This window comes from Oreochromis aureus, linkage group 18, assembly GCF_013358895.1.
Source record: "Oreochromis aureus strain Israel breed Guangdong linkage group 18, ZZ_aureus, whole genome shotgun sequence".
Taxonomy (NCBI): domain Eukaryota; kingdom Metazoa; phylum Chordata; class Actinopteri; order Cichliformes; family Cichlidae; genus Oreochromis; species Oreochromis aureus.
Window position 1 is genome coordinate 5,145,821 of NC_052959.1, and position 130,278 is coordinate 5,276,098.

Genomic DNA, 130,278 nt, shown 5'->3' on the forward strand with positions numbered 1-130,278 from the left:
TTTTCTTGGCATGGAAAAAGAGGGGCAGAATGAGCAGAGGAGGGACAAAAGAATAGAAGCAGACACAGAAAGAGGTTAAAAAACAAGATAAAAATAAAAGACAAGAAAACTACGAGTCAGAGAGGTTAGCAGAAGGAGAGTCGAGCCTCAGGGCAGGATTAACCCAAACAAATGACCTGCTCACACAGACACAAAGACTGAATGAAGACAACCTACAGTCCAAAAGTTGGGTTTCAGCAATACTGATTCTTATGTTTGAGCGCACACATACACCACACATATCTGTATGTCTCATTTTGAGTCCCAGATCACACTCAGAACCAAACTCAAATCAGTTAAATCGCTTTCAAATTTGTGTCCCCTTTATGAAGGCCTGCATCGCACAATGGAGAAGTCATAGGGCTACACAATACAGTCTCAGGAACAGTTAACTAGGCAAATCAAGAACGTGTTCCAAGGTAAATTTGTTTATTTTTATTATTATATTAAGTTTCCCCATGTCTCAGTGATCTAAATCTCACACAGTATACAAACTGGGTGCTTTAACACAATCATAGGTTAAAAGTTCCAGTTTTGTAAGCTGACCAACCTGTAGATGTGGCCACCACATCCAGCTTGCCATATTAATTTTACAGTGTGATAGCATGTTAACGCTGCATTTTGAGCTTTTTTCATCACCTGATTAGCATCACATAACATTAAGCTATCATATAGGGCCCATTAGCATCAATTACACAGTTACATAGCAATAAAACATTTGCTAAGAGTAAATACTGCAGTGCTGTCAAAATTAACTTGAAGTATGTATGATAATATTCATAGTCCTGTTAGCTTTGCTTTCAGTCTCTGGCACAAACAACAGACACTTTAGCTATTTTAAGCTCCATGCTAATCATTGGCTGTTGGCGTGTTTTATGTTGGTCAAGCAAACATTAATGGGAGTGTTGTACAAAAATGTAATTAGTGAATGGTAAATGGTAAATGGACTCACTCTTACAAAGCACTTTTCTATATATTTTTATATTGCAGGATTTAAAAGAAAAACAATGAGATGAAAGATGGTCATTCTCTCTTGCTTCGTCACTATGAGAAACACACTTTACATTGCATTGTACATGTAATGTAGTTATTTGATGATTTTAACATAAACATATAGGTTACTGTATTTTTAGGGTATAGAGATTTGTAGAAAACAACAAAGGTCATTTTCATTTAAGATATAAAGTCAAATGTGATTACAGCATGAACAAGGAAACTGGTTTATTTTAATGGTTTACAGGCAGTTTATTAAGACATAAACAAACTGACTTGGCTTAACCCTATAATGCCCTTTGTATCATATTTGATACATGAGTTTCTGAGACCTCTATCTCATCAACACGATCAATACTTACCATAATTTCAAAATGTTATGGGCAAAAGTCTTTTTTTGTCTAAAATTAACATTGTTGTTAACAAAAATTTGCCAAAAATGTATCAAATGCAATACAAAAAATATATAATAAATATATAATAAAACATATCATACACAACATGATATAGCAAAACATTTTTTGTGGATTATGTTAAAAGGGTTAATAAACATCTCAGTTCCAAAAAATCTGAATTTTCTGGCTGTTTTCTGATGGGTTGGGTCTTACAGGGTTAATGCTACAGATGAACTTCTGACCTTGAACACACTCGTGCCCTAATATTGGATGCACACACACACAAAAACAGAAACACACAAGTTCAATCAATGGCACACTGTAAAGCCTACAGAATATTTCAGATAGAGGACTGCATTGTTTGGAGTTGTTAGGAGGTCAGAGGTGAACATCTGCAGAAGGACAGTTTCCATTACATTAAGTGTCACCCAATCAGCCTAAAGTCCCTTTTTCCTCCTCTCACCCTTACTTCACCTCTAGAAACACGCAATCACGCAGAGACACACAGAAACAGAGTGAGACACACACAGGGAGAAAAAGAGGTCGTCGCTGTGAAGCTCAGTGATGTTTTTGCCTCAGTGCATGAATGTATACTGAGGTAGACTGTAGTCTACCTGTCTGCATATAACAGACATGCAGATGGGCAGACATAAGCTGATGCCATCAGCGAAATCTGTTTTCCAAAGTTTATTTTCTAAAACTGCTGTAAATCCTGTTGAGCTGTTTACATCAGCCTATGTCCTGCTTATGCATGTGTAGGGCACAGGGAACTGAATGTGAGATATTCGGCGAGTGTGTGTGTCTGTGTTGGGATGTTTGCTCAGCTGCAAGTGTTGTTCTCAGAGTCTCTTGTCTTGCTCCAACGCGAATGCTAATGAAACACAAGGAAGGCAGTGTAAGGAGGTGATTCTTTAGCACATATGATCCTGTAAAAACTGTCACATTATCACAGTCACAGTATAGAAGGTGTGTATCCCACTGGGCAACAGTCCAGGACTATAAGACAATTTGGATCCTTCACGCCAATGATCTCATTCCCGTTTGTGTTTTGGAAGGCCTCGCCATTGTGCATTGTGACAGATATTTGTTGTGAACTGTCTGGAATGAAAGGCAACCTTTAGAGAAATGCGACAGGAAAATATTATCTCATGTATGCTCCACATGTCCCTCTGGCAAAGGACCATCTATTGGCATCCACCCACTGTGCACCACAGAAGTCACTTTTGTTCAGAATTCCAGTAAAATGCTAGACAGTGTCAATTTAATTATGCTTTTTCTGTGCATCGGCTAACAAATGTGTGGACAGGTGTGACTTCAGGAGAAATTCCTTCATCAAGTAGTTTAACAAGTAGTTAAAGTTTCATAGTATTCATTTACACCTGGCGCAGGCTTTGTCTTTATAGCTGGAATAAAATGTGGATTTTTCCTAATGAATGATCTGAAGAATCAAAAAGGTTTGGCCATCTCTGCAGTTCTGTTACAACTGTAAAAGACAGACCTAACATCGAAGAATCTCAGGACCCTGCCATCACCCTACCATCACCAGAGTGCCACTTTCCCCACTTGAGTAGCCTTGTAGTTACTTCAAGGCTGATCAAAAGTCTAGTTACATGACCTCACCAAACTCCTCCCACACCAAAGTTATTGCCAGAGCCAGTTGGACTGCTGGTACCTGTCAGCTTCAGAGTCCCATAGACTAACCAAGGCTGATAGGACTCTTTCTTTAGCGTGACTGCTCTCTTCACCTCCAAATGATATATGTTTTGGGCAGACCTGTCCAGTATCCCTTCCTTGCCACCTGATCCAACTCACCACCAAGTGGTGACCAGTTGACTGCTCAGCTTCTCTTTTTACCAAAGTCAAGCAGCTAAGACATGCAGCGACTGATGGAAAAAAAGTGACCACCAACCTGTGACCCAGGGTGTCCTTTATACCAGAGTTGGCAAAATTACAGACATTCTGTACTTAAGTAGAAGTACAAATACAACTGTTAAAAAATACTCCAGTAAAAGTACTGATTCAACTTCTTTACTCAAGTAAAAATGAAAAAGTTCAGCCTCTGAAAAGTACCCAAATAGGAAAGTAAAAAGTAGCTCTTTGGAGGACGTTTCCATTTTTGTGCAATGCTAACTGAACCTTGTGCTTTATTAACATAATGATAAAATAATATGAGTAGATGGGAATACAAACTTTAACTTTTTTATAAAAAAAAATTCTAATTATTCTCAAATTGAATCTGAAGAAAAAGAAGGATGATAAAGGATTTGGTCTTTTTTCTGTTGCCTACATTGTAGAGGGTGGCTTTGTTTTTAAATAGTAAAATGTGTACAGTCAGAGGTTAAAGTGGATCCATCAGGTGGGAAACCCTAAAATTGTTTGTAATGTTTCATGCAGATGTGTCATGAGTTGTCCTGGCTCATTTCCATCCTCTACACTGAAAGCACACTATTTCTACTTTTTTCTACAAGGTATAAAGTTGGTATGAAGGTGGAATTCAGTCAGTGGATGTCAGCATCATCAGCTAAAGATTAACATGAATCTGTGCTACAGCTGATGTAACCGAAATCTGATCATGAAACCACAGCCACTGTGCAGCAGTCACACACTGTTCTTAACTCCATCACAGTACAAACTTAGCTGTTTATCCTGCAGAGGATTGTCATGCAACCTCAGATTGTTTTGCATGTTTCACAATATGAAAAATATCCTATCAGACCCAGTATCTGATTTAAAAACATGAGCACTTACTGTACATGTAAGCTTTAAATTTCCAGTTAATCAAACACCACTTAGCAGTTCTTACCTTTAGATAGAAACACTACATTTGAAATTACCTGACACTCAAAAATATACCAGAAACTATCGATCTTTAAAGGCTCAGTGACACTGAGGTTAAAATAGGATGGCAGTCACCTTGTCATTAGGTTGCACAGTGATTTCATGAATTTTTAGACATTCAGAGACCAATTGCAAGTAATTGTGGTGACAAACTGGTTGTAATAAACAGTGTTTGAATTTGCAAATCCCTCAACCTCTGGGTGACCACTTTTGATTTCTTTTCATATGGGTTTCCACAGCAGACAGATCCACATAATTGGCAGAGATTTTATCCTACATACACCTCCTGACACAGGGCTTGTGACCCCCTGCAGCTGGGTTTGTAGTTATTGGGCTAATAGTTAAAAGGCTAACAAGTGGTCCAGCCAGATTAACATTTCTGATAACTGTTCAATACATCAATGTTGTTGAAACAGGAACTTTAATTACCTCCTTCTAAAGTGGTGTTCAGTGTTTTGAACATCAGCTACTTCATCTGATAGTGGGGAGAGGCTGTGTGCCTCCAGGTCAGCAGTGGTGCCGTGTGAAATTTTGTCAGCTAGAGGAGGCAAAGATGACATTTTTTGTATTGATACTAATTCTATATTTTTCACCAACCTATTTATGTGTCTGTACAGAGCAACAGACTTGCAGTTTCCACTAATTTATCATAGTTAAACACCAGATTATGACAAACATTTTGCACGTTCTGAAAGCCAACTTGACTTCATTCAATCACTGCAAAAACCGAAAGTTCATTGCACACAATCTTTGTAATTCTGTTTTTCATAGTGTGACAATAGCATGAGGCATATCTCATATTTGTTGTCAAAGCAAGATATCAATCAAATCAAATCATTAATAATAAGAACAGCATATCAATTGAAGAGAACTTTGTTTGTTGAGATGCTTTGGTGTCTCCTGACTTGTTAAAGGTCTCTGAAACCTGTGCTTCGTGGCCTATGCACCTAACAGAAAGGAGACATTCAGGTAGCTGCAGCTAGGTGAGGTAAAATAGAGGAGAAGCTGATGTTGTGCGTCTGAATCAGTGAACTGTGCAGCAAAAGGTTGCTGCAAGTGTGAAAGCCTGCTCTTCCATCTGCTTCGTGTTGTTTTTGTGCTTTTAGATTTAATGTGAATTATCTCGGTTAAATTCATCATAGTCCTCTAACAGAAGCTCTTGTTTGTCCTGCTTCCCTCTGTTTTTCTGTGCTTCTCTTTATATTCCATACTCCTCCACCCCCAACCCATAGGATAGTTGTTGGAGATAGCTCCCCCTCCCTAAGCATGTTTGTGCCTGTTAAAATGGAGTTTTCCCGGTTGCCAAGTGCGTGCTCATAGGTAATCGTCTGACTGTTGGATGTTTCTTCTCTGATACAGTTGCTATGTAAATCTTTGACTACCATCATCTCAGAGGGCTGAATTCGGCTTGGCTATTCTAATTCACGTGTGGCTTTAGAACCAAATAAACTGGATCAGTGCAAGTAAGATTAGCCAGTTCTAGATGTTGGCCTTCTAAGTGCCACAAATCGAGGGGCAGCTGGTCATTCTCTGGCAGATGACCAGCCAGGTTTCACAAAATCATTTAAGTCTCTCATTCATTAAAAGCGCGGAAAGCCAAAATAGGTACTGAAGAACTGAGTGCACTGTCACTGTTCCTCAGGGAACGATAAGGACTAAGGGAACGAGAAATGTATGAGCTGATATAAAACAGTTGACAGTGAACCGTACCGCAGAATGTCACAACACAGACACTGGAAGATCTTGGTGTGCTCTAGGACAAAAGCTTGTTGTGAGGAAGTTAAATTGCTACATGTATATTGTGTATGAGCTCTCTCCTGGATTGAGAATTTGGAATTTCCTGTTCCATAACTTCCCTTTAAGCTTGCAGTTTTAACAAACTGAGTGTTAGTGTGTGTTTATGTAACACTCTCTATCTGCAAACAGGAAAAAATGGGCATAATTTCTGTGCCCACAGAGTCAGACCCAAATATGCAAAATCATACCCAAGCATAAACACAGACGCAGAAGAACTGTGTACTGTCAACATTTCCCTTAAACTTGGAAATTTCATGGCCTGTTTAGCAGAGGTAAATGAGTGAGTGCAACAGTTTGTCATATAAAGTCAGACAGACAGGAACATTAAAGAAATTTGGGAAGATTTAGACACCTATATCTGTATATCTGTATGAAGCAGTGTTGTGGACAGACTTGTCCATAAAACCCTCAAAAATGTATTTTGAGATCAATCTTTAGCACAAATTTTAAGGGTGGGGCTTTAACAAAGGGAACGCCATTGTTCAATTCAATTTTATTTATATAGCAGCAAATCACAACAATAGTTGCCTCAGGGAGCTTTATGTGTTAAGGTAAAGACGCTACAGTAATTGTGTTCTAATTGTGACAGAATGCGTTACGCGTTACGGTCAGTCATCATCAATATTACCCAGTAAGGCTGCAGGCGAGGAATAGTCAGATCAGACATTTAACAGTGTTTAAGCTCTCCCTGTCTCCCTAGTACGAGGTGCTGATGGTGCTTGTAAATACAGACCAGGTAATTACCCAGAGAATTCAAACAAATATATAATAAAACACATAGATATTAAAAATGAACACTTGCAATAAGTTTCTTTTCCAGGGGAAACTTCTGAAAGACAAGCTGGTCTTGGGATGCAGAGTATTTTAGCCTGATTGCTATACTGCATTCAGTTTAAATTAAGATGTATTTAAAGTTAGGAAAATGTGAGTGGAGCTAACAATGAGAAGAAATATCTTCAAACAAACTGGGCTCCTCTCATAGGCAGTTGCTGTTTGATGTGATCTCAGTAGCTTTAAACTCATTTTCATAGCTCTGTGGCCTCCAACAGTGTCGATGCTGCAGATGATTGTGAAGTGAGGAGCCACAAGTCTTGCATAAGATAAACAGCTGGTCACCAGTTATACAGTTCAATTCAGTTTTATTTATATAGTGCCAAATCACGACAGCAGTCACCTCAAGGAGCTTTATATTGTAAGGTAAAGATCCTACAATAATACAGAGAAAACCCCAACAGTCAAAGGATATATACAGATAGGCTGACACACTCACACATATAGGCAAGCTGACACACAATACACACTACAGTACAAAGAGATGCTGTTATGTTTTAACCCATTTTTTTTCTATCCAGAGAGAGCTAATTATCCTCTAAGACCTGAATGTATGCCAAAACCTGAGAAGCTCACAATGGGGCTGGGCTACAGCTACAAGTACGGTGGCAGTTAAAGCTATGTCACTGCTGCAGTCATAGTCACGCCTACAGCCTGTCTCTGCACATGTTTTTAACTGCAGAAAACTTGGACTTGTCATAGAAGGGGTAGCACATTTGTGATGGCTGCATTCCATTTGGCTGAGGCTATGCTGTTTTGATTGCTTGTTCACAAGCAGGGCTTACAGAGACATAATAAAGTTGAAGCATCATTTATTCCACTGGTACTTTCCCTCCTGCAGTTAGTGAAAATGTATGCTGTGGGGAAAAAAATCCATAATTCCTTGAAGCAGTCTGCAGCTAGGATATCTATCTAGCTATATCTAGCAGGCACAGCTGAGAGCATGTCATTGGGTTATTTTCCCACAAAAGGAGTCCAAATGGGTGTGTAAATCTAAAATCATGGGCTTGCTAGTGTATAAAAGGAAAATAGAGGTTTTTGGTATGTCTTTCAAGCTGTCAAACTGAAACACCACACTTCACACCACCCTGAATCCCCCCTTAGTTATGCTGCAATAGGTGTAGGCTGCTGGGGATTCCCATGATTCACATTGAGTATTTCCTCTTTAGTCACCTTTCTCACTCACTATGTGTTAATAGACCTCTCTGCACTTAATCATCTTGTTATTAATCTCTGGCTCGTCCACAGCATGTCTTTATCCTGTTTTCCTTCTCTCACCCCAACCGGTCGCAGCAGATGGCCCCGCCCCTCCCTGAGCCTGGTTCTGCCGGAGGTTTCTTCCTGTTAAAAGGGAGTTTTTCTTTCCCACTGTCGCCAAAGTGCTTGCTCATAGGGGTCATATGATTATTGGGTTTTCCTCTATATGTATTATCGTAGGGTCTACCTTACAGTATAAAGTGCATAAATAAAGTTGAATTGAATTGAATTCACTAAAGCAGCAAGAGTGAGAAGATGGAACACCTGGCATTTACTCATTTTTGACTTCTTTTCTGACAGTTACATAAATGGAGTAAAGCCTGACATTTGAGGCACAGTGCCATACACACTAACACACATTTTCCTTACATATACAAAAAACAAACCACGCTGACGCCCACCTGAACTCTCAAGGAGGTTTTAAATGTGGCATATTTGTGGGAAGTGGCTCAGTTAAGAGTTTCATAAGTTTCACAAGTTAAACTTAAAACATTCTCTTTGTCTGAATTCATCTGGAAATATTGTGTTCAAAATGACAACATGTATCAAAAGTTGGAGAAGCAGGACATTACTTCATTTGGTTTCTGTGTCAGGTTCTTGTGTGTATGTGCTCTGTACATGCACCAGTTTCATGAGAGTTACATATCTTTATGCCTCTAAAACACTGCTTTAACATTTAGCTGTGTTAATGTAGTTTCAGGCTATGCAGAGACATTTGCAGGAGTGATAAACACAATGCAAATGATTCAGATGAAGCTCAGCGGGTTTCCCCCACATGGTATCATGTGTGTCCCTATCTTTATAATATACTACATTATGTTATAGTGATTGATGCTCATATACAACATGACCAAAAATTCTTACAACAAGATTAGTCTGTGATGGTTCTCAGTCATCCAGGTCATTGTAGTCTAAGGAGCTTGGACCGAAAAGCATCTGGACTTCTTTGAGTTCTTTGAGTTTAAAGAAGTCCAGACGCTTTTCTTTCCAAGATCCTTAGAACAAGATTAGTGTATGTACAAGTTTCACTAAATGTGCTAAAAGCTGTAAACGCCCAGTTGCAAAACTTTTTCTACTTTTTCATCAGTGTGAAAAGCTGATAAGGTAAAACCCTACAATAATACAGAGAAAACCCTACTTGGTGACAGTGGGAAGGAAAAACTCCCTTTTAAGAGGAAGAAACCTCCGACAGAACCAGGTTCTGGAGGAAGATGGGACAAAAGCCAAAAGTAACAGCCAATCAAAATAAAGCTTAACACAATTGCGATTAATTGTGCAAATACAGAAGCTTAACTCACATACATTCATGAAGTTTCAGACTTTTTTCAGTTGGAAAAATACCGTCTTTATATGCTTGATGCCCCAAAGCACAGATAGAGTGAAAGAGACACACAATGATAGTGATTCATGGCTAACTTTTTCTAAAGAAACCATGGAAACAGCGTACTCAAACAGCAACAACAAACAGCTAGTCTTCAATGTTACGTGTGTTTTTTTTAAAAGCCATCACTTCAAGCTGTAAATCTGAATATTTATCTTCAAAAAAATCATCAGGTCAAACCAATAAATGCTTCTGATATTCCTTTCATTTCCTCTGCAGCAGCACAAATCCCCCTTCTTTCCTCATTTTGAACCCAGGCACACGCAGTTTTTCTGAAAATGCTAAAGGGTCCCAAAGTTAGAGCACTACATCACCTCTTTGAGCATCACATCATGGAAAATATGAAAGAAAGGCCATTTTGACTGGAAATTGAAAGGACCCTCAAAGAAACACCCATTATGCTGAGACTTTTTTTTCCCATTAAAAATAGAGCTGACCGTTACACTCATAAACCAATGGCACCTTTTACAGTTGGCCCATTGTGCCCAACTGTGTTCAAATCAAAGTCACTCTGGCTGAATGAGCACATTCCAGGCAGGACGTGGGACTGCAGCGAGGGCTCTCAGTACTGTAATATACTGAAGACATTTAGGTAGAGGGTCTTTGATACACCTCTACAACATGCTTGCCTTCCAGGTTTTAGTCATAAAACACCAAAGGGAGCTTGGAGGGAGTTTTATTCCAGTAACATCAGAGACTGAATAAGGTCAGGAGTAAAAGTGATGTGAAGTCTTGGGTAAAACTGTTAAAAAGAAAGGCAGGCAACTGGCAAGTGCTAGTAAATGGGGAAAATTATGTTGTGGGCAGCAGAGAGAATTGAGTTGACATGCGGCTATAACGGAGATTTTTACACTAACAGGACTGACATTGTCAGCAGTACAATAATATGACTTGGTTTTACTGTACAGGGGAAACACGTCAGAAACAAGACTCCTACTGGGCTCACCTCAAAATCATTTATATTGGCTAAACATTGAATCCTTTCAGGGCAATTCAACCGACAGTAAATGGAAAGTGAAGGTTCCTGGAGCTGGGGCATTTTTTTCGGTGGGGGGTGGGGGTCTGAAGTATGGAAAACAGTTTTCAGCTGAAATTGCAGCCTAGTCTACAAATGTGTAAATCATGAATGATGATGAAGTCCACTCTAACCACTAAATTTAAGTCCATTGAGTGTTGTGATTTCAGCCCTTAAAAGCATACCTAAAAGAAGTTATCTGATTTCAAGTTTCTGAACTCAGGAGAGTGTTTTTTTTTTCACTGGCTCGTTTGGACAGAGCACTCATATATTCTAGACATGCATCCAGTGGACATTAAACTGATTTTAGACTGCCAGGTCAACAGTAGTGACCAATGGGACATTTGTGAAGAGTTGGTAAATGTGAGAAGAATTCACCGTGAGGAAGTGGGCTTCGTTTGTCTTTGCTTCCACCAAGGAGTGCTACATAACATGCTCACATTGTAAGAATGTATCTGACATGAAGAATTTCCTGTTGTGTGCTACATGTAAGAAAGGACATCTTTGTGAAATGCCCAGATGTGATTCTTTTAGCCTTGTTCAGGGTGAGCTGATTGATTTCCTGTTGACCAAACAAAAGACTCACACAGCTCTTGCAGACTAAAAGGCCCTTCTGCTGATGATGCACAACAAAAGTGATGTCACATCCACTGGGGTGAGTTATGCTTTGTTATTGCTGATGTACTTTTTATAACCTTTTAAACTTGTCTAGGTGGCTGGCACTGTTTAATGCAAGTGAGTTTTAAGTGCCTTTAATGATTTAATGATATTCTTTTAATGATATATCAGTCATTCTGAAATTATACAGAGGGAGACGCTGCAATGTCATAAAAGTGAGACTGGAAAAACGTAATAAAAAAACTAACTCCAAGACTGCTTATGTTTATTTAATGCTCAATGTGGCACAACATGACCAATGGGACAACTATAATTAGGCTGTAATTCTGTACACAGGTAAAGACAGCCCACTCCCGATAACAGCTCTTTTGATCTTTAGGTTGTATCAGTGTAGACCCAAGTTTGTTTACATTTCAGGCCCACACTGTTTTATCAAAAATATTCACTCGTCTGCCTTCCACTTAAACCCATCCCAAAGGTTTTCTGTCGGGTTGTGGTCAGAACTCTGCACAGGCCAGTCAAGATCTTCTACACCAGACTCCATGTTATTATGGCCCTTGCTTTGTGCACTAATATGTGGATCCTTAAACTTTTCCCACAAAGCTGGAAGCATGACATTGTCCAAAATGTCTTGGTATGCTCAAGTATTTCTTTTACTAGAACTAAGGGGCACAGCCATCTGTGGTGACTGGTTAGGGGTGAGGGAACCTTGCCCACTGCCAAGTCTGCAGACAGAATAATGCTGCCTTAACCATGCCAAATAACCACCACAAACTTCTAGGACCAAATCAACCCACAGTTGTTTTATTTTTGGGTTAAAACAGCTGTGGGGTGCTGTACAGTCTAGACTGTAAACATGTTAATGTCATTGCTGGATATCTGCATTTTAATACGAGATCTAAAGGCACTGACTCAGTTTGTTAGCCTCGAGCTGCTATCGGAGGAGCTGTAGTTTTTTGCAGCTGTTGTCCAGATGTTCTAACATTATTTTTATCATCCATTGTCAAACACCACCTACACACCGCTGACATCAAACTGGCACAGGATCAAAACATACACACACTTCACTTCTCACCCTGGTGCAGAGTTTGACTTATCTGCCACTTTTACCTACATCATCATATGTAAAGGATAAAGGGGACAGAGGAAGCCTGGCCCATTCCCAAACAAACAAATAAACTATCACTCTCCTGCTGAGCTGTGAGCCGAGCCCCACAGCAGGCAGCCGCTGAATGAAAAGCACCACAGCAGGCAGAGGTGTGATAATGGAAATGGGAAGGGGGCTGAACCATATTGTGTGACTCATAATGGATCTGTGTGAGAGCAGTGGATTCAAGTCCAGATTCTTTTGTTGGCATTGAAGACGGTTAACTGCTATTTTGAGGAAGTTTTAAGCCGTTTGTTTTACAAGAACTCTCCACCAGCTTAAGTTCTGCAAATTATTTGGGAATTAGTGAGGACAGGGTAGAAAGACACGCTTTTTGGAGAAAAGCCTGTGAGGTCTGAGTGTTTTACATGATGCAAATCAGAATGACCGCTCTTAAATTATTTTACTAGATCATGTATGATTACCAGATGTTATCTCGCTGGAGAATAAGCACATAATTGTGCATGAATCCCTGGCAAAAAATGAGAGTTTTTGATGTATATTTATCAGATGATAATTTGAGCTAAAGGAGAGCGCAGCATAAAATGCATCTAACTGTGGAAAAACTAGTTGTAAAAGTTAGTTTACATGCTAACAGACCAGACCACTGAATTGTCCATTCCTGAAAGATTTAATCTTGTGATTTTAGTCTTTGAGAGGAAAATCCTAGTTGTTAAAAGTCATTTTTAAGAACTAGGATTTGTCAATAGTTTGATTTTTTGTAAAGTTTCAACATTATCCTGAGAAATTTCATCAAGCATCTCTCACCTAAGGAAGGTTCACTTAAAATCCCTTTACGACAATAACTCTCACTGTGATATGTACTTTGCAAAAGAAGTTGCTTGAGGAATATAGAAATGTCTACAACCGTAGATCAATAATTTAGCATCATAGTTAACTTATATGTTATAATTTTGCTTACTTATTATGTGTCGATCACTTTAAAACACTTTTGCTGTCCATAGTTCAGTGGGATTAATCATCAACACTAGGAAACATATCCCTCCTTAGATCAAGCATCTCTGGGGTCACTGTCCCATTTTCTTTTTGCCATCACAGACCCGTCCCAGCTGTTACTTTCTTTATACAGGTCATGTTGAGCTGCAGCTGCGTGAACCTTACCTTCTGTAACCTGCAGGGCTGCTGCCAGCCAGCACAGCAGCATGGTAAGACACCATCTGAGAAGACACATCAGACACATAATGAAAGTTGCATTTGGAGAAATTCTGCATAGACTTAAAAAAAAAAAAAAGGTAAAACACACTGCAAAAAAGTTCATGACATCAATTTAAAATTCCAGCTGAAATGTAATAGCAGAAATCTAGCAGTGTATAGAAGAAATGAACAGGTCTGCTCTGAGAAATGCTTTTATAATTTCAATAATAATAATAATAATAATAATAATTTAAAAAACAGTTCTTTTATGCAGAAAATGTTGAGGTAAGATATAAATAACAGCTTCTTACCGCTGAAACATTTCAGTAAATACGCAAATCCAGCTTTGGAAGTAAACTCCAAGTACATGTGTGAGGCAAACTTCGTGGTCCCTCTGCCTGACTGTGCAGACCTGAAGTCACAGTGCTGCTCTCTCTCTCCCTCTCTCTCTCTCCCTCTCTCTCTCTCAGCACAAAGACTCCCTCAGTTCTGTCTCTGACTCTTAGGACCCACACAGTTGGGAAATCTGACTCCCTTAAAGGAAAAAAAACTCACTCTTTAGACCTTCTTTGTTAACCTGCTGGTTGAGACAATTTCCTTTGATTGATAATAACGTGATGGGCTGTTATTTAAAGTTAAACGCATCTACCAGTGAATCTATCTTCTATGTACAATACTGTTTTAATGTGTTTTAATTCATTGTACCTGCAGGGATATTTGTATCATTGAAGTGAAAGAATTCCAGTAATGCTTCCTAATGAAAGAGTGACACAATGACAAAATCAAAGAACATGGCCGGAGCTTCCTGGTTGCCCTGGGTCAAAGATTTGTTGTTGGTCACCCAGTGATCCTCACTTCCCCCATCCCCTGTTTCATTCTGTACACACTCACCCTGAAAAACAGAGATCACTTTACTGTGTTTCTCCTATAGAGCAACTTTGTACTGACCTGTGTGTTAGATATAGTTGATGGTAATTCAATAAACACCTACAATATAACAACCAAGGCTTTTGTGTCTATGGGAATTTTTGGTGCCACCTCAGACGAAAATGACGATACTACTAATGTGTGTATACTAGCCTGTCCATGGTTCATGGAGAGGCTTCATCATCCAATCAAATAGTTTAATTAAAAAAGAAAAAAAAGAAAAGGATTCCGCTTAACAATGAGCAAATGTTTGCACCTCTAAAAAGGTACCAATTATGAGATTAACCTGTCTAGCCTTAGGCTAAATGAAACAAAGCCTAATTTCTAAGAAATTAGAAAAGATAGAAAACAAAGAACATGTTTAATGTATAAATAAATGTTTATTGTATATGTAATGTTTAATGTATAAATGAAGAAGACATAGAGGATTTAACCACAGAATTGATATATTAAAAAAGAACGAATCAATATTCGATCAAGTGCAGTAATTTAAAATAGCAGACCGTGACAGTTTTAATCTCCTCTTAGACATTCTTTCCCAAGCTAGCAGAGTGAAAGGATAACGGGTCAACAAGGTCAGAGGGAATCTGTGGAATAATCATGTCATGATGTTAACACCCTGGTATCACCAGATTCTGGAATGATAATGTTTGTGAGAACAAGAAAAGTTACATTCTTGCTCACTACATCCCCTTATACTGAGAAAATGTGCTTCCTACAACACTTGTGCTATTTATACTCTCTTTCTGTCTATCTATATATCGATCTAGACTCCTAGGTAGGAGAAATCTGTTATTTCTGCCTTTCAAGTTTAATAAAGACTGCTTGGGTGGAAACTGGTAATGTTTGGGTTAAAATTATTCATTTGAGATGGTCGGGCGGGTCCAGGTTGTACAAATTAGCATGTAGTAAAGGTCATTTTCTTGTATCAGATGTACATTTTTAAACTCATTTTTCCACTCTCAGAAGGTGTCACTCTGCTGTACAATCACAACACACTTTTTCATTCTTTTTCTCAGAGTTTGAATGGCACATCGAGGCCTCTGTCACTTGAATGTAATTCCAAATGAGCTTTGGATTGCTTTCCACAAGTATCTGAGAGAAATGTCAAGTTTAATATAGGCTAAAAGGTCTGTTATGTCTTCTAGCTAGTTGCTAGCCTTTCCTATCGGATGGTACTGGGCAGGAAGCATATCATGTGTTTTAAGAACTTTTTTCTCCTGAAAACAATAGCTCGCTGAGGCGGAAAACGATGCTTACAAGTGCAGTGAGACAGCTGTAGGAGGGGGTCAATTTTCCCATAACTCACATGCTCACTCAATTTGTACAAAAGCTTAATAAATAATGTCTATGCTGAGCGACAGATAGGTGGCATTTCATCTTGTTTTATACAAACAGACTCTGTTATTAACTGCCAAAATCAGTATTTGACGTAATATCAGTGAAATATGAATGCACCTTGTTACTCATGCTATCTAGCAGTAGCGTTAGCTGATGACTCAGCAGCTAACCCTTTATATTGATTCCCTCACTTCCAGAAAACCAGCATGGTGATAACCAAAGACTATTTTTGATCACCAGCTGTAAGTCTCTTTTCAGGTACTCTGCAGCTGCCTGGAGTATACCCTACCTCTCATTCAGTAACAGTTGGAATAGACTCTAGCCCAACAGCAGTCCTGATATGGATAAACAGAAGAAATTGATGGAATGAGGTGTAATTTTTCATTTGTTATATGTCTCATATGTGGGTTCATTACTGTAGACTGCAGTCCATGTAATCTAAACGAAAAAAGGAGATGCTGAAAGTCCTAGATTTGCAAAACCGGAATCCTCTGTGAACCCATCGTTTACCCATTTTAGTATTTCATGAGCTTTGGGGATTGTTTCACACACTGACACTTGAGGTCATCATGGTTTTATGTGAATTCTGGCCAGCAGACCAGACTCTCATTGGGGAAACAATAAAGTGTCAAATTAGGTTAACGATTCTGAAGAGACAGCCTGCACTTTAAAAGGAGCAAGGGTTATGGACAGCAGACTGTGTAACAGAGTTGTAATTCACATGGTGATCAGAGCATCAGACTGGGCAGGTCGTTATTGTTGCTCTGTGCGTGCTGACCCAGCTAACCACTCTCTGGGACAAACAGGAAGCCATTTATCCAGGGCCAAGTTTCCCAACAGCCTTCTTATAGCAGCTCCAAGATGGTCTTTGTTGTTTTGTGAGCCAAGAGACAGTGATGATTTTAGAGCTAAATTAATTTTTGGAAACTGAGCCTGAGAGGCTTACGTAAGAGGCTCTCAGTTCTACTCTCATCTGGGTCAGACAAGAACTCAATCCATCTGGCCAGAGAATATCACCTTGGTCACCACTCAGTTTGATACAATAATATAAAACTTTGAAGAGGATAAAATATTTACCGTTGGCACGCATTTCAAGTGTTTTGAAACAAAAGGAAGAAATTGAGAGGAGTAGAATGTCATCAGAGACATCACAATGGTCTGTATCTGGCTGACTACTACTTTAGTTTCGTTTCCTTTACATACCAACTTCCTGTTTCCCGCCCTTTGTCTCTGTGTGTTTACAGATATACGTTTTATGTGATTGTTATGGTAGGGTCCTTCCAAGTCTTCACAGACACTTCTCATTGAGGATAAGCTCATTTTGAGGGTCACAGTTTATAAAACCAAATCCCAGGGGGGGCAGCAGTCTAAGCAGAGATTTCAAATCTTCCCTCCTCCCTCTCGCTGGCCGCTGTCCCCAGGTCCCTACGCGGGCATACCGAGGCATTCCAGGGCCAGCCGAGCGGCATAATCCCTCCAGTCTGTCTTAGGCTTGGGGTTTCCTTCAGTAGGATATGTACAAAACACCTCAGCTTTGCAGGCATCAAGAAACCAACCATCTCAATTGGCTCCTTTCACTACAGAGGTGCACGAGCTATTTGACATTTAGATACAAATTAATTATTGTTGTTGTTTTGCTGTCACACATCACTTTGTCCAGGTCCATATCCATTGTTGTGCCTTGTTTTTCGCCCTTTAGTGTACTGGTACCTTCATGCTTATTACCTTTACCAAAGAAAATTAGCACAGAACACATTACCATAAATCATAGGTGTCAAACTCTGGCCCGCGGGCCAAATTTGGCCCGCAGCCTAATTACATTTGGCCCGCGAAGCCATACCAAATTACTATTAGAGCTGGCCTACTGGTATTATACAGCTAATATATATATTGTTTAGTATTAAGCTTTGCTTGTTCCATATTCAGTTTTTCAGCAAAATGTGTTTGAGTCCATAAGAAAAGATTCATTCTTATATCTGGAGGAATAAATAGATTTCAATAAATATTAACGTTAGCCCGCGACTTTGTTCCAGTTTTGAATTTTGGCCCACTGTGTATTTGAGTTTGACACCCCTGCCATAAATAATCAGACATGACAACTTCATTATTATACAGACTTTAAGTTATATTTGTTTTTTGCTAAATAACATGCTAAAAAGAGACGAATCAATACTAACCTATGAAAAAAAAAAACCCAAAACACTACTATAGAGACTCCATATTGCATCCTTTGCCACTAGCTGTAGTGGCTTCTAGGGAAAGAGCTCACAGACTAACATTTTGACAACATACAAAAACTCAGTCAAACTCATCAATAATTAAAATGTCCTGAAACGCTGAAACCAGCAAATCATCTGTATCATTTTCACTCTATTACATCTTCATCATGCTTGGCACATTCCCATCTGTGGCAACAAAAACAGTAATGGCCTAGTGTGTCTAACCTATCGATTATGAGCAGCACTGATACGTTTGTTCATGGTCATCAACACATTATTCCACATTTGATATTCTTTCACAATATTGGCTAAAAAAACATGTTCAACTCATATCATCATTCCAAAGTAAAACATTTGTTACAATGAAGTGTCATAACTGGCATGGAAATAAATAATAAAGGTCACAAAGGAAATATCATTGAATGTTATTGCTAAATGCAAAAGTATTTCTATAAAAGTCATTGCTGTGATCTTTGTAAAAGGACAGTTTCCACTATATCTGCATGTCTCAGTGAAACCAACGATTGCACTAAAGGCAACAAAAACAAACTGTAGTTCATGTTTTTTCATCTGGAGGAGTTGGAGTGTTGGAGCTCCTGGTGGTCTGTCTGTAGTAAATCCTCTTCACCTCCAGACTCTGCACTAAGCTGAGGCTGTGCTGTATGCAGAGTCGCTTGTTGTCCAAATGTGGCACTCTTCTCTTCGTCAGTCATCCAGGTTTTTGTAATCTAAGGAGGTTGGAAATACTGGACTTCTTTAAAGAAGTCTGTTGTCACTCAGCTTCAGCATTGTCCAGACATGGTTCCTTTAAAGTACACATCCAAAAAAATAGGAACCTCTTTGTGCTAGGAGTAGATAGTAATAACCTCCCGACCTCCTCCACGAACCAACAGTACACGGTCTAGACCTTCCATTAAAACTTCCAGGAACTCCATATCTGAGACACACATTCTGGTTAAGGGGGTTATGCACTACTATTAGACTTTATTATTTTCTTACCAGGATGAATCAGTTAATGCCACTTCAATATCTTTATTCTAAGTATCGGGTTTTCAGGTCTGACGTCATTAGCCATTTCCAGGTCCACACTCCGCTTCAGGTCCCAAAGTCAAACGAACACTGCGACATCACTGAGAGCTAAAAACTGTCTAAATTCTTTCATCTTTAATAAAATGATCAGTGTGGTTGCTCTACCAGGTGTAGTAATTAAGTTTAACATCCAGGCATCCATGAAAACAGAATTTATTAAATTTAACGGAATTAGAAGTTAGCAGGAAGTTAGCTCGCTAGTTTCCACCCAAACATGATATAGCATGTTCTGACTGAGAGATTTCTGAAAAAATTAAAAAGTACAGCTCTGCTATCACTTCTGACATAAATGAAGGCAAAAAACTAAACAGCAGTAACATTTGTAGGGTTACTGAAGTTGGGCTAGCTGTTTTATAATGTGCTACATGGTGGCTAGCTACACAGCTATGGTTAGCATAATATAAACACATTATCACAGTGAAGATGGAGGATGAACACTAACGTTTTTCCACTCAATAAAAGTTAACGTGAAGGCTCCAGATGGTTAGGGACAAATGCAATTGCATTTTTTTAGGGGCTTGTTCAGATTAGGGGCTTGTTCAGCTCTGTGTAAATAATCATTCTGTACATACAATAATTTTTAACCTTACAACTGTTTACAACTTGCATAGTTCCCATTTCTGTATAACTGTATATCTCATATTTCTGTAAAGTTATTTATTTCATACTCTGTATAGTTTTTCATATTTATATCCTGTTCATATCCTGTACATAGCTTGTACTCACTACAGCCTGTACATACCTATAGTTATAAAATATTCACAACATACTTCATACCGTGTACATTATAACATACCACAATAGACCCATTTCTGTAATATACTTGCATATCTATATTATTGCTAATATATATTGTAATATATCTATATCACTAAAGCACTTCTGGATGGATGCAAACTGCATTTCGTTGCCCTGTACCTGTGCATGTGCAATGACAATAAAGTTGAATTCTATTCTATTCTATTCTATTCTATTAAATAAAACAAGATACAAAGCATTAAAACATGTTACAAACACAACAGCCTTAATAAACGGAGAGTAGTCTAGACCCGGTGGCCGGGTTCATACGTCGTCACTTAAAGACTGGATAGAACTGCTGTTATAGTTGGATAGCTTAGCTTAACTTAGCTTAGAACTAAGGCAAAGAATTAACATGGGTCCAAAATGTAAAAAAATAACCCAAAATTCAACCTGGAGTTACCAAGATATGGAAACATTAAGGATTTACTTTGTTTTTCATAAGACTGCTTAGAGTCCTATTAAAACATGTTTTCAAAACAGCATCTTAGTTTTTATGTTCAGCTTTACTGTGGTTTAATTAATGACATTAACCGAGTCAATATGCTTTGAAATGCTTCTAGGAGGATTTTTTTAATCTTTGGAAGAAGACACGCTTGTTGATTATCTATCCATGCTTAGTTAAGCTAGCTGACTCTAGCTTCAGCATACAAACATGACAGTGCTATGACTAATCTAACTCATAGCAAGAAAGTGGGTGCCTAAATGTCAAACAGTTTATCTACTGTGGTTGACTAAATGACTGAACAACTCACAGACTGAAAAAAAATCCAGTTAGGAGCTTAACACTGTTGGTACTTTGAAAAAGGATACAGTTCTCATCCCCTTTCTTGTTCTTTGGTGGGCCCGGCATGTTCAGCAAGACGAGCTCTGAGTTACAGGATTTCTTTACCACCACCTCGTTCAGTTTCACGGCTGTGTGCATCCTCCGCACATTAGAGTGGTTGCTATGTTTAACCAGAGACATTAATAACAAGGACTTTAATTTGACAAAAAAATCATGTAACACAGTCAACCATCTTCTAAAGTATGCTATACTATCATTCATCTGTCCACTCAAGTGCAGTATAAATGATTGGGGATGACAATGAAGGATGCAAATGCAGATGGATGCAGTTTCCTTGTGATAAAAGCGTGGGCTTTTTTTCTCATCACCTATGCATGCACACTGAACTAGTTAATCGCTTTTTACCAGCATGCCAACAGAGATTATTTCACACGTGAAAAAGTTCAGGCACATGCAGCCAAGAAGTGAAAGTTACTTACAGATTCTCCCACTCACTAGAGGATAAAGGATGGGGGGTAGAGGATGGGGGGACACACATCCAACATTAATAGCAAAATATAACCTCTAAATATTCAGAGATTGTATTTAAATCATCACGCTGTCACTCCAGGAATCACTCCAGCAAAATTTTGAGTAAATTTGCAATGCCACCTTCTTGCAATATATATTCTAAATTAGGTTTATGTATGTGTCAAAATTCACAAAGTTATTGCTTTTTATTTAGTATTAATACAGAGGACGTGTGAGGCAGCATACTTAGCTCTACTTACGGTCTCATGTTGAACATGTCTTTCACTGCCATGTTTTCTTTGTGTTTGTTCCTCTCATTCTGCAGTTTGTCTTTGGTCCAGGTCATGTGGACACGATCAGAAGTGGCGCCAGCAGCCTTGTCATTCGCTGCAGAATGAGATGCTGTGTTTCGGTCGTGAATCAGCTGAGCCTGAACAAACGGTGACATGATATAAAGTCTTATTAGTTTCATTATCTTCACCCTTAATCTTTCATTAGGACGGCTGATACTGTATACCACAGCTTTTCAGGAAATGGAGACATAATATGGAAAGAAAAAATGAGGAGAAGAAATGTCTGACATGACAGCAGTCAAGCGATATGTTTAAGAGCATTAAAGTACATGCAGGCTCAAAGAATCACATGAATGAAGAAAAACCTCAGCTTCCCTCATGTGATGGTAACACTTCTATATATGACTAAATTATTAAAAACCTGCAAATTCATATGTGCAAAACCACCAATAGCAAAACCTTTGCATTTTCTTTTGCAGGATTTATTTTTACATTTTTAAATGTTATTGTGTGACTCAGCTTATCTGGCTATAAAATGGATTTGTTTTGTTAAGTGGTTCTCTTTGACCCAAGTCTCCACCTGCATCCTGGACCCCATGCACACATCGTTGGACTAGGCACACGCTTCCAAACTGCCCCAGTGATTTCCATCGTCAAGAGGGCAGACTCTGACCCTGTGGACCTTTCTGCAGCCTTTGGCACTGTTTCTCACACCATTCTTCTCTCTCACCCCTGTCTGGCTTTCTTGGCCTCACTGGTACTGCACTCTCCCAGTTTCAGTCCTACTTTTCCAACTGAACACAGCTTGTCACCTTAGGAGACTCTTGCTCCACCTCTATCCCAGTTAACCATGGGGTGCCTCAAGGCTCTGTGCTTGGACCTCTTCTCTTCACCATCTACATGCTCCCTCATGGTCAGTGGTGCCATGGTTTCTGCTTCCATTCTTGTGCTGACCATACACAGCTGTCAGTACTAAACTCTCCACAATCAAAGCTCCTTGACCAAATGTCTGCATTACAACATGGATTTTAATTAACTAGCTCAAAAGCAATAGCACAGTGCTTTTGCTTGTGGCCATCAAGACCCTGCTCCAGAAGAATGGAGCTCTTCTCATCGACATGGATGATCCCCCCATCTCACCACCCCCTGGACTCAATTTAATTTCAATTTTATTTATATAGCACATAATCACAACAACAGTTGTGGCACTTTATAATGTAAAGAATAATGTCTTTATTCTACACTTTTATTCCAGGGTTATTATAAATCTGTCACCAAAGCAGCTTTTCTTCGTCTAATGAACATCTCTTGACTTTGGTCATCACTCACTGACTCTACAACGGAGAGCCTCATCCATGCCTTTGGTGCTATCTGGCTGGATTACTGCAATGGAGTCCCATTTGGGATCCCCAACACATCACTCCACATAAAGCTCAACTGGCTCCTGGTCAGATCACACATCATTTACAAGTTGCTTCTGCTCATTTATAAATCCTGTTAATGACCTGGGCCCTCAGTACCTGTCTGGCCACCCATGCATGCAGCCTTGGATGATGTGATCCTCAGCCATGGGGCTCTTTTCTGTCCCTCGCACCAACCTCCATACCTTCTTTAAAACTCCCATCAGTTCTTCAAAACTCACCTCTTCTTTAATTTCTAGATTTTTTTTTTTTTTTTTAATAAAGTATTGTTGAGTTTCTTGAAAGGTGCTGAACAAATCTGTATTGTAGTAGTAGTAAATTGTATCTATATAGCACTAAATTACAAAAATAGTTGCCCCGAGGTTTGTGCTTTATATTGTATGGTAAAATTACAATAAGAGAGAAAAAGAGAAAACCTCAACAATCACTTCTCCTATGTATAAGCGCTTGGCAAGAGAGAAGAAAGAGGACCGATAAAAGCTAAAACAAATAAGCTTCATGCAGAACCCTGGACACACTCTCTTACCTATAGGTAAAATGTGTCGTTCTAGCTCTCCAGTGCAAAAATGCATGCATGATAGGGGAAAAAAATGATAGTGCATGATGCAAAACTAGTGACATTATTCTTTGTGTCAGACCTGCACATGTATAAGGCAACTGACCGCTCATTGAGAGTTCCACATCTTAAAATCTGAAGATGGCAGTGCTAAGGGCACAAATCAAAAGGTGAAGATTTGGGAGGAAATAGTTCATACTCTGTTGTATGACTGGTATTTTGGTGCCTGCCACTCAGGGAGGACTTTGTGTCCCCCTAGTGGCTGTTTTTGGTTTCTGACACTCTGTTAGCAACGTCAGATGAAACAAGCTAATGCATACACTTAACAAGTGAGTTAATTCAGAGCACTTGCTAAAGCATTCCAGTGGTTATGAATGGATTAGGATGGTAAAGATGATGAACGGGATAGAGCGATAGCTCCAGGGTTGTTTGTTTGGTCTAGTTGCCATGGCTACCTCATCCTCTGGAATGCACTGAGAGTAGAGGGGCGGGGCGTTGGCACTCGAACACTTCTTCCTCTTTATGGAGGCACGCGATACATCCGTGATGCTCTGAATCTGAGCCCATCGTCCATTCACAACACAGTGATTAGGGGGAAAAGGTCAAAGGTCAAGAACAGCAGAACAGACCGTGAAGACTTTTGCGTCACCTTAATATTTAAACAGTTTTTCTAAATCCTGTCATTATAAAAATATTAATTATTGTTGATATGTTTGTTTTAACATATCCATCATATGATCATTATAAAAGTCTTGCAGGAAAACATTAAAACATGCCAAAATAACCAGCTTATACATCACTTAGTGCTTTACAATCATTTGAAAAACGTTTAGGATGTCCAGTATGTGTCTCTTTACCTCTCTCTCCCTCTCTGTGCGGGACAGCTGCATCTGTTTGAGCATTTGAGATCTCTGCTCCATCATCAGTGTCTTCTCATAGGTGAAAGCTGAGATATCACTGTCATGCTACAGGGGGAGAGAGAGCATCTGCAAATTCAGTATCAGTAGGTATAGAACTATTATCATATTATGTGTTACATTAAGTAATATGATGCAGATTGCTGATTTAAAAGTTAATTAAAATTGTAGACAGTCTCACCATCTCCACTACCTCCACCACTGCATTTAGACGCAGTTGGTAGAGAAACATCTGGAGATCTTTCTTCATCTGAATGGAGTTGTCATCCATTTGTGCGACAGTGAAGATTCGCATTTTGCACTTCCTCCATACCTAAACAGAAAAAGTTATTATAACCAACCACCCAGAGCAACACGTCCATCTTTTATCCACCTCAATTAATAGGCCACCTGAGTGCAGCACAAAAGATTAAAGATCTGCTTTTATTATTTTACCATGACTGAAGACTGGCAGGCTCTGCATCAAAATTAAACTGTGTGACATTAGAAGCTGTTAGCAAGAGATCTTGATTTGCAAACAGGCCAATGGCTATTTACTACAAATTTGTGGGGAAAATGTTTAAAGGTTAAAAGAAGAGTAATTTTAATTTTGGTTGAAGTTGATTAAATGTAGTCCTATATGGTATTTGTCAAGTCAGAACCTACAGGACTGAGAAATGCACCCACCTTTGAGGCGCAGTTCCTCACATGACCACTTGAGGCTGATTCCAAAAGCGACTTGATCATGATCTTTTTAACTCTCATGTTAAAATGCAAACTTTAGCCTTGTAACTTACATGTTTACAGCCTGGTACCAACATGGTTTTGGTCTCCATAAATAATAAAACACATTCACAACAACATGCATGTGGTGACTTGTTTGTAAGATTTCCCCCTTTTGGGCATTCCTATGGTTTAAAGTCGGGGGTGTGGCCGTTTTGATTGACAGGTTCAGCTTCCTCAAGAACTGAACTCAAGACTTTATTTGTGGTGTTCAGAACACTTGCTATCGCTGCTGTGTGATAAAGGATGTACAAAAGTCTAGTGAGGACACTTTTTGTATTTGTTTGTCTGTTGCTTAGCACTAATTAGCAGATAACTAGCGGATAACTGTGTCTGCTCATTGCACCCTTACAGTTCATGGATGCAGCTTGATAACGAAGCTTGCTAGTATTAGCCAGTAAGTTAGCATACGCTCATTTCAAAAGGAAACTTCTGGCTGGACAACAAGACAGCAGCCACAATGCTAACGGTGAGAACATTGAGACAAATTTTGACTGTGTATATAAATGCACTCTATTCGTCCTGCTTACTGTGGCAATTTATATAATTATTGATTTTTATCTTACTTTTGAGTCCTTGTTTTTTCTTGAATGGTGCTCATTCATATTTAAATTCAACTAAAGAAGTAAAAAGATAATTTAGGCAACACAAACAAAGACACACCTTGTGCTGACTAAGTAAGAAAGGCAGAAGCATGAGCAGTCCGCCATCATGTACGATCCACCACACATCAATGGTTCCCTCCTTCAGACGCTCCTGGTTACCAGGGAAATGGTCGATGTTCTTGGCTACGAGCAGAGCCTGATGTGCCGAAGTCGTCTCTCTTACTGTTTCTGCAGGGAGAGAAAAAAGATGTTCCTGAGCCCTGTCCAAAATCCCTAACCTTGTGCGTAAAATACGGTGGCCCTAAAAGTAAAAAAACACTGGAAATTACGAAAACACCAGCAAACTGCAAAATGCTGCAAAGGCACATAAAACATGGAAGAAAAAGAAGACGAATAAAACACAACAAGTAGAAAAACCAAAATCTCACAACACACAGAAGTGTTTTTGGGAACACATTACTGTGACGAAACAGCTGTGGAAGTGACACACACCCAAACATGTGAAGTACTTTTGCAGCATTTTTCTATTTGTTGGTGTTTTCTTAAACTGCAGTCCATTTGAACTCTGAGGGCCACCGTAAATCTGTAAAAACATAAAATCCTGGAGCACAACAATAATTGTGACTATTGCTTAATTTGTCATCTGCATCTGCAGGACATCTGGACTAAAAATATCTGTAATCTACTCGGTCATATGTGATTACATGTCAATATGGTCATAATAGAAAAAATGTAAAAAACAATACAGTAAATGTCAGATGCTGATATTTTTGGCATTAATATTTTTGTAATGATATCTTTTCTATTTCTTTACAATAAGGATGTTGCTATAACATTAGCACGACATTAAGGACAGATTTTGTCCTCCTCTTAATGAACTGAAGGGCTCATTAAAAGAAATACAGTTCTGTAAATTGTTGTCCACAGTATTTAAGAAGTTATGGATTAGCAAATGATTTATCTCAGTCATCAGAGCTTACTAAGCCTTTTGAAATGTTGCCTCATCAGAAAGCCTTCTGTAATTTTCTCAATATTGGAGTGTTGTCACACAAACCCCTTCTGTTGAGTTTACCTATAAAGTTTCTCCTTGCGGAGGAGTCCCGGTCCTGTTTCCAGCCTGTTGGCCAGGCCATCAGCACGGCGTTGTGTTTCATTCCCCCCAGTCCAGCTGACTGAATGAGTATGGAGAAACCATCTCGCAGGCTGGACGACACCACGACGTGAGAGAAACCCTTTGTCTTCTCCGCAGCCATGGCTGCTTTCAAGTTCTGCCGGAAGCAAGCAAGGAAAAGAAAGGAAAAGTTTTAGGTGCTGAATGGTGTGCAATATTTTGATTCATTCACAGCTTCAGCAACATGTTGGTTCATATTCGAGCGAACATGTAGAGCAGGAAAACAAACGTAATTACAAACGTAAGAGACACATGGAAAAGGTTGAATGCAAACATTAGCATGTACAGTGAAGTCATGGCTAACAGATGAGAGCGAACGATTGAACAAACTGAGAAACCTGCTCTCCTTTCTTGGCATCGTCCCCTCGGGTCATGTATGTTCCCTCCAGGACGGAGCAGACGATGGTCAGCCCCTTCCCCGCTTTGAGCTGCGTGGTGAAGGACAGGAGACGAGGGTGTTTCACCTCCAGGTCTGAGTTCAGTTTACACAACACCAGAAGCTGAGGCCTGAAGACAGAGCCAAAAATACAAACGTCTAGCAGCAAACAACTGAAAAACAATCAAATTAATTTTTCTGAATGAATGACAGTCTGTCTGTAGACAACTGTATTTCTTTAGAGGACAAGATGATAAAAAATGTAATGACTGTCAATGACAATGAGGCTGCAGCTTAATTGTTTAAGATTTGAAATATCAGATTCAGAAAAATAAATGTGCCGAGGTAAAGGTGATGTCATATTGTTCAACATTTGTTCAACAGCCCAAATCTGAATATTCAGTAGATTAAATGTAGAGCAGCAGATTTCTCTGCCGATTTTAAGAAGAACTTATTTGTGCTTTCAAAGTGATTAAATATAGACCAATCATTATTTGTTGCCTCTAATTAAAATACCCTATTGTGCTTGTAGTGTTTTCGCACTCACCTCCAGTTTTTGGTGTGTAGCGGTGCCTCCTCTAGCCGGATGAGAGCATAGCGTGCTGCATTTAAAGACAGACCTCTGATTCCATCTCCCCATTCCTTCACTGCCCTGCACCACCATTAAAACAGTTTTACGGTACTACATCTCAACAAACGAGAACTCATTTTGATTTTCAGAAAAAGGTGTTGTCGGGATGGGAGCGTATGTGGCTCTAAAACTTGTAGAAACCTTTCACCACTGATGGCATCCTTCCAGTTGTGTAAGTTGCCAATTCCTTGCACACTAATGCATCTGCATAACATTAGAGATGCAGGCTTTTGAAAAGAGTGCTGATAACAGGCCAGCTCATTCCTCTCCTCTTTAAATCAGCGAGTACAGTGCCCGTGTTTTTCAATTTTAATATTTTTATTCATCTGGCCACAGGAGACTTTATATTTGGCCCAGCAGACATGGCGGTTATCGGTCATATTCTTTGCAAGATAGAGCTTTAACCTGCATTTGTGGATGGCACAGCAAACTGTTTTTTCTGGAACTGAGCCCATGCACTGATTTTCAATGACATAATATTGTCTGTTTTTCATGCAGTGCCAACTCAGACCCTTTGTGGCCTTGTCTTGTGCACACAGAGATTTCTCGAGATTCTCTGAATCTTTTAATGATATCATGTACTGTATATGATATTTTATATTTCTGAAATTGTTCCACAATTTGTCAATTTGCCACAGTTCTTTGCAGATTGGCGAACCTCTACCCCTCTTTACTTTTGAAAAGCTCAGCCGCTCTAAAACGATTGTTGTGTATCAGTTTGTTTCTGACCTTACCTTCTTACCTGCACCTGGTTTAAACGTTGAATTGATCTCATCACCTGAAACTTACCCTTTGTATTCAATGTATTTGTAGATACAGCCAGCTATCACTATGACGACCAGAGCGTAGATCCAGGAGGAGATGAACATGAGGGAGAGACAAAGACTCATCCCTAAGAAGGACAGAGTCCTACAGGAAACAAGCAGTGTCATCATTACTGTCACACTCAGAGATAAGAGACAGAGTTTTCTAGGACATGCTCTTACCAGTGATAGAACTTAAAGCGAGGTCTCCAATTGGGGGTGCAGAGCAAAGTCTGAACAGCACAGGCCAGGTTGACAAACAGATAGCACATGAGGAAAAACCTGAGAAGACCAGTGATTAGTATAGAATGTAAAGACAATCACAAATTCAGTGACAAAAAGAGGCTGATATCATGGGAAAAAAGCACATACATGGAGAGGATGGGGGCTACATGATCCAGAGAGGCAATAAGGATTCCTATCTCGCAGATCCCGACAGTCAGCAACAGAGCCCAGGTGGGCTCACCGTTAGCCTTCCCATGACCAAAGACCTGAGAAAGAGAGATCCAAAGGACAGAGGTTTGATGTAGTACTTATTTTTATCAAGGTCAAAAAGACATGCCTTTCTTACTCCTGTGTGAGAATTTGCAGCTTTTCTCTCATTTATTTTGTTAGAAACTGAAAAAAAAAACCATTTTGAGAAAAACATAAAATGAAACAGATTAAATACACAACCTAAACATGCTTTCTTAAAACCCTGGGAAGCTGCGACGGGTGTAATGTAACCAGTCCTTTAACAATTTATGACTGAAACAATCAGTTCAGAAGACTTTTAAATCTTTTAAATAATCATTTAAAAATGAGAAAGTAGACCAAACATTTTTCACAGTACACATTCATAAGTTATTACTACTTCTGCTGTTGGCTTGTAAATGGTAAAAAAGCACAATAATGAAGCATGAAAGGAAGCTGCATGTGCACTTTCAAGATGAAAATGAAAAAGGAATGGGTGTTTTTCAAAAGAAGTGAAGAAAGGATCTCTCTTCCACTAACCTGTAAGAAAGGAATGATGCCATCACGAGCAATGGCCTGCAACAGCCGGGGGGCACCAGTAAGGCTTTGCAGTCCCGCCCCGCAGCAGGAAAAAAATGAGCCAATCACAATCACCCACGGTGATGGCCAGGCCAGAATACTGATGACAGGTTTCGTCTTTACTGAGAAACCAAACCTGAAAAATACATACGCTTTATTAAACAGTAATTGCAATGATAAAAATGCATTCTGAGACGTTCTGAAAAAAAGCACCTGCTTTTCCAAACATTTAAACACTGTCTTACTTATCTCTCAGGACCACTCCTTCAATACAGGCTCCAAACAAAACCACAAAGGAGATATCTGACCAGGAAGTTAAGATGGAAATACTGAGACAATATACTTCACTTCAACAGCCTGTGACAATATCAATCTGCTGCTCTTCATCCACAGCTGATGCATAAATATCACCTCATTTAGAAGCAGTGTGAATCTGGGATTCATCAACATTTTCTTGCCTCAATATGTTTAATATTAATAATGATAAGAAGAAGAAAAAGAATGGCCTGAATTGCGTAAGCAGTTAAGACAACTAATGGAAACAAATAACTAATTATAAAGTCAACAAAAACTGCTTACAGAATAAAATAGAGAACAATGTGGAAACAAAATAAATCTAAAAAACACAAAATATATGAAAATATTGAATAATAATGAAATTAAGAGATGTTTGGATCCTTGCTGGACGTCATCACTGACGTCAAACCTTTCTCAAATTTTTAGTCAAAGTAATAAGTCGTCGTGCATGACCCATTACATCTCAGTTATCATCACACCTGAGGAAACCTGGTTTTCTGCCTTTCTCCTCAGACACTAGTGTTTCAGTTTCTTCAGCTGTAGAATTTTCCTGCTCTTGTAACGTAGTAATGTAGTAGTGTCACCTCTTTCTCCACTACACCTCGAGATAAATAGGTTCCCTAATGCTGACCAACAGGGATTATTAGTGGAAACAGTGGTTTTACTTTAAATTACTTCTTAATCTCAGCTAAAAATGAGACCAAGAAGACAAGAAGTGGTGTCCCCCCAAACCCAACCTCAAGCATGCCTTTACACTTGAACACTCGTGTGAATAAGCAATTAACCCTTGGGAACACCAAGAGAGTCTTGCACTGCCACACCTGATGTCCAACTTTCCCCCACTGGTCTTTCAGGTCTGGGAGGATCAAGAACCACAAGACTCCAGAGGGGCCTTTTCTGGATTTGCTCCTTGGGGAACCAGTGGCAGTGGAAGAGTTTCTGGGTGTTCCTGTAGCAGTTCCACATACACAATCAACACATTCAGAATCTCGAGGATACAGATGAAGGATGTGGTGAGAATAGCCAGTATGGTTCCTATTGGGATGGATCTCTGGGCGTCTCTGAGATCACCTGACCTGTTAGAACCAGCCATTATACCTGAAACACAACACAAATTTTACTCATGTAAATGCATTAAAACTACAATTCCTCACGCTCAAGTCCCTTTAAACATTTATCCTAAATGATTTCACATCTTTGTATAATGTGACCACAGTAAATTGTCTACCTGTGACAGAAGGGAAGTATATTCCCACCAGCAGAGTGAAGTAGGTGGCCCAATCGTTGAAGACGTAGTTCTTAAGTTTGTCGTTGTTGGCCTCGGCTGGTACAGAAGACAGGTTTTTCTTCTCTATCACCATGTTGTCTGGGCCATAATTGCCCCACAAGTTGTCTAAAGGAAAGACAAGCACAGACTGGATAATCAATTTCATGTAGCCTGACTGTGACATAGGAGGAACTCTCAGTGGATTTTTGCTTGATGATGACGCACCATTGATGACTTCCCCCAGGACTCCCGGTGTGGCCTGGATTTCGGTCAGGTTGTTTAAGACGAAGTACTCGTCACAGGTTGCGTTGGGATATGGACTGTCACAAAAAAGCTTCCAGAGCTCCACATCTGTTTTTGCGCACTTTTCAAACATTTCATTCTTCAGAGTGCGATTCCCCAACAGACAGACACTAGAGGAGAAAAAGAGATTAAGCATTTCATAACTTGTTGCAGACACAGCCCCCCTGCATGACAAAGGAGTGTCTAATTATTATTTCTTATTGTCAGATTTGATTCATCCATGTGCATTCTACGAGGGCGACAATCTAAAATCCACCCATCCATTGTCTTCCGCTTATCCGGGGCTGGGTCGCGGGGGCAGCAGTCTAAGCAGAGAAGCCCAGCCTCTCCCCAGCTACCTCCTTCAGCTTGTCCGGGGAATACCAAGGCATTCCCAGGCCAGCCGAGAGATATAATCTCTCCAGCGTTTCCTGGGACATGCCTGGAACACCTCACCCAGGAGGCGCCCAGAAAGGCATCCTTGTCAGATGCCCGAACCACCTCAACTGGCTCCTTTCAATGTGGACGAGTAGCGGCTCTACTCTGAGCCCCTCCCGGATGGCGGAACTTCTCACCCTATCTATATGGGAGAGGCCAGCCACCCTTCGTAGGAAGCCCATTTCTGCCACTCCTCAATCTCGTTCTTTCGGTTGCTACTCACAGCTTGTGACCACAGGTGAGGGTAGGGACGTAGATCGACCGGTAAATTGAGAGCTTCGCTTTTACACTCAGCTCTCTCTTCACCACGACAGACTGGTACAGCGTCCGCATCACTCCAGCCGCAGCACCAATCCGTCTGTCGATCTCCCGCTCCCTTTGGCGTCACTCATGAACAAGACCCCGAGATACTAAAACTCTTCCACTTGGGGCAAGAGTGGTCCCTGACCCGGAGTGGGCACTCCACTCTTTACCGGCTGAGAACCATGGCCTCAGATTTGGAGGTGCTGATTCTAATTCCCACTGCTTCACACTTGGCTGCGAACTGCTCCAAAACAACCTGAAGGCCATCACCTGATGAAGCCAACAGAACCACATCATCCGTGAAAAGCAGAGATGAAACTGTGAGACCACCCAAGTGAAAGTCTTCCACCACTTGGCTATGCCTAGAAATTCTGTCCATAAAAATTATGAACAGAATCGGTGACAAAGGGCAGCCCTGGCGGAGCCCATCACCCACGAGGAACGAGTCCGACTTATTGCCGGCTATGCGGACCAAGCTCTTGCAACGGTATTATAAGGATCGAATGGCCCATAGCAATGGGCCAAACACCGCTTAATCCTGGAGAACCCCCCACAGGACATCCCGAGGGTCTAAAATCTCAATCTAAAATAATTATAGCGTCTTGCCTCATCTGACTTTGTCTATCATCAAGACAGTTTGTTTACTGCACCCATTTATTCTTTTTGAGCATACCACTCAGGTATGTCTGTCTGTGGAACAGGTGCTAGCTTTACAGATACATATTGGTGTCAGAATTTGAAGATGTTCAGTGCAGTACTGAGTAAAGGACAGCAGAAGTAACGGTGCCAAGGTATTCAAGATCCCTTCCAACTTTACACTCTTGTTACAGTCGCCATCTCTTGGATGTCTTATGTAAATTTCAAATACCCATGCTAATACATACAATCTTTTTTTTTTAATAGTATCTAATTTTGAACAAAAAGCAAAGAAAACCAGCTGAAAGAGACTACAAACGACAGTTTTACTTTTGTGCAAGGAAAACAGATCTCATACAGTTACTCTAAGATGTTATTTTAAGGTTTTCCTAAAACTCCCCGAAGTCTTCAGTTTCTCCCATATTGGCTTCTTTGCATTGGCTCCCTGTTAAATCTAGAATCACATTTAAAATCCTTCTCCTCTCTTACAAGGTCTTGAATAATTAGGCACCATCTTATCTTAATGACCTCATAGTACCATATCAACCCAATAATGCACTTTGTTCTCAGACTGCGGGTTTACTTGTGGTATTTAAAAATAGATTGGGACGCTGAGCCTTCAGCTTTCAGGCCCCTCAGGAGACAGACACTATCTCTAACTTAAAGATTAGATTCAAACTTTTCTTTTTGATATTGCTTGAGTTAGGGCTGCATCACTTGACACCGAATCCTCCATTAGTTATGGTGCAGTTATTAGTTTTCACACTCATACTTTCATTGTGTATAAGTAATGAAAGAGCGTATCTTGTACTTCCTAACCTCACCCCCAGCTGATCATTGCAGATGGCCGCCGTCCCTGAGCCTGGCTCTGCCAGAGGTTTCTTTCTGTTAAAAGGGAGTTTTTCCTTCCCACTATTGCCAAAACGCTTTCTCACAGAGGGTCATCTGATTTCAGGGTTTACCTTATTAAAATAAATATAAAGCATGTACTGAATTGAATCTCAACTCTTCAAAAGCTGTATATCACTGCACCATTTTCCTCCCCCTTACATATGAACTGAAATCTGACTGTACAGTGTGCAGAAAGACAGAAGCTGTTTTTCATATTTTTTCCCTTCTATTCACCAGATGAAGACAAATCATATCAGAGGTTAAAATACACATCTGACGGAATGCATCTAAAAGGTGTTTCAAGTTATGTGATTGTTTCTTGCAGCTTCACACAATCACGTATAAACACTTACCCAAGTACTTAAAACAAACTTTGCAGTGGTTGCAAACTAACTAACTAATCCAGTTCCTTATCTTAGAAAAAGGATAAATCAGCTGTAGTACAATAAATTGCTTAAAATGTATCTGTAAGCACTGACAGTACGTGATTTTCACTGTCAGAGAAAACATGCCAGCACTTCATAAAAAGTGGTTGCTCAGCCATTAGTCACTCACCTAAAGTTTGAGGGTTTGATGGCCGTCTTGATGGCTCCTGCATAAGTGGCCATGATAGACAGAACCACACAGGACAGAAACACCAGAGCCAGCTTGTTTACATACCTGCAGACAGAAGGAGAGGGCCAAATGTGAGCCTGTGCGGTGTGTTCTTTTGTTTGCGTGTGTCAGATGGTGAATGGAAACTTACTTCACCCCTACAAACACAACCAGTGCCATCAGGAGCAGGCAGCAGGTGCCATAGATTCGCATGTCGTTGGCCGTTGTTTCTTTGACCACTTTTTCTGGTGGAATGATGTAGAGCTGGTAGATTGTAAAGAGAAAAATCAGATTGATCGAGGGATTAATGTGCAATCAGAAGGGCACTGACATGGCTGCCTCCTTGTAGGACATAGAGTTTACAAACCAAAAGAATCTCTATGGTTCCAAGAATGTACAAGGATCCAGCGAAGGTGGTTCCCAGGTACAAACAAAGTCCCACAGCACCTCCAAACTCTGGACCCAAGGATCTGGAGATCATGTAATACGAGCCACCAGCTGTCAAGAAGTGATTAAAAAATAAATTTTTACTGGTTTCATATCTACACATACACAAATGTAGAAAAATAAATAATGTAAATAAAATGCAAATAAAGTTTCCAGTGAAAAACTAATAGTTGCCTGAGTTCCTGTGTTCATAGACCATAAAACTGTTTGAGAATGTTTTCTTTTAGCTCACAGGGATTACTTGCATCATGCTGACCTCGCTGTTTGATATAAACATCGATTATTTTACCAGCATCTACATAACATAAAATAACAGAAAATATGGATAATTGGTCCCCTTTAAAATTGGACTCTGTCTATTTGCAGCTTTTGTGCATTACATTAGATTTCATATATTAGCTACTGAGAATATTCCACCTGAGAATTTTCAGTATTTAAATATCTCCAGAGTACCAAACTCACCATATCAAGTTATTCTGAGATTGTCAGAGCCCAACCGATTCAGGATTTTTAAGACTGATATTTGGTGATTTAAAAATCCAATATTCTGACATATCGAACTATTTTTTCTCTTTCAGACACAAAACAAACTGATCTGGCCACTGTTTGTTATGTGCATTTAGTTATTTACTCATTTGTGCTAAATGTATAAACTGTATGTATGTATCAAGTGGTTGTTGTGTTTGTGGTATTACAAACAAGTGTGTTGCCAACAGGGAAAATGCAGAGTGTCCCTTCTGGACAAGCTATGCAACACTGACACTCATAACATCAATGCCTCTTCTTTACTTTTTCTATAATCGAAATCAGATGCCAATACCAATCTATCAGCAAATAGCAGATATCGGCTGATAACACTGGCATGCCAAAAAATTGGTTGTTCTCTACACAGTGTGCAGAATTAGCTTGCTCTCACACAACGATATAGTTTAAAAAATATTTCGTATGCTGTGCTAATCATAGCTAAATTCAAACGCTGTATGATCTCACTCACAATTGCAGCTATTTTTTTAGACTGCATGTGCATACATCTCTTGGACCGTAAAAGCAAATCAAATAATTCATTATGTACCTGGGACAACTCCATTTGTTGCAATGGCACTCATTGATATAGCTGTAAGCAATGTCTGCATGAAAAAAGCAAAAGAAAACAGGACAGATGATCACCAGTGGATGGTTTGTAAAAGCAACATAAAAGAAAGAAAAATAAATGAAAATAACATTGACCAGCTTGTGTTTTCATTGTAAAAAGAAATAAGTTGTCAAGGTGCAAGCATCATGCTCAGATAATAGTTCTTTGAGTTGCAGCTGAGCGGAAGTATAATGTGTTATTAAAATACAAAGTAAGTAGTGCAAATACCTGAAAACAGTCACTGAAGTCTCTGATTAGAATTAGGAATGCAATAATGTGAAACACAAAAGCATGCAGAGTACTAAATACTATGTTGTTTTGTGGAATATGCCAGTGAAAAAACATTCCAGCCTTTTGTTTCCACTCCATCAAACACAAATAGTTGCCTAAATTTAGCAGAATCAGTGAAAGCACCAGTGTCAATCTGAGTGTGACTGAGGGCCACGCTGAAAATCAGAAACACTGAAGTACAGTCATATATTTATGTGTTTTGTATTTATTGTACTTAGTCAAGAAAAATAAGCTTGATTGTCTCACTCTGCAATGTTTGAGTTTTACTCAAACACTGTTGGAAAATTCATTTAAAAAAATGAAAGCTATGAAAGCTAAAGTTTTGCTGCACCGTACAGCCAAGCTCTGTGCAGTGAAACTGGTTACAAATAGCAACAAATAAAAAAATGCATATAAACTTTGTTTCTCCAGAGAGATTCAAACAGCGAGAGAGTCTCTGTTTCCAGGAGATTTGTTCTAGAAGGTTTCTCCAAGGTTTTACTGAATGAGCCCTTCTGTTAGGATGCGTCTTTTCACTTCACTGACTTTCTGCCCGTTGCCCCGCTAACGGGGAGGAACTTTAAGTGTAAAACACAGACACAAGAAAAACGACACCACTGGCATCATCACCTCTATCGCCTGTCATCTCTTTGGTGTGGAGCATGAGAGCGTGGCAGGGTGAGTCTATAATGTAAGGGGGTTGTAGTTTGCAGATTGTTCGCATCACATCACATGAGTGCTGAGCATTCAAGTTCAAACTTTGAAACAGACACTTCTCTGTCTGGCCATCTGGAGCTACTGACGTATGAGCTGCGGTTGTAAATAAGACTGGTTTTCTGCTCGTTTTGGGGACTCGGACAAAGACATTAATGCTCAGCACACCATAAATTCAGAGGAGCTGTGATTGGTGTGCCGTAAATCTCACACTCAATCACAGCTACGTCACTGATGGCTGGCCAAGAGGGACAGTTCGTTTAGCACCACTGCCACATTTTGAGACAAATTAAGCAGGCCAGCTTGTCATCTGAAGCTGTCAATTACTCACGCAGATGCAGCACATGGAGACAATGGCGAAAGATCCGAGAATTCCTGCTGTGCCGACAATCCAGGTGAGACGCAGAAAGAGAATCACCCCCAGAATGTTCTGCATGCAGGGCAGGTAGACCCCAATGAATGTTCCCATATGGGGGACCTGCCGACAGACAAACACACATGCACAAAGGTGAGAGTGAGTCTCGAATCATTTCACTGTTACTGAGGAGATTCTGTTTTTTTTTACTGTAAACATGAGAGTAGGCTGCAATGTGGGGAAATCCAACATGTGTCCCTCCACACAGCCACACCAAGCCACTTAAAAAACTTCTTCTCATTCAAAGTGTTAAATTACAAAGCACATCCTGCATTTAACATTACTGTATGTTTACAGTGCTTCAGCATGTTATCCTCTGTTTAAGATGCATCAAATTTAATGCCACTTACTTCTAGTTAAAGCTAAAAATAATTTCTTGCGTTTTCAAAGACTCTACAGTCAGATTTTGGTGGTCATCATGCCCAGGGTTAGCGTCAGGTTTTCTTTTAGCCACGTGCCGTTTCACAAAATGAAACACTCACCAAAAAGTAAGGGAACAACTAAATCATACATCCTATCTTGATTGGCGAAAAATCAAGTTACTGACTACACTGTATGACAAAGGTCAGCAGAAACCAAAATCATCAGCACAAAATATGACATTATTCACTTTGATTTTAATTACATGCGTATAAAACTTGTCGATAGGTTAAACAGTTTTACTGCAGAAAATAAGGCTAAAAAAATAGTATTTTCGAGATAACCTTGTACTTAACACAACTTGCAGAAAATGAAAAAATCAGACGGAAAATATGAAAAATGAAATCACACTGAAGCTGTCATTTACCGACTGTAACATCAAGGCTCATTAAAAACACCAGCAGGGTCGCATAACTTGAATGATTTAAGTGCAGTATAGCATTAGCAATGCGGATTACAATAAACAAGCACATACATACTGTATACGCACGCCTCCACAAACACCAAAGAGCACGTACCATTTTCTGACATGCAAACATTGTGTCCTGTGCTTTCTCCATTACACTCAGCTGTTTGTCAAAATGCTGCAAAGTGCCTGCTGTGGATTTCCAAACCTCCCACATCTTCTCCTTTCTGTTACACTGCCTTGCTCTCCTGCCTGTTTTCTTCCCTTCACTGGCTCTATGCTGTCTGAGCCGTTTAAGTTAAAGGTCCAGATCCTCTACAGAGCTCTCAGCTATCATTCAGGGGGCGGGTTTTAGTCAAACATCATCAATGCTTCCACATAGAGGAACAGACCAAGGTCCCACTGTCTTGTCAATGACTAATGATGTTTTTGACTTTAGCAAAACCACAAAAGGGACAGAAATTGTTGGAATGAAAGTGTCTTCTCAGTTAAAAGCCCGCTTTCTGCAGCACGTACAACTTTTGCCACAAAGCAGTCAGTTTTGAAACATATTTTATTGTGTGTTTGTCTGCTTTTTTTTTTTTTTTTTTTTTAAACCTGTAGACCTGTGGTCAAAGGCTAGCTGTTTCTCTGTGTATCCGGTTAATAAGCCACTCTAACAGACTATTGGCAGTAGCTTGACAGTTATCAAAGTCACCCACCCAGGTAACATCTGTACAGACGTTTTACCAGGAAAAATGTTGTAGTTTTTCTCTTCAGTTTGAGTTGAAGAAAATTGGTCTTCCTGATCACATTTCCATACCAGGCAGTTTATTTAAGCACAAAGGAGATGAAATCAATCTTATGACTTAATGAAGGTGGTTGTTAACAATCTCTCATCTAAGTCCTGATAAAAAGAAACAACTGTTAATGCGCTGTATGTTTGGTTTATTGCATCTTGTATTGAACTGGCTGCCTGCACTGTATTTGTAAAATCCCCAGCTCTATCACATGAAGCTCAAGTGATTAAAGATGGATAGATTTTTAAAAAAAATCTGAAAATGTAGTCTTTTCTGCCTCAAACTCTTCTGTTTTCTCTCTCTGTCCCACCATTTGACCTATTTTCACTCGCTCTTGGCTCAGTTTTTGTTCACTAGTTTTTGGCAATATTTTCAAAGCAACTGAAAGATTTTAGGAGTGTGAGACCTTGAGGAGGATTATGGTAAGACATTCAGACTAACGGTTCACAGAATGAGTTTCCACCTCTGGTTGATGTGGGCCTAATCTGTGAACAAAGTGAAAAAATATCATTGCAGTCCATCGTCGTCATTGTGCACAGTGCAGAAGAAGGAACAAGCAGGCCTTTGGGCTCCTATTGTTCATGTTTGTGTTGCTGTCAGTCCTTTAGCTTAACTTATGTTGAAGACACCAGAAATCAAACAAACTAGTGCATCTCAAAAAATCTGAATATTATGAAAAATGTTCTTATTTTTTTAAATTTAACTCAATAAGATAAATTTCCAAAAAGTCTATATTCATTATATGAAAAGTAAATGTTAAAGGGTGTGGCTTACAGCTCATGGAAATCAAAGAAAATGGTCATTTGGACTAAATTCCCATTCAAACAGCATAAAGATGTACGTCTTGGTCCAGTTCTGTACATGTAACCGTGGTCGGGGAAAGACTGATGACTCAGCAGTTGTTCAGATGATGATCATCAACAGCACCCACAATGAGGATAAACCACATAAGGTCACTGCTGAAAAGGCTGGCTGTTTGCAGGGTGCAGTAATAAAGTATATTAATGGAAAGCTGACTCGGAGGAAAAAGTGTGGTACAAAAAGGTGCATAAATAACAGGCCTGACTGCAGCTTTGATGTCGATTATGATGTTTGACGACGTCATGTTCGTTTCAAGAGCTCTGGAGAACTTTGCAAGCAACGGTCTGACGCTGGTTGCATCGAGAACCATCATGCACCGACGTCTTCAGGAAGGGAGCTACTATCGTCATACACCTAATTTCAAGCCAGTCCTGTAACGGAAACATCAAAAGCTTTTCACCTGGCCTAAGAACAAAAGAAACTGGACTGATACACAGCAGTCCAAAGTCCTCTTTTTGATGAATGTAAGGTTTGTATTTCTTTTTGAAATGAGGGTCCTCTCGTCTGGAAGAAGTGGAGAAAGCATAGAATCCGAGGTGTTTGAAGCCACTGAAAATAAAATCCACACTTTCCCACTTTATTAATTGCATTGCAATAACATCTACTGGTGTTTTTAACAATAGCTGTTTTAAAAAATCTGCTAGTACTAGTTAGTACGCAGATTTTTTAAAACGACAAAACAATAGGGCAGCAAGGTGATGTTTGCATGTTCTCCCCATGTATTTGTGGCTTTTCTCTGGGTACTCTGTCTTCATCCCGCAGTTAAAAGACATGCAGTTAGTTTGGTTAGGTTAATTAGTGATTCTAAATTGCCTGTAGGTTTGAATGTGGCTGTAAATGGCTGTCTGTCTCTCTACATTAGGCCTGTGACAGATGGATGTCCTTTGACAGCTGGGATATGCCAGGCCCCTGGGATCCTGAACCGGATAAGTGCAAGAAAATGGTTTGCTGGATGGATAAAAAGATAATTAAGGCTATCATCTTGAAATAAACAACACCATAGGGTACTTTAAAAGGCTGGTTTCAAAACATGGAAACAACATAAACTAAATGTAAGGATTAAATATCTTCTTATTTGGTATAAGGATGCAGTAATAGTAACTTAACTAACATAGAGTAACTTTACAGTCTGATCCTTAAAATTGTGGGTCTGTGTCTGTATCTCAACACTTTCTGACTGCACTGTTTAGCATAAAACGTCTGGTCTCTATAGATAATTACCACTTCACAACAACTTCTTGGGGTTATTTTTCATATTAACTCAACCTTTGAACTTGAGGATCAAAATTAGGATGTTTACACAGCTGCTGTGTACTCTGCTAATTCGATTCAGGGAACTGAATGAAACACTAAACGTCCTTTTTTGTTTATGCTGCCTTTTAGAGCATGTTTCATGGAATTGTATCATAAAAAAACATGCTTGTCCACCGGGACATTATGGCGGCCTTTACACTAGTTCAAAAAAAAAAAAAAATAAAATAAAAAAATCATTAACATCAAGACATAATAAAAGTTATCTTGTCCTTGGTAAAAAGACAGGACCAGGACACATTGCAGTCACTGAGTTAAATGCTCACAAATGAACTGAAGCAATGTCTATAATGATGTTAGGGTGGCTTAATGTGGAGAAACTGATATTCTGCTGAAATTTCACTTGTTTTACCCAAATCTGTTTTTTTCTAAAAGAGGAAAAGCATTTTTCACTGTTTTTATTCTATCATCTATCTATCTATGCATGTCTTATTCGATGACAGTTTTGAATAATGTTGCACATGGCCCAAAAACTAAAAGAAGTTTGATGATGTCCAGACTCTACTGAACATCTCTTTCACATAATACAATCCAGTCTTTAGATATGTTAATGAGCTGCTGGTTACATTTTATGCTGAAACAGAATGTGCTTGTATATCGAAAAATAAAAACAGGATGGTAGATGAAAAAGATAAGCAGATATTCCAGACGAAAAGAAAGGCCTTCTTGTGTACAGATGTAATCGGTGCTGAAATTTTTATTGCGGATGATAAAAATCCTGCCAGAACAGATCTCAGCAGAAAGCACTCTGAGCGTTGAGGACTACTCTAAGGACTATGAAGGCGCAAAGCACGCATGCTTTTATTAATCAAAGTTCTGCTGGCTCAAAAACAGGAGTCACGTACCATGACTGCAGCCCTCCTGACTCCATCCTCGGCTTCCTCATGCTCACGAACACCCTGGGTTAGGTTGGTGTAATTAGCCAGTTTGTTGAGAAAAGATGAAACCATGGGGGTACTGTCCATTTCTTCCTGTAATCAGACAGAGAACATATAAAAATAAAGAATAATTCAGGCCTTTCAAGCACAACCATGAAATATTTCCTATGGTATGCTCCTTACAGACTCCCTTTATTGACTCCAAGATCTTTATTGTGTATGTATGTAGCACATTTTCCATGTACAAATGACTTTTTTAAGGCCAGTGAGTGAACAGATTTTAAGATAACTGAGACCTTCTCAGATTGATTTTGTATATGAGAGATTTGGGACAAACTAAACAGAAGCACTCAATGATCCCAGTCTGACTTTCTTCCTATTGTAAAAATTTAAAAACTGCAACCATCTGGTCACACAGTCCTGTCTTTAACTTTTGTGATGCTGCTTGTTAATAATGTTACATAATAACAAAAACTTACTATATCTTAGATACCATTTAAATTGTTAGCAGCATGTTTTGGTCTATACGTATTAAAAACAGACAAATCATTCATTTTTAATTTATCTTACCTCAAACAAGGCCATGTTCTTGCCTTCATAGTATGTCTCTGTGTCCATGTCTGGGTTGATGAATGCAGAGGACTCTCTCCGGTTGTCATCTTCTTTTGAGTTAAAAAAGGAGAAAAAAGAAAGAACCAATGAATAAACAGGCAAGAGGCTGACAGAATCATCAGATGTGTATTTTCATTTGGATTTAACTAATTGTCACTGCAGAATTAGCTTACTGACCGCCTCTTGTATGTTGATGTTATAACTGGTTGCTCTTAAACAAGGACAGAGTTGTAGAAGACTTCAAAAAGGTGCGAGTCTACCTGGACCAACAGTGTCATCAGTTCTTAGTGAAATTAATGGGTGTTTTTCTATGTAGGCTACTTGTCTCATTTTCAGCATGGTAATCCTAGTGAGCAGCCAGCGTCACCCATACTCATCCCCATGAGTATTCCATGTTTTGTTTTGTTTTTTACTGTTAGCACGTAAATAAATGTGTCACGGCTGGTGTGATCCTATTGATGGATCTCTGTCAGTATTATGTTAGCAACGTTACCAGAACCAATGATAGTCTGCTGTCCAAAGTCTCTCTAATAGTTAATGCAAATGACCTGCATAGCTACTACTCTTACTGACCACGAAAGACCGATGCCACATCAGGGGCAGTAACTGCGGTTTAATGTCGTCCCAAGGATTCCTAAGTATGGGTTTTGTTGGACCTGTACATCAAACTACTGGGCCAGAGCTGCAACCATTGCCTTTGTAAAAACAGCACGAGACTACATTACATGGTCCAGGCTGTATTTGATATAGCTGTACTCTGTGATAACTGTGTCGAGTACCATTTATAGAGAATCAGGGGTCAAAGGTTTGATCCCCTGCAGACAAATGAAGGCTTTGGCCACACTTTAAGCTTTTAGTTTTGCTAACAGCTTTTGTATGCCACTTAAAGACACAGTGGCTTAGATTAACATTATGACTGGCCTGTTCAGACTGGCTTCTTTTGCCCCTGGTTGTCATGCAGTGATCTTTGACTGTTAGATATGGCATATTATCACACTCACATCACAGTGTTGTAGGCTACTCTGTCGCCTTGAAGAGCCCAGGGACTTACATGGATTTGGTGATTGTTGAAGATAAATTAATGAGGATAGTGTACCGTAGATGCACATGACATAGTGAAGATTGTAAGAAAATTTCGCTTGCGGTATTGAGTGAAAAAGAATATTGGTATGAAAGCTGCTTTTTCAACATTCATGCAACAAAAAATATAAAAATATACAGCAAGACACTCTGGCTTTTAAAATAAGATTACAGAAGGGTTATATACCCAGGGTTATAGAGTCGGGGCAACAGTTTTGCTCAGATAGCCTCTTCTAAGCTGGGACTATTGCTCAATATTCAGTACTATTATCTAGGGAGACCATATCAAAGATAGCGTGTGACTAGTACATTTTGTTATATGGAGATATTCTGAGATGCAATAAACAGCTTTCAAATGTTCATCTCAGTGATGCAACCCACCAAGAGGCAGGATATCATTGGAAAACAACAATGAGATAGTGATTATGTAGTGTAAGCCTGCCACTAACAGCTGTTTAAGTCCAATGGCATATCATAGGATGAGGTCGCTCATAAACACACATCCAGACATTCCACTTCTACACAGAGAAGCTCTTGGTTGTCCCACTTTACAAGTGTTGTTAAGTGTTATCCAAAGAGTGATGAATTGTATGTATAAGCATTCATACAGTTTTAGTGACCAAACCAGAATAGAGGATATGCCATGTTTGATACTGCACTAGGGCTGCCACGATTAGTCGACTAGTCACGATTACGTCGACTATCAAAATCGTCGACGACTAATTTAATAGTCGACGCGTCGTTTGAAGCTTTGTAAGATCACAAAAGACGCAGGAATAAGTAGTAGGATTTGAGAGTGTAATAACGGACTGAAACAGAAGATGGCAGCACTGCATGTACAAGGATGCCCGCTGCCCTTAAAGGCAAAAGAAGAAGAAGAAGCTGTGTCCCAGAATTCATAGCGCGGCCCTGCTCAGTTTCCAACAATGGCGGCAGCTAGTTAGTTTTAATATTACTCTTATTATTCTTTCTGGGTCACAAAATAAACGTTTAACATGTTTTCAGGCGAGAATGTAGCTGTGTAAACTTCCAATATCTGCTCAGCTTATCAAGACACCACATATTTTCAAAAGCGCTCAGACGTTTTCGGAGACATCTGTTACACACAGCTCGATAGCTAGCCGGGGACAAGGCTCACTAGAGCCGGTGAGAACACCGGACTCGTTTTCAAACCCACCGCTGTCTTTCACTACTCAGGTTAAACATGATATATTAGTCACTTAGATAACTTAAAAATGTTATTGTTTGGCTTTTTTTTTAGTATTTTATTTGTTCCTGGCTAAATCAGTTTGGCTGAGATTAAAGTTATAATTTTACACAGCTGAATAAACGTCAAGCAGACAACTGATTATCAGAAGTGTGAGATGCTTGAGAACATACTTCGGTGTCCTGTTATATTTTAGATAGCAAGGAGCAGACGGCTGAGTTTATTAAACTCCACCGAAACAATCTGCAGATTTCATTAAAATTTAATAAATTATCATCTTGTCTTTATTTTTAGTTAGCGCATACCTTAAACACTGTAGCTGTAAGCTAATGATAGTCATTTAAGAGCAGATGCATGCTGGTGCAATAAGCTGTATGTTTTACGTCCAATGGATGCATGATCTGATTAGTCGACTAATCGCAAAAATAATCGGTGACTAGTCGACTATCAAAATAAGCGTTTGTGGCAGCCCTATACTGCACATAAGGTTGTTTGCTTTGGGTCATTAGTTGCTCCTTTTTCTTTTCGTCCACCCTTCCAATCTCTTAGCTCAAGGGTGGGGAACTCCAGGCCTCAAGGGCCGGTGTGCTGCAGGTTTTAGATATCAACCTGGGTCAACACACCTGAATCAAGTGATTAGTCCATTACCAGGCCTCTGGAGAACTTCAAGACATGTTGAGGAGGTATTTTAGCTGTGAAATCAGCTGTGTTGGATCAAGAACACATCTAAAACCAGCATGACACAGGCCCTTGAGGCCTGGAGTTGGACAAATTCAGGCTGTAGACTATCCCAGCCGTCATAGAGCGAAATATCAGCATCATTTCCTAATCAGTCCATAAAACGTCCAGACATGCATTTTTATAAAAAAATCTTTTTGCATACACGAACTCTAGTCTGTTTTACTTGTAAATGTAGAGGTTTTTTCACTTTCACTCTTACCCGTCTTTCATCTGCTTTAACCCAACCCTCAAAAATGTGTTACTCTATCTGTGGTATGTATGTTTGCTTATTCATGCCCTAAAGCTATCGGTTACTAACGAAACTATATCAGCAAACTCTAACTCTAATCATATTCACTAACCTTTGATTCAATGTTACTGATCTTTAAAAGTTTGTTTTTGCAAATCCTTGTGTCTGAATTAGGGTGGCTATACCTCTGGCGGTAGAGCAGATCATTTACTAATTCGACGGTTAGCGTTTCAATCCTAGGCTGCCAATTATCCTTGGGCAAGCAACTAATCCCAAGTCTCTGATGCATCCATTGGAGTGTGAACGTTAGATACGTAGAAAAAAGTGCTTGGGTGAATGAGGCAAGTTGTACAATGCTATGAGTCCTCAAGTGTAAAAATGCGCTATATAAGAACCAGCACATGTGAATTGGTTTTGAATATTGCAAAGTGAAACAGATTATCAAAAGAATGTGAAGTAAAAACTGCTGTGACTTAATGTCTAAAATGCTTTTGTATTCTGCCAAAGAGATATCAAGTAAGGTTGAATTCGAGCCGGGCTATACTTTCATGGGATAGCAATTTGTTCCACAAGATGTCGTAGATGTTGTGGCAAGCCAGTGTAACCTCAGAAGTCATTAAAAACACAGTCATAGTAAAATGACATCCTGGGTAAATTCAAAGCTTCTTAATGGGATTAAATATATCAAAAGTTCATATGTGAATACTTTTCAACAGAACCACTGGTGAAACAGAGCCTATTTCACCAGTGGTGCAAGTTTTAGATAAAAAATGTTACGTGTGAAATCTAGATAGACAATACAAGCACACACACTACACTTCAAGGTCTATAAAGAATCGACTATTTATTAGCTGAATTACATGGTAAAATCCATGAACATGATATATTGTTGATCAATAGCACAAATGGGTTAGCTTGGAGTCCTATGTGTGTGTCACTGTCCAGTGTCCTTATGAGCTACTTTTTTCCTTTTCTCTTTCCCCTCACTACATAAGCAGTCGCGGCAGATGACTGCCCTGTTAAAATTGAGTTTTTCCTCCAATGGTGTCCCAGGGCACACCATCTAGGAAACAAGCATTTGAAAGGGACTGCTGTACATAGCTGCATAAAGCAACGTTAATTTCAAGCCACATCTGTTGGTGTACAGTACCCCAGTTTTTTATGATCTAAACCTCACATGCCAGTGTTTTATTTTTCTAATAGTTTACTTTTGAAAACAACGTCAGATTGCATTCATTTTCTTTATAGATCTTGTCAGAACTGTTTGATGGGGAACATGGTCTGTCATCATATAGTCATGTCAGACAATTTGCAAATCATCATATTATCAGGTAAAAATCTAAAGACTTCTAAAATGGGCTGAGTTCTAAATGTCCTCTGAAAGTTCATTGAGTGAGCATAAAGGACTCTTGACAGGTTGATGCAATAATCATGTTAACCAGCAGAGGTCTCCATTTCAATATGTACAACAGCAAAATGCCACATAGGCTTTGTCTATGTACAGTAAATGTTTAATTCCATTTAAATTACTAAAACACACTAAAATCCATTTGACACATATATGTTGTTATTAAGTGTCAATTAATCTGCAAAAAATGATATGTTTGCTAAAGTGAGTATAAAAAATATATATAAAAATTATTTTTGCAATCTGACATTTGGCACAAATATTTTTTCTTTACAGAAATATATGTTATGTTGCTTAGGATGAACAACTCACATGATCTTTGGAAAACAAGTACAAAACTCAAAACTAGACTTTTTAAAAAAAATTATTTAAAAAAAATAAAACAAACAGGTATTATAAACGACGTCTCGGAGCACACCTGCAGGACCAGCCCACCAGGTATCTGTGGCATGTGATTTGAGAGCCCCTGGGTTAGAATGACAAACAAACAAACAAAAACACAAACCCAAGCCCTGTGAACACTCCCTGTACAACTTAGCTAGTGACAGTTTGACCCAAAATAGACTTCCTTTAAACAGGAAACAGGGTGGCAGCTGCTTTTGGCAGTTCTCCAACTCCAAAGGGCTAACATATGGAAAACAGAGCTACACATGATGATTTATGTCCTTTGCGCTGGAAAAAGAAGGAGGACATGAGAACCACCTCGAAATGAAACAGACAAATGCAATGAAGACATTTAATGCTGAGTTTAGGAAATCTGCTGGACTGATTAAATTACAAGAGGAGTATCTAAGGTGTAAAGAGCAACAGTGGTATAAAACTGACCGGATAAAACCACAGGTGAAAATCTCCATTTCCCATTCATGTAAACAAGGATGATAAAAACCAGTTTTGGCATGTAATTTTCATTCCCTTGTTAGGCAAATGTTTAAACACAATATTAAACTTCTTAAATAATAGTTTCAAGAATGTGCAACAGGTTCAGCTGCAAAGGTTGGTACACCAACTCACCAGTTAGGTGGTCTATGTGAATGTGATCAACCAATTTGCGTGGCATAGCTCTAAGGGAGGAAACTGTTCAGCTAACAAAGCCCTAGATTTATATTTAAATCTAGAGTCTGTAGATCCTGACTGTGGTATTCTTCTTTCTAAGGTATCAGTCACATAAGCCTAGAAACCAGGCAGTGACCCAACCAGTTGAACAATTGGTGAGTGGTTGCTCAAGGTTGCTGTCTGGGTGAAACTGCATGCAATGAAGGTGTGTACTAAATACCTCCTTGTGATTGCATTGGTTGCTAGTAGATTGCCGCTGTTGCCTGTAATTTGTATGGAAGATGCCAACTTGCCTGGAAACATTTCCTGTAGATTCTCTGAGATGCAGGAAACTTGAAAAAAAAAAAAATGCTACGCAAACCTTACAACCTTACTTCACCTTATAATAAAAAGTGCCTTGAGGCAGCTGTTAATGTGATTTGTTGTGCTGTAAATAAAATAAAATTGAATTGAATTAAAAGTGAAATTTCTGCCTTACAGTAGCAATCAACACACTCCAGTTTGTCTACTGCTTGGCAAGTAGTTTGGGTGTGTCTCTAGGCCCACATGACCGGTCATCATTTCTTCTACTCCAGTCTCCTTCTCTATATTCGTTTTCATAGAGGTGCCCTGTTTTTTTGAGTTTCGTCAATAAGGTTCATTCAGAAGCAAACAAATAATTTCAGCATGTGTCAAAACTACATGCTAAAACTTGACAAGGAAAAAGAGGGACAATATGAAACAGGACACTGTTCACATGACACCGGATACTTCTTTGGAAAATGATGATACCGAGTTGTTTATACAGATTGCATCTTGTCTGTTCAGTGCCGTGTATAAATCTGTGTGTGTGTGTGCTCATCTGTCCAAATGCAGAGCAATCTGTGACTTTTGTATTCTCCAGAAAGGACATATTGTAAGGAGTAAAGTTGTAGTACAATGTCTTTACATTACGAGTTCTTATAGGGTCACCACTCTCTAAAAGATCTGTTGGACCTTGATACACAGATAACAGAAGGTCTACATTGTTTGGAAACCTTTTTATTTTTCCCTCATTAGCATCAGTAAGAGATATAGGTTCTCAGGGGAGGATTTCCTGTTCATCCCCCCCGCGGGCTCCAAGCAATTTTAAATAATTTCCTTGTCCTATATGTTGACATAATGTAATCTTAAAAGAGCAAAAGCACTGAAAATAAACTACTACCAAAAAATAAAAAAAATAAAAAATTATTAAATGAGGTAAAAAAAACCCACCCAAATCACCCACACACACAAAAAGAATGAAGCTGACTCAAATATAAAAATAAAATAGAATATAAAAATAAAGGATGAATAAATTAAAATTAAGTTTAATAATATGAAAAAGAAAAACTATGTAAATGTGTAAAATTACTACTTTCATATCACGTCACTCTGTATTATATATACATATACACACACCAGCACCAATTTATTAAAAATATTTATTTTGCAAACACATATGACAACACCATATATAAAGCTGAGTCTGTACAATTCTAAAAAGCTTGAAAGTCAATATTTGGTATCAGCCCCTCGATTCTTCCACACAGTTTTCCTGGTATTCTTTAAGTAGTCTTCAGGAATAGTTCTCCAGGTTTCTTGAAAGATATTCCAAAGCTCTTCTTTGGATTTGTCTGTTTTTTGTTCAATTTTCTGGTAAGATGATCCCACACTGCTTCAATAATGTTGAGGTCTGGGCTCTGGGGAGGCCAATCCATTACTGATTCCATTGCGTGTTTTTCTATGCAGGTATTACTGCATTGGAATCATTGTCATACATGTTGTCAATTAGGGTTGGGCGATTGGACGAATATATCAACTATCGATGATAGGCTGAGCCTATTGTCGATCGTTTTTACAAGGGCGATTTATTTATTTATTTGGCCATGAGTAAGTTAATAATGATGGAGCTAATAGAAGCAGTAAGCACAAAATAATAATAATGATAATAGCACTCTCTTTCATCTGCGAGCAAATGCACCCTTCTCAGAGTGCGCCCAAATGTAGCGATTTATTTACTCAAACTCATAACAGAAAGAAAGAAAGGCAGTAGCATATGTTCAGAAAAAAACATGCGGATGGTGGACACATACATGCTCACGCAAGTTAGTGGTGTTTGAGTCCTTTGCTCGCACTATACGTCTGCACAAGCGGCACACCGCTTTGGTTACATCCTTAGGTTTACCTCTTTCATCCAGTTTAAAGTCAAAGAAATCCCAAATTGGCAACTTTATATTTTTTTTGGCAATTCTTCTGTGTTGTAAACACGCAAATCAGTCCGTGCATGATTACATTGCTCCACCCGTCAAAAAGTCTGCGCATGTGCGAATATATTGCCCATCGTCGATTATTGGACTTACGATTGTCGGTTGGAAAATTTTTACATATTGCCCAACCGTATTGTCAATCCTACGTTTTCCAGGTATTATTCTGTGGTGGTTCCAAATATTTTCTGTGTTCATAATTCCATCAATTTTGACAAGATCCCGAACACCACCAGCTGAAATGCGGCCCAAAACCAATGTGTTTTACAGATGGCTGTAAGGATGTTGGACCTCTCTCTCCTGACCTCTTCTGTATTGACAATAATTTGAACCAAAAATGTCAAATTTGAATTCATCTCTTCATAAGACCTGTTGCAACTCGTTCTCACTTTAGTTCTTCTATAATTTGGCATACTTCAGTCTTTTATCCCTGTCTTAAAAATGACTTCTTGGCAGCCAGCCGTCCACTGAGACCATTTTTGACGAAGCTTCTGTAAACAGTAGAAAGATCAACTGAAATGCCAGATACAGCTCTCAGGTCCTTTTTCTATTTCTTAACAGCATGGCTTTTAAATACCATCCATATTCTGCAGACAGTTTTAGACCTGAAATTGTTTTTTAAGAATATGATACTTATCATGCCAAGACATGTCAAGTCCACAGCCAATAGTTCTTTGATTTGGTTCTATAACTCATGTGCGTCAATGTGGAGTCTAACATTTAGATGAAAAAGAGAGTCATTTTATTTAGCGCTATCCAAATTGCGGCAGACAATGTCCATCAACAAGACTGAGTACAACATATGACTGATCACTGAAAATAAATGCATTTAGTCACTGTCTTTGTCCTTAAACTGATGGTGGATTGAGCACAAAAACGCGCATGTTAAACATTAAAAACACCAAACTGGGATTACAGGACAGGAAAAAGAAAGAAACTGGGTTTGTTGAAGAAAACCTGCCAGTAAGCTGGTCAGATCACAATCTGTGAGCTCTTAAGTTTAACCGTTGACTCTCTTTCTGAAACAGAAAACCATGTACACTTAATTTCTGTCAAATAAATGACAAAGTAACGTGTCATGGTTTGTAGTTCTTCTCAGATTGCATTTACCTCATTTTAAGACCTACTAAGAAGCAGGTTAATTTTTAATGTGGTACTCATATGTACAACCTTAGAGTTTAAAGAGGGTCTGCTCTCTTTTTAACATTATTATAGTGAGGGTTAGAATATAAAAAAAATTGATTGAAAACTTTGCTAACCTGTTATGCTTGTTTTACTGATACTGATACTTCAAATCTGCCTCTATTCTCACAAATGCTTTGGGGGATTATGATCTAACTGTGGTGGATCCAGAATGATGACCACGGGTGACTCGGGCTCACTCTGAAATCTAACTGATCAAAGTCAGAAAACAAAAAACAGATAAAAAAGGCCCACATCTGAAAGACGAGCAAAAGAGACATAAAAGAAGTTCCGAGAGAAGCAAGACAACCAGAGTTCAAGGCAAAATGACCAGAAATGCCTTAGCTAAAGATAAACCTACATTTATTGCAGGAATTTTCCCTAAATGGAAAGTATGCCTGTTCATAAACATGACACTTGTGCAGTAGAGTTAGTTCATCAAAATATTTAAACAAGGCAGTGTCTTGTAATTGGATTTCATTCGAAGCCATCTCTGCAGACTTTTGAGTCTAAAGTCATAAAAAGAACCAGCACACCTAGATTACAATAAAGATATCAGCTGACATTATGACTTTCTTTATCACTTAAAAATCTTGAAGCTATTTTGGGGGTCACTTTTTGTCTTTCCAGGAAACACATTTGTCCTTCAAGCTTCTCCGCTTCTTCGAGCATTGCCCCGTGTCTGTTCTGTTTCTGCAACCTATATCCAGTAATTTTCTAACATCTACAAGTCCTTATGTTGAGGACTTGCTCCTTATAAAATTCTCTTACTCGTCCATTTAAAAACTGTGGCAAAAAAAGTAGCCAGAAATGCACAAGAGGAGTTTGATAGATTTCAGACAGTACAGGATCAGAATGTAGATTTTTGCAGTAAAATGAGAAAACAACCAAATGTTTCACCTGTTGCATACAATCCCACTGCTGAATATTAAACAAAGACTACTGTTTGAAGTCACATCGCTCCCAAGCTTCAAAATACGACTTCAAGGTATCTGGAACGTGTAGCACAAACAACCTGACCCAACCCCCAAAGCTGTTGACTGGGAAACTGATGGATGTAAAGAGGTACAACTTGTGCACAAAGAAAAATTGTTAAACTAAGTGTTATAAAGGTGAAAGAAAAACAGGCAGTAATTTTAAATGGTATAATAATATGTCATGTAAGGATATAGACTTTGTACTTTGTCACCGTAAAACAGTTAGGCCTCTTTTACAAAACTTCTCTGCTGTTTTAGGTTAGTTTAGTTTACTGTATATTTAGTTGCTTTGTTCAAGAACTGACATACAAAAACACACGCAATGAGGCAAGGAGCCTTAACCATCATTCAGGGCTGCTAAGGCATACATACTAACACCAAGGCCCTCCTTCCTGCCTAACTAATCCAAGTGCAAGTTTTAGCTAGTTCATCTGTGACTGCATTTTTCTTTGTGGGCGTCTATATGTGTTAAGCATGTGCCTGTCAAAACATGCATCTGTTTGTGTCAGCGCGCTTCCAATGTCATATTTAATCTCACAATGACGCATGCAGTTTATCAAAATTGCACACCTATACTTCCCGCAGTGCATGTTGGGATAGCAACCACAAAACCCCCAAAAAGCAGGCCTGTGTATGAGCACATCAGCGAAGCAAAGAACTGTTTACTCCTACCTGAAAAAGGATCCTCTGAATTGTCTGCCTCTTGCTCCTCTGAAAAGATTTTGCCCAAACTGATAGGTCTGTTCCCTCCAGCTGCAGCTCCACTGTTGCTGCCATCTTCCACATCCTCCACTGGCACCACAGTGAAGGTGGGCATCTTGATTCTTCTTTTACCCGGAAGAAACTATGAAGAGATTGCAAACTAGGAAGACACTGGCTTTTCCCACAGAGAAGAGATTTAAAAAAGTGTCCAGATGAATGTAAATAAAAGGACTGAAGCCGATGAGGCAGGCCAAACTTCACTTTAACCACAACATGGCACTCAGATCTTTTGTTTCCCTTCTTTTTGGTGTGTAATCCAATGTCCTCTAAACTCAGGGTGAAAGTACCGCCTCCTGCACATGAAGCAGGCCAAAGTCCTCCTGTGTATCACGTTACGCCCTCTCCTTGTTTCTTTCCCTCCCTTTTCTCCCAACTGCTTCAGCACTGTTGGCCCACGTGACCCTCTGTTTACCATATGAACAGTTAGTCCACACAGAGGAAGCCCTGCAGCCCCTCCCACTCTGACGTCCCACTTCTCTCACACACACCTTAGAAATGCAAGATGGCAGGGAAGCAAAATCCAGAAGTACATATAAAAAGGATCTGACTCATCTATGAAATCAACACGAAGCGGAACACTCGAGTCATGTTTAGCAGGACTAACCCAAGTCTGTTTCTTTCTGTTAACTCTGCTTTCGTTTGTTCCTCTCCCTTCGGGCTAATAGCTGTCGTCTCTGTTTTTCCAGGTAGACGAGAGGGGTGTTCCCTTTCCCACAGTGCATGATGGGTAATGAGGAAGAACAGCTATTCTGAATACTCTTGCTCTCTGACGTGCACACACATTGTAACAGCAAAGGAAACACCTTGGAAATCTTGACCAGTGACTTTCCTCTTTATTTCTCTGTATTTCCTGTCTGTTGTGGGTTCCACTATTACAATGGACAGTTACAGGCGGAAAGGAGTGAGCTTTGAATAACAACGGCCACAAGTAAACATGCATTGTTTTTAGTTTGTGGGAACAATCATTTTATTACCCATCCTTCTCTTTAAAAGGCTGGGCAGGGCCTGTCTTACTCAACTATAAACTACCTGGAACCTCATATCTTTGTGTCAGTACTGTGAAATCTGAGTACTGAGAAACTATATAAGTGTCTATTTTTGAAAGTGTCTGTGTCAGTCAGTATATTTTGCAGCACGTCTGTTAGGTGTTTAAAAGGAAGCTAAAATACACATATTACTTGAGAATGCCATTTTGGCTTTTGAGGTTTAAAACTATAGTAAAATATACCTTTTTTGGTCTGAAATTATACATGTCTGTATTCATCTAATGTATTTTATACCGCTTGTATTTAAAGTTTAACACATTGTTAAGTTATTCTAACACAAACCTGAGACACATGGAAAAACGCAGTTTACACCCTGAAATGCAAGACAGTATGAACAAGTAGCTTTACTGCTACTGTTTTCTGTATTATTTTGGTAGTTCAAGTTTTGCTCTTTGCTCTCCGGGAGGATGGTATCATTTTTGTGCTATTTGTTAACTTTTTTAATATTACATTGCAATCTTTAGTTTACTTAAAAAACAACTATGTTATGTTCCCTTTTATTAAGTCTAATGAAGTACAAGTAATGTATATTCAACCTGAAACCATAAGGCAGGATCAAAGGTCAACCTGAAAAATTAAGCCAACACAGAAGTGGCAAAAACTGCAGCTCCTCTATGGGAGTCAATCCCCACCTGGGCCCTGTTTCAGAAAGCCGGTTTAGTGCAAACTCTGAGTAAGTATACCCTGAGTTAACGAAAACTCTGGGTTTTCGGTTTCACAAAGCAAGTTTAGATTAATTCTGAGTGAGTTACTATGACGACACACTCCGTGAAGCTAACCTGCCCCCTAGCAGGTTTACTTCAACTAACCCTGACCTTCTCCGCCTCTTTGTCGGAAACCTGACTGTAGGAAGTGTCAGACATGGCGTGCCCCTTCCTTGAAGAGCCAGTAGATGTTGAAGCCCAAATTCTCCACAGAGCTCTCCGCCGGGAGAGAGTGATTAGAGCGCGTTTGGACATTTTATCATTTCCAGATGATTTTCTGTGTGAACGTTACCGTTTTCAGCACAATCCATAATTTATTTGAATAACATCCTCAGGCCTTATATTGCTCATGTGACACATCACGGACATTCTCTCAGTTCTGTACATATTATTTGTATTGCACTTCGTTTTTTTTTGCAAACGGGAGCTTTCTGTATAATATTGGTGACGCTGAGCACGTTTCCAAGGCTACCGTCTGTCGGGCAGTCAGGAATGTTACAGTTGCACTGAAACGTCTCCTGTACTCGTTTGTGGTGTTCCCCGGTCATAGACCCACAAGATTTATCAAAGAGGATTCCACAAAATTGCAGGTATCAGGATGAACAAAACTTAATTCATGATGTGGTGATACTTGAACTACAGTGAGATTATTCTGTTATCATATGTTACCATATATATGTAATCAAAGTAGTTGAATTATGATACTGCTGTAGATCATATTATACCCCTTAATATAGAGTGTGTGATCAGTATGTAGTTTTAGTTTGCATTATACTTCTGACCTAAAAGAGTGTGAAAATCATTAGATCTATTGGATTGACCTGTATTATTCGACACTGTTGAACGTGTTACATGGTTTCTTGACATTGCATACTGCTGAATCATGAAGAGAATGTTGGGTGCAGAAGGCCTTGTTGTTCTGATAGCAGAAGAGACAGACCACATTCCATACCCCCACCTTTACAGAGAGCAGAAAGACAGGGAGCCGAGGTCATAACTTAGGCGCCGTGTGAGAGAAAGAATGTGAATGTTTAGGCTTTTACGACTAGGTGGGGGCCACTAGAGGCTATAAGAAGCTGAGTAACCCGTCACCATTTTGAGACTTGCTGTGACCCTCTGCAGGCAGGTCTCCCCATCATGATGGTTTTATGCTCAAAAGTGTTGAATTGTATGGAAATAAATGATTGTTGATTGAGCATTTATACACCGAGTATTGTCCTTCCTTCAGCCCAAAGATTAAAAGAATTGGGAGATTTTAACACTACTACTTAGATTTTACATTTATTTTCAGGGTTCCCAGGCGTGATTGGCTGTATAGATGGCACTCACATTCCATTCTGCTGCTTGAAGTGTTCCATTTCCAAAAGCATTTTTTATTTTCTTGATCAAACAGGTCTTGTACAGCTGCTTTACAGGGAGCTATTGAAACACAGAAAATAGCATTGACATTCATAGTACATGCCTACTTAGGTTGGTTGTAAATCAGTGCTGAACATCTTACTGAGGAAAGGTTTGTTGGAGAAGTGGCTGGACCCTCTTCCTCTACATTTTTTATATTTCATTTTTACTTGCTGCCAGGAACGTTTGGGGCCTGTTGGGTTGCACATGCGCTCACATCATATCACAAAATAAAATGTATAAAATAAAAAATAAAATGAAATATAATAAAATAACGTGTTAAATGGGTGGAAATCCTAGATCAATTTTTAAATTAACACTCACGCATTGACTCTGTCGGCTATGTATTGCCATGCATGCTCCCTTTCTTTTGCAGCTGAGGCTGTGTTACTTTTTTTCATAAAATTTGCATGTTATCGGCATATGCTGCCATCAGAATTTCGGCCTCAAGCGCTGTAAAATACATTGGCCGTGCCTTCTTTCCCTCCGTCTCCATGGTGACTCGCTTAATCTGTGCTCCACTAATCAGGGCTTTATGCGCGTGCTTAACTTGGGGTTAAAGCAACTCCGCGTTGATTGAACTAATTGTTATCAGCCTTTCTGAAACCGAATATTCCGAGTTGGACAGTTCGGGGTTACTCAACCCTGAGTATCATTTTTAACTCTGAGTTTTCTAAACCGGCTTTCTGAAACAGGGCCCTGGTAACTGAGTTCAGTCTACGGCCACATTGATTAAGGGAGCTGGAGCCAATCCTGGACCTCATCCACCACATAGCGTTATTAATCTGGACATTAACTACAGGCATGCATTTTTGTAACATTTCTAATGAATCCATTAGAATCACATAATAGGTTAATTAGACAAATCATCTCAGAAAGTTGATTCTGTTCATCTGTATGTGACGTTTTCAGTGCAAGAAATATTTTGTAACTTATCCAAGCGACTTCTTCAGTCTTGGCTGACAAAAACACATTTGCACAAAGTACAAAACTAGCACCACTGACTAACAGTGGGCCGTGAGCTAGATTTCTTAGACTGTAATTTCCATCAATAATGAATTTAAAAGTCGATGTGTACGGTTAACCAATAAGTGCCACAGATCAGTATTTTGTGTTTGTCTCTCATAATCTACTGGAGCACAAACTGAGTATCATCAGGAGGCTACAACAACACAGAGTGAACACCATCGCCACAGACACAGCAGCCAGGGAAGCAGAAGAACATTATGTCAAGAACGCATGATGTTCTAATAGTTTTCCGTTACTTGTCTTTTGTTCTGCAAACACAGACACACAAGCACTTCAACTCAGAGGCTGCACTCTGCAGGCCGTCTGTGCACTGAATGACACAGGACCGCTGCAACCAGCTCCTTATGTTATTTCAGAACTTGTGCTGACAAAATAACCAGAAACTCAGTACTGTTCACACTGACAATATTGTGCACCCTTTGTATGTTTACACAACTTATAATGTAGCAGGCTGCTGGAGATTACTCTGATCCCCTTATTGACAATTTGCGAGGTGAAACACGGTTTCGCACAAGTTCATGTACGAGATTTAAACTGCAAACTCCAACATTAGCGCTGTGTTTATGTTCATAACAGAACATCCCTCAAACACATTTCTTGTACAGCTTCACTCTGCTTATATCACGTGTGCTCACCTGCAGACACAGAAACACAAGCACTTCCGTTCAGCGGGGATTTCATGTGGGGGGGCTGGAGGCCGCTCGCGCGTCTGCCAACAAGATCTAAGGACCCCCAAGCTGCCCTACCCAGTGCCTGCGCGAGCTCCACTCATGGGAATTATAATTAACCCACTAAATCACAGGTGTCGAACTCCAGGCCTCGAGGGCCAGTGTCCTGCAGGTTTTAGATGTATCCTTGATCCAACACAGCTGATTTAAATGGCTAAATTACCTCCTCAACATGTCTTGAAGTTCTCCAGAGGCCTGGTAATGAACAAATAATTTGATTCAGGTGTGTTGGCCCAGGGTGAGCTCTAAAACCTGCAGGACACCGGCCCTTGAGGCCTGGAGTTCGACACCCCTGCACTAAATGTTGTAGTTGGATTGCCAGTGAGCATAATATATGTCAAAAATAAAGTAATAAAAATGTAAATCAACACAGTAACATCAATAAGGAACAAAATGAAATAAAATTATGTTTTGAAATCCACACCTGTGGATTCAAAAAAGCAATTTACCTGAAAAGGGAACACCATCTCAGAATCGAAGAAGGGGCCTGAGAGTACATCTTTTCATCTTACAATGCTGTGACCAGTGGTACTCATGGCTACTTGTCACTGGTCATGACAATTTTCATATTAATGATGATATGAATGAAACTGACGTCATCGTCCAAAGTCATGCTTCCCCCAGGCAGTATCACTAGAAGGCATAGCATGTATTTTTTGACTGCTATGCAGATGATACCCAGCTTTGTCTATCCATGAGGCCAGATAACAAACACACTTAAACTCCAGAAATGCCTTCAAGATGTAAAGACCTGGATAACCTCTAATTTTCTTAATTCATATAAAACTGAGGTTATTGTACTTGGCCCTAATAATCTTAGAAATATAGTTTCTAACCAGATGCTTACTCTTACTGGTATTGAATTTAAAATCCTTCTTATCACATACAAGATCTTGAATAATCAGTCCCCATCTTATCTTAGCCCCCACATAGCACCCACATAATACCTTAGCACCACAATAAAGTACATCGCTCTCAGATCGCTGGTTTACTTGTTGTTCCTAGAGTATTTAAAAGTAGAATGGGAGGTAGAGCCTTCAGCTTTCAGGCCCGTCTTCTGTGGAACCAGCTCCCAGTTTGGATTCAGGAGACAGACACTATCTCTGTTTTTAAGATTAGGCTTAAACTTTCCTTTTTGATAAAGCTTATAGTTAGGGCTGAATCACTTGACACTGAATCCTCCATAAGTTATGGTGCAATAGGCCCATAACTAATGGGCCTAATGCAATACTGTCCCACTGTTGCCAAAGCACTTTCTCATAGAGGTTCATCTGATTGTTGGGATTTTGTCTGTATTATTGTTTTACCTTAGAATATAAAGCCTTTACAACAAAAGTTGCCTTGAGGCAACGTTATTGTTATTTGGTGCTATATAAATAAAATTTAATTGAGTTGGTGCCATTGTTAGTCTCTTCAGTCATAAAATGATGACTACTAAGGTCGCACCATATAATGCCAGCAGAGGGTGCTGCCGGTTCATGAGGCCTTGAACCTGCAGCGCTGACAGTGAAGTGCGAAGAGATGGCAACTCAGTGTCCAAGTCACAGGGAAGGATATTTATAATTTGCAAGCAGCCAGTGGTTGACTAGCTGCATATATGCTTTGGTTCACAGGAGGATGGCGCAAAGAGCACCTGAATCTGAACAGAGCTGTAGAAAATGATATACAGTTATTTAAGATTAGTCATGCTTGTTTAATGAGGTGAGATGCAAATTCTTTATCTACAAAAACCCAATTTTTCCCTCATATCATTTGTGTGTGATATTGCTTGGCCTATGCCTGAACTACTACAGATTCTCCTTCCTGGACAAAACTGCCATTTTATCCTCAGATGGCTCATGTGTGAATGTTGAAAAAAAAAAGGTAAAACTTAGAGAAGTAGAGGTGAAATCAAATCCCTTTAGCAAACAGTAAAAAGGTCAGTGCTGACGCAGACCTGGGAGCAGGCTGTCCTCCCTCAAGACTATATTCTTAAGTGGCTATAGATTCTATTTGTAGCATTTTACCTGTTTACTGACTCCCCCACTCCAAAACCAGGTAGCTGCACAAACATACTGCAGGGTTTGGATGACCTCTTGTGACATCACATAAGGTATAAATTTCAATTGCCTGCACTGTGCTGTCAGACCACAAAATGCAACATCAAGAGCAGCAGAACTCATGTTTGTCAAACATGTTTGTCAAAGTTTTCATTTAGTCAGTGTTTCACGATATTCAGAGATATTGAAAATAAGAACAATGCTTCTAATTATATACACAGACACCCAATGAAAAGTAATTCCTTCTATATTAAACAAACGTGTTGCTGAGATTGTGTTAAACGCTAAATACACTCACAAGTTATTTTATTAGGTACATCTTATAAGTACCAGAACAGTCTTAATTCTTTGCAGCATGGATTCAATAAGACATTGGAAACATTAATCAGAGATTCAGGTCTATATTGACATGACAGCATCACTCGGTTGCTGCAGAGTTGTTGGTTGCACATCCATGATGTAAATCTCCTATTGCACCACATTCCAAAGGTGCTCTATTAGATTGAGATCTGGAGCCTGTGGAGGCAGAGTACAGTGAACTCATTGTCATGTTCAAGTGTGGACTCTATCATGCAAATGTCAGAGCAGAAATTGAGACTCATCAGACCAGTCAACACTCTTCTAATCTTTTAATGTCCAGTTTGAGCCTGTGCTAATTGTTGCCTCATTTTCTTGTTTTTACCAGGTTTAAGCACCCGATGTGGTCGTCTGCTGTTTCTTCTCTGATCTCTGGCAAAAATAGAGCATTTTCAACAAGGGAACTGCCAATCCAATGGTGCATACAGATTTTCTATTTTTTGAACCATTCTTCATAAACCCTTCTCTGATGTCTTCATACTCGAGGAACAAAGAGAATAATAAGTCCAACTGACACACATCAAAAACCATTGACATTTTTTCCAAAAAAGTTTATCTTTCTCTAACATGTAAGGTTAGGGTAGGGTTACCACCAACAGTGACTTAGACTGTAAACTGTTAAAGAAACAACCACACATCATGGTGATGCCTAACTTTGAATTATACTATTAAATAAACTCAACTAAAGTTTCTGAACCAAAAATCTTTTTGGAACTGCTATACTGTATAGTAGCATTGAAGATCATATAATGCCTTCCTTGTCCGCATCACTCTTCTCCTTTTAGAGACATGACCACTCGCTCAACATGCAGCAATCTCCAGAACACCCAAGAATAACCCACTCGGTCCTTCTTCATACTTTAACTTAAACACCGAGTTCTCCTTCGTTATGGAAAAAAACAAAACTGAATATCTTAACTATTAGGATTCACTGTGTGTACTCGGCCTACCATAACCAACAGGGGGGCTCCAGGCAAGCATGGGCAGCAGTCAGACAACTATTTTTGGTACAAGTGGAAAATTTTGTTTTTTAATGGGGACCAACAGCAAAGGATCAGGAGAAAGTCTGTGACTCTTGGGGGACTGTGGGAAACAGTGACCCTCTGCAACACTCTGCTGGCACTGAAATTCTGCATGTGGGTTACCAACAAAACAGCAGGAGAGGGAGGGTTGCCAAGCCCATAATTTGACTTTGGGATCAGTATGTGTGTGCGAGTGTGTTCGGCTGGTGGGAGGTGCGGTGCCAGAATTCATCATCCTTAAAATGCTTTCCACCTGCAGATGAAAAAAAAAGTAGTAAAACTTGCAAGGACAGAAATCAAGTCAGTTTTCTTCTTTGTGTCAGCATTTTACACGAAAACAGACGAGGTGAACCCCTCCTTAAGCTAGAAACACTGCAGAGGAAACCGGTGGGAGGAAAATGTAAAATGTGGAGAAATAAGAAAAAGGGGAATGATTAAATGAGTGGGTGATAACTAAAACTGACAGACTAGCAGCAAAATGTGGGTCTGGAATCTGGTCTGAAATCTGCTGAATTTTTGGATGGACTTTAGCACAGGAGGCCAAGAGCAGTTGTAGTTTCAAGCAGTAAAAGCAGGACAAGGAGACTCTTGCCAAACATGAGTCAAGATTTCAGACCAATTACTTTCTTTGAAGTGTGACTCCCTACTGTACATAGTCCAGTAGACATGTTTGTTTAAGGGAGTTTAGAAACAGTCTGACTGAGTGATATATCGCTCTCGCCCATATTTCTGCCACTTGTCATCACCCACTCCCTTTCCTCCAGAGTGGGCAGAGCATTGGCACCAACCCTCTTTCCAGCTGGTGCAACCTGTAGGCTGTGCATTCAAAACCACTCATGGTGCTTTTGGCTACTGATTTAGCTAAAATAAATAGATATGTCAGCAACTCAAATAGAAAATATAGAACATATAAAAACAAACAAAAAGAAAATTCGTATAATCTGTAAATCAGGATTTAAAATATAATTTGGTATCCTGAGAGTGCCTCTTTGATGTACGCAAGATGGCTTTGTGGGGAAGGCTTTGCCACATTGTAGCTGAGGAGGTAGAACAGGTCATTAACAAACTGGAAGGTTGGTGGTTCGATTCCTGGCTGCTCCAGTCCGCATGCCAAAGTATCCTTGGGCAAGAGACTAACCCCAAGCTGCTATTCAGTGTGTTTATGAAATACAGTGTGAATGTTAAACAGAAAAGCGCTTAGGTAGAAGAAGCATAGAAAAAAGTGTTTGTGTGAGTGAGAACCAATCCATTTACTAATCACTTACTTGTTTCTAGCAAAATATATTCAGCATCCTACATCCTTAGACTGTGTTCTCTTACACAAGGACACAAGAGGCTTCCTGAACACACTCTCTAGGTGCCGGTGCCAGAAAAGGAGCAAGGGTCCAACTAAAAATGGAAAGAGTGACTAAAAAAGTAGTTAACGTGACGCTAACTCCAAAACTGAGAGATGTAACAAACAATGAAGTAACAGGAAATAAGAAGAGCTTGTAAAAACACAACTGCTCACTGTACCCTTTGGGCTGGGGACCCTGGTCAGTGCCTGAGAAGCTGTCCTTTGGTAGAATTTCTTATAGAAGGTATGGTTCTGGGGAAAATTCATTTTCTAATTCTGTAAAGTAGATGGCCTGAGAGGAGGATGCTACCAAAGTCAGGAACCAACTCCATAAACAATGAACCTAGCCATCTTGATGTCACCCATTGGTTTCAAGAGCCTGCATTTTGAGGCTTCGGTGTTAGCGTTCTTCCTGCAGCCACGTCTGTTTATGGAACCAGCAGGCACCTTGTTTGGATGAAAGCATGGAGTGCAAAGTTATCAGCTATGCTAGCAAGCTTGACTAGCAACCTGAATCCATAAACTTTGATACATAGCTAATTAGCAGTATATCAGGCTAGTTGAGTTTAGTATCTGGGTTGATTTGTACCATGCAACAAACCACAATATTAGCCAGACACGCAATTAAAATGATGAAAATGACAATGACACCAGTCAGCTCCAGCTGCCTGTATCAAGATACTTGGGTACAGGTGGATGAGTTATGACTTGTTACCAGGGAGGATACTATCTATAGAGACCAAAACTGATGGAGATTTTAACATGGGAGTCTAAGGGGATTTGCTGACTTCTGAAGCTTACCTTGAGTGGTCACTTCACTCTGGAGGTTTCCTTTGGCGTTAACCAGTAAAACGAAAAGTCACCAAAACATAACAGAAATACAATTTGTTTTGTGATGATGGAAAAAACAAAAAACAAAAAAAACCTAAGGGAGAATAACTATTAAAAGAACGCTGAGTTCAGTGTGTCACAGTTCACTGAGGACTCACACGCAGGACTCTTTGGTTTGAGGAGACCAGTGGGGTTTATTTCGCATTCACCAGGTGTACAGACAGTGAAGGGAACCGCACTATATACAAATGTGACAGGGGTCCGGGCTCCAGGGAATCCAAGGTAAGGGAGGACAGGGGAAAACACTCGCTCGAGCTGAGATACACTGATGCGAGTCACGCAACGATCCAATGATGAATGGCTGCCATCCCTCTGCTTAAATGCTGGCTGCGTCAGTGAGACTCAGGTGTTTCCATTTCACGGGTGCCGAGGGCCGAGGGCGTGAACCTGCAATGAGCAATGAGAACAATAATGCAGCTGATCAGCTACCTGCTGATCCACCGGGCCGTGACACAATGAATTATTTTTGGCACAAGAAACATACACATCCCTGTGGCTGATGAACATTAAAAGTTCTTTTTTCCAGGACCAACTCTTCCTGTACATTTACACTGAAATTGAAGCATAACCAACATGTAGTTTAATGATTTGCCCCAAATGATTCTTTCAGGCTAAATAGATTGACACAAAGGCTAACCGAGTATGACTTTGAGAAGCTTCCAGATCTGTGTTGTGTCATGAGAAAGTAGATTGAAACTCCCCACCGTTATAAATACACCTCAGCCATCAGAAAGCCCTGCGGCCGTGAGATGATTACCATGTTTCACCACCAAAACACAGCTGCTAACTATGTTAAAATAATAACAACGTCTAAATCTATGAGTGGTGGAGGGCTGAGAGGAGGAAGTCCAACCGCACACACACACAGCAGCGCACACACACACACACACACACACACACACACACACACACACACACACACACACACACACACGTGCCTCTCATCCTGTCACGCAGTGATTGTTAGCCCACATGCTTGGTGTGTGTCCACCCAGGAGTCAACCGCCAGCAGCGACGGGCTATAAAGCATGCGAGTGATTGCACGAGTCATATTTAGAAAGTGCCTCACTTTTACACACGCACAGTTACACATTTGTACGTAGAGGCGGACACACACAAACACACACACACATTTTACCCATGCACTTCAGTGTTTTTCAGGCATGACCAGATGTGTCCAAATTTCAAACATATCTCACAAACCCTCATAATTGCTATGTCCATTTGATGTTTCTGTATTTTTTTGACCAACACACACAATCAAAAAGGTTTTATTGCTAAAACGGGCAACACAGGAGTATGTTGTTAGACTTACACAAATACAAGCTGGGACTATTTATTCATTTGCCATGAAAAGACTCATACTTTTCTTTACAGTTAAGTTTTGTGGATTAAATGTTCCAGGCCTCTGTCTATCATTATTTAAAGATTCATGAGATGGCAGTTATGAATACAAGGGGGCAACTAAGTTTAGCATGAGGAGAGAATGAACACTGTGAAGGCTTTGAGTATGATGCAGATTGACTAAAGCATTTGAAGTACGCAGTTCCTTGCTGAGAAGTGTGGCACACGGAGTGGAGAATATGTCCTCCATGTCTGTGGGGCCCTTCTCAATGGGGGCCAGGTTAGATTGCACTAAGCTCAGCATATCAAGTCAAGAACCTAGATTTCTTAGCAGTGCACCTGGGTCCATTTAAATGCTGCAAAGTCTGCCATGTTTTATAGAGATATGCTGGAAGCATGGTAAATGGACTGGTTCTTATAATAATAATAATGATGATGATGTATAGGGAAATTCCTCTCTACATTTAACCCATTCACTCAGTGAAGCAGTGGGCAGCAATTGGGCGCCCGGGGAGCAGTGTGTAGGGACGGTACCTTGCTCAGAGGTACCTCAGGGTAGCCGTTTAGTGGATTCAAACCCCTGACCTTCCAATCATGGGGCCACCACTCTACCTACTGAGCTATCCCTGTAGAAAAGTAGCACTTTTCTACTATAACTGAGGACTCAAAGTGCTTTATGCATTCACATTCACTTTTTTCTCTTTCTATGTCAGTGCTTTCTATCTAACATTCCCACACATTCATATTGGGGTGGATGTATTGGAGAGCAGGGATTAGTTTGGGGTTCTGGGGTATGTTGCCCAAAGATATTTGGCATGCAGACTGGAGCAGACGGGGATCGAACCAACCTAATGATTAGTAGGTGAGCTGCTCTATCTGTGGAGCTACAGCCACCCCACATACAGGTTAATAAGCATATGCATGTTTTATAAATACATGTCACTGTCAGTTGCTGCACACTTGCTAATAAGGAACTCATGGAAGCTTTTTGATCAGACTGTGTTTTCTTAATAACTGGGTTCCAAAGTTCTTCTTGACAAACGTGGTTTGGGCTATAAATGTTTAGGATTTTTTTTAGGTCATCTACATTTTAGGTCATATATGCAAAAGTACTGCTGCTCAGCCAAGGAAACTCATGCCACAAAGCTCCTGCTGCTAAGTTTTCGTGCTGATGTTAATACCAGAGGAGGTTTGAAACAAGTGTTGGTGACTTGCACCTAAGCACTGAGTGAGCCTGCTTTGAAACTTTACATGATCATTACATACCTGCTGTAACAATGGCAATTTCAGCAAGGTGTTTAGAATGATTCACTTTCAAATATTTGTAAAGGTAGGGTCAGTCTAATTCAATTCAATTTATATAGCACTAAATCACAACAGTTACCTCAAGGTGGTTTATAAAGTAAGACCCTACAATAATGCAGAGAAGACTCTGACAATCAGGCCACCCCCTGTGACCAGCACTTGGTAACAGTGGGAAGGAAAACTGTCTTTTAACAAGAAGAAACCTCCAGCAGATCCAGGCTCAGGGATGTGCAGCCAGCTGCCACGACTGGCTGTATGGTTAGGTGCTTGATTTTATACACCTGTGGCAACAGGGCTGAAAACATCTCAAATCAAACATAACTTGTTTTCAAGGTGTACATTACCTACATGCAGATTGAGAACTGCCCCAACAATGCCTCAAGCAAAAGCAAAACTGTAAATCCACTCCAACAATTTTGATAGACTCAATGGAAACCACTGGAAAACAAGCGTCAAACAGGTGGTGGTGGTTTTATTTAGTTGTGGCTTCAACACAAACTGACAGAGGACATGTGATTTAGTGCCACATACATCACACCTGCATGTAAGTGTAATCTCATATGCATACATTATGAGTGGAGCATAGTCATATTTGCTGCGGTATGGCAGCAAACTTGCCATACTTAACTTAGAATTGAATGTTTATCAATCAAATTATGTATCAAGGAGCTGAAGTTTTATCTGTCACTTCTAGCTGTTCAGCAAACTTTAAATATCTGAACTTTAATACAGCAACAGGATCAATGAGTGTAGTACAGACATGCGCAAATAAAATGTGTCCTCAACATGCAGGCAGAAGCAGTCAGAATCTAACAGTTTTTGTTTGTTTTTGGCAGTAACTCAAACACAGATTGGGTCTAATTACACTGAGAAAGCAAAATGAACCCTCTTTATATGTTGGTGCACTACATGTTATGTTAGATATGTACAAATCCAGTAAAGTTAATGTGTGAGAGTTGACTGAAATGTTTGCCACCTCATACTGAATGCTCCCTAAAGATTTCTAAACACTGCCTGGATGCTTCCTGTGTTGACACACGCACATAAAAATGGGAAATTATTCCACTATAGTAGGCCTTTAAAGGCTGAACCATGACGTAATAGCCAGAAAATTACCCTTTTTTGGAAAATTGAGTGTTTATTGAACCATTTATTGAAATAAAAAAAATAGGTAAAAAAAAAATCATATCATTTAATTTTTTTGTGCAATTTCTTTCTTTTTTTGTGAGGGGGTATCACATCGCTGATACAGGAGTCTGAAAAACTCTAAAATATTTCAAATATGATGCACTTGACTTTAAAGGGCTAAAAACCAGATGTCCGGATTTGCTTAACTGACAGTCTGGTTGACTGTCTAAAAAGCCTCTTTACTGCTTAATAGACTGTTTGACTAAACGGGTGGCTATTTGTCTGACCCAAATAAGCATCTATTTGACTGGCACAGTGGATGACTGACTGGATGGCCTGTTTTTGACTGACAGGCTGAGTAACTGACTCGAGCAGTTCACTGAGGTCCAGCGGCCACCTCTGCAACAGAGTCCTGTGAATTTTAACAGCACTGTGATGCTTGGCCTTTCTCTCCAGGATACCTAGACCAAACCCAGTAAGCAGGTTATAATCTTGCTTCATAGCTGTTTCATGTAATTATACATTCTGAAAGAGGTCATGTCTACTTCCAGGCGCAGCTCGCAGCAGTTCTGCGGAGCTGTCTTTGGTGTTATGTTAGGAGATTCTGTTGTACCCAGTCTGTGTGCATGATTTAAAATTTTTGTTGTAAAGCAGTGTTTTGCGTGTTTTCCTCATATAATTGTGCATCTTTGTCCATATGAGTTCAGTGTGTGTGGCTTTTCAGGAGTTTTAAGAGGTTGCTGACTGGGACTTTTTAGCCAGAGCCTTAAAACCCAGCGCCAGACCAGAGGAAGGAGCGGAAATGCACTCTGGGAAGTGAACCGATCGAGATCAACAAAACACAAAGTTGGTCTTTGTGCATGTGGCTGCCAGCACAGCGAGGGGGCCTGAGTACATTGACATCACAGAGCTGAGATCAAACACTCTAAAAACCAGAAGTGATAAAGAACCGCGAGCGAAAGATAAAACTTTTGACACGAGCCAAATGCCAGACTTCCTCTATGGCATTTGGAAATGGGATATTTTTGATTTCTCTTTTCATTCTTCAAATGAATCCAAAATTAACTTTTTAAAAAAACAATTTAAAGTATCAACAAAAATAATAACAATTATTGTTTATTTTATGTATTTATTCTGTTTTACACACGCCCTCTTTCACCAGAACAAGTCAGATTGACAGGTTGTTGTTAATGCTGTATTTCAGTAAGTGCTTTTCTTATTTTTAAAACACGCAAAAGCCAACTGGTGGATAAGATCTACTGCCTGGAACTGAAACAAGCACTTTTCCTCCGTGTTCCCTTCAGTTCCTGGAAACACCCACAATTTGTGAGAAAGAAACTTCTCTCAAGTTTTCTCAGCAGCTGAATTTGAGATGATGTTGAAATGTTAATGCCTGCATTCCTCAGCCTATCTGGAAGCTGAAGGGACTGATATTAAAATAATGTGGCCACTCAGCCATATGTTCACAACCATATGTGCGCAAGAACTGAAAACATGTGTAATGTAATACAATGTAAACTAAGGAGCAGATTTAACTTGGGGTTAGCAGGATTTACACACTATAAGGTTGCTGAGTCATTCAAGTTGAATGTTTTTCAAGCACAAAAGTCTCTAATAAAGTCAGAGAATGACACAATATATACTTTTGTACATTTTTAATACTTTTTAAGAATTTGTGGGAATTAAGATTATGCCATGCACATTCCTGGCCAGCCAGGTCGACTTATAAAAATGTAAAAAACAAAACAAAACCAAGAGCTAGGAATGCAGAATAAAATATAAAAATATCTGTTACACATGCACACATACAATATTTACAGTCATATCAACATATTCACTCTATGGCGGTCATCAAAAACGACAATAAAAGCTTGAGGGGCAGATGCATGTTCTGCATACAGAAGCTGTTGTGGCATTTACTGTGTATTGACTTGCATGGCTGTTAAATTGTACATTAAAAAGAGGAGAATAGCAAGCATGTTTTCATTATTATTTACAACATTATATACAAAAATATGTAATATGCATGTTAAGTGTATATATTAACACTATAACCAGATATAGAATATTTGGAGACCCCAACCAGATGTATCAGAAAACCCAAACTAATAATAATTTCTGTGCCAGTGATGAATGCCGCTCAAAGTATTGTGTCTTTATGTAAACGCTAAGATTCTCTAATGTTAATTCAAAATTGTATTCTTATTTAAAATGCCTTTCTGTGCATGTTAAACTGACAATATGACTTCAGCATTGTGATAAATTGATACATTTATGCCATGAGGATCCCACTTTGCATATTTGAAGGAATCTGTATTTAGGATTTGTAGCCAGTATCTGTAATAACATGTATATGTTTTGGATTTTTTTGTCATTTTATACTTCATTATCTTATATTATGTTAATATGGCCAATTTGCTCCTCCATAGACACACCTAGGACTGATTCAATTGAAACAGTGTTTTACCTTCCTTTTTTCTATATAGACGTGATGCGTGCACTTTTTAAATTAGTCAGCAAACACAGCTGATTTTAGTCTTTTTAAAATGACATGAAGCGGCTGGAAAGGTAATAAATCTGGTGCTTTAAACACAGCTTTGAAAGCTAAAAACAGGTTGTCGTGGTATCATGTCTATGGTCAGCTCAAGATATTTAGGGAAAGATATGAGACAGCAGACATCATTTGCCAAACATCCTTTGCTACATTATTACTGGACAGTGATTCAGTCATGGCCAAAGATAGAAGGGAAGCCTTGAGTTACACTTTTAGTGACAGTATCAGTAACACTGATGTGCTCACTGTAGGAATTTACATAATTATAGGTTGTAAATTGATAATGAGTAGGTTTGCTGGATTTGAAGTGGACACGTTTGAGGGTACTTTGTCTTTTGAGTGGTTTTCAGATGACTGCGAACACTCTGAAGGCTTTTCCTCCTGTGGGGTTTGGTAGGCTGGAAGAGGACAAGCAAAAAGACCACATGTTACATGAAAAGCATGGGCCTTTAAAACAAAACATCTCTCTAGATGCCAATCAAATATGCACATTTAAATTGAAAAAACAAACAAACAATTATACTAACTGGAATGAGACGTTACCTTTCTGAGGTGATGCCATTCTGATAGCTGCCGCTATAATGCCTCTTCTTGTCCACTGGCATCACATCAAGGTAACCTCCTGACTCGTTCTTGATCACTCCAGCATGAATGGCCGCTCTGCAGATACTCGACTTCTGGATGGGCCAAGACAATGACTCGTTACGCACACTATCAAATGCAGCTGTTGTGTTGTTAAAAACTGAGCAGAGGTGTGAATTACAACAGTAATTAAGGCTGCATTAACTTCAGGCCTTACAGATGCAATGTATTTGATATCTGAGTGTGAAGTCTTCTGGTTTATCTTATAAGTTAAGTAACAAATTACTATTGTTATCATTCCCCAAAGTGAGGACAATAATGCAAACACTTACATCTGAGTAGTATTTTGTCCCAATAACTCGTGCTTGGCTGTCACGCAAACAGTTCCTAGGACAATACAACCTGGGAAAAAGCCAGAGCTAAGGTAAGGTCAAAGAGCCCGTTGTTTCCAGACAAAACTTGACTAATCAGCTCAAATTCAAACCAGTTTTTGAAAAAAAGAAAAGAGGAAGAAAGCTATAAATGATAAAGTACACACCAGTTGTTAAGACAGAAATTCAAAGATGCACAAAAATGTATGTATACAGGTGACAGTAGTGACACTACTTTTACCTTTGGTGGTCATAAAGGTCATAGCTGTTATCAACACACATTACCTGGGACAGTGTCGTACAGGCTTCTTGAAAGGACAGAAAACCGCCACTGTGGTATCACATCTTACTGCCTTGACTGGAAAAAAAAACAGTTGACAAAGCACAGCAAAAAAAATATGCTACAGTATTTCTGTGGCTATGAGAAATGAACTTCTTACCAGGCACAGACTCAACTTTAAAAGAATTTGCACTTCTGTTTTTCCTGTAAAGTTGACAAAAATGGCAGTAAGCCTGATGTATCATAGCTATCCATCACAATTAAACAGCCACAGTATAATGCTTAATAAATAGACATAAATACAGAGACGGAGTCGTACCCAATGGATTGAATACCATTCTTGTATGACTTGGTGAAATGTTGTTTTCTGCCCAGTCTGGTCACATCGATCCATCCTCCATCATTGTCAAGAACACCAAAGTGTAGCGCAGCTCCACACACACTGGATTGCTGGATCAATCAAGAAAAGATTGGTTTATGCAAAATAATAATAAATGAAAGAATACATCGAGTGCTGTTACTTGTGAGTTTTTACCATATCATAGTATCCAGTCCCAACTACTTTTCCAGGCCTTTCAAGGCAACCGGGTGGGCACTCATATCTATGGACAGAAACCACAGTAAAGTGAAGATCATAGTGGTACTGAAGCCAAGTCTGTTTCTACTAATCATATATGTTAATGATAATAAGTTCATCTATACAAATCATCTTCTACCTGTTACAGGTTGTTCCCTTGCACTGATCCCTCAGCTTGGTCTCACAGTCCACCTGTTGGCCTTAAGTACACAAACTCATCAGTATTAATATTGTATTCATATCTGTTACTCAGGGAGCTATAGTAATAGGAGTTCATCCTTACACATCTGCTCTGTGCTGAGAACCATGTCTCTTTCCAGGTTGTCACTGGGCGAGGTGCTTGGTGCCTGAGCCCTGGGTCGGGGCTCTCCGTCTCTTACTGGTTCTGGTTCGGGTTCAATGTAATTGGTCTCCTCAATCTCAGGAGCCGGACGCCTGTCAACACCTCCGTCTGAAAACACAGCCCGTTGCGGTTATTCAATTTTACGAGCTGAATACATTTTTCTGTGCACTTTTCTGATTGTATTAGTAGTTATTCTTGAAATAACTGTGCAAACAGTACATTGGCTCAGTATAAATGGTCAAAATCATGGGAAACCTCCACAGTGATATAAATGACTAAAATACAATAAAGATAATAATAAACATGTGAATAACACATGGGTTATGTACAAAAATAAGTAGGCAATAACCCACGTTTATAGCAGAGGTTGTCCCTGCATCCCCCACCATAGCTCGCTGGACAAGCAGAGCAGGGAGTCCCATATTTGTATGGAGCATGACCCCACCAGTTGCCTCTGGAGAAAACAAAAAACAAGAAAACAAACAATAGAAATGATAATACTGATTTTTTATCACAGTTGTAAACTGCCAGGAAGTGCAGAACCTTTTGTTTTATATTTCTTACCTTTTCTTCCATGTAAAGAAATTAAAATATGTAAGCAGTAGGAACAAATATTAAATAAAGTAACTGCGTGCCTTTTGGCCTTTGTAAATTTCTGTTATTGCTAAATCATTTTTGTTATGATTTTGCTGTGATCACTGATGACAGACCTGTGTCGTGAGCTACTCACTCATTAAAAATGATGATGTTTACCTCTGAATCCTCTCTTCTTTCACTGAAGACAGTATGAGAACATTTTCTAATGTGTTCATGTCCTGGGTGAAAACTTACGGCGGGGAGTAGTTGCACACCAGATAGACTGCTTTGGCCCAGATCATTCCCCACACATTCATGTTGTAACACACGTTGATGGCACAGCCAATGCGATTACTGGTCGCCCACACCAACTAAAAAACACACACACACACACACACACACACACACACACACACACACACACACACACACACACACACACAAATAAACCGGACGATGTGAACAGAGTTGTATCATGTAACAGAATTTCAAAAAGGCAGTGGTAATTATGGGTTGTAGTATGCATTCACAGTTATATAATTTCATGTTTTACTCAGTTTTGTGAGTAGTTATCATTAAATATTCATGTTAAAGCAAATAAACAACCTAGTTGCACAAATTTTCTTGGTTAAATTTAGCTCATTCTTCAAATTGTAATTGCAATTAAACAGAAGAAATTTTGATATCCCAGATATTTTTATACCAGTAAATATGATTTTGTTAAATGAAAGAAACATATGATCACTAGTGACTGTATAACTTTTAAGACAATTACCTGAGTATAATGAGTACAAACAGGTCCCGAACACCTGAATGGACAGTGTGGGTTGCACTCCTGGGCGTAGGGATAGCTATAATACCTCACCTCATCATACCAGGCCTGGACATGGTAGGTTGGGGGCCGGTCCCTGATGTGATAGAAAAAGTGTTAAAGGTATAAAAGATGGATGCAGCTACTGTCACATCATCCACTCCTGAACTTGAGATGAAAGATTTCTTGGTTTGTCATTGGAGGTCTGACTGTGAAGCCACCTGCTCATTGGCTTAAAGCTGGTCAATCCCAAGTCATTAGCTAATGAACATCCTCCTGTTTTAAATAAAATTTACAGAGGTTTACAAACAGATTTCAATTTTTATTCATTATGACCCAAAATAAATGACTGAATAAACTGAGTAGGAAATTGTTTACAGATGTCAAGACAGAACTGATTCTACTTTACCAACTGTCCCATTTTTAGCACTGGAGGGTCAAAGATGTTAGCTGTTAAACTGCTGAGACATTTAAAAGTGTACATTTAACTTTAAATACACTGTACTGGAGACCAAGATACGTCAATTCAGAGCTGTCAAACATGTGACACACAAAGAACACAGAATATTTTAATTGCTACACTTCCCTGCACGCACCTGCCCCAGTGTGCTCCGAGGTTTTGGCCTATTTGTGTCAGCATGTGACTTGGTCCATGTTCCCACCTGCAGGTGTGAGCCCAGTGCTCTGCACTTCTCTCCAACTCGTAATCCCATACCTAAGGAGCACACGCATTTTTCACCACAAAGATTTCATGAAACACACACACACACACACACACACACACACACACACACACACACACACACACACACACACACACACACACACACACACAGGTTCTTGGATAAAAATGTTATCACATATGAAAAAAATGTACTTATAAGTTTGCCTTTTAAAGTTAGGGCAGCTAATATTTTATTGCTATTATGATTTGAAAGAAATAACGTAATATTTGTTTCATCTGACCACAGAGGTTTTCCATTTCCCCCCAGCCTAATTTACATGGATTTACATTTTTGGGGGGATTTGAGAAGGAAATTATGTTCAGGGTTTATAGTCTCCTGTATTTATGACTTTTTGTATTTTATGCCTTTAGCCCCTTGTTTTGTTGATGACATGTTTCTAAGTTCCCTTTTGTGTTCCCTTCTCTTCCTCCAGTCTTGTCTCTGTGTCTGTCTTTTGCGTTTGTCAAGTTTGCACGTTTAATTCTGTCTCAGAGTTAACTGTATTTCCTGTTTTATTTTGATAGTCTCTTGTCTTGTCTGCCTTCCCCTCTCTTGTTAGTCCTGATTTGTTTCTGCTGTGTTTCCCACCCGTTTCCTCTCGATGGTTATTGTCCTGATTCTACTCTTGCATTCTGGCTGTATGTTTCCCTGATTCATGTTTTCTAGTTTTCTGTGTCCCTGCTCCTGCTCTGCAGTCATGAATACTGTGTAGTCTTGCACGTAACAGCAGTAAAGCTGCTTTTTTAATTCATTCCTGCCTTCCAAGTCCTGCATTTGGGTGGACACACTGCTTGCCACACAGCAGTTTCATGACATAATTAGTTACACAATGTTCTCCAGCAGTTTTCTTAAGTACCACATAATTTTTCCAGCCTTTTCTTGACCTGTCCCAACTTTTTGGAGATGTGTTGCTGCCATCAAATTAAAAATGATCAAATACTTCTTTCTTCAGTTCAACCATCTGATATGTTTTCTGTGTTCAATTGTGAATAAAATACAGCTTTATGACATTTGTAAACCATTGTATTAAATTTATTTACACTTTCCAAAGGCCCATTTTTGAGATTTGAGGCTGCCATAAATTTAAAAAAAAAAAAAAGATCTGAAAGTAACAAAACAAACTTGATGTGAAAAGTTATTTCATTTCACCTCAAAAATCGACCTGGTCTTTATTTGAAAGCACTGTGACTGTATGCATGCCAATTGCAAATTTGACACCATATGGTCAAAACGAGGCCTATACACTCTCTAACACACACAGACACATACATGAGAGACCACCACATCAACTGACAGCTTTGTGCTACTATTCAGTGCGGTTGTTTCAGCTTGTTTCCAGTAAGTTCTGGCCTCATAAAACAATCTGAGAGTTAGAAAAAAAGCAACTAACAAACACAGGAGCACAGAGACTTTCTGTTTTAAGGACTGATGCCATCTTTTCCAGAAAAGCTTAAGAAAATCAGTTGAAAATACCTGAAACTTACTCCCATACCTCTTATTTTAAAGAGAGCAGACTGGGGGCTGCGCAATTGAAATGTCGCGGCAAAGTTAATTTACTGTTCACTCTGTTGGGGAGGGAGAAGAATAGGTGCAGTGTGCAGTCTGTTGGCATACTGTTTAGCTGCATTAGAGCTATCACGCGTCAAAACTAATAGGATAATGTTTAAGTGTTGAGTTGTAACTGCTTTGACCACCATAATACGTTCCATATGTTTAGAAAAAGGCTAACACACTGTTGCACATTGTAGTGCTAGTTGTTGTTCATGCCTCAGTGGAAAAGTGATATTTGGACTGGAGATTTTTGGCCACAGTCCAGCTTTGGCTGATAGATTTACAATATAGAGAATTCTTTAATATTACATATGTGGTATCGTTTTCAAAGTTTTTTAACATGATGTTGTAAATGTTAGAATTCTCATGTATTTTCAGTTCACATTAAGTATTCATATCGTATTCATACAATATTTAAATTCCATGTTGAGAGCATGTTGCAATAATGTGTGATAAGACATGATATGCAATAATGCACCAAAGTCGTTAGCCACCTCATTTTGTTTTTTTAACTAGAAAATAAGAGATAGATGCAGCACCATCTATCTACCTCTCCATGTCCTGAGTAGGCCTCGGGGATAAACCCAGTGATTTATTGAAATGTGCAAAAACAAATAGAAATACAATATATAAGGCAACAATCTTCGTTTGACTGGCTTTTCAGAATTGTACAAACTTGAAAAATCAATATTCGGTTTGCCATTTTATTCTTTAACACAGCTTCAATGCTCGTCTTGCAATTCCTTCAAATAGTTTTTTGGAATAGTTTATTAGGCTTGATTATTATAAATTATAAAGATTATAAAGCTCTTCTTTGAAGGTTGTCTACCTTTCGTTCCATTCTGTCAAAATGATCCCACAATGCTTCATTAAGGCTGATGTCTGGATTTTTGTGAGGCCAATCCATGACTGAGAACACACAGGGGGACACTGTATGTCTTTTAAACTGTTGCTAATCAAATTATTTCCAGATGGTATTACATGGTAGATCAAAATCTGACAGTACTTTGGTGTTTTTGCTAAAATTGATGGAATTATGAACACAGAAGTGGCTGAAATGCAGCTCAAACCATGACATTTTTTTTTATCTTCTGCTTATACAGCTTCCTCAAATTTAAATTCCTCAAAGGACACAATGCACACCATGCTGATACCCAGCACATTTTTGCTAATAGCTCTCTGGGAATCACCTTGTTATCAACTGTTATCCTTGAAGTTTTCCAGAAACTGAATCAAGAGCTGTTTGTACTTTTTGGAGCACTGGGACTTGCTTTTCTGGTGCTTCAGTTATGGTGAGTGAAAATAGGTGATAACTTAGGGTACGTTCACACTGCAGGTCTTAATGCTCAAATATGATTTTTTGATCAAATCCAAATTTTTTGTTTGCTTGTTCACACTACAAATAAAATGTGACAGCAAACGCGCTCTAGTGTGAACCCTCAAAGCCGCCCGCATGCGCAAAAGAAGACGTCACACACAACGCGCTCTGTTTAGACCCAGACCAAACAGTATTGTTGGCCATTAATATAAAGACTTGTTTCAGACTTTACGTTTCCCAATTTTGCTTTAAGTTATAAAGTTATTTAGTAATTTACATATGGCCTAATAATAATCCTTATTGGTGTTTTAGAGAGGAGCGGTGCTTTAAAGGATAGTTGCAGATTTCTGTCAGAATCTGCAGATTATACAGTACAAATAAAATGTTCACGTTTCTCCAATACTGTCTTCCCAACAGTTTCACTGACATCTACACAGGATGGCCAGGAAGCGTTCGCGATGTCTTATCGGGCGCTTCTCTGGCGCTGATAATTGGCGTCTGACTTGTGTCAGTGACGTAAAAGACGGATTTAATGCAACATGACCGTTCACACAGCAGTCGCTTTCTAAAACATCGGATATGTATCGGATTCAGTACCACATACAAAAATGACCCAGATCGGATTTGAAAATATCGGATTTGTGCCGTTCACACTGTCATACCATGATGGGATATGGGTCACATGGGGTCAAAAAAGTCGGATTTGATGCACTTTCGCCTGCAGTGTGAACGTAGTCTTAGAACTCAAGCCTCATGTCTAAATATGCTGACTTCTGGCTCCAAATAAACAATGCGATGGCCACCAAAACGTCAATGTTGAGGCATCATCAGTGCAATATGCTTATAATACAAAGGGGAGTGTCACTGAGTGGATGTAGTGGCAAGTCTCACCCCATCTGGTCGCAGCAGATGGCCCCGCCCCTCCCTGAGCCTGGTTCTGCTGGAGGTTTCTTCCTGTTAAAAGGGAGTTTTTCCTTCCCACTGTCGCCAAAGTGCTTGCTCATAGGGGGTCATATGATTGTTGGATTTTTCTCGGTATGTATTGTACATTATACATTGTACATTATTGTAGGTCTTTAACTTATAATATAAAGCGCCTTGAGGAGACTGTTGTTGTGATTTGGCGCTGTATAAATAAAACAGAATTTAACTGAAGCATTCTTTTATCAGACTAGAGAGACCAGGCCAAAATTTTCAGTACCTTACCTTAAAGATAGACTACAGTTTTCAGTTTAAAAAGGCATCTTCAATTCTTAACTGGTAGTTTTGCCCAGTCTTCTACAACTAAATGCACAAGTTCTCTCAGGGTTGATGGACACACTTTCGCGGCTTTATTTTTGACACTTTCAGGTGAATGCTTTAGTTCCATTTGATCCGTCATTTAAGAGAGAGCAACATACGGTGTGCTCAGATACTGTTGTATCTTGATCTCAAACATCAACTTGTACATGCTTTAATGTTTCCCTTCATACTCTTTGCACTATTTAAACTATCCTTCTGTCCCCATTAAGGAGCTTTTCTCTTGTTTATCACTCCTTGTAAGGAGGACCAGTATTGTTTAGTTCCTTGTATTTTTGTAGATGAAACTTCTTTGTTCCATACACGTGTGTGGAACACCACAGGCACGCAGCTCTGATAGAAAAGCTTTATACTGCAATGATTTCAGAAAAACCGAGCATTGTTTTAGTGAGGTGTAAGGGTTCCACAACTTTTTTCATCTGTACCATTAATCTAACAGCAGAATTATTCTGTTAAAAAACCCCAACAACACATGTATAACAATGCAGTTTGCACATATTTGGCTGCTATTGCCAGTGCCATATTGTTATCTTCTCACAGCCACAGTGCACAGATGGAAATAAGGTACTAATTTACAAAAATGAAATGATTCTCTTAAATGATTTAAACCTAAAAAATAAATACTTTTATTTAATGGTTAACAAACACATAACACTGAGTGAGACAAGCTGTAGGAGGTCTGGGAAAGTTTGACTATCAGGCACATCTGTCCTGCATTGATCCTAGACATCAACAATGCACAAATCTCGACCTTTTCTGTTTTCTGCCGCAGAGAGTAATGGTCTGTGTCGCTTCATTATTCTCTCCATTTGTTATTTCCCCCCCCTTGATTATCCAGCATAGGAGAAGATAGACTGCTGGCCTTTGGAGAAGGGTCACCGTAAAAACGAGCACTCTTCTTCTGCATTCCAAAGAGCATTAAGCTTCTCAGCTACAGCCCCATTTCCAGACATTTGCCAGGACCACCTCTGCTACAGAGTGCAAGTGCAAGATCTGCATTCTTACAGCAGTACATTTGAGAGAAAGAATACTGCTGCAGAGAATATTACTGAAGAAGAAAACAAGAATAGATCCTTTGTTTTTCTATTTAAAAGTATGTGTAGCAGTATCTGTAAATGCATGTTATACAACCTACTCTATATAAAGTGTGTTTGATTGGGGGAACGTTTCAAAAAAGTTTCAAAAAAGCACCAACATCCTGCAGTTGAAAAACTAAATACTTGGCTTTCATCAGTCCTCTTTCTTACAACAACATCACCACAAGTAACAATATCCACTGCTAAAGAAACATTGGATTAGTCCACATAAAACATTCACTGTATCGCCAAAAGTTTCCACTCACTCATCACATTTACTGAATTCAGATATTCCAATCACTCTCTAAGTGGTAGGCCAACTAAAAGACACAGAGCAGGTCCAGTGGATGTTGAGGCACAGTGCACAGGGGTCGCCAACTTTCTGCAGTCAATCGCTAGAGACCTCCAAACCGAATGTGGCCTTCAGATTAACTCACCAACAGTGCATGGAGAGCTTCATGGAATGGGTCACCATGGCCAAGCAGCAGTGTCCAAGCCTTACATGACCAAGCACAATAAAGACACTATTGTATGCAGTGATGTAAAGCATGTCGCTACTGGACTCTAGAGCAGTGGGAGCTTGTTCTCTGGAGTGGCAAAACATCCTTGTCCATCTGGCAATTTGATGGATGAGTCTCAGTTTGGTGGTTGCCAGGAGACAATACTTGTTTAAGCGAACTGTGTCAAGTGGAAAGTTTGGTGGACAGGGATTATGGTGTGGGGTTGTTTTTCAGAAGGTGGGCTCACCCCCTTAAAGAAACTCTTAATGCTTCAGCGTACCGAGACATTTTGCTCCTAGCTTGATGGGAACAGCTTGGGGATGACCCTGTCATGTTCCAACATGACTGCACACCAGTGCACAAAACAAGGTCCATAAAGACATGGACGAGTGGGTTTGGTGTGGAAGAACCTGACTGGCCTGCACAGAATTTTGACCTCAACCTGACAGATCACCTTTGAGATGACGCCTTCCAAGAAGAGTTGAAGCATTTATAGCTGCAAAGGGTGGGCCGACATGATATTAAACCCTAACCTTAACCCTTCGAAAGTGTTTGAAGACGGATGAGTGAACACTTTTGGCAAAATAGTGTACACTGGCACCACCGTGCACTATGAGATATGCGGAGGCTCAAATAAAAGCTAATCCCAGTTACTGGCTTGGGATTGCGGCTTGGAAGAGGAGGTGATGAGTTTGGGAGACAAAGTGGAGGATGCTAAAGAAAAGCCTGAGAGAAAACTTGTGAGGCTGACGATCAAGTGAGTAGGACTGTGAGAAAAAGACACAGCAAGAGGAGAAATTGAGGGATAGAGCAAGGAGAGGCTCAGCAGGAAGAGAAGGGAGGGAGGGAGGGCAGGATAGTTGAGGTAGAGGGCAGGAAAACACTGTGGGGGTGAGAGCTGGACCTGGGCCAGGGTCAGCAAGGGCGGGCAAACAGGAGACAGGAGGTGGAGCAAGCCAGATGGTGGCTTTGGCCTGCAGAGCTCGTTTTCTCTCTTTCATTCCCTAATCTGATGTGTTTAGCTGGCAGAGTCAAGAAAGTGCCTTTTTATGAAAAACACTTTAGTGTAACTAGAAAGAATAGCTGGAAAGAGACCTTGCTTCTAATCTATTCTATAAAGATGCATCATTTAAATGGTGCGCTACTTGTAAATACAGACTATATGTAACTGAGGCAAGCTTGCTTAGTGATGTCCATCCACAGACCAGCGGTACAGGTGCGTCACACATACCCACATACCTGCACATCTGTACTAGAATATCACTCAACAAAACTGATGCACAGAATTCTAGAAGTGGCTGTTAGTAAAAGTAATCACACAGCAATCCATATCATTCGTCAGAGTATTATGGGAAAGACTCCATTAGTTATGAAGACCAAAAACACTTCGACTCGGTATCACGGCAAAACGTATAATAGACACGCCGACACGTGTCCATTTCACGCTTTGCTTCTTCAAAACGTGAAATGTACATGCATGCAGAAATTGCATTACTAACAGGGAGAGATAATATATTTAAAGCCACAAAGTCGGTACTGAGTAACAAATGTATGATGTACATTCCAGAGTCCTTACTATAAAGCTGGGTGGCTAACATGTATATACATATAAATGTTAATGATGATTATTTTCATGTTGGCTTGAAATAAAATATTTCCCTCTGCTGTTACAGCAACTTGTGCATTCATTTCATGTTTTGGAGAGCCAAAGCGTGAAATCTACATAGTGGACTGTTGTGTCTATTACACGCTTTGCCATCATATCAGGTTGAACACTTATGTTGTATAGGTAAGTGACTAAAACTAGCTGAAAGCTAAACTTTCAGACAAGTAGGAAGTTATCTGAAAGGTCATCAAAGCCTTAATACTTAACAGATAGAAATAATCACCACTACAGCACTCTGCATTTAATCATTAGGTGTTATTAATCTCTGCCTCTCTTCCACAGAGTGTCTTCGTCCTGTCTTCTCTCAACCAGTCGCAGCAGATGGCTGCGGCTCCTGAGCCTGGTTCTGCTGGAGGTTTCTTCCTGTTAAACAGGAGTTTTTCCTTCCCACTGTCGCCAAAGTGCTTGCTCATAGGGGGTCATTGTTAGGGGTTTTTTCTGTATGCATTATTGCAGGGTCTACCTTACAATAAAAAGAGCCTCAAGGCAACTGTTGATGGGATTTAAATAAAATTGAATTGAACCACTGCATTTATCAAGAAGGTAAGAAATAAATCTACATAGATCAAAAATGTTTTCGTATTAAGCTATAAACACAAGCTATAGAGCTATGGAGTTTTTAGTTTCAGAAAAGCAACAATGAAAAGTTAAATTGCAATCTACCTTAATGTCCTGTCATAGATCACACAGCATATTAACATATTTACAAATCCAAAACTTAACCACATTTCTTTCATTAGCGATTACTGTAAGGAGGGACAGCAGGCTTGTTATCAGCACTAAATTTAATCACGACCCCATATTTATGACAGAGTTCTAACTTCAAAGTGTAATTAATATTGGTACTATTTATCCTTTTGAACAGTAGAAAGAACAATTAAATATTCCTCAGTGCACTTGGCCTACAGATAGCTGTGTCGGTGCTCACCATGTACTCCATGTTGGAAGCAGGAGGGTAGACCTGACCCCGCAGTTTGTTGTGCAGGTCCAGGATGAGGTGCATGTCTCCCTCGCTGATGGCCCTCCTCCCCCTAGGCTTGGCCCTCCACCACTCCTCATCTTTGTTCGTATACTTATTCAGGATGGACTCGAGCCGGGTGGAGTTGGTGAGGGCCAGGGCCTGGATGGTCGTGTTCAAGCAAAGGAACAAGATCGCTACTCTCAGCAAGCCAGGGAAAACAATAGACCTCCTCATGATGGGGAAAACACTGATGCTGCGAGGAATACTGCAGGACACATGGAGCAGGTTATTAGCCTGCCTCAGACTGTAAGAGCAAAGCCTGAGGGCTCAATCAAAATGTTTGTTTTAGCTCTTATATCACAGCTCCTATTAATAACATTCCTTTACTTATTAATGGGATTCCCATTACTAAAAAGTTACAGTACTACTGCATGTGCTAATATACCCCAAAGAAAAAATGATCAACTGTTTATTTAGATAACATAATATATATTAACACAAGAAGAGAAGTACTAAAGAATAATAAACAAATATTCTCTAGGTATTCTCTGCCATGGGAATATAAATAAATAGCTAAGTGTAGTGCCAGTGTACCTCTAAATTGCGCCAACCTTTCTCCCAGGTGTAATATTCCTGGAGTTAAGCCGTCTGTAGTTCACTGGAGAATGACAATTTTCCAATCCAAGGAGCCTTTAAATCCATCCATCACACGGATTGAGCGCAAGCAGTCCGGTCTACAAGTCTGCAACATCCACTCAGGACAGAGAGCTCACAAGTATGCTCAGGTACCTGTTGAATTCCTCGGTTGGCTCCGTTAATGCTGCACGGGACTGCTGCGCATTTTGCGCTTATATGCCAAATTTGGTCTTAGCAACGTGCAACGCAACGGACCACGCCTCTGCGCACCCACTCGCTCACACTTACACAGACCCTCACTTACACATCCACACGCCGGCAGGGTGTGTTGGAACTCCAGGACTGATCTATTTGAGGAGGCACCTGATCGTAGCAGCAGTGACGTGAAGGTGACACGAAGGACGTTAGGAGAACGGCCCACTCACATATTATGCACATTTTGAAATTGTATCGATGAAAAACAATAATTATCATGTGGTAAAAATATGCTGTGAGGCATTTAAGGATTTTCAGTCATGGCTTCCTATATAAGAAGATACCAACCATCCTTTGTATCTGTGTCCAGCAAAGAAAAATAGATGCTGATTATGTGCACTGTTTGCATAAACTTTGAAGTGAGCGGTGTTTGAGCGGGAGGCTTCACTGCTATGTTTAAGAACGGCATCGGCAGTAGCAGCCAGCAGGGTGGCCTCTATTCCCCTGCGACACGACCACAAAGCACTGATTCATCTGCCTCAACACACACACTAGAACAGTTGTGAAAGTTTGTGCGCTGTGTATGTGTGCGCGCGCTTCCTTTAAGCAGACATTCTCTGTTCCCGATGTTCATCATTTGATAAATTATTATCATTTTTAAAATGTGGCAATAATGAGGCAACAAAGGCCATGCCTGCTTCGTTGGTATGTCTGACGAGGCTGGAGTGGAGTTGCTAGACGGGTAAAGTGATGCTAATTATTTAGGCATTAAGCTTGAAATATGGTACCCACATTGCAACTAGAAGACCCGGGATCCACTATTTTTGATGTATCTCTTTTTTATATTACGTGCTACATGATATACTGCAACACATGTCGATGCAATATGAGGACTGTAGTTGGTTTATTTAAAATTGCCCACATGCCAGGCCAAAGAAAATAGGATCTAATGACTTTTCTGTTTATTGGCCATTGCCTGTCATTCTCATAAGTCTACATCTGAAGTTGTTACCACCTATAAAATTATTCATTTCCTATTATACAAACACTATATATTGTGTAAACAGGGCTTTTACTTCAGTTAAATCCAACCAAACATAAACATGACATCACTACAAAGGTTTATATCGACAAGTTTACAGTTTAAGTTTCGCTGAGCTTTCAGGCATTTTGTTATCCTCTGCTTGTATCTGCTGCCCCCTCCTGGATACAGCGGAGCGTTTAAGACCTGAAAAAGATCCAGAGATCTCGAACAGCTGACCTATTGTAACAGTGATAATAATTTTTGCATCTCACATATGAAACACGCACATTAAGCTCATAGCTCTTGTGCACATAAATCTATTTAATACTTAAATTTTTTTGTCTCCATTTATTTATTCATGCTATTTGTATTTATCTATTTGTACATATTAACCGGCATCTGTGTGTGGACAGCAGAAAAATAATTTCATTGTACAGAGAAATGCTTTTCTTTGTGCACATGATAATAAACGCTGTGAATAAACGTTGTGAAGTAACTCTCCGAGCAGCTCTCTTTGGCCCTATATCAAAGATTCAGAGAACGAGAGAACATTGATACAACCTGAATTTACAAGATTTTGGATGATACATTTTTTGTAATTTTGCCTCTACACCAGTTACTGTTGTGGGTTTTAAATCAAATAATCAACATGTGATTGAAGTGCAGATTTTCAGCTTTACTTTGAGGGATTTGGCAAAAGTATTGCATTGACTGTTTCAGTAGTTGAGCCATTTTTAAACACAGCCCCACATTTTGAGCTGCTGAAAAGTAATTGAACAAACTAATATGACTGTAAATATTAGGATTCTTTTAAATACTTTGATGGAAATCCTTTGCAGTTAATGACCGCCTGAAGTCTAGAACCCGAGGGCATCACTACACGCTTTGTGTCCTTACTGCTAAGCCTTTCTGCATCCAGTTGCTTTGCTTTGGGTCATTATCTGATAGTAGAAAGAAATTATCATAGATAAATTGTTATTTTGTACACCTCACTATTGACAACAAGTTTTACTTTTTGTATATAAATAGTATACATAATGAAGTAACACGCTGAAATTTTGATTTTTTTTTTTTTTGTAGTTTTGCTGCTGTGGTTCAATCTTAATGGATGCAAGCTCAACTACATGTGAGCTAAGAACTGCACATCCTATCACTGAGATTTACACTATGTTGAACTTCCAGTAAATTTTACTTCCAGTAAAGCCACACTAAAAGTAAACCATCCCTTTGTTAGAACCCCCCCTGCAAAAAAAAAAAAAAAAAAGGTATTCTACAAAATGTGCAGCCATTTAATTTGTTTATTCTTTATTCTTCATCCTTTAATTCCCTGGACAGAGGATCCACTCCAGGACAACTAATGGCTTTTAAAGACCATATACCCGCACCTCTACCAACTTGCAGTGCAGTTTCTATGCACTCCAGCCTCTTCAATTTCATGCAAGAGGATTTTCTCTGAGCCAGGAAACATGACCTACAAGAAGAGAAACAGACACGGCCCTCGATGTTGGCACAGTGGAACAACTTCTCTTCTTAAATAAAAAACAAACAGGATAACCTTAAATGCATTATGTGTTTATGTTATAAGTTCATAAGAACTTCTTCCCTGTTTATAATCGGTTCTACCCCCAGGTCAAAAACATATGAAAATTTGGCCAATATATTATTTATAAACATGTAACTGGACAGCTTGTCCACTGTACAGGGAGTGCAGAATTATTAGGCAAATGAGTATTTTGTCCACATCATCCTCTTCATGCATGTTGTCTTACTCCAAGCTGTATAGGCTTGAAAGCCTACTACCAATTAAGCATATTAGGTGATGTGCATCTCTGTAATGAGAAGGGTGTGGTCTAATGACATCAACACCCTATATCAGGTGTGCATAATTATTAGGCAACTTCCTTTCCTTTGGCAAAATGGGTCAAAAGAAGGACTTGACAGGCTCAGAAAAGTCAAAAATAGTGAGATATCTTGCAGAGGGATGCAGCAGTCTTAAAATTGCAAAGCTTCTGAAGCGTGATCATCGAACAATCAAGCGTTTCATTCAAAATAGTCAACAGGGTCGCAAGAAGCGTGTGGAAAAACCAAGGCGCAAAATAACTGCCCATGAACTGAGAAAAGTCAAGCGTGCAGCTGCCAAGATGCCACTTGCCTCCAGTTTGGCCATATTTCAGAGCTGCAACATCACTGAGCGCCCAAAAGCACAAGGTGTGCAATACTCAGAGACATGGCCAAGGTAAGAAAGGCTGAAAGGCGACCACCACTGAACAAGACACACAAGCTGAAACGTCAAGACTGGGCCAAGAAATATCTCAAGACTGATTTTTCTAAGGTTTTATGGACTGATGAAATGAGAGTGAGTCTTGATGGGCCAGATGGATGGGCCCGTGGCTGGATTGGTAAAGGGCAGAGAGCTCCAGTCCGACTCAGACGCCAGCAAGGTGGAGGTGGAGTACTGGTTTGGGCTGGTATCATCAAAGATGAGCTTGTGGGGCCTTTTCGGGTTGAGGATGGAGTCAAGCTCAACTCCCAGTCCTACTGCCAGTTTCTGGAAGACACCTTCTTCAAGCAGTGGTACAGGAAGAAGTCTGCATCCTTCAAGAAAAACATGATTTTCATGCAGGACAATGCTCCATCACACGCAGCGTCCAAGTACTCCACAGCGTGGCTGGCAAGAAAGGGTATAAAAGAAGAAAAACTAATGACATGGCCTCCTTGTTCACCTGATCTGAACCCCATTGAGAACCTGTGGTCCATCATCAAATGTGAGATTTACAAGGAGGAAAACAGTACACCTCTCTGAACAGTGTCTGGGAGGCTGTGGTTGCTGCTGCACGCAATGTTGATGGTGAACAGATCAAAACACTGACAGAATCCATGGATGGCAGGCTTTTGAGCGTCCTTGCAAAGAAAGGTGGCTATATTGGTCGCTGATTTGTTTTTGTTTTGTTTTTGAATGTCAGAAATGTATATTTGTGAATGTGGAGATGTTATATTGGTTTCACTGGTAAAAATAAATAATTGAAATGGGTATATATTTGTTTTTTGTTAAGTTGCCTAATAATTATGCACAGTAATAGTCACTTGCACACACAGGTAGAAGAAGCTTTAGCTGTCACACAGATGGCCTCACATTTGACTCTAGAAAACTTTTAGAAACGGATTGTTTGGCAGTGACAGGTTTCTGGGTGATGGAGCTGACATAAAAAGGTGTTATGTAATTGATGCTTCCTTCCTTGTGAAAGTAGGTTCCACTGGACCTGCATCTGTGATATTGAGGGGGATTTTTTTCCTTTGCCTGTGTGTAAGGATCAACCACGAAAGTCTCAGATCTGTTGCATTTAATTTGATGTTCTTTGTAAGAATATTAAGAAAATAGTCAGAATGCTGAATTCTATGCTATCTAATATGCTGCTCAGTGTCCTTTGCTGCCTGCTTTTAAATCAGATGTCACTCTGAACATAAACACAAGCTACATGTGATGTCTCTGATGTGTATCTGTTTCTACCTGTGCTGATGCTAGCATGACTAAAGCTAGCCAAGCAGCAGTAAATATGTGAAGCAAGGCAGAAGGATATACTCATCAAATGAACAGGATCATAAGAATATAAGACCACAAGCACTGCATGTGTAACAAAAGTATGTTGACATAAAATGGCATGTTATTTGAAATCTACATGAAACAATGACACAACTACTTTTTTCAATTTTTCCAATTTATTTATTTATTTTTTTACCAATTGTCCAAATGAGTCTGTGATTGGCCTTAGTGTCCCAGAAATCATATTTATGTACAACTAAATATGACTCAGCAAAGATGTTTTAAATGGATGATTCCTCCTCCATTTATATATTTGCTGAGTCCTAAATTTGATGTCAGTGAGCTTATCAGTGGCTGATGTTAAAAAAAAGCCCCCAAATCCCCTATGAGCAAGCACTTGGCGACAGTGGAGAGGAAAAACTCCCTCTTAATAGGAAGAAACCTCTGACAGAACCGGGCTCAGGAAGGGGTGGCCTTCTGTCTCGACCGAGTGGGCTTCAAATGTTCACTGACAATTTAGTTGTATGTAAATATGATTTTTAGGACGTGGTGTTGAGACCAATTAGGTGAAACTGGGGATGCAGACAGTTCCGCTTCTTCTTCTTTTTCTTCTTACTTGGCTGAATCTCTGGCAGGCTCTTAACTTCAGTCTCGAGTTCAGCCACCTGCACAGTGAACAGTTTCTGCTTGTCTCGTAGACTTTGCAAAGATTCCTGCACAGACAATCCAGGCGAGTCCTCTTTTTCTTCTTTTTCTTGTTGTCTGGTGTCTTTTTCTTTCACAGGCTCCTGCAGAGACATTGCAGTGGATGGCGGTGAGTCCTCTTTTTCCATCTTCTCTCCTCCAGCGTCTTTTTCTTTCAGAGGCTCAGATGTTTGTATTTCATTTGCATCGGTGGAATTTTGTTCTTGTGGCTCCTGTGCGATTTTAAGTGAGGAAGCTTTGGCCTCTTTTAGCTCTTGTTCAAGAGACTCAACCTTCAAATCATGAAGGGCCTTGTTGGAGCAGAGCTGGGATTTCAGGTCACTGATTTCCAGGTTGAGTGTCTCCTGCTCCTGCCTATTTTTAACAGCCTGCTCTTCGAGCTGATTTTGAGCTGCTAGGAGCTGTTTCTGGAGCATCTCAATCTGCTCTTGCTGAATTCTACATTGGATCTCAAATTCAGCCTCCTTAGAGGACATCAGTCCTACAGAGTCTGTGTGTGAAGCCTCTGTGGTTGGAGTGGCAGACTCCACACACTGCTCTGTGGTAGGGTGGCTGATTTGGTCCTGCAGGGTAACCATCACCTCATCCAGTATGACAATAGCTTCACTGTCATTTGTGAGAGCCTCTGTCTCACTGATGTCATTGGGCTTATTACTAGAAGCCTCCTCTAGCTGCTCTATGAGGACTTTAATCGTTTCCTCATGACTTCTGTTGTTCTCATGCATTTGTGCATGAAGTTTGTTCACCTGAAACTGGTGATAAGAGGCCCTCTTGTTTGCAGCTACCATTTTCCAGTAAAGGTTATTCTGATGGTATTGGGAGGCTTCCAGTTGCTGTCTGAGAGCAGCAATCTCGTGCCAGGGATTAAACTGGACACTGCCCTGATGGGGTCTAAATGTGGGATTGGGTTGATATTGCCAAGTCCCTCCATTAGGCCCAGGGTTTGGTCTGCTGGGCTTATTCACATTTCCCTCTCTCGCCATATTCATGTCCTCCTTTGCATTTGAAATGGTGAGGGATTCAGCTTTTTCCCTTTCAGGAGTGGCTTCAGTGTTTTCTTGCATTTCTTTATTTTTCGGGTTCGCTCCATCACCCATGTTGTTTTGAGCTTCAAGAAGAGCCCGGGCATATGCCCGAGTAATTGGTCTTCTCGGTTCTTCAGCCACTCTTTTCTGTTTTTGCTTTTCTTGTTTCTTTGGTTTCACAACCATTTCCTTTTGTGGTTGTGCCACAGGAGACTTTTCAGGATTTGGTTGTGCGGCTTTTTCAAGCTCAGGTTTTGGCCTTTGCAAGATTGTTATTTTTGGTGTGATGACCATTTCTGTTTTTGCTTCTGCCATTGTAAATGCGTCAGCGTTTGCGTCTGCGTTTCTCTGCGTCTGCCTTGTCTTTGTTTTAACAACCAGGTTGTTTTGTGTTTCTGCCATCCGAGATCCACTAAAGTTGGTTGAATGTCTCCCCTATTTAAGGGATTTGCCAGTAGAATGTGCACTGTGACATCACGGGGTGTCCCTTTGAAGTGCTGTTCCTTTGAAGTGCCATGATTGGAACAATTCAAAATAAAATGCCTACAAACCTACTGTAAAGGAAAGGCTTTTATTTTGTAGCACATATTGAATCAACACTATAAACGCTACTCTAAAGGAATTGCAGTAAAAAATAAAACAAAAGCAAAATATACGTTTTTTAAAAAATAGTTGTTAAAAAAAAAAAACTAACCAAAGTAGAAGACGACTGTTTAGTGGAAACGTATTCGACATTCGACAGATTCTCAGGCATAATAACTTCTTTCATAATTTAAACAAGGACAGGTAGAAAACGTTCATATTTAGTGAAAGATATTTATTGACACTATCCAATGAGAGTTACTGAATGTCTGTAGGCAGTGGGATCTTGTTGGTTGCCGAGGCGACAGAATGTCATCTATGTTTTGTTTTAAATTCAGTTTCATTGCTGAATCTAAGAAACAACAGGCTGCAGAGGGAGACTTTAATAGAGGTTTACTAACTCTTACTATCATATCCATTGTGGAAAAATCTGTCTATATTTAGCATAATATATTTGAACAATCCAAGTATGCAAACTAAAATTCACAGGAGAGCTTATGAGACCACAAACACTGTTGAGGTCCAGTTCAGAGACACAGGTTTTGCAGAGGTGAAGCCTAGAGGGCAGCTGGCAGCTACAGATTTGCTGATCTGCTTTTTTCCACACAATATCCACATTTTGAGTAAACAAATGCATGTATGAGAATCAGGCATAGGCTGTGTTTTGAAAAGTGTCTATTAAAATCTGTATTAAATGTATATGTATTACATTTTTAAAAATTAGAATACAAATTTAATGCCACAAACCTGAGTTGTCATATACATCTGCGAGGTTATGTGCACAACACTATGCACATGTGGTCTGTGCATGTACACACATGAAGAATTTGACATTGCAGCATCTATGAAAGTGTTCATTGTGTAAAACTCACAACCCAAACCTCTACTAGAAAACTGTCTAAAAGACTAGTTTCAATATTTAAACTGTCATTTGTAGTTTTTCTAAGCAAAATCCCCAACTGTTAAGATCTAATTGATATTTGTGTTGATGCTGTCTCCACTGAGTGAGCAGCAGCGCCCTCTGATGTTTGTGTGTAGAAGTGGAAAAGATTACAGAACCTGGTATTGCATAAACACATTATTTGGATTTTGTTCAAGATTGATAATTATTTCACATTTTAATATTTTTAATGATAACATTATTAGGTTTTTAATGTCCCTTATTGCAGAATGGAGATCTCTTATGAAAGTTTGTTTGGTTTTGGTTTTATCTTTAGCTCCATTCTAAGAAAATGACCAGCTTCAAATGTCCTCAGTGTAGGACACATACAGGATGTCATGTTGAAATATAGAGCACTTACAATAGAAGCCACTAGAAACAAATTATTCCAGCCTGATGAAATTTATGACATTTTTTCTATGTTGACTGATGTGCTGCTCAGTGCTTTGCTGCCTGCTTTTATCCGATGTCACTCTGAACATAAACACAAGCTACATGTGATGTCTCTGATGTGTATCTGTTTCTACCTGTGCTGATGCTAGCATGACTAAAGCTAGCCAAGCAGCAGTAAATATGTGAAGCAAGGTAGAAGGATATACTTTTTTTTTACGGGCTTCCCTCCCCTCCCTGGCCCGGAGCATGTGTGAGCAGCTACTACGGGCTGATCCCCTCCAGAGGGGGGCTCTCCCCCCTCCGTAGCCCAGAGAAAGACTATCATGAGAAAATTTTGTCACTGCTTATGAGCCCCTGAAATGTGACCCAGGAAGTGGTTAAAGGAAAAGGCAGTTACAACAAGACAATGCTATTGACCGGACCTCATATCACAGGCTATACCCAGGGGAATCTACACCAAGTCTGTATGGTTTACCGAAAATACATAAACAGGGTGCACCTTTAAGACCGATTGTCTGTATGATCAACTCGGTCACCTATAACGTCTCTAAGTTTCTGGCTTCGATCCTCAACCCGCTGGTAGGCAGCTCTGAACACCACATCCAGAACACTTTGGATTTTGTTGAGAAGGTGAGAGATGTCATTATGGAGGCAGATGAAACCATGGTCTCGGACGATGTTACATCTCTCTTCACTTGCATCCCAGTCACGGAAGTGTTTGAGGTAGTGTGTAAGAGATTACAGGATGACCCCAACCTCAGCAACAGGACCACTCTCAGCATCGACCAAGTGTGTTTGCTTTTGGAACTGTGTCTTCATTCCACCTACTTCACATACAAGGGTCAGGTCTACAGGCAGAAACATGGGTGTGCCATGGGCTCCCCAGTTTCACCCATCGTGGCCAATTTGTACATTGAAAAAGTGGGAAAGAGGGCTTTGCTATCCTACCCTGGAATGCCACCAAGTCATTGGTTCACATATGTGGATGACAGCTGGGTGAAAATCAAATCTCAGGACGTACCACATTTCACGGATCACATTAACTCGGTGGATAAACACATCAAATTCACCAGGGAGGATATAAAAGTGGCAGGTTAGCCTTCTTAGACTGTGAGATTTCCATCAGTAATGGGGGACATCTAAAAGCTGATGTGTACCGTAAACCTACGCATACGGATCAGTATCTAAGATTTGACTGTCATCATCAACTACAGCATAAACTGGTTGTCATCAGGACGCTACAACACAGAGCGAACACCATCCCCACAGACACAGCAGCCAGGGAAGCAGAAGAACAGCACATCAAGACGGCCCTGAGTAAATGTGGTTATCCCAGCTGGATGTTAGTCAAAGCCGGGAAGGCGCCTAAAGAAAGCTTCAGCCGATCCAGGAGAGAAGGACAACCGCTGCCCAAGTGAAAACCTGTAGTGATCCCGTATGTGTCAGGAGTATCGGAGCAGTTGAGACGCATTTTTTCTAAACACTGGGTCTCTGTGGCTTCTTTTAAACCCCAAAACACGCTGCGCAAAAATTGGTCCACCCCAAGGATCAGGTCCCCCGACACAAACAGAGTAACATAGTGTACGCTGTTAAGTGCCAGGAGGATTGCCAGGATTTATACATCGGGGAAACCAAACAACCTCTGGCGAAGCGGATGGCACAACACAGAAGAGCTACCTCATCAGGCCAGGACTCTGCAGTGTATTTACACCTACAGGCCAGTGGACACTCTTTCAAGGATGAGAATGTACACATCCTGGACAGGGAGGAACGCTGGTTTGAGCGCGGAGTCAAGGAGGCCTTTTACGTGAAAAGGGAAAGACCATCTCTGAATCGAGGAGGGGGCCTAATCTTTCACCATCTTACAATGCTGTGATTGCAGCCATTCCCCATCTCTCTGTGAATGGTACTCATGGTGTTGTAATAGTAATTTTACAATGTATGTTGAAGGAATATTACTGCCCTCTGTTGGTGTGTTTGTGCATTACATGCAATAAAAAGGTGTTCGTTAAAAACATCAGGTTATGGGCCCAGAGGTCGCCAAAGGAAGCTGCTAACACGTTTTTTGGGAGTCATAAACAGGATTGTGGGATTCACAATGGAAGATAGAATGTTTATTGACAAGCTGAACGGACCGGAGAATTGGGCAACCTGGAAATTTCAACTGGAGCACCTGTTGAAGGCAAAAGGACTATGGGGTATGGTACAGGAGACGGAGCAGCTAGCTGCGGATGCTAATGCCCAAGTACGAGCTGAATTTGAACGGAAGAAGGAAAAGGCTTTTTCAGTGCTGGTACTGAATGTAAGTACACCCCAATTGTACTTGATAACAAACTGTAAGACCCCCAAAGAAGCATGGGAGATGCTAAAAGCACAGTTTGAAAGAGATACTGTTGCTAACAAGCTATTTCTGAAGAAGAAGTACTTCCGGTGTGAAATGAAGGAAGGAGAACATCTCAATGATCATTTAAAAAGGATGAAGGAACTTACTGATCAGCTAGGGGCAATAGGTTCTGTAATTGAAGAGGAAGATCAAATTGTCACCCTTCTAGGTAGTTTGCCACCCAGCTATGCAACTGTTGTTACTGCTTTGGAGACAAAGATGGACAGTCTGACACTACAGTTTGTTCAACAAGCCTTGATAAATGAGGAACAAAAGCGAGTGCTTACTGACAACACCACTGTGTCCAGTAGTGTATCAGCTATGTCATCTCAGATGCATAGAAATGAGCAGAGTGGATCAAAAAACAGGGGAGCAAACAGCTTCGACTCATGGAGATGTTACAAATGTGGGAAGGAAGGACATATCAAGCGTGATTGTCCAAGCATTAAAAAGAAATACAAAACCCACAAGGCTAAAAGCGTGCTGTATAAAGACAAAGAGGACTCATATGAGGGAGCTTTTGTTGTAAATGAGTCATGTAAAAGTGATGCACAACAAGAAGAATGGTTAATTGATTCAGGAGCGTCAAAACACATGACATGGAATAAAGAAGCTCTACAGAACTACCAAGAGTTTTCAGAACCACAAACAGTGAAACTCGGTGATGGCAGAGTAGTTGAGGCTTTAGGTCTGGGCAACATAACAATGAAAATGTCATTCAGAGTTAGTGATGGAAAAGATGTCACAATGTATGATGTGCTGTATGTTCCCAAATTATCAATGAACCTTTTCTCAGTGGGAGCTGCTGCCAAGAAGGGAAACACAGTGAAGTTCAAAAGGACTCATTGCTACATAAGAGGAAAGAATGGAGCTCTCCATGGAATGGGAACACAACGATCTGACGGATTGTATCAGCTGGATATCGAGGAAACTGCACAACTTGTCATGGGCGTCAACTGCATCAGTTCCGACAAGTATGTGGCATCAGCGCCTAGGTCACACTACAAATCTGAAAAAAGTCAAAAACTTGGTAAAAGGAGTTAGCTTTACAAATGAAGAGGAAGACATTTTTGTGAAGCTTGTGTTGAGGGCAAATTATCAAGAAAGCCTTACAAATCAGTGGGAGAAATTCGATCAAAACGCAAGTTGCAATTAGTGCATAGTGACGTTTGTGGTCCTTTTCAAACTGAGTCACTAGGAGGAAAAAAGTACTTTGTAACTTTCATTGATGACTACTCCAGATGTTGTAAAGTGTATTTCATAAGAGAAAAACGGAAGTCCTGAGCAAGTTCAAAGAGTTTGAAAGAATCTTCTCGAATGAATGTGGACAGGGAGTAATAAGACTCAGAACTGACAATGGTGGGGAATACACATCTAAAGAGTTTCAAGAATATTTGAAAGCTCAAGGCATCCACCATGAAATGGCTGTACCACACACACCACAGCAAAATGGTGTCGCAGAGAGAAAAAACAGAACTCTAGTGGAATCAGCTAGAAGTATGCTGTCACATGCAAAGTTGCCAAACACATTCTGGGCAGAAGCTGTTGCTACTGCAGCTTACATACAGAATAGGCTCCCAACATCTGCTTTAAAGAATGAAACACCCTATCAGAGATGGTATGGAAAAAAGCCAGATGTTAGCCATATGAAAGTATTTGGTTGTGTTGCTTATGCTCATGTTCCAGACACAGAGAGAAAGAAGCTGGACAAAAAGGCAGTGAAAGTTCGTTTCCTGGGATATGCAACCAATGCAAAAGGCTACCGACTGTGGGATGAGCAAAAAGGAAAAATACTGATTCGACGAGATGTGGTCTTCAATGAAACAGAGTTTAAATGCAAACAAAGTGAAGATGATCTCTGTCTTGGGAATGAGGTGACACTACACACGGATGAAAGACAAACAAGTACTGAGGAGACTGTCGCCAGTGAGGCTGCAAAAGGAGATCAGCGGATCAGAAGACCTCCAAAGAGATATGGATTTGAGGAGTTTGCTGATGTAGCTACAGTTGATCATTATGCAAACCTCTGTTGTGTCACAGAACCAAAAACACTGGAAGAGGCTATGTCAAGTCCAAATGCAAAGGAGTGGAAAGAAGCAGCTGATTTGGAATATGAGTCACTGCTGGAAAATGACACATGGGACTTAGTGGATCTACCAAAGGATCGCAAAGCAGTTGGATCAAAATGGGTCTTTAAAGTTAAGCATCACAGTGATGGACAAGTGGAAAGATACAAGTGCAGACTTGTTGCCAAAGGGTTTTCACAGATTTATGGTGCAGACTATGATGAAACATTCTCTCCAGTTGTACGATTTGGTTCAATTCGTACATTGTTATCATTTGCTGTGCAAAACAACCTGAATGTGCATCAAATGGATGTTGTGACTGCATTCTTGAATGGACACCTGGAAGAGGAAATCTACATGGAGCAGCCGGAGGGTTACATCAAACCTGGACAGAAACATCTAGTGTGCAAACTAAACAAGTCAATATATGGACTGAAGCAGTCTCCACGCTGCTGGAGCAAAGCTTTTACAGAGTTCATGAAAAGTATTGGTTTTACACAGAGTACCTCAGATCAGTGTGTGTTTGTTAGAACAGGTCAGGAGTTGGAAATATTGGCTGTGTATGTTGATGATCTGATTTTGATTACAGAATCAGCAGAGAGCATGACGAACTTAAAGGACACTCTGAAGAAACACTACAAAATGAAGGACATGGGTGAGCTATCGTACATTCTGGGCATCTCAGTGGTCCAAGACAAGGCCAAAAACCATGTTGTGCTTCATCAGAGACAGTATATTGAAAACATACTACAAAAGTATGGAATGTACAGTGCCAATCCTGTAGGAACTCCAGCCGACACAAATGTTAAATTGAGAAAGAGTGATGATGTCAGTCAACCTGTAAATCCAAGCATGTATCAGTCAATGGTTGGAAGTTTATTGTATGCTGCCATGGCCACACGACCAGATATTGCACAAGCAGTGAGTGTGGTGTCAAGATTCAATGCAAACCCAAACACTACACACACCTTACAGCTGTGAAAAGAATCCTGAGATATTTGAAAGGAACTCTAAACCTGGGACTCAAATATCAAAGAATAGAAACAGGAACCTTGATTGGGTATTCAGATGCTGATTGGGCAGGTGATCAGGACGATCGACGTTCTACAACTGGAAACATCTTTCTACTTGCAGGAGGTGCAGTTAGTTGGCTTAGCAAGAAACAAGCAACAGTTGCACTTTCAACTGCAGAGGCTGAGTATATTGCTTTGAGCCAAGCCGCACAAGAAGGAGTTTGGTTAAGACGACTACTAACTGAACTTGGAATGGAAACCACAGCAACAGTGATCCTGGAGGACAATCAAGGAGCAATTGCAATCGCAAAAAATCCAGTTGATCATGCAAGAACAAAGCACATAGACATTCGTTACCACTACATTCGTGAATGTGTGCAAAATGGACAAATCCAGCTGAAGTATTGCTGTACAGAGAACATGAAGGCTGACATCTTAACCAAACCACTGCCTAGACAAAGGTTTGAGTATCTCAGAGAGAAGATTGGACTGTGTTCAGTTTAAAAAGGGTTATCCTTAACATGCCTATACTACGCTTATGTTAGGATGTGATGCATATAACTGTAATGAAAAATAATGGTTTTGTCTAAGATGGACACAGTACATTTTTTTTGTGTGAGTTCAAAACGAGAGAAAATGTTTATTTTCTAGTAACACTGTGATATAGGTGCATAATGTTGTTTTTTTTTTTGGAAAGAAATAAGCAATGGCAGTCAAGTAAGTGAACTCCATGGTAAAATTAAGTGGGAGTGTTGTAATAGTAATTTTACAATGTATGTTGAAGGAATATTACTGCCCTCTGTTGGTGTGTTTGTGCATTACATGCAATAAAAAGGTGTTCGTTAAAAACATCACATGGCCAATGTTCCCTCTAAGCTGCGCACTGCTGGCACGGTCTCTGCGCACAGAAAATCTGCGCTGCGCACAAAAAAAAAAAAAAAAAAATTTAACCTGAATTGAAATTAAAATTAAAGCTTTAACAATTCTGTTTTGCAGTGTGAGTCAGTAAGTGACTGGCTGCTATGGGATTAGAACGATGCCACCCTGTCCCATAGTCCAGCCAATGATGCGATTCACATTCGTATATACGCAGCTAATCAACGTCGTTGACAGGCTATGACAGCGTCCTTATGTGCCGACAGCGGTGTTTTAGCTGGCAAAGCGGCGTGGCTGATGTGGAGTGAAGCCACATTAATGACAAGTGTACAACCATTGGAGATGTGAGCAGGACAGACGGAACAATTGAGGGAAAAAGTGTGGACTTTATACCAGTTTTTAAATTGTGTTGATAGGCCACGTAAAACCAGAGTCATGATAAAAATATCTGCACTGTTTGGTTTTCATCCTGAATACTGTCGTTGTTTATATTTATTGCTGGAAGAAACGGTAAAAACGGCGTTTTATAAGGAAAACACTCGAAAGCACTCTCCGCCTGTGAGCAAACCCCTGCCCCCAGCCTTTCCTATTGGTGGAAAAATGTACCATGTGGACCAATCAAAAAATGATATGGCAACATGGCATTTAGTTGTTTAGGAAGGGGGAAGTTTTAGGAGTGACGGCGGTGTTTTGAGATGTGAGAGATTTACGACGTTTAGCGCAAATCTTATGTAGTTAGTGTGTAGTGTAGTCAATAGTTTTGTTGTGTGTGTCAGAGCAATGAGGCGACTGCTGAATGTTACAGGTGTTACAGGAGTGATACATCTCCTGTTGTCAGGCCTGCAGGTATCAGGCTGTTGTTGTCTTTTATATCATAGTGGACAGAAATTATTTTTTGGAGTGGCACAAATAATTTGTGTGGCATCAGATTTGATGCAGAACAGCTGATTGTTCTGTAAATAGTTTGAAATGTTTATTTAAAAAAACCGCCTTGGCTGCATATTTAGGTAAACAGCTGCAAAAACTTTGTTGTTTGCAAAACTCAGTTACTTTTTTGAAGAAGTAACTATATAATTAATTGCCCAACATTGGTCATTATATACTGTATTTTGCAGACAGAGAGTTATAGGACTCTCTCCCAGACCACAGACTCATACTCATAATACAAGTCAGAGCTTTATTTAAAAAAAAAGAAAAGAAAGAAAGAAAGTTGTGTTTTCAAAATTGGAGTTCAAGTTATTTTTACTTCCAATAGTGTTAACACACTACACAGGTCATGAACAAGACTTTTTTTTAATTTTTATTGTAAGCGGGCTAAAGCAGTTAATTAAAAGTAGTCTAACATAAATGTAAATGCTGTAATTTGATTATTTTAATAAACCATGTAACTTGGATGGATTCCACACTGGTGTGACCACAGTGCACACGTCTGCTGTCGCTCACAGTTTCTCCCACTGAAAACGCTTCGTCCAGATGAACAGAATCAACTTTTGGAGAGTTAGCAAATTTAGCATATTTAAATTTAAAAACTGAAATCCTCTTCCTCGCTGTGTGTATGCTTAAAGGCTTATACACGGGGAACAGGGAGACAGACTTGAGGCACATTCAAAACGTCTCGTGATTAACCGTGGACATGGCTTCCATGTAAAACATGGCTCCCTTGTAAATATGTTATGGTTCCCGTAAACCTATGTAATACATCGGAAGAGCCGTTTTGTCGGCCATCCAAACGTTCAGTACACCCTCAGCAGCTGCAGTCTCCACTTCACAATCGCCGCAGCACTTGGTGAGTTTATTGTATCGCATGTTGGACGGCTTAATAGCAGTGTTAGCTAAACTAGCATAACTACATTACTTAGCTAGTCCTCACTTTTTCTTTTTAAATTTGGTAGGCAGCAGACAGACATCGAACAAAATGCAACTTAATTTATTTATTTGGTAGGCAACAGTCATTCTTGATGTAAATATTTCCTTAGGAATCCAGCAATGCACCTGGACCAACAACACCTGCCGTCTCCACTGGGATATCATACCGCTTGGTAGGCTTTCTTACACATGTAATTTCACTGACTGTTTTTTGTAAATTGTAACTGACAAATAAAGGCTTCATATATCAGTTGGTTGTACAAAATGATTGCATAAAAATGTGACAAAATAAAGTATTTTTAGCACACTCCCTTCATCTCAGAGGCCCAAAAAATTCACAACTGAAGTAACTGAAAATAAAATGATCATTTCTATGACTTTATTCAAAACCCTTTGCTGGCACTGGCAGCCTCAAGTCTTGAACTGACGGCCATTATCAGATGCTGGGTTTTCTCCTTTTAATGCTGTGCCAGGCCTTTACTGCACTGGCTTTCTGTTGCTGTTTGTTTGTGGGTCTTTCTGTCCTAAGTTTAGTCTTCAACCAGTGAAGTGCATGCTCAACTGGGTTAAGATCCGGTGACTGACTTGCCCATTGAAAAATATTCCACTTCTTTGCTTTAATAAACTAATGCGGTGCTTTGGCTATATGTTTTGGGTAATTGTACATGTCACACATGTTGCATGTTGTGTGACATCACACAGATTTCACACAACAGGTGACATCTGTTGAACATGTTGTGCAGATGATGTGGTATGCTTTGGATCATGAGCCGTTCCCTGCCTTCTCCATACTTGGAGGAGATCGTGCTTGTGCTGTAGCAGTTCCAAAACTGTGGAACGATCTGCCTTTAGAGATTAGACAGGCCTCGATTTGTTCCACCACCTGCCTTTAAATAATGGCAGGGATACACAAACCTGCACAGGTAAACATTTTATTATGCAGAGATATTTTTGGGCAGCATTTATTCTCTAAGAAGGGAGTCTGTTCCTTTATTTTTCTTAATTAATGTATTGCACTTTTATCAGGTGTAAACAGTTTTTAGTGCAGCCATGTGGCTCTGTGTTACCGGTGATTTAGTGCAACTGAATTAGATTTTATGTAGAAAATGCTTTTTTTCCCTCAGGTGGAACCAGAGGCGCTTTCTGATCGTGACTTTGAAAGTCCAGTCTGCCGGAGAAGACCAGGTATGTCTGAAAAATTAAACTGGCGAGTATGCTGAATGAAAACTTATTGAGGTTGTAAGCTCAATGATCAGTTAGCCTTTGTGACTGCTGAGTATGAACATAATTCCTGGGGGGTTTGTTTGTTCATTTGTTTGACGAGGGCATCATTACCGGTCTCGAGACGAAGCGGGGTCTCTACTCTACTGTACACAAGTTAGGGTCACACCCTAATAAGTATCGGCAAGTGGTGGCGGAGTCCACTACAAGTTTCTCCGCAGGAATAAAACAATGTTTTCCACTTACTGCGAAATATGGTATCTAAGCAGATTCTTACTCTGGATGGCATTACCTTGGCCTCCAGTGATGCTGTGAGGAACCTTGGAGTCATTTTTGACCAGGACATGTCCTTCAACGCACATATTAAACAAATATGTAAGACTGCTTGCTTCCATTTGCGCAACATCTCTAAAATTAGAAATATCCTGTCTCAGAGTGATGCTGAAAAACTAGTTCATGCATTTATTACTTCCAGGCTGGACTACTGTAATTCATTATTATCAGGATGTCCTAAAAACTCGCTGAAAAGTCTTCAGCTAATCCAAAATGCTGCAGCAAGAGTCCTGACAGGGACTAGAAAGAGAGAGCAGATTTCTCCTGTTTTGGCTTCCCTTCATTGGCTTCCTGTTAAATCCAGAATTGAATTCAAAATCCTGCTCCTCACATACAAGGTCTTAAATAATCAGGCCCCATCTTATCTTAATGACCTTGTAGTACCATATCACCCTATTAGAGCACTTCGCTCTCGCTCTGCAGGCCTACTTGTTGTTCCTAGAGTATTTAAAAGTAGAATTGGAGGGAGAGCCTTCAGTTTTCAGGCCCCTCTTCTGTGGAACCAGCTTCCAGTTTGGATTCGGGAGACAGACACTATCTCTACTTTCAAGATTAGGCTTAAAACTTTCCTTTTTGCTAAAGCATATAGTTAGGGCTGGACCAGGTGACCCTGAATCCTCCCTTAGTTATGCTGCAATTAGGGATGGGTATTGATAAGATTTTAACGATTCCGATCCCATTTTCGATTCTGTTTAACGATTCGATTCTTTATCGATTCTCTTATCGATTCTCTTATCGATTCTTGTTTTTAAAAAGGAGAACACTAAGGTCGATTAGCTTAGAACTTTGTTTTATATCTTCTCTTTCAACAAGATAGAAATTTAGGAGTAACATGGCCTTACAAACCCAACAGTGAGATCTTAAGAGATCCACAGCCTACGGCTCTTCAATGGGGTGTCACAGGGTCCCCAGGAAAAAAAATTGTAAATGAAAAATAATAAAATAAATATTCTTAACATAACATAAATTATTCTGTAGCATTAACAAAGTATAACATAAATTATTCTGTAGCAATTACACAAGAATATTCAGTAATGTCCCTGCCTACAATTAAACACATTCACTTACCATCTGCTGTGGCAAATGGCTGCAAGGTTTTGACCACAAACTAGTCACTGCTCGGTGACATGCGGGCCTGAAAAGAGACGCTACCGGTAGACTGCAGCGACAACTGCCAGCGAGCGCCAGCCAGACTCTGTCTGTCCGTCTCATCATGGTCACCTAAATGCACAATTGCAGGTTTTGTAATAAAGCAGATCGCGCTAACATAATATGCACTGTTAGTTGATTATTTACCTGCCGCATTAACGGGAGATGACGTGCAAACGTTACCGCTGCTGCTGCTGGGTTGAGATTCACGAGTCCGGAGCGGAATTAAAGACATTCATTTAAGTTCATCGCGTGTTTTGTGAGCATTTGCATATTCGTAGTGTTTCCTCCCTTAATGAAATATCTACTTTGCAAGTATTGCAAGTTGCCCTGTTGTCATCCGTTCTCGTAAAGTATAAACAAACTTTTAAGTGTTTGAGCCGCTTAGGCGCCATGTTTCCTGCCAGGTACGCTCCGACGCTCCGCAACGTGGTGACGTCATTCGGGGCGACTGGAATCGATAAGGGAATCGTTTGCAAAAATGGCAAACGATTCCAAGGAATTGAAACTGGGAACCGGTTCTCAACAAGAACCGGTTTTCGATACCCATCCCTAGCTGCAATAGACGTAGGCTACCGGGGATTCCCATGATGCATTGAGTTTTTCCTTTCCAGTCACCTTTCTCACTCACTATGTGTTAATAGACCTCTCTGCATCGAATCATATCTGTTATTAATCTCTGTCTCTCTTTCACAGCATGTCTTTATCCTGTTTTCCTTCTCTCACCCCAACCGGTCGCAGCAGATGGCCCCGCCCCTCCCTGAGCCTGGTTCTGCCGGAGGTTTCTTCCTGTTAAAAGGGAGTTTTTCCTTCCCACTGTCGCCAAAGTGCTTGCTCATAGGGGGTCATATGATTGTTGGGTTTTTCTCTGTATGTATTATTATGCGATCTACTGTACAATATAAAGCGCCTTGAGGCGACTTCTGTTGTGATTTGGCGCTATATAAATAAAATTGAATTGAATTGAACTTACAGGGGTACAAATAACTTTAAACCTCTGCCAAAATATCAAAACTCAAGTGCAACATTTTCTGTGACCTAACACTTCAAAAGAAGGCTATGGGACTCACATCAAGCAGTTATAAAAAGTTAAAAGTGCCAAATAGCACAGCTTGGACCAGGCACTCGCACAGCTCCAGATTCACTCAAGAAAATCATCAATTACCTGCACCTGTCCTTAAACAAGGGGGGGGAAAGCCCCGGTTTGGCTTCTCCTTCCTGTCTGGCAAAGGGCTGGGAGAGCTGAAGTACCGCTGACAGCCTCATTGGATGAAACCACATGCTTCATTGCCTGGGGGGGGGGTTCAAGTTTGTTTCATTGTTTTGTATTAGTTGGTTATATAGCAGCCATTTTGTTTCCCCCCTTGTGTGTTATTTGTTTTATGCTGGGCTTACACTGTGTGATTTTTTTCCAGTCGCGTTATTCAGCTTCAGCTCAAACTGCACGATTGACTCGCAGGGGTTAGAAGTTCGTAGGTCATGATGCAGGGTCTCACACTATACGGCCCGATGCTCTGATGCGACCTGAGTGCTCACACTGTGCGTCCATAAAAATGAAGGTTATAACACAAAATCTGTTGCTCGCGCTCCCTCTCTGTCTTTCACTCACACAGACTCACACCACCACCATCAACTTTGCTAAATTGCTAATGAAAAACATTGATCAGGCAGCTGTGATTGAGCAGCGGTGTAGATCCAACTATTTTCACGGTTGTTGTGGTCGTGAAAATTTTGTGATGCCACATCAAAAAGACTCAGATGAGCTTTCCAAAGTTCTACAAGTGCCTCCATCGCTTGTGTCCAGATCACACGCTGCACTGCTGTGCTACTCCGTCTTTTTCACCGACATTTATGTGTTTGCGCGTGCGCAGTGTGAGCGGCTGCGGTGACACCCTCACGACGGTCAAGAGGATTTCAAACAGGTTTGAAATCCTCCCGACCAAGCGATTGATGATCGGGAGCTGGTCGTGAGGTGTTAATTGCTTCTCATTACCCCATGTATACTACACGATGAACGACGCACAATGAAGGCCAAACTCAGGCCGATCAACAAAACGGTCGCACGACTGAAAAATCGTCTCAAAATGGGCCAAAAATCGCACAGTGTAAGCCCAGCATTAGCTAAACTAGTATTTAAGTTCCCTGTGTGTCATTTCAGGAGGTCACTTTGTCTGTTTGTTTGTGGTTTTGTTAATTGTTATCTTGAAGTTAGTTTATTGAGTTGGCCTCTTTTTGTCTGAGACCTGACAGCTATTTTCATGAGACCTGACATTTTTTTCTGAGACCTCAGGATGTCTTAAAATGTACACCATATCATTATTGTAGTTTTGCTGCAGCGGTTCAGCTTAAAATTGATTGAAACTTAACCCCACATAATGTAAGAACTGACAGTGTTGCACATCTCATCAATCTTGTCATACTCTGGCACTGTGTAGAACTTCTTCCAGTAATTTGTACTTAACTCACTGACAGTAAATCAGCAGTGTTTGTTGTCCCCAGTTCACCCTACTTGGGTAAGCTTTAATGATAGTCTGATATCTTTATGTGTGCACATCGCTGGACAATAATATGAGCTTTACCTCCTTTGCCCTATCCTGGTAAACAGTGAAGTTGTGGACATTGCCCCATGTAATCCTGGTCAAAAGGCAAAAATTGGAAAACTGCTGAGTGGTTTTGGCTCTGGTTAAAGAAATAGATAACACATATCAAAAGTAATACAAATTTGTTTTTAGTAGATTTATACTTACTGTTCTTCTGTAAAGAAACAACACATTGGACTTGAAGCAGATGGGCTACAACTATGGGCTCAAAATGTGGTGATAAATATTTTGTACTTGTAAATCAGGATTTGTATGTGTAAAAAAGATTTGTATGTGTAAAAAGAATTTGTGTGTGTGTAAAAAAGATTTGTATGTGTAAAAAGAATTTGTGCGTGTGTAAAAAAGATTTGCATGTGTAAAAAGAATTTGTGCGTGTGTAAAAAAGATTTGTATGTGTAAAAAGAATTTGTGCGTGCGTAAAAAAGATTTGTATGTGTAAAAAGAATTTGTGCGTGCGTAAAAAAGATTTGTATGTGTAAAAAAGATTTGTGTGTGGACTTAGCCAAAAAAAACCCTGCAAGTTACAAGTACGAATTTTGACCCTATTTTTCTTCCTGTCATCTGATTGGTCAATGTCATGTCAATCACAAATGTAACAATCCAATCAGAGAACAGATGGGTTTGGCTGTCGGAGGGGCACTTTTTTGAACTGCAGGTCCTTGAAGGGTAATACAGTTTGAAGCTGGAGGATCTCTATATAAATACCCGATAGCAGCTAGGTCCCCTTACTTTCAGCAGCTGTTGAAAGGATAAAGTTGTGGTATGTCAGTGGTTAGAAATACCATTATTACTTTAGGATTAGTTTAACACAAAGTCAGGGCTGACCCGGGACCATTGCTGTGAGTCACAGTGCGCAGCATAAAGGTCCTTTCACATCGGACGCAGGATGTGCTGCTAATGCTAACTGCTAACTAAAAGCAAAGGATCCAGAATTTGTTGCGCTGGCTGCTGAGCTCTGTGGGTTTTTGCAGCAGCTCTACCTGTACTAGATGCACCTGCTCCTTGTCGTTTCTATCTCTGACTTTATGTCCTCTACAACAGTTTCTGGTTTTTTTTGCTAGTTCTTCAAATGTTCAATAAAAACATGTATGCTAATTCATAACGAAGAAAGCTTTGTAATGAAGACTGTCATTTCCAAAACACTGCCCACCCCCGCGGTCCGCAGCGCTGTTGAAAAGGCTGTGGAAGTCCCTGTATAAAGCACGTAGACCTGTGACACAAAAATCACCAAACTCGGAGACCACAGACTGTTTTCCTTCGAGGTGATGAAGGAAAACGCTGGGTTGGCATGTAAAAGGGCATTTATTCCCTTCAAGGACCTGCAGTTCAAAAAAGTGCCCCTCCGACAGCCAAACCCATCTGTTCTCTGATTGGATTGTTACATTTGTGATTGACATGACATTGACCAATCAGATGACAGGAAGAAAAATAGGGTCAAAATTCGTACTTGTAACTTGCAGGGGGGTTTTTGGCTAAGTCCACACACAAATCTTTTTTACACATGCAAATCTTTTTTACGCACGCACAAATTCTTTTTACACATACAAATCCTGATTTACAAGTACAAAACTGATTTACAAGTACAAAATATTTATGACCACATTTTGAGCCCATATACAACAGAAGACCACCCTGGATGCCACTTGTGTCAGAAAATGCTAAAAATGCTGTTGCAACACTCAGCTAGAGTCAGAAATGTAGGGCTGTAAACAACATGAAAGCATGGCTCCATCCTGCATTGTATCAATGGTTCAGGTTGCTGGTGGTGTAATAGCATGTGGAAAGTTTTGTTTGTCACAATTTTGGCCCATTAGTACCAACTGTGTATAGTTTAAACATCACAGCCTACTTGAGTATTCTTGTTGACCATGAGCATCTTTTTGTGACCACACTGCATTCCTCTTTTAATGGCTACTTTCAACAGGTTAGCGTGCCATGAAACAAAGCTGAAGTCATTTCAGACTGGTTTCTTGAACATGACAGTGAGTTTACTGTACTCAAATGGCTTCCACAGTCACCGTGTCTCAATTAAATAGAGCACTCACTGCACCACTAGTAAGGCAATAGTTGGGCTAGATGTTGTGAGCAGTCCCCTTGATTTTATCCATTTGATGCTATATAACTATTAGCTGCAAACAAACCATTTATTTAAAGGTAGCTGTTAATCAGTGGTTTAAGTTACCATAGTTTTTTCCTACTTTTTTCCCACACTGTGAACACTGCAGCTTATACTGATGTGCGGCTAATGCATTTTTTTTTCATGGGGCCAAAAACATTTTGCCTGGTAACAGTAGACCAATAAAATTGATAAGTAGTATATATACTTTATATATTTTTACCGGTTGTTAAGAGACGTTGTAATGTTGTTTGTGCACTGTTCCGTAAAAAAAAACATAAGCAACGTAATTTGTGTGTTACTGATACGTACGTATACTTAAAGGTAGCTGTGTTACAGGCGCAGCATTTGCAGTATGTATTTTTGTATGTTACCATAACGTTTATGTTACCATGTTTATGTTACCTTACGGATTGAATTAAACATGCCATTTTATGTCAACATATTTTTGTTACATTTGTAGTGCTCGTGGTCTTATATTCTTATGATCCTGTTCATTTGATGAGTATATCCTTCTGCCTTGCTTCACATATTTACTGCTGCTTGGCTAGCTTTAGTCATGCTAGCATCAGCACAGGTAGAAACAGATACACATCAGAGACATCACATGTAGCTTGTGTTTATGTTCAGAGTGACATCGGATAAAAGCAGGCAGCAAAGCACTGAGCAGCACATCAGTCAACATAGAAAAAATGTCATAAATTTCATCAGGCTGGAATAATTTGTTTCTAGTGGCTTCTATTGTAAGTGCTCTATATTTCAACATGACATCCTGTATGTGTCCTACACTGAGGACATTTGAAGCTGGTCATTTTCTTAGAATGGAGCTAAAGATAAAACCAAAACCAAACAAACTTTCATAAGAGATCTTCATTCTGCAATAAGGGACATTAAAAACCTAATAATGTTATCATTAAAAATATTAAAATGTGAAATAATTATCAATCTTGAACAAAATCCAAATAATGTGTTTATGCAATACCAGGTTCTGTAATCTTTTCCACTTCTACACACAAACATCAGAGGGCGCTGCTGCTCACTCAGTGGAGACAGCATCAACACAAATATCAATTAGATCTTAACAGTTGGGGATTTTGCTTAGAAAAACTACAAATGACAGTTTAAATATTGAAACTAGTCTTTTAGACAGTTTTCTAGTAGAGGTTTGGGTTGTGAGTTTTACACAATGAACACTTTCATAGATGCTGCAATGTCAAATTCTTCATGTGTGTACATGCACAGACCACGTGTGCATAGTGTCGTGCACATAACCTCGCAGATGTATATGACAACTCAGGTTTGTGGCATTAAATTTGTATTCTAATTTTTAAAAATGTAATACATATACATTTAATACAGATTTTAATAGACACTTTTCAAAACACAGCCTATGCCTGATTCTCATACATGCATTTGTTTACTCAAAATGTGGATATTGTGTGGAAAAAGCAGATCAGCAAATCTGTAGCTGCCAGCTGCCCTCTAGGCTTCACCTCTGCAAAACCTGTGTCTCTGAACTGGACCTCAATAGTGTTTGTGGTCTCATAAGCTCTCCTGTGAATTTTAGTTTGCATACTTGGATTGTTCAAATATATTATGCTAAATATAGACAGATTTTTCCACAATGGATATGATAGTAAGAGTTAGTAAACCTCTATTAAAGTCTCCTCTGCAGCCTGTTGTTTCTTAGATTCAGCAATGAAACTGAATTTAAAACAAAACATAGATGACATTCTGTCGCCTCGGCAACCAACAAGATCCCACTGCCTACAGACATTCAGTAACTCTCATTGGATAGTGTCAATAAATATCTTTCACTAAATATGAACGTTTTCTACCTGTCCTTGTTTAAATTATGAAAGAAGTTATTATGCCTGAGAATCTGTCGAATGTTGAATACGTTTCCACTAAACAGTCATCTTCTACTTTGGTTAGTTTTTTTTTTTTTTTAACAACTATTTTTTAAAAACGTATATTTTGCTTTTGTTTTATTTTTACTGCAATTCCTTTAGAGTAGCGTTTATAGTGTTGATTCAATATGTGCTACAAAATAAAAGCCTTTCCTTTACAGTAGGTTTGTAGGCATTTTATTTTGAATTGTTCCAATCATGGCACTTCAAAGGAACAGCACTTCAAAGGGACAGCCCGTGATGTCACAGTGCACATTCTACTGGCAAATCCCTTAAATAGGGGAGACATTCAACCAACTTTAGTGGATCTCGGATGGCAGAAACACAAAACAACCTGGTTGTTAAAACAAAGACAAGGCAGACGAGAGAAACATGAGACATAAACGCTGACGCATTTACAATGGCAGAAGCAAAAATAGAAATGGTCATCACACCAAAAATAACAATCTTGCAAAGGCCAAAACCTGAGCTTGAAAAAGCCGCACAACCAAATCCTGAAAAGTCTCCTGTGGCACAACCACAAAAGGAAATGGTTGTGAAACCAAAGAAACAAAAAAAGGAAAAACAGAAAAGAGTGGCTGAAGAACCGAGAAGACCAATTACTCGGGCATATGCCCGGGCTCTTCTTGAAGCTCAAAACAACATGGGTGATGGAGCAAACCCAACAAATAAAGAAATGCAAGAAAACACTGAAGCCACTCCTGAAAGGGAAAAAGCTGAATCCCTCACCATTTCAAATGCAAAGGAGGACATGAATATGGCGAGAGAGGGAAATGTGAATAAGCCCAGCAGACCAAACCCTGGGCCTAATGGAGGGACTTGGCAATATCAACCCAATCCCACATTTAGACCCCATCAGGGCAGTGTCCAGTTTAATCCCTGGCACGAGATTGCTGCTCTCAGACAGCAACTGGAAGCCTCCCAATACCATCAGAACGCCCTTTACTGGAAAATGGTAGCTGCAAACAAGAGGGCCTCTTATCACCAGTTTCAGGTGAACAAACTTCATGCACAAATGCATGAGAACAACAGAAGTCATGAGGAAACAATTAAAGTCCTCATAGAGCAGCTAGAGGAGGCTTCTAGTAATAAGCCCAATGACATCAGTGAGACAGAGGCTCTCACAAATGACAGTGAAGCTATTGTCATACTGGATGAGGTGATGGTTACCCTGCAGGACCAAATCAGCCACCCTACCACAGAGCAGTGTGTGGAGTCTGCCACTCCAACCACAGAGGCTTCACACACAGACTCTGTAGGACTGATGTCCTCTAAGGAGGCTGAATTTGAGGTCCAATGTAGAATTCAGCAAGAGCAGATTGAGATGCTCCAGAAACAGCTCCTAGCAGCTCAAAATCAGCTCGAAGAGCAGGCTGTTAAAAATAGGCAGGAGCAGGAGACACTCAACCTGGAAATCAGTGACCTGAAATCCCAGCTCTGCTCCAACAAGGCCCTTCATGATTTGAAGGTTGAGTCTCTTGAACAAGAGCTAAAAGAGGCCAAAGCTTCCTCACTTAAAATCGCACAGGAGCCACAAGAACAAAATTCCACCGATGCAAATGAAATACAAACATCTGAGCCTCTGAAAGAAAAACACGCTGGAGGAGAGAAGATGGAAAAAGAGGACTCACCGCCATCCACTGCAATGTCTCTGCAGGAGCCTCTGAAAGAAAAAGACACCAGACAACAAGAAAAAGAAGAAAAAGAGGACTCGCCTGCATTGTCTGTGCAGGAATCTTTGCAAAGTCTACGAGACAAGCAGAAAATGTTCACTGTGCAGGTGGCTGAACTCGAGACTGAAGTTAAGAGCCTGCCAGAGATTCCGCCAAGTAAGAAGAAGAAGAAGAAGAAGCGGAACTGTCTGCATCCCCAGTTTCACCTAATTGGTCTCAACACCACGTCCTAAAAATCATATTTATATACAACTAAATTGTCAGTGAACATTTGAAGCCCACTCGGTCGAGACAGAAGGCCACCCCTTCCTGAGCCCGGTTCTGTCAGAGGTTTCTTCCTATTAAGAGGGAGTTTTTCCTCTCCACTGTCGCCAAGTGCTTGCTCATAGGGGATTTGGGGGCTTTTTTTTAACACCAACCACTGATAAGCTCACTGACATCAAATTTAGGACTCAGCAAATATATAAATGGATGAGGAATCATCCATTTAAAACATCTTTGCTGAGTCATATTTAGTTGTACATAAATATGATTTCTGGGACACTAAGGCCAATCACAGACTCATTTGGACAATTGGTAAAAAAATAAAAATAAATTGGAAAAATTGAAAAAAGTAGTTGTGTCATTGTTTCATGTAGATTTCAGATAACGTTAAAAATCCTCATGTGTAATATTTCAGTGTAAATATCTCATATTACGAGTGAAACGCATACAGCTTAAAATCCGTTGCGGCCTGTACAAGTACAAAATTGATTTTCTTTCTAAAATTAGAGCATGCAGCTTTTAATCAGGTGCGTTCTGTAGTCCGGGAATTACGGTACTTTATTTGAAATACCTGTGTACTTGGAGTGATGCTCACACCAAGCGCGTGCTGACATTAACTAAGTTTAACAAGTGGATCTACAGATTGGCATTAACCTCAAACATGCTGGGCCTAATTCACTTTTAGCCTTTGCCTATCACTCTGAGCACTCATTCACTGACTGTGGACTGCAACAGCATGGAAACTAGATCAAACATTAGAGCAAAGCAAACAGTTACATACCGTTTGGAAGCAGGTGAATAATTAACTAAAGGTGATGATGTCTTTATAGGTGATGCCCAGAGACAGTCTGTCAGACACTGACAGAGTGAGGTTTTGCAGCTTTAGCAGTTTTGTTGAGATCCCTACTCAAATATCTGAGATTCATATCAGGATGGGGAACTTGCACTGTCCACCTGCAGACGCATCCCAGCTGGCCTCCTTTGCTCGAGGCATCTGCTCATTTCCAAGCTACAACCCCAGTCCTCTTTTCAGCCAAATGCTGTCCATCAACTCTTCCTTTTACCTGAAGAACCACTACAAAGCAGTGCAGACTTCCCTGACCCCCGAGCAACTGGAGGACTTCACCAGGAGCCTGAGGACAACGTTTGGTAGGGAAGGCAAGGTTACTCTAGGTGGTGTTGGAGTAGTGGCTTTGTCTCTGGCCGTGTTGTTTGACACTCTTGCCAAGCAGGTCAGGGGAGAACCAGTGGCAGAGTCGGGGCCCATTTCTGGTTTGTTTCTCAAGGATCTCAGTGGATACTACCCACCACAAGTTTACACGATCAGCAGATACTTGAGACTGGTACCCCACATTGCTAACAACCCCTCCAGGATGAGAGAGGTGACAGAAAGGTAGGTATCAAAATGAATATTTGTGTACAAAACCACTTCCAGAACAGTGGGTACTTCGTGTCAAAAACCAGAATGCGATGATATGCATTGAAAGCCGATGTTTACCAAAAGATAGAACGAAAACAACACATCAAAACTGAAAAATATATAAAAATGATTTCATGTTAGCAACACATTTAAAAAAGTGTTGCTACTTTATCAGCTCTTTAAAAAAACCCAAAAATCCCACAAGTCGTGTGAGGCCTTCCACTGGTTTCCAATACAGAAACCATTTTTTTAAGCAGTGTTGCTTGAATATTCAAAGATTATTGTTAAAATAGTGGTTTTCAGCCTTGTGCTTTGTACTGAGTTGTCTCCATATTCTCCGAATCTTTTAATGATATGATATGTAATGGTTCCAACACATATGGAAAAGAAATAGAAAAAACTTGCATAACATTTGGCCTACTTCATATAGTGAATGATATAAAGCTTATATGATTTACTCATGAAAGTGGCCACTTTCTCATTACTTTCATATATTGTTTCAGTAAGTACCCAAAACATACAAGTTTCATTTATATAATTTTTCAAGGGATCTTATATCTGTTTTCACTCTTGTATACTTTTCATACAAGTTTCACACAAGACAGATACAAACTTTATAAGATTTGTATATATCTTTTCCATATGGCAAGTGTCCTAATATATTGTTTGTTTGTTTATTTATCAAAGGTAACCCAAATTCAGTTGCACACTTTGTGGTAAATATCACATACTGATACATATAATAAAAGGATGGAGGACAACAGCATTTGTGAGGATTTACTTTCTTGGCTGTAGAATAAAGAAATCATACATATTACCTATTACTTCAGCTACCTCCAAGGCCTTGTAGAGTGGGCATGCAACAGACATCCATCAACTCTAGTGCTTCTTCTGTCAGGATGAATGATCGTATGATAACATTGTGTCAGAATCTAGTCGAACTATTTTTCAGACCACCATTTCACTCCAGAAATCTTACATGTTGCTACGGTTGATTTGCTTTGACAACCATCATACAAGACCAGGCTGTTGCCAAGACACATTGGCAGTGATCAAAGAGGTTTGGGACAAGTGTGTGGAGCACCGGCCACTAGCTGTTAGCACTAGCAGTTCAAGTACCAACAAAAGGTGTCGGCAGCCCAAACTTGATGAAATGACTGGCTTCAGGACTAAAATTAGTAAGTCAACATGGGACAAACTTACAAATTCTCTTGCAAAATGGATTGCTCTAGACTATAGACCACTATCAGTGGTAGAAGATAGGGGGTTAGAAAATGTGCTACAGATTCAGATGAGGAAGCCCCGTGTGCAGAATCCACCATCAGTGAGACAGACTGCCCGCTGCAGTGGTGGTCCAGTCGAGCAGGGACCCACGCACAGCTGGGAACAACTCATTCTTTCACAAATGTTTGTAGAAGCAGTCTGAATGCCTGGGTGCTGTGGCCATGGAAGTGATTGGAACACCCGAATTCAATGATTTGCGGATTACTAAATACTTTTGGCAATATAGTGTACACTCATTTTAAATCTGTTAGCTCTGCCACCTCCCAGCTATAACTACTATGTTTGCGTTAGTGCCACTGTCTCCAAGCCACACATCACAGTAGAACACCTTGTTGTTAACCTTTCTTTTTACTCTTGCTGCTATCCTTCTTTACAAATCCCACCTGACATTCGTCTTCACCCTGCATTCACTGTCTGCTGTTTTGAATGAATAACTTGTCTGTTTTCATTACCTCTGCTGATTGCATCTTCACTGTTAACATTTATTGAGTGTTGCAGAATATGTGATCTTATATGATTGCTATTTCTATCTTTCTTACCAAGGTGCATTCTTCAGTTGAAAGCTGATCTCCAAGCTATTAAAAAACTGGGTGAATATCACACATTACCATTAGAGGAGGACGTCACTTTACTGAACATGCACTTGTCACAATTTTTTGAGACCTTCTTGGAGATTCATCTCCTCCGTATCAAAAATGGCACTGCTGAAGACTTTCCGTCTGGAGATGTCACAATCCAAGGGAGCCCCATCTTCAATCTCAACTGTGACCCAGAGGTGGCTGACAAAGATTTTTTGGCTGCAATTGAAAAATCTGACAACCGCACCCAAGAAGCTTTTCAAAAATGCAAGCCAGAGAATGGAACTTTATCAACGTCATTGCTTCAATATGTTGCCAATTTGGAATGGGAAGATACAAAATCCCATGTTATTTTTACATTCTCAAAGACTAAAGAGGATGAAATAATAGCTCAAAAAGATGATTTTGATCTAAAGACCAATGCTTTGGGAAAATGGGAAGAACAGCTTACGGGCCAAGTAACTTATTGGCACACACATTTATTAATCTCCTAGGACCTGGCGTCCACATATGTGGACATCACATTTTTGGTTGTCTAGACCAAAATACTAAATTTTGCTCTTCTTCTCTTGCTCTCGGTGAAGGCGGTCGCACTTTTTTCCTCCTCCTCCTCCTCCTCCTCTCCGTTAGCTTCCCTGCTTAGCCTCTTATGTCCTTGTCTAGTCTCGTGTTTTTTGTATTACTTTTCCCTGGAACACTCTCTCACAGTCTGTTCTCTAAAACCTAAAAGAGGAATTATGGATTTGATCAACTGGTCCCTGAATGCAATTGACACCCTTTCCTCAACGAGAAGTCTGGGCTCGGGTGAGCCTGAGTGCTGAAGATATCTACCTATTCGGAACCATGATAACAGGGTTCTTGCCGATCGGAGCTGGCTTGGCCCTGGCTTATCGAAGAATTAAGGAAGCGGAACCGGCTGTTCAAACCCCCACAAGGCTGCCCGCTGGGATTGAAACGATGGGACGAGGCGTGAGTTTCTCAAATGGGCTCATTGAGTGCAGCACGGATAAGATCTTGGAGAACCGCACGGCTGCCGTGAATACTCAAAACAAGATCTCTGAGTGCAAACTGATTACATCTGGAGGGGCTCGCTCGGAATAACACCTCTGAGTGCAAATTGGATCACATCTTGGGAAGCGCACTGCGGTCGTGAGTTCTCAGAATTGGCTCTTTGAGCACAAGAATGACAACATCACGGAGCGTAAGTTTGTTAACATCATGGAGAAGCTCACGGCTCTCCAACGGGAGATTGAGAGACCAGTGTCGGACTGTTAGAACAGCTTTGAAATTCATATGAGTTGTTCGCACTAAAGTAAAAACCACCATCACTTCACAAGGAGACACCTTCGGCACCAGCTGTGGTCTCAAGGCTGGAGCTGAACAACAACACCCTGATAATAGACTGTGTTGAGTCTGTTCTTCCCACTCTATGCAAGGCCACCTGGGTTGGCTGGAAGACTGTTTACTTAGGCTGGCAGGGTGAAGGACACTGTCTCAGCTGAACTCTGGACACACACACACGCACACAGACATATATATACATGCAGATATACACTCATCCCCCCTCCAAAAGCCTTCGACGCTTATTCCCTTCCGATGCTGACGGTGGATCATGGAGACCAGCGCATAGGCTGCAGGCCCGGATGTAATGTCTAAATTGGCTGTCTCTCACCCTTTACCCATCCCTGTTGCTTGTCATGTGTTTCTTTGGTGTATTAAGAGTTTTTTCATGTGCTATGTGCAGAGGTGTTTTTTTCTGTTCTCAAACTGATCTCCCTGTTGGAGCTCAGTCTGGGGGGAGTTATTTTTTTTCTCCTTATCTTTCCTCATGTTGTGCTTTTCCATGTTATACCTCTCTGACCTGTCTTCCCCATGTGATGTTTGTGTAATGTATGTATGGTCGGAGGGTAAGATGGTGCCGCCATTGCGTGCAATAGGTCGGCAGCCTTAACATGAAATTTCCCCTTGTGGGACTAATAAAGGTATATCATATCATATCATACAAGGGCCTGATATCCACTAACAAGGATATTATACTGCCTCTGTTTTATCAAAATTTAAAACGAATGTCCTCATATGTGGCTCTCATTTTTCTGAGAAACAAAAATCAGGTTAAAAAAATAATAAATCTGGTGATTCTTTGTTTTTATATTCATCGGGTCCCAATATGCCCAAATATCAAAGAGAAATCAAAAATGCATGCCATGGAAGAGTTCGGGTCTTAGAAGGTTAAAGAAAGATGGTCCCTCGTTTATGGCGGTAGTTACGTTCTAAAAGTTACCGGCGATACGTGAAATCTGCGAAGTAGCTAACTTTCTTTTTTACAATTATTATAGATATTTTATGGCTGTAAAACCCCTCACTACACACTTTATACACTTTTCTCGAACAGGCATGAACTTTTTCACACTTTTCTCTCTTGTTTAAACACTCTAAAGGTTCAAACATTTGTAGAAAAATAAGTCCAGTATTACAGAATGAGGCACCCGCAGATGCCTTTGACGGTGCAAAATGTTTCATCGACATTTTTGTGTTTGTTGGAGAAAACTTACAAACATACAGTACAGCACTTGAGAGTCACACTGCTAGCGATAGAAGATTTCGATAAATTACAAGCTGAACTGTACTGTACACGGCACGAGATTGATTGACAATGGTCTACAGCCAATCAGAACGCATAACACAATGCGCTGTAAAAACAACAACAACAACAACAACAACAAAAAAAAAAACAAGCATGCAAAATTGCACAAAAAAAATCAGCAAAACAGCAAGACCGCAAAAGGTGAACCGTGTTATAGCGAGGGACCACTGTACTCAAATATAGCCCTCTAAAGACAGAAAAAAGAAATCATTCAGGTTAATTTTTTTTATATAGTGCCAAATCACAACATTCAAATCAAGTGATACATTCACTATAAACATGCAAGCATTTTTAACAAATACACCAGAATGAAATCCATGATCAGTCATAAAGTTTTGATACTGACTTTTTTTTTCCTTGCATGTTTTTTTCTGCTTATTTGTCTTTGATACCAATGTGTTTTAAACAGTGGTTACTTTATTAGTTTCCTAAACTTATACAACAATGCAATCCCAGCTTGTATCACTGCTGCTACTTAGTTTAATTGAACTACCATTATAATGTGGTCTGTGTATGTCATTTGTGTTATATTGTCACAACCTGGCTCACAAGGCCATGACAAAGGGCGGATGCACTGTTCAGCAGTAAGAAAGTACTTTATTAGCATCAAAGCTGTTGATGTGCAAAAATCAGTAAGATCACTGTTGTAGCGTGTGTATGAGAATGAAGATTTGTGTGGCCACTGTAAATGTAAAAAAAACAGAAAACCTTTGCAGTCTGGGAACAGACAGCCCGGGTGTTGCCACTTGAAAAGCTGGTCGGCTTGATATACATATGTACACTGTGTGTCAAAACATTAAATGGGTGTTTAAATGTAAATACTGATCTGAAGTTTTCAAATTACTGGAATTTATTTTGTACATGTCATTTAAATGAAATTTATGTTGCTTAACTAATTATACTGGTAAAAGTCAAGGATTTCTTTTTCCAGCTGAGACAGCGTAACATAAAGTAGAAAGTTCGATACATTACACACACACACACACACACACACACACACACACACACACACACACACACACACACACACACACACACACACACACACACAGCACTTTTCTACTCTACCTGAGCACTCAAAGCATTTTATACAGAAGGATTCATTCACTTTTTTTTCTATGCTTAAGCTTTCTGTCTAATTTTTATACTCTAATGGATGCATCAGACTTGGGGTTAGTATGTTGTCCAAGGATATTTGGCATGCAGACAGGAGCAGTCAGGGGTTAAACTACCAGACTTCCGATTAGTGCTTGACCTGCACTACCTCCTGAGCTACAGCTGCTCCAAGCTTACAGCACCTGGTATTCTCAGCTGGTATGGCTGTAAGTAATGTCACCCTGAGGCCTAAGTGTGAGGCGTCCCTGGTGTGGGACAAATGCAATGCAATCATGAAGATGCTGAAATGGTTGCTGTGTGGTTTGGATTGATTGGCTAGGCCTTTTTCTTTAATTAAACAAGAGACCACACCACTGTATATAAGGACTACATAGTGCTCCGTGGAAGCCTATGAATGGAATAGGCTGCATATGACATCCAAAGGTACATTCAGTTCGATCAAATGTTATTTATATAGTGCCAAATCACAGCAGTCTCCTCCTCATTTCGAATGCTGGACTTATTAGTTGAACAAAGAGAAGCAAGAGCCTGACTGATTTTAGGACATAGTTCAGGAGGAGCTATAATCTTGCTCTCAGTTTTGTTGATGCTTATTTTTTTTTGAAATTCTTCATTTATTGGACAATGGGGATATTGCATATTCATAAACCAGTTTTACAAGGTACTTCTTCTTCTTTTTCCCCCCATGTCCTTATTTTTATTTTCATTTTAAATTTTTACAAACAATTCAGAACTATTTGACAGGAACAAGGGATGTGGAAGTTATAGTTAGCAATATACTATAGAAGCATTTGCCACACCTCAATTAGTACCAAAAAATTTAAATAGTTACACTAACATAATAATAATTCACACACTGGTGGAGGCTACAGTTGTAGCCACAGCTGCCCTGGGGCAGACTGACAGAAGCAAGGCTGCCATATCGCACCATCCGCCCCTCTGGCCATCACCAGTAGGCGGTAGGTGAAGCGTCTTGCCCAAGGGCACAACGACCAGGACAGAGAGCCCAGGGATCGAACCAGCAACCTTCCGGTTACAGATGCGCTTCCCAGCCCCCTGAGCCACGGTCGCCCAGTGTTTGTGTCCTTTGTCAAACTATGGACTGACACAAACTTCTGTAATCGGTGTGAGTGTGCGATTCTTTCCATTAGATATTTACCATCAACAACCTCTGTCCATTCTTCTTTTGTGTTGCGGGATCTGGTTGAAACTAGTGTCTGGCAGAATCTTTCCTCCCAGCTGATATCAGGAAACCAAACAGATACTTCTTGAAATATACATTTCTATTTAAATGAAAATCAGTGTTTCCCAACACAAAGATATTGAACTGGAAGGGTATGTTAACGTTTAGAACCTTTTTGGAAAATGGTAGCTGCTAACAAGAGGGCCTCTTATTAAAATTTTCAGCTGATCAAACTTTGTTCAAAGATGCATGACAACAGACGAAATCACAAGGAATTAAAGACCTCATAGAGCAGCTGAGGAGGCTTCTAGTAATAAGCTGTGGGAATTATATCATTTTTATATCATGTTTATTCTTTTATATCCTTTTTATTAAGCTTTGAGCAGTGGCAGTTGATGAAAAGATTTATTCCATTTATTAAACATACAGTTTTAATCATGTCATTACACACATTGCATATGTGCTCATGAGAGAGTTAAGCACTCACTCTTGTGAAGGTCATAAGCTTCGTTCAGCATGATGTCTGAACTGATATATTGTGGGAATGACTTGGAGTGCTGTGAATGAATGCACAAATGCTTACATACACACAGACATTAAGTAAAATTTCTAGGGTAAAGGTGAAACACATCTTGCTTTGTCTCTGCTTAGCAACTAGAGATGCAGAAGGTGTTAAAGATAAGCATGCCATGAATAAGTCTACAGGAAACATCTGGAGAAGTCATAGGGCAGAATGTTGTTGAACACGGAAACTTGTTTAACTGTCATTAATTGTAACTATGCATGTGATATTCTTTCTGACGCGAGAAGGGGCGTGAACCCTGACATAATAAAACCATTTTGAATTTATGCTGTGACGAAGATCTGTGTTGACAATATTGAGCTGTGTATCTTCCCACACATGTTTAATAAAATCATTGTTTTGACGCACTTGGACCAGTGGTCGTTTGTCTCACACCTCAATCACGAATCGGGACAAAGCCCAATAACAACAGTGAGACAGAGGCTCTCACAAATGACAGTGAAGCTATTGTCAAACTGGATGAGGTGATGGTTGCCCTGCAGGACCAAATCAGCCACCCTACCACAGAGCAGTGTGTGGAGTCTGCCACTCCAACCACAGAGGCTTCACACACAGACTCTGTAGGACTGATGTCCTCTAAGGAGGCTGAATTTGAGGTCCAATGTAGGAATCAACAAGAGCAGATTGAGATGCTCCAGAAACAGCTCCTAGCAGCTCAAAATCAGCTCGAAGAGCAGGCTGTTAAAAATAGGCAGGAGCAGGAGACACTCAACCTGGAAATCAGTGACCTGAAATCCCAGCTCTGCTCCAACAAGGCCCTTCATGATTTGAAGGTTGAGTCTCTTGAACAAGAGCTGAAAGAGGCCAAAGCTTCCTCACTTAAAATCGCACAGGAGCCACAAGAACAAAATTCCACCGATGCAAATGAAATACAAACATCTGAGCCTCTGAAAGAAAAAGACGCTGGAGGAGAGAAGATGGAAAAAGAGGACTCACCGCCATCCACTGCAATGTCTCTGCAGGAGCCTGTGAAAGAAAAAGACACCAGACAACAAGAAAAAGAAGAAAAAGAGGACTCGCCTGCATTGTCTGTGCAGGAATCTTTGCAAAGTCTACGAGACAAGCAGAAACTGCTCACCGTAAAGGTGGCTGAACTAGAAACTGAGGTTAAGAGCCTGCCGGAGATACCGCCATTTAAGAAGAAGAAGAAGAAGAAGCGGAACAGGCTGCTTCGGCTTTTCAACTAATCGGTCTCAACATCATGTTGATGTTTCCGGAGGAGGGACGCTACTTTTTCCTCACTTGAACTTACTTTGTGTTCCTCCACCTCTGTTCCATCTTAATCCTCTTCTCTCTTCTCCTCTCCTCCATCTCCCTCTCTTTAACTCCCTCCCCTCTCTCCTGCTCTCTCTCTCTCTTTTTCAGCCTCACCCCCCAACCAGTCCCGGCAGCTGACTGCTCCCTCTTTAGCCTGGTTCTGCCATAGGTTTCTTCCTTTAAAGGGAGTTTCTCCTATCCAAGGGGAGATTGTTAGGATTTTCTCCCCTCTATCTCTTTCCTCCTTTCCACCCCCTTTTACCTCTTTTTTCCTCTTCTTTACCCTTTTCTTTACAACCCCCACCCCCACCATTTCCTCCATCATCTCCCTAACCTGAACACAGGTTAAGGAGATGGGGTGGAACAATAAACACAATTGGCTACATTTTACATGTGATAGATCAGTGTCTTCATTCAAGACTAAGTTGTCTTAAGTATAAAAAGAAGAAATAATAGCTGCATGTGTGTTTGTGTGTGTGCATAATATGCATACTTTACTTGCTGGATCCAAATCCCAGAAGGAATTCAATAAAACAAGAAGAGAAACAAAAACAAAACAAAAACTATATTTCTCTCCCTTCCCAGGTCAGGAATCAGGATGAGGAAGAAATTAGGTCAGATCAGTGCAGGTTTTCGCACTGCTCACATAAAGTTTCTGCTAATTGAAAAATGTATGGCGATATTTCCAAAGTACATTTGCAACCAAATAACTTTGACAACATGTGTTTGTTTTTTTTAAGAAATGAAAGACCAAAGTGTGTGTCCTTAATCCACAGCCACTGACTGCAATGCTCAGCAGTCTCTGAGATCTCCTTGTCGGTGGTGCGTACGATTTAGCCGCATAACTCCAACTGTTTAGGAGGGCAACAGTGGATGTACCAATGAAACCCTTGCAGCCAACCTCCAGTGGACAAACTATTGCTCTCCAGCCTCGTTGTTCCACATCCACTTTCAGCTCATCATATCGCAGCCTCTTCCTCCCCCTGGCCTCATCCATGGCATTCTCACATGGTACTGTCAACTCACAATAAAGTAGACAGTGTGGACCTTACACCTTTCACTGTGTTTTGGAGGGTTCACATCTATTAGGTAACTAGGATTCTCAATAGATGGGATGTGAGATGGAATCTCAGCCAATTCATGCTTCTGTGGGTCAGAGTGCATTTTTGTTGCACAAGTCTCTTTTTGTTGTCTCCAGTATACCCATTTTCTTAGTATTGAAGAGGGATTTCACAAATTTAAACGCGTCTCTGAAGAAGTTAGAACATCCAAGAACTTTCTTTTTACAGGCTATGATCTTACCCTTTCCACACACCTCGAGGATGCCAGTCGGCTCTTGGTGGTATCCTGGAGCAAATTCCTTCTTTCTCGTATTCTGAAGCTTTTTAAGTTGCCTCCTCTGTAGAACCGGGTGTTGTATCTTCAGATGCCTCCTTGATTGTGTGATTGAACATAATGAAGAAATAGTTTTGTAATGTCTAATTAGTTTTTATGTTTCATTTTGACTTTTTGCTTTGCGTTCAGTTTAGTTTCATTTAGTTTTTAGAGAGAGTTTGCTTATTTCAGTTTACCAATTTGTTTTGATTTTCTGGAAAATGTTTAGTTTTAGTTTAGTCCATTAAAGCCTCAAAAGCCAGATTTTGATCCAATTTTTCTTTCTTCCCCAAACTAACAAATACTAAAAAACCAAGTGTAACAATTAAAACAACTGCAACGGAATGTAGAGTAAGTTAAGCCCAAAGATCCTATCTTCCATATGTATCAACTCAAATAAGGAGTAAATGACACACAGTTAAAAAAAAAGAAAAAAAAGTTAAAACATTTATTGAACCAAAACCATAAAACCAACACTTCAACGATAAGTGTTTCCTGTAGTTCTGTTTGTCACTCTGTATACTCAAAGCTTCATAGTTCAGAGTTCTTTTCAGTCTCTTCAGCTCAGGTGTGTGGTGTATGTACAGTGTTATTCTTAGTAGTGTATTGTGAAGTCTCATAAGCTTATCTGTCCAGAGGCAACGTAACTGTCGCATCCCTGCATCACGGCTGCAGGTCGTCAATCCTGGCTCGCCACATGGATTCATTTTCTTAGTTCTTTATTAAAAAACAACAAAAAACAACAACAAAAAAACAACTTGCACAGGACAGTGATTACATTTTGCATTAGTATTGCACAATTACTTAGAAATATAGTCACTGTTAGAGACTATATTTATAGTTGTTGCATATGAAGAGCATTAAGTTGTTGCACTTTTCATATGGAACAACTTCATGCAGTCAATAATAAACAGAACTGAAGAAGCTTATAAACTCCGTATGCAAATATCAACACAAAGTTAACCCATATCTTCTCTTTCATGAACAACAGCCACATTAATCCAGTTCTCGCTAAATTGTGAGACTGCACCTCATTGCCACATGAAGGAAATATGAAATGTGGTCTGCGGTGCTACTTATCCAAAGACCACGTTTCATATTTATCATCTATTTGTAGCAAATAAAACTTAAAACGTATTTCCTGTCTTCAAGAAAAAACATTTCCCAATGGTTTACAGTACTCACATGTGAAGAAACTAAAAGAAGATAATACAGCAACTTAAAGGAAGCACAGAGAATTTACCTTACACTTAGCTAATGGCTAGTTTACGGTGTTAATTCAGTTAGTCAACTCACCGGAAGTATATAGGCGTCAAAGCAAAAAGTGTCCTCCTGGTTAGTTGCTCAGAGCACAGCAACTCAAGTTCACAAGCACTACACAGTGTCATAGTGCCACCTACTGACATTCTTTGGGAACACTTTGGCTCATTGTGAAATGCTGCTGAGCAGTTTTACATTATATTTATGCAGTAATTTCATGTCATAAGTTTGCTGCAAAAGGATACTTGACTATGTTGTATGCTGTGCAAACCTGACTTTAGGGTCGGGTAAAATATTATTCATATTTGCACAGGTTCTGACCAGCTGTGCACAAATAGGCTTATTATATTCTATAGTCTTGACTCCTGTGTCTTAAGAGACCTTGTAGTTAGAAAATGTACATACTTTTAAAGGTTTCATAATGAATTTCCTCACCTGCGTGTGTGCCTGAGATGTGCACTCAGAGGTTTAATTATTGGCGCATCTGTAGTGAAATATCCCATAAGCTGGTAGATTTTCCTCACCTGTGCCGACCAGTTCAGTTCAGTTGTGGCTTTTTATTGTTGTCTGCTGTGTGCACCTGGGTCTGGTAGTTGCAAAGCTGAAATACTTTGTAGCTTCTATTAGACTGTGACAAGGCAAATGGAATACTACATACATTTTACACCTTAGAACTTATCAATATGATCTTTAATTATTTGGTTCACAGTGCACTCAAAAAATGAAATTGAGTGGTTGTTACATTTACAAAATTCAAACTTGTAATGTGAACAAAATAATTTCATATTTCTGTGGTGAACGTAATTAAATCATGTAGGATCTGCATGAAATCCAGCAACTTAATTTATTCTTGTTGAGATGACATGATGCAATCTAGTAAGAGTGGTTAGTTGTCTGGACTCACAAAATTCACAAGATCACACAAGAGTTCAAACCACAGGAAAATAACTGGGGTTAGAAGAGACAGACAACCATACACACACTACGGATATGCCTTCACTCTTTATTGTGGTTTAACCTGTAAAGGACAAAAACATACAGAAAATTCTATATCAAGCCTTGTAATCATAGCTTCCCTATTTTTTTTTTAAGGCTAGACTGACAGCTCGGTGGCACACTGGTTAGCACTGTTGCCTCGCAGCAAGAAGGTCTTGGGTTCAAATCTGCAATCTGGCAAAGTTTGCAGTGGGTTCTCTCTCTGGGGACTTTGGTTTCCTGCCACAGCTAAAAGTCATGTTTCTAAAATATCTGTGAACATGAGTGCAAATGGTTGTCCGTCTCTCTGTGATAGACAGGTGACCTGTCCAGTACTCTGACTCTCACCCTATCACATCTGGGATAGGCCCCAGCCTCACTGCAACCCTGGTAAAGATAAGAGGATGGATTCAATTCAATTCAATTCAATTCAATTTTATTTATATAGCGCCAAATCACAACAAAAGTCGCCTCAAGGCGCTTTATATTGTACAGTAGATAGCACAATAATAAATACAGAGAAAAGCCCAACAATCATATGACCCCTATGAGCAAGCACTTTGGCGACAGTGGGAAGGAAAACTCCCTTTAACAGGAAGAAACCTCCGGCAGAACCAGGCTCAGGGAGGGGCGGCCATCTGCTGCGACCGGTTGGGGTGAAGAAGGAAAACAGGATAAAGACATGCTGTGGAAGAGAGACAGAGATTAATAACAGATATGATTCGATGCAGAGAGGTCTATTAACACATAGTGAGTGAGAAAGGTGAGTGGAAGGGAAAACTCAATGCATCATGGGAATCCCGGCAGCCTACGTCTATTGCAGCATAACTAAGGGAGGATTCAGGGTCACCTGGTCCAGCCCTAACTATATGCTTTAGCAAAAGGAAAGTTTTAAGCCTAATCTTGAAAGTAGAGATAGTGTCTGTCTCCCGAATCCAAACTGGAAGCTGGTTCCACAGAAGAGGGGCCTGAAAACTGAAGGCTCTGCCTCCCATTCTACTTTTAAATACTCTAGGAACAACAAGTAGGCCTGCAGAGCGAGAGCGAAGTGCTCTAATGGGGTGATATGGTACTACAAGGTCATTAAGATAAGATGGGGCCTGATTATTTAAGACTTTGTATGTGAGGAGCAGGATTTTGAATTCAATTCTGGATTTAACAGGAAGCCAATGAAGGGAAGCCAAAACAGGAGAAATATGCTCTCTCTTTCTAGTCCCTGTCAGTACCCTTGCTGCAGCATTTTGGATCAGCTGAAGGCTTTTCAGTGAGTTTTTAGGACATCCTGATAATAAAGAATTACAGTAGTGGAATGGAGGATGGAGTGGAAGTTATTATAAATCCATTGACATTTTGTGTTAACCAGACTCTAGACTTTGTTGAACACTCGAAAAAAATAACTCTTTAAATGAACTTAAAATAATCATTGAAAGGATTTCCACATTAATAAATGGCTTTCCATTACGATTAAGCATTTAGGTCGCACTAACGTATTTTGCACGAGTTGGATCAACTCAATTAAATTAAGTTGGACTCAACTGTAGTAAAACAGTTGATTCATTATTAATTAATCCAGTTAGTCCACCTCAAGTACATTAAGTTGGAATAACAGAATTGCATAATGCTAAAATAAAGCAATTTAATTACGTGGGAATTCTTTCCATGATTTTTCTATGTTCATTCAAAGAGTTTCCAAGTTTCCAAGAAAATGAAAAATGGAAAAGCAACTGGACCAGACGACATCCCAGCCGAAGTTTGGAAGCTACTCGGCCACCAGGGTGCCTCAGTCCTCACCGACCTTTTCAACAACATCATCAGAGATGAGGCTGCCCCAGCAGCCTGGTCAACCAGCACCACAGTGCCCATCTGGAAAGGCAAAGGCGATGTGGCTGACTGATCCAATTACCACCCAATCCGACTCCTGTGCCACACCATGAAAATATTCGAGCGGATCATTAATGCCAGGCTGCGAGAAATCATGGAGACCATGAGAACACCAAGACCATCCATATGGCCTTCCTCGACCTGGAAAAGGCTTTCGACCGAGTCCCTCATGACCTGATCTGGCACTCTCTGCGATCACACGGGGTACCTGAGGCCTACATCAACTGGAACAAGCTCTTGTACGGAAACGTGACCAGCACAGTCAGAAGCCCAGTGGGAACATTACCACCTTTCAACATCACCGCGGGTGTGCACCAAGGCTCCACGCTGTCCTCGCTTCTCTTCATCCTCTGCGTGGACACCGTGACCGCTGACCTCCAAGCTCCCCACCCTTGGACACTTCTCTATGCTGACGATGTCTTCCTTGCAGATGAATCCCGAATGGAGCTGCAATGCCAAACGCAGCAATAGAAGACATGCCTGAGTGAGTATGGGCTGAGGTTAAACACCAAGAAGACCGAGTACTTAGAAGCCGGCCCCCAAACCGACAGCACCCTCAGCGTCGATGGAGAAGACCTGGCGAAGGTATCTCACTTCAAGTACCTCGGATCGATGATCAGCAACGACAGCAACATCCTGCCAAAAGTACGAGCCAGGATTAATGCGGCTTGGACAAAGTGGCGCCAAGTCACTGGCGTCCTGTGCGACTGACGAATGCCCGACCGCCTCAAGTCGAAGATCTACAAGAGCATAGTGCATCTTGTGGCCCTTTACGGATCAGTGTTAGCCAGCAACCACAAAGCACGAACAGGCCCTTCACACAATGGAAATGCGGATGCTGCGATGGTGCCTGGGCCTGACACGATGGGACCACGTCACGAACATCAACATCCGAAAGCGGCTGGGCATCATCAATCATGTTATGAAACTTGTGCCAATGGCAGTTCATTTCATTTGCTCTAACACCCCAGACCAACTCCAGTCTCAGTAGGTCCTGCTCAACACCCAGGCTGAAGATGGTGTCAATACAGGGAGTGCAGAATTATTAGGCAAATGAGTATTTTGTCCACATCATCCTCTTCATGCATGTTGTCTTACTCCAAGCTGTATAGGCTCGAAAGCCTACTACCAATTAAGCATATTAGGTGATGTGCATCTCTGCAATGAGAAGGGGTGTGGTCTAATGACATCAACACCCTATATCAGGTGTGCATAATTATTAGGCAACTTCCTTTCCTTTGGCAAAATGGGTCAAAAGAAGGACTTGACAGGCTCAGAAAAGTCAGAAATAGTGAGATATCTTGCAGAGGGATGCAGCAGTCTTAAAATTGCAAAGCTTCTGAAGCGTGATCATCGAACAATCAAGCGTTTCATTCAAAATAGTCAACAGGGTCGCAAGAAGCGTGTGGAAAAACCAAGGCGCAAAATAACTGCCCATGAACTGAGAAAAGTCAAGCGTGCAGCTGCCAAGATGCCACTTGCCTCCAGTTTGGCCATATTTCAGAGCTGCAACATCACTGGAGTGCCCAAAAGCACAAGGTGTGCAATACTCAGAGACATGGCCAAGGTAAGAAAGGCTGAAAGACGACCACCACTGAACAAGACACACAAGCTGAAACGTCAAGACTGGGCCAAGAAATATCTCAAGACTGATTTTTCTAAGGTTTTATGGACTGATGAAATGAGAGTGAGTCTTGATGGGCCAGATGGATGGGCCCGTGGCTGGATTGGTAAAGGGCAGAGAGCTCCAGTCCGACTCAGACGCCAGCAAGGTGGAGGTGGAGTACTGGTTTGGGCTGGTATCATCAAAGATGAGCTTGTGGGGCCTTTTCGGGTTGAGGATGGAGTCAAGCTCAACTCCCAGTCCTACTGCCAGTTTCTGGAAGACACCTTCTTCAAGCAGTGGTACAGGAAGAAGTCTGCATCCTTCAAGAAAAACATGATTTTCATGCAGGACAATGCTCCATCACACGTGTCCAAGTACTCCACAGCGTGGCTGGCAAGAAAGGGTATAAAAGAAGAAAAACTAATGACATTGCCTCCTTGTTCACCTGATCTGAACCCCATTGAGAACCTGTGGTCCATCATCAAATGTGAGATTTACAAGGAGGAAACCAGTACACCTCTCTGAACAGTGTCTGGGAGGCTGTGGTTGCTGCTGCACGCAATGTTGATGGTGAACAGATCAAAACACTGACAGAATCCATGGATGGCAGGCTTTTGAGTGTCCTTGCAAAGAAAGGTGGCTATATTGGTCGCTGATTTGTTTTTGTTTTGTTTTGAATGTCAGAAATGTATATTTGTGAATGTGGAGATGTTATATTGGTTTCACTGGTAAAAATAAATAATTGAAATGGGTATATATTTGTTTTTGTTAAGTTGCCTAATAATTATGCACGGTAATAGTCACCTGCACACACAGATATCCCCTAAAATAGCTAAAAACTAAAACAAACTAAAAACTACTTCCAAAAACATTCAGCTTTGATATTAATGAGTTTTTTTGGGTTCATTGAGAACATGGTTGTTGTTCAATAATAAAATTATTCCTCAAAAATACAACTTGCCTAATAATTCTGCACTCCCTGTAATAATAATAGTGTAATTATTCGCCAGACAATCTCATTATTCTGTAAAATGACATGAAACACATTGCATAAATACAGTATACAACGTAAACCTATAGTCTGTGGTCTGCAAACAACATTTTACATCAACCTGGGTCATTGGCTAGCTTTGTGTTAGCATGCTATCTGTGCAGACGCTTGCAAAGAGCATAGTACAGTATACTTGTAACCACCAATAACTGGCATTAGAGTTATGTCAAATGTTGTGGCTAGACCTGATTTAAATCCCGCTCCTACTTATCTAAGTTTGCCTTTAGCCTGAGGTTTTAGCCTGCTGTGGGGCTAGGTGAGAGAGTAATTTAAACAGGAAGAGGAGTGAGAGTACAGCAGTGCTGAGCAACACAAAGACAAGAAACATGAAAAAACATTATAAGATTATAAAGAATGTATGAAAAACACAAACAGGCTGCAGTGGACAGCATTCTTTGTTTTTAACACTCATTTGCAACACAAGGACTTTGCTTCCTTGCAACATGTCACATTGCATTTGTGACCATGCAATATGGGA

The 130,278-nt window shown here is 40.1% G+C and overlaps 4 protein-coding genes and 1 long non-coding RNA gene across 10 annotated transcripts in view; 2 read left to right on the top strand and 3 right to left on the bottom strand.

The window, feature by feature from the left end:
• col15a1b (collagen, type XV, alpha 1b) overlaps nucleotides 1-13,846 on the bottom strand; it is a 56,332-nt gene extending 42,486 nt beyond the window's left edge. The window contains exons 1-2 of the mRNA XM_039601688.1: nucleotides 13,778-13,846; nucleotides 13,434-13,489 (exon numbers count right to left, since the gene is read on the bottom strand). Of these exons, the coding sequence (XP_039457622.1) occupies nucleotides 13,434-13,489; nucleotides 13,778-13,788 (67 nt within the window). The 5' untranslated portion in view covers nucleotides 13,789-13,846. The remainder of the gene's footprint in view (nucleotides 1-13,433; nucleotides 13,490-13,777) is intronic.
• A 3,992-nt stretch (nucleotides 13,847-17,838) lies between these two features.
• On the bottom strand, nucleotides 17,839-53,831 carry LOC116324245 (solute carrier family 12 member 7-like). Of its 5 annotated transcripts, none has more exons than XM_031744813.2 (27): nucleotides 53,471-53,830; nucleotides 42,616-42,704; nucleotides 42,013-42,138; nucleotides 37,307-37,453; nucleotides 35,932-35,986; nucleotides 34,780-34,910; nucleotides 34,564-34,676; nucleotides 34,374-34,478; nucleotides 31,494-31,681; nucleotides 31,230-31,394; nucleotides 31,001-31,099; nucleotides 29,950-30,007; nucleotides 29,666-29,840; nucleotides 29,045-29,163; nucleotides 28,856-28,954; nucleotides 28,659-28,778; nucleotides 27,786-27,890; nucleotides 27,201-27,369; nucleotides 26,764-26,959; nucleotides 25,750-25,919; nucleotides 24,506-24,637; nucleotides 24,265-24,372; nucleotides 23,863-23,964; nucleotides 21,398-21,567; nucleotides 21,107-21,121; nucleotides 20,654-20,787; nucleotides 17,839-18,890 (listed from the first exon to the last, which is right to left on the bottom strand). In XM_031744813.2, the coding sequence occupies exons 1-27, from the start codon at nucleotides 53,613-53,615 to the stop codon at nucleotides 18,799-18,801; spliced, it is 3,327 nt and encodes a 1,108-aa protein (XP_031600673.1). In that variant the 5' UTR covers nucleotides 53,616-53,830; the 3' UTR covers nucleotides 17,839-18,798. The 5 variants fall into 5 exon arrangements, with proteins under 5 accessions (XP_031600673.1, XP_031600672.1, XP_031600675.1 ...); XM_031744812.2 differs by having other exon boundaries at nucleotides 42,616-42,707; nucleotides 53,471-53,829; XM_031744815.2 differs by lacking the exon at nucleotides 21,107-21,121 and having other exon boundaries at nucleotides 42,616-42,707; nucleotides 53,471-53,831.
• Nucleotides 53,832-54,020: 189 nt separating this feature from the next.
• LOC120434293 lies at nucleotides 54,021-54,375 on the top strand. The gene is made up of 2 exons (XR_005609042.1): nucleotides 54,021-54,168; nucleotides 54,247-54,375. It is a non-coding gene; the product is annotated as an uncharacterized LOC120434293 (long non-coding RNA).
• A 15,152-nt stretch (nucleotides 54,376-69,527) lies between these two features.
• Nucleotides 69,528-83,921, bottom strand: LOC116324253 (cysteine-rich secretory protein LCCL domain-containing 1-like). Of its 2 annotated transcripts, none has more exons than XM_031744825.2 (15): nucleotides 83,689-83,921; nucleotides 83,045-83,342; nucleotides 74,578-74,696; nucleotides 73,946-74,078; nucleotides 73,426-73,541; nucleotides 72,948-73,048; nucleotides 72,535-72,702; nucleotides 72,391-72,451; nucleotides 72,210-72,276; nucleotides 71,994-72,124; nucleotides 71,835-71,878; nucleotides 71,680-71,752; nucleotides 71,356-71,425; nucleotides 70,985-71,118; nucleotides 69,528-70,839 (listed from the first exon to the last, which is right to left on the bottom strand). In XM_031744825.2, the coding sequence occupies exons 2-15, from the start codon at nucleotides 83,309-83,311 to the stop codon at nucleotides 70,788-70,790; spliced, it is 1,536 nt and encodes a 511-aa protein (XP_031600685.1). In that variant the 5' UTR covers nucleotides 83,312-83,342; nucleotides 83,689-83,921; the 3' UTR covers nucleotides 69,528-70,787. The 2 variants fall into 2 exon arrangements, with proteins under 2 accessions (XP_031600685.1, XP_031600684.1); XM_031744824.2 differs by having other exon boundaries at nucleotides 83,672-83,921.
• Nucleotides 83,922-112,397: 28,476 nt separating this feature from the next.
• Nucleotides 112,398-115,378, top strand: LOC116317847. Its single transcript, XM_031736730.2, has 2 exons — nucleotides 112,398-112,981; nucleotides 114,836-115,378. Exons 1-2 carry the CDS (start codon nucleotides 112,422-112,424, stop codon nucleotides 115,362-115,364), a joined length of 1,089 nt encoding a protein of 362 aa, XP_031592590.2. The 5' UTR covers nucleotides 112,398-112,421; the 3' UTR covers nucleotides 115,365-115,378.
• The last annotated feature ends 14,900 nt before the right edge of the window (nucleotides 115,379-130,278 follow it).

Coding starts and splice junctions, on each gene's coding strand:
- LOC116324253 (XM_031744825.2), bottom strand. CDS start 83,311: ATGAGGAGGTCTATTGTTTTCCCTGGCTTGCTGAGAGTAGCGATCTTG. Junction 72,277..72,390: donor AAGGGAACAACCTGTAACAG/GTAGAAGATGAT, acceptor TTCTGTCCATAG/ATATGAGTGCCCACCCGGTT. Junction 72,125..72,209: donor GGACTGGATACTATGATATG/GTAAAAACTCAC, acceptor TGATTGATCCAG/CAATCCAGTGTGTGTGGAGC.
- LOC116324245 (XM_031744812.2), bottom strand. CDS start 53,615: ATGCCCACCTTCACTGTGGTGCCAGTGGAGGATGTGGAAGATGGCAGC. Junction 28,779..28,855: donor CGCTTTAAGTTCTATCACTG/GTAAGAGCATGT, acceptor TGTTTCCTGTAG/GACTCTGTCCTTCTTAGGGA. Junction 24,638..25,749: donor TCTTACTTAGTCAGCACAAG/GTGTGTCTTTGT, acceptor TTTTCTGTTTAG/GTATGGAGGAAGTGCAAAAT.
- LOC116317847 (XM_031736730.2), top strand. CDS start 112,422: ATGCCCAGAGACAGTCTGTCAGACACTGACAGAGTGAGGTTTTGCAGC. Junction 112,982..114,835: donor ATGAGAGAGGTGACAGAAAG/GTAGGTATCAAA, acceptor TTTCTTACCAAG/GTGCATTCTTCAGTTGAAAG.